The 116,645-nt window shown below is 31.1% G+C and overlaps 6 protein-coding genes, 1 non-coding gene and 1 pseudogene across 10 annotated transcripts; 3 read left to right on the forward strand and 5 right to left on the reverse strand.

Annotated features, from left to right (window-relative positions):
• Positions 1-1,852: 1,852 nt before the first annotated feature.
• On the reverse strand, positions 1,853-4,015 carry LOC110661344 (putative proline-rich receptor-like protein kinase PERK6). The gene is made up of 3 exons (XM_058134313.1): positions 3,605-4,015; positions 3,425-3,479; positions 1,853-2,013 (listed from the first exon to the last, which is right to left on the reverse strand). The coding sequence occupies exons 1-3, from the start codon at positions 3,755-3,757 to the stop codon at positions 1,853-1,855; spliced, it is 369 nt and encodes a 122-aa protein (XP_057990296.1). The 5' UTR covers positions 3,758-4,015.
• Positions 4,016-4,518: 503 nt separating this feature from the next.
• On the reverse strand, positions 4,519-19,836 carry LOC110672499 (proline-rich receptor-like protein kinase PERK1). The gene is made up of 6 exons (XM_058133983.1): positions 19,751-19,836; positions 10,435-10,506; positions 6,612-6,689; positions 5,371-5,718; positions 5,180-5,269; positions 4,519-5,063 (listed from the first exon to the last, which is right to left on the reverse strand). Exons 2-6 carry the CDS (start codon positions 10,502-10,504, stop codon positions 4,984-4,986), a joined length of 666 nt encoding a protein of 221 aa, XP_057989966.1. The 5' UTR covers positions 10,505-10,506; positions 19,751-19,836; the 3' UTR covers positions 4,519-4,983.
• Positions 19,837-20,277: 441 nt separating this feature from the next.
• LOC131172793 (probable disease resistance protein At4g27220) lies at positions 20,278-27,210 on the reverse strand. Its single transcript, XM_058134314.1, has 3 exons — positions 24,823-27,210; positions 23,874-23,951; positions 20,278-20,378 (listed from the first exon to the last, which is right to left on the reverse strand). The coding sequence occupies exons 1-3, from the start codon at positions 26,723-26,725 to the stop codon at positions 20,278-20,280; spliced, it is 2,082 nt and encodes a 693-aa protein (XP_057990297.1). The 5' UTR covers positions 26,726-27,210.
• An 8,632-nt stretch (positions 27,211-35,842) lies between these two features.
• LOC131173609 (small nucleolar RNA R71) lies at positions 35,843-35,949 on the forward strand. Its single transcript, XR_009143922.1, has one exon. It is a non-coding gene; the product is annotated as a small nucleolar RNA R71 (small nucleolar RNA).
• A 2,379-nt stretch (positions 35,950-38,328) lies between these two features.
• On the reverse strand, positions 38,329-61,879 carry LOC110642228 (proline-rich receptor-like protein kinase PERK1). Its single transcript, XM_058134315.1, has 10 exons — positions 61,722-61,879; positions 61,288-61,608; positions 61,082-61,171; positions 60,898-60,968; positions 45,108-45,187; positions 44,421-44,556; positions 39,979-40,143; positions 39,796-39,850; positions 38,832-38,909; positions 38,329-38,600 (listed from the first exon to the last, which is right to left on the reverse strand). The coding sequence occupies exons 1-10, from the start codon at positions 61,750-61,752 to the stop codon at positions 38,329-38,331; spliced, it is 1,299 nt and encodes a 432-aa protein (XP_057990298.1). The 5' UTR covers positions 61,753-61,879.
• Positions 61,880-78,032: 16,153 nt separating this feature from the next.
• On the forward strand, positions 78,033-91,896 carry LOC110661345 (probable disease resistance protein At5g43740). Of its 4 annotated transcripts, none has more exons than XM_058133979.1 (4): positions 78,033-78,186; positions 78,319-78,425; positions 86,865-89,082; positions 90,995-91,896. In XM_058133979.1, the coding sequence occupies exons 3-4, from the start codon at positions 86,867-86,869 to the stop codon at positions 91,659-91,661; spliced, it is 2,883 nt and encodes a 960-aa protein (XP_057989962.1). In that variant the 5' UTR covers positions 78,033-78,186; positions 78,319-78,425; positions 86,865-86,866; the 3' UTR covers positions 91,662-91,896. The 4 variants fall into 4 exon arrangements, with proteins under 4 accessions (XP_057989962.1, XP_057989963.1, XP_057989965.1 ...); XM_058133980.1 differs by having other exon boundaries at positions 78,040-78,199; XM_058133982.1 differs by lacking the exon at positions 78,319-78,425 and having other exon boundaries at positions 78,040-78,186; positions 86,860-89,082.
• A 7,315-nt stretch (positions 91,897-99,211) lies between these two features.
• LOC110655418 (sugar carrier protein C-like) lies at positions 99,212-105,683 on the forward strand (annotated as a pseudogene).
• Positions 105,684-108,565: 2,882 nt separating this feature from the next.
• On the reverse strand, positions 108,566-110,304 carry LOC110653953 (disease resistance protein RPS2-like). Its single transcript, XM_021809773.2, has one exon. The coding sequence runs from the start codon at positions 110,252-110,254 to the stop codon at positions 108,566-108,568; it is 1,689 nt and encodes a 562-aa protein (XP_021665465.2). The 5' UTR covers positions 110,255-110,304.
• Positions 110,305-116,645: the final 6,341 nt, after the last annotated feature.

Below are 116,645 nucleotides of genomic sequence, written 5' to 3' on the forward strand. Positions count from 1 at the left end.
CACAAGTCAACTACTTTTCGAGCTAGTGGTTGAAGGTTAGAAGAATAAACAATTTCACCAACATTCTCACAAAATTCCCCCAACAAATCCTCCAGATTTATCTTCGAGTCCGACTGACATTCTGTCACATGCTAGCTCTGAAATAGCAGCCTGTTTCAGAGCAGAGTGATGACTTTCTGCACATATCTCCTGAATCTGCGCAATCTCTGGTTTTGCTCCTTGTGATAGCGTCGCTTTGCTCCAATGCTGGTTACTTGCTTCAGTTATTTCCTTGAGTTCAGTAAATTATTTTCAGACATCAGATTTAAAACAAATGGAAATTAAAACTCTTGCGGAAATTCACTCACACAAACTAACACAAAATTTAAAGGACTTAAATGGAGTCATCTTTGCTTTTATATTTGCTTCATTTTGTTAATAATTTCATTTTTTTTTTCAGAAATGGGTGTTTTTGTTGTTTGGTGGATTTGCTGTCATTCTATTTTGAATCAAACCCTTTCACATACCTTAATTGAATAAGTGATAATAAAAGAGAAGCCGAAGAGATGGGTTGGTGGATTTATGAAGAGATAAGATACAGAAGGAGGGGGGAAAAATTGATGTGTTGAAAAAGTTGAGGTACTAAATTCAAAGGCATAATTATAAATAAATTAAAAAATCAAATTATAGAGAGAGTGCAAGACATGAAGATTATACTAATTCTGATCAACTGCAACTTAAATCTTCAATAATTATGCCTTGTCATTTATTTAATAAATTAACTTACCATATTCGTTTATGAATAATTATGCATAAAAAGTAACTACTTTTTGAATTATGAATAAAAGAAATTAATTTGAATGAATAATTTTTGAGCAATTGGGAAGTTATTAAATTTTTTTAGTATTTATTTGTCCATAATGATAAAAAAGATTTTTAACACTGATTAGAATATTTACCTTAAATTAATTGCTTCCGTCAAAAATTAAAAAAAAAAATCCTTGCTTTTGCAAATTAAAACATAGTTTATTAATCTATATATCCTATTAAATTCTGTATTACACTTCATTTTAATTTATGAAAAAATAATAAATACTAACAAACAATATTTACATGATTAATGATAAAAAATATATATCACGCAACATATAAACACGTGTATATGTCAACTGGCTCAATGCACGGAATAATTGCTAGTATTAAAATATAAATGAGCGCATTATTTATTATTTTATTTTAATAATATAATTTAATATATATTTTGTATTTTTATAATTATATTATAAAATTTTTATTAATTATAATTTTATTTTACATTTAAAAATAAATAAGTTGAGATATTTTTATTATTTTTAAATTAATTAATATATAAAAATAAAAGAGAATATATATATATATATATATATATATTATGTTTCCCTTTTTCTTCATAAATTCCCTCTTCTCATGGTTTGGTTGTGGGATCCTTCATTTCCCATTGCTAGACCGTGAAATCCACTTCCTTGGAATTCCTATTTCAAACCAAAATTTTCTTTTTCTCAAATGGCTCTTTTACTCCATCCTTGCAATCAAACAATAAAAATCAATTAAATCAAAGAAAATAAATTTTAAACTAATTACACTTAGAAGTATTAATAAAAATTAACTCAAACACCAAAAAATTGATAAAATAACCCTAAATGAAAGCTATACACCAAGACTATGTATCAATAGTTATATTATTTTTAATTTAATTATCATATTAATCACAACTATATATAATTTCCATAATAATTTTTATTTATCTTATTAAATATTATATACACGACATATATAATTTTTTTTTAATGAATCATTGTAAAATTTTTATAGTTGATATTAGGGATGTGCAGTTTCAGTTGTAATTGTAGGACAATCCATCAGTCATGTGGAGCTCATCATGCCTCGACGTCTGTAAAACAGGACACGAGAATATGTCCAGCGGCACAGGTGGTTTATAGGTTGCGAAGAAAGCAATGCTACCTTTCTTCTGACCTGCCATACTGCCTGTCTTCTCTGCAATGTTTGTTTTCACTCTTAAGAATACAAGTCATTAAACACTCCAGGCTATTTATATATATTTAAACCTTGGAGATGGGGACCAATGACGGAGCAGGAATTTAGTATGTGCATGGGTTTGGTCTATATATTGTTGTTTCTATCAATGAATTTCAACCAATAGATAAAAAAAATTAAAAAAAAAAAAAGATTGAGCTTATTATATTTACTCACATAATTTTAATGTGTTTTTCAAAATTTATATTACACAGTTTTTTTTACCCGATTTATACTATATAGTTCACATTATATAATTAATTTGTTAGTAGACTAATATCTAATTGGCTAGAATTATATGTGGTTATTTTCTGGGTTCAACTTCATGGCATACATATCCTTGGTTCACTGCAAAAACAATTATATTAATAAGGAAATGATCAGTTCTTTAACATACAGACTTTTCCTTTTCTAAATGGCTACCAGGGAATCAATATAAAACTATTAACGCATACAACCAACTGAAATTATCAAAATCATAACGAGAATAAAAGGAATTATATATATATATAAACATCATTTTATTTAAGCAAACTCATTAAATATATCGAAATATTAAATTAATTTTTTTAAAAAAAAGGGGGAAATTCTATATTTAAATATGCATTGATATTCAATGTGCTTAGCAAAACAATCTGCTCCAATATAATATCTTTTTTTTATTTTTTGGTTATTATTGGAGTTTAAATTTAAAATTTTAAAATTTTAAAAATAATTTCAATATAATTACCGCAAATATAATATCATGATTCATTCAATTTAAAATCTAAAATAATTTTTAGGTGAAAATTTAAAAATAATTTTAATATGTCTACCAAACTTCTCATGCAAAGCCTATATTTGAGCTTAGAGTTTCAAGAGTCGACAATTATTTAATTTGGACCTTCCTTATTTTAATATGTCTAACAAAAAGAAAACCAGAGTTCCGCCAATGAGTTTTAACTCTTTAATACTTACTTATTTACAAAATTATAAAATCTCAAATTCGTGTTTCAATAAAAGCCTAAAAGCCTGGTTATATATTGAAAGCAATTAGATGAAAGAAAGCCTATTTTGCCCTATTATTTTGATGTAATACTAATTAGTCCTAATTTTTTTTTTTTTTACAAAAAGGAAAAACTCTTAAGCTTCATTCATATGTAATTAAATGGTACTTACATTCAAAATTAATAACAAAAAATCAATCAAATGATCACAATATATTTGAATTTTTTAAATACTCTCCATTGATAAAAAAAAAAATGCCTCCATAGAAAACCTTTCTCCAAAAATTTGAAAAAAATAAGCAAAAAATGTTTTCATTGGAAAAAAAAATGGAAACAAATTTGTAACAATTTAACTTCGTAATATTACTTTTGTGGGGAAATGTTACCTTCCGCAACCCATAATTCATTAGAAGGCAATTTTCCTTCAAGAGCTTCAACTATCTGCATTGCATAGCAGTGGTAGTTAAAAAGGTTATACATTTACTATGTAATTTCTCAAATTCTCAAATTTTAAATGCTTTGAAAGACAATTTGCAGCAAATAAAATTTGATATGTAAATTTTTACCTGTTTCATTCTTGGTCGAAGTTTAGAAGGTCTATATACGCTAACAGCAGCACAATAAATCATTAGCTCCATTTCACTTTTTATATAATCTCCCTTCAATGCGGAATCAACAAGACAACTGTAATTGATTTCAACTGAATCTCCTTTGAACATAAAAGGCTTTGCCTGAATGATACAAGTATTATACAAGTTTCATATTCTTAAAAAGTCAATACTAAAATAGATTTGTTCAAGTAAAATAATTTACACCATTATAGAGAAAGAATTTTTCATACCTAGACCTGATTCATCATACAACTAAAACACAAATATGTGGAATCAATGTATTTAATAGGTGAATTCCACTATACATTTTGTGTTTTAGATCCATAGTGGACCGGGTCTAGGCAATAATTTTCATATAGAGAAGTATCTTACCCAATTGACAATATCAACTCGATGTTCATCGAAAATTTTTCTTCCAGTAATAAGTTCTAGAAGCACAACACCGAATGAATAAACATCTGACTTTTCAGAAATTTTTTGAAGAATATTTTCATCCTTTTGAGGATAATAATCTTCTGGATCCGCATAACTGCACTTTGTACATAAAATAATAGTTAAAAAAATTCAAAATCACTGCTATCCAAAAATTAGATTTTTTTTTTTCAATTTCACTTCTTTTTTTTTTTAAACTATTCTAGAGGTAGACTAAATAATAGCAATATTGTGATTATCCTTAGCAAGGAAAAAGTTAATTAACTTTAACTCGGGTTAAAACTATTTCTAAAGCAAAATTTGAACTAAAGCTCAATCAACTAAAACAAAAATCATCAAATCTCTTACACATTGGTTCCCTTCCAACCAGAGCTGATGTGAGTGACACTATTAGTTTCTGGAAAAAACTTGGCAAGTCCAAAACCTGCAATCTGAACAAAATAGTAGTGTGAGCTAATTTATTTTGGATTTATATAGGATTCTATATACTTAACCTTTGTATTATCTCAGACAAAATTAATTGACATTATGTAAATTAATAGATTCAGTGTATATGGTGCAAGACAACCAAACATGCATAGAATATTAAAAAAAAAAAATCAGTATTTAGCTCAGGTTTCAATATGGCACTTTATTGTCCTATTACAAGGACTTGTTTGAAATTTGCCTTGAAATAACACATATGAGAGGAACACTGGACCACCTCTGTTTCTTGTCAATAAGAAAAGGATGGAGGCATACTATCAGTCTATGACAGTCTTCATAAATATAAAACTTGGGAAACATGGTTGGTGTATATATTTATTTATTTATTTATGGAAAATGAAGGGAAATCTGTTTGGTGTATGTATCAGATAAGGTTATCAATATTCATATGGACGAAAAGCTTTTTTGGAATCAAATTACTCTACCTTTGGTTCACAATTATCATCAAGAAGTATATTTTTTGCCTTGATATCTCGGTGGATGATTTTAGGATTACCTAAAAATAAGGCAGAGAATGAATATATTTAATAAGAAAAAAGATTTAAAACACAAAAATGAAAAAAAAAGTGAAAAATAATTAAGCATCAATAACTAAAAAAGCCTAGTACTCACATTCTTCATGTAGATAAGCCAAACCTTTTGCAGAACCTATAGCAATTTTCATTCTTTCTGACCACTTCAAATTTGATCTTCGCTCTTCATCTAAGTTGCCATTTAGCATTTGTAAGATCGCTATATCATATTTAAATATATAAGGAAGCGGTTTTTATATGTGTATTTTGAGAGCATATGAAAGGAATCACCATTTAGATGAAATCTCAAGGAATTGTTGGGAACAAACTCTAAAACAAGGCATGTATCAAAATCTTCACGGCAGTAGCCGATCAGCTTAACAAGATTTTCGTGACGGACATTGCCAACGGCATTAATCTCCTTCTCAATTTCTTCTTGCTGCTGTCCATCAAGCTGAAAATAGAGTCTCTCAATGGCTACCTCTTTACCTTGCGGAAGGGATCCCCGATACACAGCACAAAAACCACCACCGCCAAGAAATCTGGCGTTGGTGAAATGACCAGTTGCAATTGCTAGTTCTGGAAATGTAAATTTCCTCAGTTCATATGCTTCGTAATCCTTAGGTAATGATCGCATTTCTGTGAACATGGAATAATTATAAATAATAATAATGCATGTAAATAATTATAAAACAATTAAATACACAATCGCTGTGAAAATTGCTGTGAAAATTGTCTCCATCAATGAAGGATGAATTTAATATAAATTCAATTTTATGCATTAATAAATTTAATAATTATTAAATAAAATATTTTAATTAAAATTTATATGAAATCGATTAAAAAGTATAATGAAAATACAAATTTAAATATAAATATTTTATTTAATAATTATTAATCTTATTTTTATATAAGATTAAACTTATAATAGTCACACACATAATTTTAATATGTTTTTTAAAATTCATACTATATAGTTCACATTTATATATCTATATAAAATAGAAAAGTATTTTCATGGTGTTGTCACATACTATCTTCTTACATTGTATTACTACGTGGCATTATTTATGATATTACCTCATAACATTTTTCATTTAATTATTTTTTATTCTTTTTTTAACTATATAATAAATTTTGATATTTAAAATGATAAAAATAAATAATTATGTGATTGCACTAACTTCAAATTATTATACATCCTTAAGAAATGTTTCTATTATATTAATATATTTTTATTATGAAATCTTCATTAAAAAAATTGAAAGATAAAAAATTAATAAAAAATGAAATAATTTTTAATTATTAAAAATAAAAAAATATAAAAAATTATATCTTTAAGTAATGTTTCTATTATATTATTATATTTTTATTATTTTTATTATAAAATCTTTATTAAAAAATTTAAGAGATAAAATTATTAATAATCACGTGCATTATGATGAGCAATTCTATAATTATATAATATAACAGAAAAAAAATAAAAAATAAAGAAGTCGATGCTTAATAACGAGCACAAGTAGTGCGATTACCTCTAAACTGAGCAGGGATCATTGTTTCTAACGGATCTCCCTCTATTAATGACTTGGATTCCGAGGTTTCTGTATCAACTACATTATTTAACAAAAATTTTGTAAGAACATAAAACTTAGTAGATTAATAATAATATAATAAACGAAATTTTATCTAATTAATAATTTAATAATTAAGTATATGCTTTTATAGTGTGGAAAATTAAATTTAAAAATATTAAAAATTCTTATTTTCTTTAAATACTTTTAAAATATCGAAAAAAATATACGTAGATGAAAATCAATACTTCAATATATTTAAATTAATACTTTAATTTTGATTTTAATATTAATTTATTTATAATATTAATAATAATTGGTAATGATTGCAGTAATTAATAATTAAGTGATAATGGTAGTTAAATGGTGATGGTGATGACAACAACGATCATTTAGTGGTGGTGGTGGTAGCGATGACAAGATGAGGTAATAAAAGTGGTAGTGGTCAAGTGGTATAAAGGTGGCAATGGCAAAGTTGTGACAATAGTGGTCAAGTGGGAGAGATGATAGTAGTAACGGTGATCGAATAATAGTGGCAGTGATAGTGTTAATAATAAATGGAAAAAAAATAAAAATAAATAATCATAATTATATTCATTTTTATATATAATGATCATTACGTTACTTTAAACATAATTGAATATATTATATGCTTACCATTCCATTAAATCAAATTTTTTTATATTACCAAACAATATAATTAAGTATGTAATGTAATTACGGTTACTTTACACTTTTGATTATGTCATATCAAACATAGCTTTATTTTAATGACATTGAAAACTTTTTAGTGGAACTAAAATGCATGCAAATGCATAGACAGCAAGAAAAATAATTTTGAGATAATTAAAAAATTAAAGACAATAAAACTCTAAAATATTCCCCCCATATCAAGAATCCCTAGCAATGAATTTCTTTTCCCCCTGGGGATAAATTACACTTACGATATCCCTAAACTTAAGGCGTAAATAAAAATATTTCAACTATAATTTGTAATAGAAACTTCAATTGAAAAAACATAAAAGCATCTATGATCTCTAACAATTGGTTCACTTGTTAAAGGATGTGAAATAATTTTTCTGTTAAATTAAAGTTGGGATACTTTTTTATTACAAATTAAAATTGAGGTACCTTTATGTTATACATCTTAAGTTCAATTACCATGAGTCTAATTTACCCCCTACAATTGTAACTAGTAGATTCCCTCCATCTTGTTCAACCGAAACAACAACCCTCTTCTTCTTTTCTCCTCCTTAGACCTTGCCACATCAACCATCTTGTTCAATTGTAACTAGTAGGGATCATTGTTTCTGACGGATCTTCCTCTGTTAATGACTTGGATTCCGAGGTTGTTTCTGTATTCATCATATTGTTTAATAAAAATTTTGTAAGAATATAAAACATACTAAATTGATAATAATATAAAAAATGAAAATTTTATTGAATTAATAATTTAATAATTAAGTATATGTTTTATAGTGTAGAAAGTTAAAATTTTAAAATTTAAAAATTCCTATCTTCTTTAAATATTAAAATATCAAAAAAATATAAATAGATGAAAATTAAATTAATCCTTCAATAGATTTGAATTAGTCCTTTTCTATTTGTATGTTAAGGTCTCAATTTAATTAATTTGTCGGTAGACTAATATCTAATTGGCTAGAATTATATGTAGTTATTAATAAGGAAATTGACACAACGTGTAGCGCGTAGAGATTGTTACGAAAACAAATGTCCAAAGAGCAACAAAGGTTTAATCCAAAACCTTAAGAAGAAAAAGATAAAAATAAACAAAGAAATTTTATTGAAAATTGAAGAAATATGCAAAGTTACAAAATCTGAATATAATTATAGGGTTTAATAGTTCTAAACTAATTAGAATAAGATAACTATTATTTAAAAGTTTTAGATAAATATAAATACAGTAAAAAATCTAGATAAAATAGAAAAATAACTAATCCTAATTGAAATTAAATAAATAATAAATATTCTTATTAAAATAAAATAAATTTAAATAACTATAATGCCCCATATCAGAAATGATCAATTGCTTAACATACAAACTTTTCCAGTGAATCAATATAAACTAATAAAATTATTAACACATACAACCAGCTTAAATTATCAAAATCATAACTAGAATAAAAGGAATTATATATATATATATATATATATATATATATATATATATATATATATATATATATATATATATATATATATATATATATAAAAGCAAATTCACTAAATATATAATTGAAACATTAAATTAACTTTTTTTTTTTAAAGAAAGGCAAATTCTTTAGTTAAATATGCATTGATATTCAATGTGCTCAGCAAAACAATCCGCTCAAATATAATATTTTTTATAATTTATTTGGTTATTATTGAAGTTTGAATTTAAAATTTTACAATTTTAAAAACAATTTCAATGTTATTACCAGAAACATAATATCACGAATCATTCAAGTTAAAATCTAAAATCAATTTTAGATGAAAATTCAAAAATAATTTTAATATTTCAAACAAACTTCTCATGCAAAGCCTATATTTGGGCTTAAAGTTTCAAGAGTCGACATCATTAAGACCTTCCTTTTAAAAAAAAAAAAATTTAATTAATTAATTAATAAAGGAGAATTTTAAGATTCGAATGTTGTATAATGTTATTAATAAAAATTAGAAAATATTTATTTTAATCCCCTTTATTTCACGCATTTTTGCTATTGAGTCCTCAAGATTTATAATCTCTAACAATTGGTTCACAAGTTAAGTTGGGATACTTTTCTGTTACAAATGAAAATTAAGGTACTTTTATGTTACACATCTTAAGCTCAAGTATCATGAGTATAATTTACCCCCTACGACTGCAACTAATAGATTCCCTGTATCTCCTTCAACCAAAACAACAACCCTCTCCTTCTATTCTTCTCCTCCTTAGACCTTGCCACATCAATATCTATTTTGCACTAATTACCCAAAACCCCAAATCACAATTCCCTTAGACCAAGTCTCTCCTTCCACTACCACCATCGCCAACAACATTACCACCAAGAAATGCCCCTACACCTCCCTTCGCTATGATCTTCCTAGGGCTACAATCAAAAACATTAATGTCAAGCATATGGATCTTGATGTAAATACTACGCATATCAACAATTTAGGAGCTATCATTCATAATAGCATTGAACTTTTTAATGCCTCACGATGAGCTAGGGTTAAGGTTGTTGTTATGGGAAGCAGAGATAACGGTATTAATATTGTCAAGGATGGTCGAGTAAGCTTCGATAAAGATGGTGGCGAAAAAAGTGGAGAGAAGCAATAAGAGAGAGCATAAAGCTCGAGGTTTCCACTATGGTTAATTAAATGGGTAAGTTCTTCTTGTGCATCGAAGTGTGTAAGCTATAAAAAAAAAAAAATAAAATAAAGCAAACACACAAAACAACAATATTTACATAGTTCATCATCTTCACATAGGGCTATGTCTACGGATATGTCATCTTCCACTATCAATAATAAATTATCAATTATAAGTTCAAAGATAACTATTCATTAACCTAATTATACCCAAGAGAACTCTCACTATATAACTGCTCATAGTAAAAACATTAATTAGCCTTCTCAGTCTCCTCTAGACATAAAATTTATATGAGTTTATAATAGTCACACACATAATTTTAATATATTTTTCAAAGTTTATACTATATAGTTGACATTATATATTATAACCAAAAAATAACAAATAAAGAACTCGATGTTTAATAATGAGGACAAGTAGTGCAATTACCTCCAAACTGAGCCGGGATCATTGTCTCTGATGAATCTCCCCTTATTAATGACTTGGATTCCGAGGTCATTTCTGTATCAACCACATTATTTAATAAACATTTTATTTAATAAAAATTTTGCAAGAACATAAAACAAATTAAATTGATAATAATAAAATAAATGAAATTTTATTAAATTAATAATTTAATAATTAAGTATATGTTTTATAGTGTGGAAAATTAAATTTTAAAAATTCTTATTTTCTTTAAATACTTTTAAAATATCGAAAAAATATACAAAGAGAAAATTAACACTTCAATATATTTAAATTGATCCCTTTTTTTTATTTTTATATTAAGGTCTTAATTTAATTAATTTGTTAGTAGACTAATATCTAATTGGCTAGAATTATATATGGTTATTTTCTGGGTTGAACTTCATGATCATGCATATCCATAGTTCACTGCAAAAATAATTTTCCTTTTATAAATAGCTATCAGTGAATCAATATAAACTAATAAAACTATTGACATATACAACCAACTTAAATTATCAAAATTGTGATAACAAGCACGTAAATTTAAGGCATATACACAAATCGCACAATCACACAGTATAGAAAAGAGAAGAAGAATAACATAGGATTTAACGTGGTTCAACCGTAAGGTTAACGTCCATGGGCAAAACAAGAGAAAAAAGTTTCACTATGATGAAAAGAGTAAAATACAATCACTCAGAACTCTCAAACTCTAACCTCAGTGTATTTCCCGAATATCTTACAACTATACCACAAAAGGACAGAATATTATAATATTTATACTAATCCATACCATGGAGGTGTTGCCCCCGTATCGCTAAAGAGATCAGTGGTGGGCTTCGGGTCCAGGCCTATGGGCCTGTACCCTCCGCTACCATCACAGATCTCACTTTTTATCCCAATCGGGTCGCAGCGTGAAGCTTTCAGGTCCGGTCACAATTTGGGTCTATGAAAGACATATCCAAAATTCAAGTCACATAAAAATAACAATTCTTCCCATTGGCTTGAATTCTCTCCATCATCAACAAAATAACCACAAACTCTTTGTCTTACCATATGCCCTCACAAGGGCACTACTGAGCACTACAAATACCAACCAAGTCTAGGCAATGCCTAAACTTGCCAACTAGGACTCCCTTTGTCATCATATCTGCTAGATTATCATATGTAGAGACTTTCTGCACAATTATAGTCCCCTGAGATATAATATCCCGAATGAAGTAATATTTGACATTAATGTGCTTAGTTCGTTCATGGTACATTTGATTCTTTGTGAGATGTATTGCACTCTGGCTGCCACAAAACACTGTTGGCTTGTTCTGTATCAACCCAAGATCGCCCACCAAACCTTGTAACCATAAAGCTTCCTTTACTGCCTCTGCTAAAGCCATATATTCAGCCTCTGTGGTAGACAAAGCAACTATAGCTTGTAATGTTGCCTTCCAATTGATAGCACTTCTAGAGAGAGTAAACAAATAACTTGTCAAAGATCTCCTCTTGTCTAAGTCTCCTGCAAAATCTAAATCCACATAACCAACAACTGAATCACTCATCTTGGCCCTGTCAAATGTTAGACCAACATCTGTAGTACCCTTCAAATACCTTAGAATCCATTTGACTACCTGCCAATGCTCTTTTCCAGAACACGTCATGTATCTACTCACAATACTAACTGCATGCGAAATGTCAGGTTGGGTGCAAACCATAGCATATATGATGCTACCAACAGCACTGGAATAAGGAATATTAGACATATGCTCCATCTTCTTATCTGTTTTTGGTTTTTTGGTGACATGTCTACAGATAATTTGAAATGGGCAACAAATGGAGCATTCACAGGCTTAGTATTATTCAAGTTGAAAAGCTTAAGCTTTCTCAATATATGCTTGTTGAGATAAGAAAAGCTTCCTAACACTTCTATCCCTGGTAATTTCCATTCTCAATATCTTCTTTGCAGCACCAAAATCCTTCATATCAAACTCATCACTCAACTACTTTTTCAGAATGTTAATTTGTGATATGTTTTAGTAATAATATGCATGTCATCCACATACAACAGCAAATAGACAAAGAAATCATCTGAAAGCTTTCTATGATGCACACAACTGTTATTTGAACTATGAATAAAGCTATTATGAATCATGAATGTATCAAATCTTTTGTACCATTGCCTAAGGGACATTTTCAGACCATACAATGACTTCTTAAGCAAGCAAACATGGTTTTTTATACCTGAAATGACAAATCTCTCAGGTCGACTCATATAAATTTTCTCTTCTAGCTCACCATGAAAAAATGTTACCTTCACATCTAGTTGCTCAAAGCTCTAGATCATGAAAAGCAACCGTAGCAAGTAAGACCCTGATAGAATTGTGCTTCACAACTGGAGAAAACACTTCATTAAAGTCAATTTCCTCCCTCTGAGTAAAGCCTTTTGCTACTAATCATGCCTTATATTGAGGTGTTTCAACCCCTGGAGTGCCTTCCTTTTTCTTGAATACCCATTTGTAGCCTACCACTTTCTATCCCTTAGGTAATGTTACAAGCTCCCAAGTCTGATTCTTGTGAAGAGATTCAATTTTTTCACCTATAGCACCGACCCACTGATTTACATCTAAACAAGAAATAGCTTCTCTATAATTACTGGGTTCATGCACATCAACTGTCTCAATAATTGACAAGATAAACACAACTAGATCTGCATATGCATATTTCTACGGGGGTCAAATCTATCTTCTCTCTCTACCAGTTACAATGCTATATGGTTCCTAATGCTGTTGCTTAGGTGCATGCTCTTGTTGATCAAGATCTTGCACCTCATCCTCTGAATCACTGGACTAAACTGCTGAAGTATCAATGTCAAACTCCACTTGTTCTCTGACACCATAATCTGATTCTGCTATAGACTTCTCCCTCTGATTATCCAATGAAGCAGATTCATTAAATGTCATATCCCTGCTGATAATTAATCCTGGAGGCTTTAGATCATTGCACCACAACCTGTAACCTTTCACTCCAGATGCATACCCTAGAAATATGTATTTTCTTGCACTCAGTTTAAGCTTAACAATCCTCATATGAGCATAAGTAGGGCAACCAAACACTCTCAGCTGAGAGTAATTAATAGGTGAATCAGACCAAATCTCAAAAGGAGTTTTGCACTTAATAGCTATAGATAAAGAACTATTAACCAAGAAACATGATGTATTAATTACTTCAGCTTAGAAATCCTTTTCCAATCTTGAATGTGAGAGCATGCTTCATGCTTTATCACAAAGGGTTCTATTCATATGTTCTACAATACCATTTTGTTGTGGTGTCCTTGCACAAGTGCAGTGTCTCACTATTTCTTCATTGCTGTAGAATGCATTGAACTCACAATTGTAAAATTCCACCCATTATCAGTTCGAAGATGCTTGATTTTCTTTTTTGTCTGCTTCTCAATCATCATTTTCCACTTTACAAAGGTTGAAAATGCCTCATCTTTTGTTGTCAGAAAATACACCCCTACCATCCAAGAGTAATCATCAATCAAAGTCATGAAGTACCTGACACTGCTCTTAGAAGGGATTCTATTAAGACCCCATAAATCTGAGTGGATATAATCCATCGTTCCTCTAGTTTTGCGCACTGCCTTTTTGTCGAACTTCATCCTAGTCTATTTGCCAAACACACAGTATTCACAAAAGTTCATAGATTTTATTATTTTCCCATCCAACAAATTCCACTTGCTCAACATAGATAATCCTTTTTTACTCATATGACCAAGACGCAGATGCCACAATTGAGTCTGATTCTGATTATTACTTTCGGATGCTACTGCAACTTCTCCTGAAACTGTACTGTCCTGAAGAAATATAATTCTGAAACCAAATTGCTCTTCATGAGTACCATATAACCCTTGCACACTTTGAAAACTCCATTCTCTACATGGTATCTAAATCCATGAGAGTCAAGTGTCCTAAGAGAAATTAGGTTTCTTTTTAGTTTTGGAACATGCCAACACTTTATAGTTTTGACAATGTCATCAAATATCGTCAATATGATGTTATTGATTTCTTCCACAGGTAATGCACGATCATTACCCAGAAACACCTTACCACTTATCTGTTTGTAAGTGACAAACCAGTTTTTGTGTGGACACATGTTATAAGTAGCATTAGTATCAAGAACTTAGAAATTTTGTCCATGAACTGAACTCACGGATAAAATTTTCCCAGCACTGTCATCACTATCAGAATCGATAAAGCTATCAACCACATTCGCAGAACTTTTTGGTTGCTTTCCATTTTTATTTTTCAACTTGGGACAATCTCTCCTATAGTGTCCTTGCTCCCTACACTCAAAACAGTTAGCCTTTTTCATTCTTGACTTAGATCTAGCCTTAGATTTCTTCCAGCTGGAAGAACCCTCCCTTGCATGTGTTCTTCCTCTGCTCACCAAACCTTCCCTCTCAAATCTTTCTCTATTATCTGGAAAATTCTTTTTCAACTCCTTTGATTTTAGAGAATTACTAACATCATCTAGTGAAATACTGTCTTTCTCATACAATAGAGTATCAACATCATTTAGTGAAATACTGTATTTCTCATACAACAGAGTATCAATAAAAGTCTCATAGGAGGGTGGCAAAGAACATAACATAATAAGGGCCTGATCCTCACTATTAATCTCAATATCAATATTCTTCAGGTCATAATGATTGAATTAAATTCATCCATGTGTTCTTTAATAGGCGTACCTTCACTCATTCTTAGATTGTAAAGCCTTTTCTTTAGATACAGGCCGTTGGTCAGCCACTTGGCAGAGTACAACTCCTCTAATTTCTTTCATGCCACAGACACTGATCTTTCACCAGTAATCTCGCATAGGACATTATCAGTTATGCTCATGAAAATCACACTCAAGGCTCTCTCTTTCAATTCAGCTTTCTCCACCTCTTTCATACCTTCTGAAAAGTTATTCTTGATTGTCATAGGATTAAAAAAGATTTGATTTTAATCCTCCACAGGCTGAAACTCGATCCACCATCAAACTTCTTGATCTCATACTTCATTCAAGACGACGCCATATATAAACCCTAGGTTTTATGCACAAAGCTCTGATACCGGTTTGTGATAACAAGTACACAAATCTAAGGCATACACACAAATCGCATAATCACACAGTATAGAAAAAAGAAGAAGAATAATATAGGATTTAACGTGGTTTAACCATAAGGTTTACGTCCACAGGCAAAATAAGAGAAAAATGTTTCACTATGATGAAAAGAGTAAGATACAATCACTCAGAACTCTCAATCCCTAACCTCAGTGTGTTTCTTTAATATCTCATAGCTTTACCTCAAAAGGGCAGAATATTACAATATTTATACTAGTCCATACTGTGGAGACATTGCATTCGCATCCCCAAGGAGATCAGTGGTGGGTTTCGGGCCTGGGCCTATCGGCCCGTGCCCCACGCTATCACCACAAATCTCACTTTTTATCCCAATTGGGTCATAACGCGAAGCTTTCTAATCGGGTCACAATTCGGGTCCATAAAAGACATATACATAATTCAAGCCACATAAAAATAACAAAAATCATGACCAGAATAAAAAGAATAATATATATGCAAATTCACTTAATTTATTGAAACATTAAATTAGCCTTTTTTTTTTTTCAAAAAGGCAAATTCTATAGTTAAATATGCATTGATATTCAGTGCGCCCAACAAAACAATCCTCTTAAATATAATATATTTTTTTATCTATATGGTAATTATTAGACTTTAAATTTAAAATTTTATAATTTTAAAAATAATTTCAGTATTATTACCACAAATATAATATTAAAAGTCATTCAATTTAAAATCTAAAATCATTTTTAGGTGAAAATTTTAGAATACTTTTAATGTGTCTAAAAAACTTCTCATGCAAAGCCTATATTTGAGCTTAGAGTTTCAAGAGTCGACAATTATTTAGACCTTCCTTTAAAAAAAAAGGTAATTAATAAAGGAGAATTTTTAAGATTCGAATGTTATATATTGTTATTAATAAAAATTAGAAAATATTCATTTTAATCCCCTTTATTTCATGCACTTTTGCTATTGATTCCTCAAATTTATTATTTCTAATTAAGTCCTTATACTTTTAGGTTATGTTTGGTAGAGTGTAATGTAATGTAATATAATCAATTATGTAACACAATTAAAATTATAATATAATATAATGTAATTCTCATCATATTCCTATATTTGGTTACAAAATAAAAATATAAGTAATATAATGATAATTTTGATTTTAATATTAATTTATTTATAGTATTAATAATAAGTGGTAATAGTTGTAGTGATTGTTAATTAAATGGTAGTGGTGGCTAAATGGTGGTGGTGGTAACAACAGCGATTGTAAGGTGGTCATGGTGGCAGCGGTGGCAAGGTGAGGTAATGGTGGTTTGTAGTGGTCAAGTGTTGATAGAGGTGACAATGGCATAGTGGTGATGGTGGTGCTCAAATAGGGGGGGGGGGTGGGGGGGGGCGATGATCGGATAGTAGTAGCGGTGGTAGTGTTAATAATAAATCAAAAAAAATAAAAAAAAGTAATCATAAATACATTCATTTTTTGCATGCAATGATCATTATATTACTTTAAACATAATTGAATATATTATGTAATTTTCAGTCCATTACATCAAATTTTTTATGTTACCAAATAATATAATCAAGTATGCAATATAATTACGATTACATTACACTTTTGATTACATCATATCAAATATAACCTTATTTTAATGACGTTGAAAACTTTTTACTGGAACTAAAATGCATGCAAAAGCATAGATAGTAAGAAAATTAATTTTTAGATAATTAAAAATTAAACACAATAAAACTCTAAAATATTCCCCCCATATCGAGAATCCCTAGCAATGAATTTCTTTTCCTCCTGGGGTTAAATACACTTATGGTATCCCTGAACTTAAGGCGTAAATAAAAATACTTCGACTAATAAAAACTTCAATTGAAATAACATAAAATCTCTAACAATTGGTTCACATGTTAAACGATGTGAAATACTTTTTCTGTTAAATTAAAGTTGGGATATTTTTCTATTATAAATTAAAATTGGGGTACTTTTATGTTATACATCTTAAGTTCAATTACCAAGCGTCTAATTTACCCCCTACAATTGTAACTAGTTGATTCTCTCCATCTCGGTCAACCAAAACAACAACCCCCTTCTTTCTCTTCTTCTCCTCCTTAGACCTTGCCACATCAATATATGTTTTGCACTGATACCCCAAAACCCCAAATCCCAATTCCCCTAGACTAAGTCTCTCCTTCTATACCACCATAGCCAACAGCATCACCACCAACAAATGCCCCTACACCTCCCTTTGCTATGATCTTCCTAGGGCTACAATCAAAGACATTAATGACAAGCATGTGGATCTTGATGCTAATAACATGTTCCTTTGCATATCAACAATTAAGGAGCTATCATTCATAAAAGCATTGACCTTGTTAATGCCTTACGACGAACTAGGGTTAAGCTTGTTATTATGGGAAGCAGAGATAATGGTATTATTATTGTCGAGGATGGTTAGAGATGGTGGCAAAGAAAGGGAGAGCATAAAGGTCGTGGTTTCCATTATGGTTAATTAAATGGGCAAGTTCTTGTTGTGTACTACAGAAGTGTATAACCTATAACGAAATAAAGAGAACACACAAAAGAACAATATTTACATTGTTTACCCTTTTCATACAGGGTTATGTCTATGGGCATGCTATATTCCACTATCAATAATAAATCATTAATTACAAGCTCAAAGCTAACTGCTCATCAACCCAATTATATCCAAAAGAACCCTCACTACATAATTGCTCATTAGTAAATATATTAGTTATTCTTTTCAATTTCCTCTAGATATAATCTAACATATTTATACTCCAACTATTGCACTATAAAGGGTGTCTTCAACTATATGGGTAAGAACCCTCTCACCAATGGATAAGAATTTTTTTTTCTTGAATTCTATATCCTTTCTATATTTTAGGCCAAAGCCTCTTCTCTTTCAAGGGACTAGAATGAGCGAGAGCCTCTCATCGATGAGCAAAACTAAATCCTCAGTAATTGGTAAAGCCATTCACTTCATGGGCTGAAAACTACTCTCTTCAATGGGTGAAGTCACTCTCCATGGGCAAAGCCCCTCTCTATGAGCAAAGTTAAATAACTTTCATAATATTTCTATTTATAGTATTAATCACCTCAATTTTAATTTAATTAAGAATTCAACTCAATTTAAGAATAATATTAAATAGGAGTTTTTCTCTATATAGGAAATATACATTCATCCTACTGAAAAATATTTCTCTTACTCAAATTAGAAAAATGTCTCTTCAAATTCCATTAAAATTTTGAGTCACAAATCTAAAAGTTATTTTCTCACTCAATTTATTGAATATGGATGAAGATTTGAGTTGTTTGTGTTATTTGAATTAGATAATTTATTTATTTTATTTGGATTAGAGAAATTTTGAGTTGTTTAGGTAAGAAAAACTGGAGAAATTGTAAGTTGTTTGTCATTCTCAAAGATTGAGAGAGGAAGTGTTTGGGTAGTTTGCAGACACACACACACGAGAGAGTTTGGATAATTTGGAAAAATAAGGAGGACAGAGAATAGTAGTTTACAAAGAGAAACATTAGTCACTTCTAAAAAAAATTAGAAAAAAAATGAGTCACTTCTACTTTTTTTTTCTTTCCTTTTTTAACAAGATTTTTTTTTTAATTTTCTTTCTTAATTAACACCCTTTGTCACTTAGTTTTTATTAAGGTCGAAAAAGTTTTAATTTTATCAAAAATAAAATTTTAGTGCTTAGTTATATATGATAATATTCAAATTACTCAAATCACAAAAACTAAAGAGTTTAAAAGTAGATTTTTTTTTTCTAAAAGTTCCCTTTTTCTTTGAAAAAATTTTAGGGTAAAAATAGATATGATTATGTGACCGGATTAAATTATAAAATAATTTTATAAATCCAATCCATTGTCTATAACTCTAATTTGGGATAATTCAATTATTGTAGAGAAATTAAATCGAATCTAACTTTACTTTTAAAATTAGTTTAAGGTGAGAAGATTTGTCCATGAATATATTATTCTAAATCAATGTAGGACAATGTACTCTTTTACGCCTAGACATGAAATGAAGCTATTCCAATAGTTAGCTTTTGAGTGTTGATAGGTTCAGTCAATTTCTATTTTCTCTATAATTATGACCCATAAAAAACATTCGGGGTAACGTACGGCCATGATTACCTTCAAAGAGAGATGAGGCTGTTGCTTCTAGTGCATCTGACTCGTTTAATGATTGGCTAATTTCTGCACCCTTTCCTGTGTGAATGACACTGCTTAAGAACTCGTTTTAAACAAAATAAACAATTAAATATGTTATTCAATATTAAGAGTGCAATATTACTAGACCCTATTAAAAATGCCTTTCGTTTTCATTTTACATTTACATATTTAACAATTTATAATACGATTTGCTTTTAAAATATCACAAAATTTATAAATGACCAAAGAAAAAAAAAATAGAAAAACGAAGTACATTGAAGATATGAGGAGATATATCTCATTTACTAGACCGTAGTTTCTGTGAAAATTCTCCATCAGTGAAGGATGAATTTAATATAAATTCAATTTTATATAATAATAAATTTAATGATCATTAAATAAAATATTTATATTAAAATTTATATATAGTTAACTAAAATAAGTATAATGATAATACGGATTTAAATATGAATATTTCATTTAATAAAATTAGATAAAGAACTCCATGCTTAATGACGAGCGCAAGTAGTGCGATTACCTCTGAACTGAGATAGGATCATTGTTTCTGACTGATTTCCCTCTGTTAATGACTTGGATTTCGATGTCGTTTCTGTATTAACCACATTATTTAATAAAATTTTTGTAATAACATAAAACATGCTAAATTCATAATAATAATAATATGCACTACATAGATGACACCTTCAGACATGAAGCCGAATTATATTTCAGCAAAGTATATTTATACTATATTTGGGACAATGCTTTATATATATATATATATATATATATATTTGAGGCAAGTGATAATTTTTTGGAGGTAGCTCTGCATATATGTATGATAAGTATTTTTATTGCTTTTGAGCCGTTAGTATCATCATAGAGCTCAAGATGTCAACTTTATTTTTAGACTGCTAGAGTTTATTTTATACGTTTGAGATGCTAGCATTATTTATAGAAAATATATTATGAGTGTATGCAGATGTTATAAATTTTCTGATATTTCAGTTGAAATTATTTCAACAACATTGTTACAGCATAAATTTTTATTTTAGCTTAATAAAGTGATCTTGAAAAAAATGATATTTATTCAGCTAATGTATTTTAATTTACCATGTGATATTATTAAGTGTCAAAACTTTATATACTACCTTATGTTATTTATTTATATGCTCACTGAGTATATACTCACCCCTTTATTTTAATTTTTCATAGCTTTTGGTGTCTTCCTTTCTATTAGCCTTTTGTCTTTGTGGAGTCTTTTTTTTTTTTTATTGGATTTCTGGTATAAGTATAAATATAGAGGTTATGACTACTAGAAATTTATTAATATATTCTTGATCCTCACATAGAGGAAAATCTATAATTATATTTTTGGATGTTCTTGATTGGATTAGCATCATTTCAATTAACTGTGATAAGAATGTTAGATAAATTTATGTATGTCCTTATTTTAGTGGGTGTTCATATTTCTGTTAGCAATATTTCAGGGAAAACTCCATCAATTGCCTGAGTCGCAATCCTTTTTATAAGTTAGGGACAAATGTGACATTTATAATCATTTTAGGCATTGTGATTAGGGACCTAAAAGTTATTTGGGCTAGATAGGCTGAGTGTTACAATGGTTATTCAAGCCGGCAGAGTTAGAAAATTTTAGGCTGTAAGGAAAGGGTTACTCTTGGTGGTTACTTAATGGTTAAGGGCTAGCATGGCAATGTAACACCCTAGGCAAATCCCAAATCGGCAAAACACGAGAGAGATGCTAGGTTCATAAGTTGATAGTTCGTAACCCCTATTGATGCGTTTTAAAACCGTGAGGGCTTCAGCCCAGAGCGGACAATATCACTAGTGGGCCGGGCCATTACATTTGTGGTATCAGAGCCGCTCCGCGTGCAACCTTGAACGATGGTGGGGCAAACCTCAGCGAGGACGCTGAGTCCCATAAGGGGGGTGTATTGTAACACCCTAGGCAAATCCCACATCGGCAAAACACGGGAGAGATGCTGGGTTTATAAGTTGATGGTTCGTAACCCCTAGTGACGCGTTTTAAAACCGTGAGGGCTTCAGCCCAGAGCGGACAATATCACTAGTGGGCCGGGCCATTACATTTATGGTATCAGAGCCGCTCCACGTGCAACCTTGGACGATGGTGGGGCAAACCTCAGCGAGGACGCTGAGTCCCATAAGGGGGGTGGATTGTAACACCCTAGGCAAATCCCACATCGACAAATATGGGACTCAGCGTCCTCGCTGAGGTTTGCCCCACCATCGCTCAAGGTTGCACGCGGAGCGGCTCTGATACCACAAATGTAATGGCCCGGCCCACTAGTGATATTGTCCGCTCTGGACTGAAGCCCTCACGGTTTTAAAACGCGTCAATAGGAGTTACGAACCACCAACTTATGAACCCAGCATCTCTCCCGTGTTTTGTCGATGTGGGATTTGCCTAGGGTGTTACAGGCAAACTTTTGAGCTCTCTTAAATTTTCTCCCTCCTTCAGGTTAGTAAACTCTATCTCTCTCTACAAACTCTCCCTATTATCTACACATCCTCTATCTCCATTTTTTACTCTGTCCTCTGAGAAAATTAGCACTCTATTCTCCATACATCTTGGGGTCTCGTTTGCTCTCCCTCTGTACAACTTCTGCCAGCCAACACAACCTAGATAATAAAACAATGCCTTTGGCCGAGAAAATTCTTCTTTTACAAAGAATACTACTTAATACACATTAAGAGCATCACATCACAGCTTTAAGAATCCATTTCACTATTCCAATCTCTTCAAATATTAATAAGTTCTTCACCAACAAGATCTTAACACCATTTTCATCTTTGCCATCAAAACAACCACGATTAAATATATATATATATATATATATATATATATATATATATATATATATATATATATATATATATATATATATATATATATATATAATCTCTTGAGCTAAAATTACAATTTTACTTTTAAGAATATTTGTTTATAAAATTTCTCTTAACTTTATTTTATTTCAATTAATTATTTTGATTTTCATCAAATACTACTAAAATCAATATATATTAGTATATAAATAAATATATCTAATTTTTTTGTCAAAATAAATAATTTAATCCATTGAAATTTACTTAATTTAAATTAAATAAAAATTAAAATTGCGCGCATTGAAATCATGAAATTAAAATAGATAACTAGTTCTATTCTCTTGAGAAATTAAAATAGAACTCATGAAATCATGATAAATTTTACTTTTTTTTTTCTTAAATTTCCGAAGAAAAATTTTATACTTTTGGGTAGTGGCTTCCCATCAAAACCCATTTTCTCATCAAACCTCGTTTTTCCGACATGAAAATTAAATCCAAAGCCACTGCCATCTTTTGTTGCACATTTGGTCGGGTGAGCTTAGTTGGATTGGGTAAATGGGTTATCTTTGATTTTAAAGAATATGATGCAGATTTGCCTGCATTTGTCATCCTTGTGGAAGCCGAAGAAGAAGCATGTGGGTACCTTTCTGTTAAATTGAATTCGAGATACTTTTATGTTATTCATCTTAAGTTCAGTGAGTATAATTTACCTCCTTAATGCATGTGTATCATCTCTCACAATCATGTAGGATAGCACACTATTTTTATGTGCATCTAAATATTTCATAATCTTCCCTATCCTTCTCCTCCTTAGACCTTGCCACATCAATATATGCTTTGCACTAATACCCAAAACCCCAAATCCCAATTCCCCTAGACCAAATCTCTCCTTTCATTACCACATTGCCAACAACATCACCACCAAGGAATGCCTCTACACCTCCCTTCGCTATGATCTTCTTAAAAGCATGTGGATCTTGATCTAAATAACCTGGTTTCTTTGCATATCAACAATTTAGGACCTATCAATCATAAAAGCATTGATCTTATTCATGCCTCACGACGAACTAGGTTAGGTTGCTATATGGGAAGCAGAGATAATGGTATCATTATAATTGAGAATATAAATAGATTAAAATATAATAACTTCTTTATTTAAATCCGATCCATTATTGACCCAATTCATCAGATAATTCAATTACCAACTGACAAAAGAATTCAGGGTAACTGGTATGATTACCTTCCAAGAGAGGTGAGGCCGTTGCTTCTAATAATGCATCTGATCTCTTGAATGCTGGGCTAAATTCTTCACTCTCCCCTGTATGCATCACAATCCTTAAGATCTCGCTTTTAACAAAATAAGCAATTAAATAAGAACTGTCATTCAATTTTGGCGTTGCAATAATACTATGATTACACCTCATAATTTAAAAAAAAAAAGCATTTGTTATAAATTCGATTTTATATGAATATTTCATCTAATAATTATAAAATTTATTTTTATATAAAATTAAGTTTATATTAAATGCATTCTAACATATTATTAATTTAGTTAACACAAATCAAATTTCTTTATATTTAAAAATGTTACTTTCACATCCTAAAAAAATGTTGTTTTCACATAAGAAAGAAAAAAGACAAAAGAAAAATAACCTTTAAATAAACATAAAAAATATATACAATAAAAACAATATACAGGTGCAGTGTTTTTTTTAATATATATATATATATATATATAATAATAATAATAATTTTATAATATTCTGAGGTAAAATAAAATATTTTTAAATAAGAAATAAAAAAGAAAATTCACCATAAGAAAAAAATGCATAAAAGGAGAAAAAACCAAATATATTGGATAAAAAAATGAATAATTTTATTCATTTAACTCTTAAAGAGTGTTTGGTACGAGATTAATGTTGTTTGAATATTTAAAAATACTAAGTTAATTTTTCACCTTATTAATATTTATATATGGGCTAAATATTAACTTAAAACCTAAGTTAATAATTACACTCTTTAAAAATTAAAACTTATCAGAGTAACCTTTATCCTTTAATTTTTTTTAACCTTCTACTAAATATATTCTAATTAAAATTTGAGTTAAAAATTTCACATATAATTTCAATATTAGTAATTATATTTTAAATTTAAAATCTAACTGTTTAAGGTATAATTTAAAATCTCACCGCATGGAGTAAAAATGGCTTCCCAAGAATCTCGCTCGGTGTTTTCCCATTCCAATATATCTTTCCACCAGCTCTCCTCACCCTTGATCTTCCTCAATTTTGTGTGGGAAGCTTTGCTAATTGGAAGACTCTTGAGATTTGGGCAATAGTAAAAGCTCATCCATTCCATTTCTTGCGCAATGGATAACACATCTGAGATTCTATCCAAATGAGGTAAGAAATGAAGAGAAATCTTCTTCAAGGGTAGGTTAATATGTTTGATCTCATTCTCAGAATCAATTCCGCTCACTAATCTGGTGACTTGGGAGCAATCTTTAACTGTGAGCTCTTCAAGGCGGGAAAGATTTGCTAGCAATCCTGGTGTGAAAATGGTGGTCAGCTGGGGACACATGTACAGTGTCAAGTATTTTAGTGCTTTCAAGCTACTGTTATCCAATCGCCCCTCCCATATACTCCTTAAACTCCTCGCATAATATATATACAGATATTCAAGTGACTGAAGACCAACTTCTCTTTCTCCAGAAGCATTGCTTACCATTTGATCTCCATTTATGATTGCTTGAAGCTTGTCACATTCCCCTGCTACACAACACATCAATTGGGTCATATTTGTGATCTCAAATTCTGAGAACTTCTCAACAGTCGTATTGCGGTCCAAGAAAAAAGCAGATGCGTGTCTGAGCACTTTCTTGATTTCTTCAGGTGCACCTTTACCATTTACATACTTCAAGCATTTATCATATCGTCCTAACTCAATCTCAGCATCATGAGGGAGTCTACGAATGATGCGATTAGTATGATCACCAACAGTAAATTTGAAATGTGATAATGGTGGAGATGTTGGTATGGTATTCCAATTAAAATGGCTCAGTAGTTCCACAGTAGGGAAGTAGAACTGAAGTGTATCTAATGTCGCCAGTGTGCTAACATCCAAAACAACACGTCTCACGGATGCCTTCCACCGATTATCTTCTGGACTCACATCAATACATAAATTTTTTAACTCGGTTAGATTTAGTATAAACCCATCAGGAATCATATTTGTTTGCTGATTGAAACTCAGGGGTTCACGAAATGACACTTTTAAGGATGTGAGATTCTTTAATCGTTCAACTTCTTTTGGTAGTGCTATGATCTGTGTCCCTTCAAGATGAAATACCTCAAGGCAACTGAGATTTCCAATTCCGGATGGTAATAATTTTAACAGAACACAGTGATTCAAAGAGAACCTTTTAAGTTTGACTAAATCGAAAAGAGGATCCGGCAAATACTTAATGGGAGTTCCAGATAAGTTTAGGATTTGTAGAGCAAGCATACCATGGAAAAATGAGTCGGATATTGTCCTTAATTTGAGGTTTCTTTGCAGGAACAATGCTTGGGCTTTGGGGCAGCTCAGATTCTCTGATAACTCAGTTAGCTTATTATCCATCAGGTAAATCTCATGAAACTCTTTCCAATCCACATCCTTTGGTAGCTCAGTCAATTTACTATCGTTTCTCATAAGAAACAATCCTTCTATGGATGGAAAAACATGTTCTAGTAATATACAGCGATCTATCTCATGTAGCGTGAAGAACTGACCATCCTTGGACCTCTCCAACAGGCCAGCAGTGACAAGAGTTTCAAGAACATTTCGGCCTTTCTGATACGTATCTGTCAGGTCATCAGATATCCAGTTGTCCATCAATGACTTTCTTGCAATCTTCTCGTTCTCAAAAAACAGTGCACCATTTTTCAAGCATCTTCTAGTTGTATCATCAGGAAGACGAAGATAGCTGAATTTTAACACATTAACCATGATGTGTTCTAATTCTTGTTCAGGAGATGCAGCCTGCATGTTCAATGTTTCAATCGCGTTGTTCCAAACATCAACATCAGATTCATCTTTCAATGCCTTTGACATTAGGAAGATGGCATGCGAATGGTAGCAGCACAAGTCAACTACTTTTCGAGCCAGAGGTTGAAGGTTAGAAGAATAAATACTTTCACCAACATTCTCCCTAAACAATTTACACAATAAATTCTCTAGATTTATCTTCGAGTCCACTGATATTCTGTCGCATACTTGCTCTGATCTAGTCGTCAAAACTATCTTGCACCCATTTTCTGGAGTTGGGTCAGGGATTCCCACTGTGTTCAAGCTAATAAACTGCTGAACACCATCCAGAATCAGAAAAAACTTGACGCCCTCTAAAAAACTCAATAGCGTCCATGCGTTTATTGGCTTTTGATCAGTCAAAGGCAATTGTCTAGCAATTTGTAGCCGCACCTCTTTCGGCTCTGGAACCTCGGGAACTGTTACCCAAATGACAAATTGAAACACATCCCTTATAACAGGCTGAATCTTCAAGGCTTCCAATAGAGTGGTTTTCCCTACTCCTTCTCCTCCACAAATGATACGGTGTGTCCGCAAGTGCACGGGTCACAGTAGTATAGTTTTAAAAATTGATATCGATCCCACAGGGAATTGTGCTTAAATTGGAAGTAAAAGTATAAGCTAATTAGAATGACAAAAATTAAAAGATATTAAAAATAAAATCTAAAAATTAAAATTAAGACAAAAATTAAAGATGTAAAATGAAATTTGGAATTAAAATTGGTATTTGAGGAATTAAAACTAGATCAATCAATTAACTAAAATTAATTAAACTAGATTACCAAAAATTAATTTGAAATTTCTATTTATGAAATTAAGAAGAATTAAATCTAAAAAAAATAAAGTAATTCTAGATATTGGATTTAAATTGGAATTAAACTTAAATTGGATTTAAATTGGAATTAAATTTAAATTGCTATTTATGAGGTTTGGAGGATTTATATCTAATTTCAATGAAAAATAAATTGATTCTAGAGATTGGATTTTCAATATTGTTTGCATGTGATTTTTCCCTAATTTAGCCAAACACATGAGAATTGCAATTTTGAGGGAAATCAATTCTTAAATTTTTGAAACCTTTTTCAAGCATCTCAAAATTGGTTTTCATTAAATCAAACCCTGTTTTCACGGTATTTCAAACCTAACAAAAACCCATTTAAAGCTCTAATTGATTTTTGGAAAGTTCCCCTTAATCTTCTTAGCTTATTTCTAACACCAAGAAAATAAAGTTTATTGCAAGATTATCTATCCCCAATATTCACTTTTCAGTCCATCTATTAAGGATTAAAACTTAACTTAATGAGGGCCCATTCATCAAGCAAGGAAATAAGCACACAAGCAATAAATCAAAATATAACAATCTTCATTTAAATGGCTAAATCAGTTCAAAACCACAAAACAAATCAATATTTACAAACCCATCTCTAGAATCTCAATCAACTACTCACAAATCATTGTTTAAAGACAAACCCAAATGAAGAAATGAAGAAATAATGGAAATGTAAGCTTAAAGGGGTAGAAAAACCCAGCAGATTTGCAGCAGGATCTCTGCAGAAAAGTGCAGAAACGTGATCCTTGCTGCTGCTGGAAGAAGATGCAGAAGATGCTCCTCCCTTTCCCTCTTTCTATCTTTACCGAAAATGACTCCCTTGCTCTCTATATCAAGATAATGATAAAATGAGGCTTTATATAGGCTAAGGGACTGTTCTAGAATGGGTAAAAGGGGGAAGGATCCAGAAAAAGTGAGGTAAAAAGCTGGAGTAACGGAAATGCCACGTCAATTATTTTCCAGTAAAAACGACATAAGCCGAGTCAGTTGTGTCGCGGGTTGTGTCGCTCTCGGCGTGAATATCTGACGATCGACACAACCTGCGACATAAGCTAATTCGGTTGTGCTGCAGGTTGTGTCGCTTTCGGCCATTTTTTTACTCAACTTCAAAATTTTTGCAATTCGATTTTAATCTCCTCCAAATGGCTACTCTGATCAAAATACATCAAATTTCTCCAGATTTAACCTACAAAACAAATAAATTCCAAAAATTAAACTAAGAAATGTGAAAATTGTAAAATTGACTAAATATATACTAATATCTAAAATAATAGCAATGAATAAGGGTAAATTATGTGCAAAAATTACACCTAAATGATGATCTAAAATGCATGCATCAAATTCCCCCATACTCAAACTCTTGCTTGTCCTCAAGCAAAATTTCATTAAAACTCATTTGGAAGGGAATAGAATCAGTCTTTGAAAACACAAAATTCACTAATCCAAACTACCAACTTACCTCTAGCCACCAACATTCCAAATTCCCACCAGCAAAAGCACAAAGAATGAAGCAAGCACTCTCAACTATTACAGAATAGCTAAGAATTAACCAATCAACCCAAGCAACAAATACCAACCAGCTACAAGAGTCAATTGTGCCAAAACAAACCTAAATGAAATAGATAGCCAATGTGTCTCAAATAGATGGTGAGTAATGTATGAAAGATTATATTGCCAAACCCATATGCAAGCATAAAAGATCTAACTCTACTAATGTAACAAGCATTTTTCAAAGAATCATTAGGTCTTTTTAAGGGTTGTAATGGGGTCAAATAGGGTAAGATTGTGGTTAACAAAGAAAGGGAATAAGGTAAACAAAATATGAGAATAATATTAATCATGAAACTCAAAGTGCATCCAATTTTTTTTTTCTCTTTTTTTTTTTTTTTTATCAAGAGGAAAGAAATTCGCAATGAATCTTAAGTGCTAACACAATAAAGGGACTACTTTTATAATATATTTTTTATTTTGTATGTGTCCCTATTTCACGTCACACCCAAAATTACCTTTGGGATATTTTTGTGACTATATTTTTTTTATCAACTTTTCACAATTACTCTAGCACTTTTCAAGATGTTTCAATCCTCCAAGTTTTTTTTTTATTTTTTTTATTTTTTATGCACTTAATTGCTAAAATATTATTCTCATAAATAGGTGGTAGTGTTTAGGTTTAACGGCTAGGTAAATGATTTGGGTTCCAAAGAAATTAGGGAATTAAGGTTCAAGGGGGTTTGCAAGGGTTAAAATGAGATTAAGGTAGGTTAAGGCTAAATGTGAGGTTTAAAATATGAAGGAATGCCTAAATCATATTCTTATCAAATGCAAGTTAAAAATTTCGCTTTGAAAGATCTAAGATGCTTGTTCTAGGAATGGTGAGACGACAAGGACCATTTTCTTCCTTAAAGGCTTATCCAGACACTCAAAACTCAAAATAACTAATCAGAATCTGCATACCTAGATGAATGTATTAATTTTCAGCTATTAAGTAAGAGAAAGAATAATGCTTAAGACTTTGTACCACTGAACTTTCATTCCACTAACCATCTAAAGGCAAGTTGGATTGCTTGAATAAGTGGCTTATGGAATTCAAAGACTGGTTTAAAAATCCAAAAATTTTAAATGAAATGCATGAGTGTAAATGTCAAGTCAACCTATATGCAACTAAATATGCATAACTAAGTGTATGAAGCTATATGCAAGTGTATGTATGTGAATATGTACAAGTATGAGTGTGTTGCTAAATGAAAAAGGAAAAAGTAATTTTTGCAAAAAATTTACCCTCTCCCCCATACTCAGAATGAACATTGTCCTCAATGTTAAAAATGTGCAGAAAATGGGTAGCTGATATGTGCATAAAGAATTAGTACCATGTTGCATAAGCGAGAGCACAACTTGTGTTGACAGTGACACAAGCTGAGATGAGAATTATTACCTCATTGAAGTGCAGCCAATTTAATTAAGTAAAATTTGGACAGCTGCTGCACTCATTGCAAAAGAAACAGTGCAATGGAAGCCATTAAATCAATTAAACTCAAAAAGTTGAAATAGAGAGTTAAGCTCAAAAATGTAATCATCGAGTGTAAATCCGAAGTAGCACATAAAAGCAAGTGAGCAATGTACTAGAGATATAAAAGAAAAATGTATTTTATGAGGAACTAAAAAAAACAACACAAGCAAAATATTAACTAAACAAGTTAAAAACACTAATGAATTAAGCAACTAAATTTTTTTTTTTTTATGCTAATTTGCTTGCAATGAATTGCATCCCATCTGCACAAGGAAATTAGAACAATGTTAAACTCTGAATAAGGAGTATAGAAAAACTTAAAAACAAATATATATATATATATATATATATATATATATATATATATATATATATATATATATATATATATATATATATATATATATATATATGAAAGAAATAAAGAATCAATGAAAAATTGGGAGTTATGCACAAAAATGCTAAGTTTAGGTCTTTAGCTTGACCATACTCACTCAAGATGTTATGGAGAATGAGAAAGATAGCAAGTTGCTATCTTCTCAATTGGCTCACCAACTGAATAGTGCCTCAACCTTTGTCCATTTACTTTGAAATTACCAGATTTTTCACCAAAAATTTCCACAGCACCATGAGGTAAAACTTTCACAATTTTGAATGGACCTGACCACCTTGATTTTAATTTTCCTGGAAAAAATTTCAACCTTGAATTGAATAAGAGAACCAAATCTCCTTCTTTAAAGTCCTTTTTCTTGATATGCTTATCATGCCATTTTTTTGTTCTTTCTTTATAGATCCTAGCATTTTCATAAGCATCAAGTCTCAATTCTTCTAACTCATCAAGTTGCAAAAGTCTTTTGTGTCCAAAGACTTGTAAATCAAAATTGATTGCTCTTATGGCCCAATAAGCTTTATGTTCTAACTCTACGCAAATGGCATGATTTCCCAAAACTAACCTATAAGGTGTAGTTCCTATGGGGTTTTAAATGCTGTTCTATATGCCCAAAGAGTGTCATCTAATTTAAGGGACCAATCTTTTCCGGACTTATTGATTTTCTCCAAGATTTGCTTGATTTCTCTATTTGTGATTTCTACTTGGCCATTTGTTTGAGGGTGATATGGTGTGGCAATCCTATGCTTTACCCCATATTTTCTCATCAATTTTTCAAATTGGTGGTTGCAAAAATGGCTACCACCATCACTGATTATGGCACGTGGGGCACCAAACTGTCAAAACAAATTTTTGAAATTTCACCACAACTTTTGCATCATTGGTAGGTGTAGCAATAGCTTCTACCCATTTAGATACATAGTCCACCCCTACCAAGATATATTTATTCCCATAAGAAGATGGAAATGGCCCCATGAAATCAATTCCCCACACATCAAATAATTCAACTTCTAATATGGACTGTTGGGGCATCTCATCTCTTTTGGAAATGTTGCCTACCCTTTGGCACCTATCACACTTGCTTACAAAGTCTCTCACATGTTTAAACATTTTAGGCCAATAGAAACCGGATGTCAAGACTTTTTCAACAGTTTTTGAGACACTAGAATGACCACCATATTCAGAGGAATGACAATGGTAAATAACATCATGCATTTCTTCCTCTGGTATACATCTCCTAATTATTCCATCATTACATCTTCTAAACAAAAGAGGTTCTTCCCAAGAATAAAATTTAACATCATGCAAGAATCTTTTCTTTTGCTGCCAAGACAAATCAGGTGGCAAGACACCACAAGACAAGAAATTCACAATATCAGCAAACCATGGAAGTGCATAATTCAACATATACAACTGCTCATTTATGAAAAATTCATCAATTGGCACAATTTCATCATCTTTATTTTCAGTTTTTATCCTAGAAAGGTGATCAGCCACCACATTCTCAACACCCTTTTTATCTCTTATTTCCAAATCAAATTCTTGAAGTAACAATATCCATCTAATCAACCTAGATTTAGCTTCTTTCTTGCTCATTAAATACTTTATTGCTGCATGATCAGTGAAAACAATTACCTTTGAGTTGACCAAATAAGAACGGAATTTATTAAGTGCAAATACTACCGCAAGGAACTCCTTTTCAGTTGTAGCGTAATTGACTTGGGCTTCATCAAGGGTTCGGCTTGCATAGTAAATGGCATAAGGTTTTCTATCTTTCACGCTGCCAAGGCTACCCAACAAAGAAACTCGCTTGCATCACACATGATTTCGAATGGCAAAGTCCAATCCGGGGGTTGCATGATAGGAGCTATTGTTAATGCCGTCTTTAACCTGCAAAAAGCAACCATACAATCTTGATTAAAATCAAATTTAACATCATGATTCAAAAGATTTGTTAAGGGTTTAGCAAGTTTAGAAAAATCCTGAATAAATCGCCGGTAAAACCCGGCGTGTCCAAGGAAACTTCGCACTCCTTTGACAGTGGTTGGAGGGGGCATTTTTTCAATAATTTCTATTTTGGCTCTATCCACTTCAATTCCCCTATTTGAGATTAAATGCCCTAAAACGATCCCTTCTTGGACCATAAAGTGGCATTTCTCCCAATTCAATACTAGGTCATTATCAGCACATCTCTGCAAAATTTTAGACAAATTAGTCAAGCATGAATCAAAATTAGTGCCATAAACTGAAAAGTCATCCATGAAGACCTCCATAATTTCTTCAATAAAATCAGAAAAAATGGCCATCATGCACCTTTGAAATGTGCCAGGTGCATTACACAATCCGAATGGCATCCTTCGATAGGCAAAGGTGCCATAGGGACAGGTAAAGGTAGTTTTTTCTTGGTCATCAGGATGTATTGGAATTTGAAAGAAACCAGAATATCCATCTAAGTAACAAAAGAATGAATGCTTGGCTAATCTCTCTAACATTTGATCCATAAAAGGAAGGGGAAAATGGTCTTTTCTTGTAGCATTGTTCAACTTCCTATAGTCTATGCACATTCTCCAACCTGTAACAGTTCTAGTGGGTATCAATTCATTATTCTCATTTTTAACAACTGTCACCCCACCTTTCTTTGGTACAACATGCACAGGACTAACCCACTCACTGTCAGAAATAGGGTAAATAATTCCAGCAGCTAGTAATTTTAGGATTTCCTTTTTCACAACATCCTTCATTGTAGGATTTAATCTTCTTTGATGTTCAATGGAAGGTTTACTATTTGGCTCAAGGAAAATCCTATGCATACAAACTGTTGGACTAATTCCCTTTATATCATCAATTGCATAACCCAAAACTCTCCTATATTTTCTCAAAACTCTCAACAATTTGTCAATCTCAATATTAGTCAAACATGCATTAATTATAACAGGATATGTTTCATTGGGTCCAAGAAAAGCATACCTGAGGTTGGAAGGAAGAGGTTTAAGATCTACCTTTGGGGCATCCTCTACCTTTAATGATGGTGGTTTGATCTCCAAATTTTGCACTCCTTCAAGTTGAAAAATTGTGGCTTCAGGATGTGGTGGAGAGCTCTCCAAGTGTTGTGCAAAAATAGCTATGTTGTGATTAACATCATCAATGCTCCCACCATGGACTAAGCAATTTTCAAGTGGGTCTTGTGGATAGCTTTGTCTGAAATGCTCTTGAACAATCTCATCAATAATGTCTACCCGCAAACAAGACTCAACTTCTTCATGTTTCTTTTTCATGGCTGGATTGATGTTGAATATCATTTGATCATCTCCCACTCTAAGTGTCAATTGCTCACCCTTCACATCAATTAATGCACCAGCTGTGGCCAAGAAGGGTCTTCCCAATAAGATAGGAATTTTTGTGTCTTCTTCCATATCTAAAATGACAAAGTCCACCGGAATGTAGAATTTCCCAACCTTGATAGGCACATTTTCAAGAATGCCTTCCGGATACTTAATTGAACGGTCAGCCAATGAGAGATACATGTTTGTGGGCTTCAACTCTCCCATATTCAACTTCTCATATATTGAAAGTGGCATTAGGCTGACGCTAGCTCCAAGGTCACATAAGGCATTTGCCACACAATTATCACCAATATGACAAGGGATGGAAAACACACCCGGATCTTTGAGTTTGGGAGGTAACTTCTTCTGAATTATAGCACTGCATTGCTCTCCCAAGTTGATGGTGTCATAATCTTCTAGCCTTCTCTTGTTGGAAAGAATCTCCTTCAAAAATTTGGCATAACTTGGCATTTGGGATAGTGCCTCAGTGAATGGCACATTGATATACAATTTCTTTAGCACTTCAAGGAACTTGCCAAATTGTTTGTCTAGCTTGTGCTTGATGAATCTTTGAGGGTAGGGAAGGGTGGGCTTGTAAGGTTCAGGTGGGATGTATGGTTTCTCTCCTTCATCTTGCTCACTTTTGCTTTCTTCTTCATTTTCATTTTTCTTGCTCTCAACTGAATTTTCTTCTTTTGTGCTCTCTTTTTCTTCTCTCTTGTTTTCACTCTCTTGACCAACTTTTTTACCACTTCTCAAGGTTACAGCCTTACATTGTTCATGAGGGTTTTGTGGTTGGCTAGGTAGTTTCCCATAGGAATTGCTTCCTGATGAGCTTGCTTGTTGCGCCAATTGAGTCTCCAACATGCGGTTGTGGACTTGTAATTGATCCATGGTTTGTCTCATGTGTTGCATTTCTTCCTCCAATTTGCTATTCATCTTGCTTTGTTCAGCAAAAAATTTCTCCATCATGTTCTCCAAGGATGGCTTCGGTTCATGGGATGGAAGGGATTGTTGTGCTCTTGCTTGATATCCAGGTGGTGGTTGCCTTGTGGGCTGAAATTGAGGCCTATTTTGCTGCATAAACTGCTGGTTATGAGCATAATTTGAGCTTTGGCCTTGTTGAGCAAAAGTTGCTTGTGGTCTCCATGTTGAGTTGTTCACATTAGAGTAAGAATTTCCCATAGGTTTTTGTTGATAACCTCCTGCATAAGCAGCTTGCTCTTGCAAATAATCATCACCATAAGAAGAATAATCAACTCCACAACTTTGAGTTCCATTTGTGAAGGCAACTTGTTGCATAGTTGTAGGAGTTGAGGTTGTTGCCTTTGTGCAAAAATCACTAAGAAGCTGAGTCAACTGATCAAATTTTGCATTCATGTAGTTAAATGAGTCAAGTTCATAGATCCCAGCTTTCTTTGGCTCAAGTGCTCTAGGATTTCCCCATAAATGGGTATTATGAGCAATCTTCTCTAATAGATCATAGCATTCTTCACTTGTCATTCTCATGAAATCTCCTCCTGCTTGTGAATCAATTGTGTTTCTTATGGCTGGAGTAACTCTGGTGTAGAAATTCTGAACAATCATCCATTTGGGTATTTCATGATGAGGACATTGCCTTTCAAGCTCCTTAAATCTCATCCAAGATTCATACAAAGTTTCATCATCTCTTGGTTTAAAAGCTACCATCAGATTCCTCAAATGAGTGGTTTTCCCAGGTGGGAAAAATTGAGATAGAAAAGCTTGAGATAGCTGCTCCCAAGTAGCTATAATAGCTTATGGAAGTGAGTCATACCACTCCAATGCTGAATCCCGAAGAGAGAATGGAAATAAAGCGAGTCGAATCACTTCATCAGAAACTCCAGGCTGCCTTTGTGTGCCACATATCATCAAAAATTTCTTCAAATGAGAATGAGGATTTTCAAGTGGAGTACCTCCAAATTGTGAATTCTGAACCATTTGAATAAGACCAGTTTTTAATTCAAATTGATTAGCTCCAATAATAGGTCTGTTATCTCTCACATCAGTACATCTAGGAAAGGCATAGTCTAACATGGATCTTCTTTGAGGATCATTTTGATTTACAACAGCATTTTGCCCGTTTTGCTCGTTTCCTCCATTATCTCCACCAATAGCTCTATTTTGATTCTCCATATTTTCTATTGTCTCCTCTTGCTCAAATATTTGTTGTTCTTCTTTTTCTGCTTCTTTTCTTTTCTTGTATTCCTTTTTGTTGGCTCGACAGAATTTTTCAATTTCAGGATTGAACAACAATTCGGTGTCGCTTGTGCTTTTCGATCGTCTCATAAACAAGAAAAGTACCTGAAAAACACAAGGAACAATAGTGAAAATAAAAGAAAATAAAAATTCTAATTAGCTTAAAACAATTAAAATCCAACTTAAAACAAACAATTCCCCGGCAACGGCGCCAAAAACTTGATACGGTGTGTCCGCAAGTGCACGGGTCACAGTAGTATAGTTTTAAAAATTGATATCGATCCCACAGGGAATTGTGCTTAAATTGGAAGTAAAAGTATAAGCTAATTAGAATGACAAAAATTAAAAGATATTAAAAATAAAATCTAAAAATTAAAATTAAGACAAAAATTAAAGATGTAAAATGAAATTTGGAATTAAAATTGGTATTTGAGGAATTAAAACTAGATCAATCAATTAACTAAAATTAATTAAACTAGATTACCAAAAATTAATTTGAAATTTCTATTTATGAAATTAAGAAGAATTAAATCTAAAAAAAATAAAGTAATTCTAGATATTGGATTTAAATTGGAATTAAACTTAAATTGGATTTAAATTGGAATTAAATTTAAATTGCTATTTATGAGGTTTGGAGGATTTATATCTAATTTCAATGAAAAATAAATTGATTCTAGAGATTGGATTTTCAATATTGTTTGCATGTGATTTTTCCCTAATTTAGCCAAACACATGAGAATTGCAATTTTGAGGGAAATCAATTCTTAAATTTTTGAAACCTTTTTCAAGCATCTCAAAATTGGTTTTCATTAAATCAAACCCTGTTTTCACGGTATTTCAAACCTAACAAAAACCCATTTAAAGCTCTAATTGATTTTTGGAAAGTTCCCCTTAATCTTCTTAGCTTATTTCTAACACCAAGAAAATAAAGTTTATTGCAAGATTATCTATCCCCAATATTCACTTTTCAGTCCATCTATTAAGGATTAAAACTTAACTTAATGAGGGCCCATTCATCAAGCAAGGAAATAAGCACACAAGCAATAAATCAAAATATAACAATCTTCATTTAAATGGCTAAATCAGTTCAAAACCACAAAACAAATCAATATTTACAAACCCATCTCTAGAATCTCAATCAACTACTCACAAATCATTGTTTAAAGACAAACCCAAATGAAGAAATGAAGAAATAATGGAAATGTAAGCTTAAAGGGGTAGAAAAACCCAGCAGATTTGCAGCAGGATCTCTGCAGAAAAGTGCAGAAACGTGATCCTTGCTGCTGCTGGAAGAAGATGCAGAAGATGCTCCTCCCTTTCCCTCTTTCTATCTTTCTAAAAATGCCTCCCTTGCTCTCTATATCAAGATAATGATAAAATGAGGCTTTATATAGGCTAAGGGACTGTTCTAGAATGGGTAAAAGGGGGAAGGATCCAGAAAAAGTGAGGTAAAAAGCTGGAGTAACGGAAATGCCACGTCAATTATTTTCCAGTAAAAACGACATAAGCCGAGTCAGTTGTGTCGCGGGTTGTGTCGCTCTCGGCGTGAATATCTGACGATCGACACAACCTGCGACATAAGCTAATTCGGTTGTGCTGCAGGTTGTGTCGCTTTCGGCCATTTTTTTACTCAACTTCAAAATTTTTGCAATTCGATTTTAATCTCCTCCAAATGGCTACTCTGATCAAAATACATCAAATTTCTCCAGATTTAACCTACAAAACAAATAAATTCCAAAAATTAAACTAAGAAATGTGAAAATTGTAAAATTGACTAAATATATACTAATATCTAAAATAATAGCAATGAATAAGGGTAAATTATGTGCAAAAATTACACCTAAATGATGATCTAAAATGCATGCATCAACAAACCCCGATTGTACTCATATTTGGATTTCCAATTCTCGTCATGATTTCGTTCAGAATATGATAAACCTTCATAAGCCTTGAAGAAGGCATTACATTGTGAGCTGTAGCCTCAAGTGACGTCTCAGATAGCGTAGCAGCCTGTTCCAGAGCAGAGTAATGACTTTTTGCATGCATCTCCTGAATCTGCATAATCTCTGGTTCTATTCCTTGTGATGACGTTGCTTTGCTCCAATGCAGGTTACTAGCTTCAGTTATTTCCTTGAGTTCTGTAAATTATTTTAAGACATCAGATTTTTGTCCGGTACTGTGGTTTGCATTTGGTATTTAATTAAAAACATATGGAATTTAAAACTTTCACAAAGAAATAATAACGGCCAACTCTTAATCTCCTCTCTAAATGCTGTTGTTATCAGTTTTGTGTATATATATATATATATATATATAAAAGATGTCAAAAAAGAAGTATAAGAAATTCAAATTGCAAAATATTAATATACCTTGAAAAGGAGAAGAAGTTGTTTCTGACATATCTCCCGCTTTTGATGATCTGGATTCTGACGCCTTTCCCGTATTAACTATTTATAGAATTGCTTATAATTAAGCCCTCCATGTAACAAACTATCATATTCGGACAGATCTAAATTTCAAATATATATATATATGTGAAAGTAGGAAGGCGTTCCATGGCACTTCCTCGAAAAATTTACCACATATTATCTTTCATGCAAATACAGCTTAAAAAAAAAAAAAACACTATGCAAGTGCAAAATTAAGCGAGCTGTCTAAATGAAAACTTTGTCAAATAGGTATAATAAAACCTCTGTGATTGCCACATTCCGATTTCAATCCTATGTTTTCTACATCGTCCAAGATTGAGATGTGAAATTTATAATCGATGTAGAATATATCTAGAAAAATTAAAGCACAGCCAAAACTCTATATTCAAAATTTAAATATTTTAATTTATGTTAGTCCAATTGATAGGATAAGAGCCTCTCTCCCCTATGAATTAAGATTTAACTTTGTTGAGAAGCACATTAGAATTATTTATATTGAATATATGAGGCCGATATAGGAAGTGTACCCCTAAAACACCCAAAGATGAGACTTAGCCTTGTTGGCAAGGATGGATCCCTTCTTTATAAAGATTCAGCTCCACTAGAGATCACTCTAGTCTCCAAGATTATTTATTATGAATGCATTAGGCCAGGATTACACCCTTAAAGATCATTCGGAGATGAGATTTAGTTTTAGTACATGAAAACTGGCCCGAAAATACTTTGATCATTAATGCCAAAGAAGACTTTAAATTATAAATAATGTGAAATAATACAATCGTGAATAAATATGAAAATTTCTCATTTTTTATTAAATGAATCAACATCCCAAAGAAGGCAAGTCATATATGATTTTCATGAGAATCAATATCGTAATAAATGGTACTTTGTGGGGAAGTGTTACCTTCCAGAACCCATAATTCCTCACAAGAAATTTTTCCTTCAAGAGTTCCAACTATCTGCATTGCATAACAGTGATAAAATACATAAAAAAAAAAAATTATTATATAATTTCTCGAATTTTAATTGCTTTAAAAGACGATTAACATCTAATCGAATAAAGTCTGATATGTGAATTAATTTATACCTGTTCCATTGTTGGCCGAGACTTTGAAGATTTACCATATAGACTAGCAGCAGCACAATAAATCATTCGTTTCATTTCACTTTTATCATATTCCTTCAATGCAGAATCAACAAAACTATCGTAATCCACTTTTATTGAATTTCCTTTAATTATTCGAGTCTTCACCTGAATAGTATAGCGTTTGTTAATGTTACGACAGACTTATAATTTTTGTTTTTTTTTTTTTTGTTGCAAAAGATAAGACTACAATCAACACAAACAACACTGGTCACATACATATAAATTTAAGACACACAAATGTAATATATATAAAAAAATAAACATAATATCAATTTTATTTCTTTACAAAAAAATCACATAATATTAATTTAATTTCTTTATTATCATCACAAATCTCATAAGACAATTAAATTATGTAACTGTCCTTTTTTGGGAAGACCCAGTGAATTATGTAGGCCAATGGATTTCGAAAGATAAAAGTCCAAATTCCAATGTGGCAGGAGCAAACCAATTAGCAAAATTGGAACTTCGAGAGGTAATTTCCTGGGGAACTCTGTTTTGCTATTATCCTTCTCATTTGTGCCTATGATTCGTGTTTTGAAGGCAGATGATTTTCTATTTTAATCTTAATTTTTGTGAATCTTTAGTCTGGGATAATGAATGTAGGAATAATGGAGAGAAATAAAATGGATAGAGCAATGGGAGGGAAAAGAAGGAAAAATGAATAAATTTGATAAATTTAGTATCATTATAAGGATAATAATACTATTTTATATAAATTTAATAATTAAATATAAAAAAAAATCAGATGACGAGACTATTTTATTTATAAAATCAAATAATAATGACCAACTAACATATTTTAAAAATATATAAATTAATTATTAAATAGTAATTTTCCTTATGCTAACATATATATGCTCATTCTTTCTCTTCTTTTCTCCTTTCCTCTCTTTCCCTTGACTCCATTAGATCTCTTCCTTGGCAGGCCGTGGGTGAGTTTCTTACAGGTGGTTACCTCAAAATTGTTTTTTATTTTTAAAATTTTTTTTTTGTTATCTTTTTAATAAACTCTCATATCTGTATCAGTTAGAAATAGATATGAAATTCTCTAGCTAATATTAGGGCCCTATGCTCGTCATTATTGGAGTTTTGTTTTCTCCACCTTACACTATGTTTGGATGGGAGGAAGGAAAATAATGGAAAAAAAATAAAAGAAGACAATGATTAAGAAGGGAAATAACTTATATATATATATATATATATATATATATATATATATATATATATATTTGGATATGAAAAGGAAAATATTATAAGGAAAGTTATTTTTGCATAATAAAATTATAATTCTATCCCTAAATATTCAAAAAGAACCTAAAAGATATAGGGATATTTTATAATTTTAAACATTTTCCTCCCATTTTCTCCTTAATTTAGATAGAAAATGGGAATAGAATCTAACATTTATTTCTCTTCCAAAATTTTTCCCCTTTATTTTATCCTTAACCAAACATAAATTGAGTGGAAAATAAGGTTATTTCCCTCTCAACTTTCGTTATTTTCTTCAATCAAAACTCAGTGTTAGTGGGATTTTGTTTTAATTTCCTATCTCATTTAATGAGCTCTTTCACAGTTCCAAATACAATCTTGTTGACTCTTTTAGTTAGAGACTTTTCATCTTCAATTATAGGTGATAATCTTCCATCAATGGAATTTGGTAATACGGCTTATTCCTGTATTTTCGTTTGGCGGTTTGAACTCTTTTGAGAGCCACATAAGTAGCCAGTTTTGAAAGGGTAGTGTTGTAGAAAAAAATTTTTTTTTTTTAAATAAAAGAAAAAAGAAGATTATTATCTTAGCTTAGATCATCTCTGAACATAGATTTTTAATTATCTATCTTCACAATTTTTTTATGCGAAATTTGCTATATATATATATATATATAGACAGATATATATATATATAGAGAGAGAGAGAGAGATATGTTCCCTTATACTAATGTAGAATAATTCTACTAAATTTATGAATAACATATATATATATATATATATATATAGATATAGGTTGCCTTATACTAATGTAGAATAATTCTACTAAATTTATGAATAACATAACATATTAAATATGTCTTTTTTTTTTTTAAAAATTTAAACGCACATTTTTAAATCTACATTTTTTTTTTTAGCTTCAACAGATTCAGTAATATCACTTGCTAGAAATTCATTGGTTAGAACTTTGCTTCATAACATCAATCAAACTTAGAATTTTCTCATAAGAGAGATAATTTATTACACTCAATTTATTTGCCATTCCCTTAACCCCTCGCAAGAATTATTATTATTCTTATTAATTTTCACATGCAATTATTAGACTGGCAATTCATGTTGGCAGGCTATAAATGTATGGTGTCAACCTACATGAATAACATAAAAATGGCCAACCCAAAAATGTTCAACCCTTATACAAATATGTTTATAACAAAGGTTATACAACACAACCGATACAACCTATTTAATAAATAGGTCATTAACATGTCATACGACACAACACAACACGTTTAACCCATTTAAATAAATGAGTCATTATAAATCTTATATGACACGACAAATTTAACCTATTTAACTTTCTAATACATATATTAAGCAACATCATCAAAATATATAAACATCACTTAAATATTAAAAAATCATCTAAATATTCAATTATCTAAAGTCAACCAAATATCCAAACATCATCTAAATATATATCCGACTATCATCCAAATAACAAAGTTAATAATAAATATTTAAATTGTAAATATGTGCTTCACAACATAATTGTGTTCGATAAGATTATTGATGAAGTTGTAGCATTGAATATGTGTTGGTTTAGGTGTAGGTTTAGCTCTTTATATTTGTACTCTATAAATGAAACTATGTAATTTTAATATCTAAATAACATAATAGGTTTAAATGGGTTAAAATAAACCTGTTAATCTATCAATCCGATTAAATAAACGAGTAATTTGGTGTCTTATCAGGTTAAGTGGGTCAAACCTAATTAAACCCTTATTTTTTGTGTCATAAATGGGTTTTTGACTCAAACTTATTTATGCTAAACTCAAAACCGTTTAACTATGTGTCGAGTCATGTCATCTAATGGGGTCATGTCAAAAATTGTCAACTCTGTCCACTCATGTGGGCCTTGAACTCACATAACTTATATATTATATAAAAAAAAATTAATGTGAAAAATAATCGTAAAATATAAATTTTAATTCTAATTATTTTTTAAAATTTTCAAAACCCAGATATTACAAGTCTAGACCAAAATAAAGCTATTAGATATCCAAGGAGCCCAAAAAGCCTAGGGAAAAATCCTTTCTTGATAGGCTTTGGAAAAAAACATACTCATTGGCTTAACACCACATCTAACCCAAAGCCTTAAGGTACTTTTATGTTTCTCACTCATCCTTTCTTTTTCCAATGTAAGAATTCTACATTGAAGTGTGAATCTCCCTCTCAAGTGTGAATCTCTTCTACATTGGACTTGCTGGGTTTGTTCCCCCTCCTACTCAAATACCACTTTTTAGATATCTGAAAAGCCTAGTTTCTTGATGGGTCTTGTAAAAGAAAACACTTATAGACTTGACACTACATCCAATCCAAGACATTAAGGTAATAAGTTTATAGATTTTTCCTACTTATATGTCTCTCACTCAACCTATCTTTTTTCAATATGAGAATGGCACCCTTCAGATTCCCAACAATCTCTTCATTGCACGGAGTGGACTTTGGGTCAAGACTTTTTCAACGAGTAATAAAATTACTAAAAAAAAATAATAATGATAACAAATGAAATATTTTGTTTGTTACAGTTTTGCATTATCCTTTTAATTATAATTTTTATGAGTGTCTCAATTAAATTTTTATTCAACAGTTAAAATTAAAGCAAAAGTTGCCTACATGATAACTAATTGTAATGAAAATATCATTTTAAAAAATAAATTAAAAAGTTTATATGACTATAATTAAAATATTATTAACTTTAATTATGAATTCATATCGAGACCTATAGCAAGTTTTATGTAAGCATTTCTAGCTTTAATTTTGACTATTAAACAAAATTATTAATAATATTTGAAAGTGAAATAAGCGTGCTAAAATTAAAATAATGGAATGAAATTGTAAAAATGGAAAAATGTTTGTAATTTTTTTACTTTAAGCCTTTAATAGAACATATAAAATACATGTAATTTTTTTTTTATTTTTTATTTTTTTATTGAGGAAGACCAAACCTCACCTTAAAGCATTGTAAATATCAAATCTCACTTTAACCTGGAAGACAACACACTCGATAATAGATTCTCAACTAAAATAAGGTACAAGATCATATAACTTTCATGATTTTTTTTTTTTGCTGGAAAGAGAAAAAGAAAATGTATAGACTTCGCGGCTTACCCAATTCACGATATCAACTTGGCCTTTCGATAATAATCTTCTTCCAGTAATAAGCTCCAGAAGTATAACACCAAAGGAATAAACATCCGACTTCTCAAAAATGTTTTGAAAATAATAATTTTCTGGATCTATATAGCTGCATGGTGAAAAATATATAGAACAATCGCATTAAGAAATTTTCTAAAAAAGATAAAATCTTTGCTAGCCATAAATCTGCAAATCCTTTGCTGGAATGTGACTTGTCATACATGCCAAAGAAAAGAAATTTAAGGATCATTTAAATAACAAGTCATAATGACTTAAACTATTTTAATGAAAGCGTGTTATGTCCAAACCCAAGTACAGATTTTGTGCTCTAACCTGTACGAAGTTTATATAATAAACGTTTGATCACAGAGTATAAACAAGTGTATATAAGTAGATTCTATAGAATAGTAATTACTTGGTGGTTAAAAAAATTACTAACAGTTTTTTATACTTATTTATTTTTAATTTGATTACTATTTCATTTATTAATCCTACAAAAATAGTAAGAGTGGCATATAATTTCTTCGATCAGGGCTGAGAATTCCAACATCCTTAGTTTTCTTTTTAATTTTTTTTTGTCTATTTTTTAGAAGCAAATCAAAAAATAATAACCATGTAATTAGAGTGAACAAGGAAAAAAAAGTATATAAAACATCTTACACGCTATCTTCTTCTTGATCAAAGGGGATGTGACTGACACCAATTTCTGAAAAAATTTTAGCAAGCCCAAAATCTGCAACCTAAGTAAAAATAATCCATATGTTAAGTAAATTGGTAGATTAATTTACTGGACTCATAACACAGTTAAGTATTACAAACGTAGGGCCTTAGGGCAGAACATACAAACCAAGTACCCAGGAGTTAAATGAACAAAACCAGCGGATCTCATGATTTTGTTTTTGGTTGTCTTGGTCTATTTGAGCATCATTTGTACCATGCTTTCTCTAGGTTTTCTTTCTTAGCATGTGTCGATCTAGAATGAATGTATCGGGGAGGTCTACTAATCGAGTCTAGTTGGGTGGCGTATATATGCTTATTTTTCCTGAATATATTTTTAATAAAATTGGCTAGCTTTTTTTTCTTTTAAATAGAGTTAAGTACTACTATGTATATAATTTTTTTGCTCTAAAATATGAAGTTAATGAGCTCGTTTAGTTTTTCAAATGTGGCTACTATAATTTCGAGCTCATATTAAAATGAGTTTAATAATTGTCAGATTAAATATTTGCATTTAGATTTGTGCACTCATTATATATATCTTAATTAATTTTGTACACATTTTGATATAAATATTTAATCCAACAATTATTAAACTCATTCTTATATGAGTCGAGCTCATATTAGATGTGTTAGCATAATGATACTATTTGTATTTCTCATCTTTATCTCTTCTGTTGCAAGTTCTTATCTTTGGACAGCCTTGTATATATATACAGCTCATGTATGATATCATATATATGCACTTCTCTTTTTCGGCAATCACGAGTACTTCTTCCGCTACCTTTCTTTGGATCCCTATTTCTTTTTCTCCTTCATCTCCTCCACCGAAAACTATTGCCAATCCTACCAACAATACGGAACAAATCTTCAACCCCGCATATGAATCTTGGTTGAAGAAAGACCAAACGCCTTTAACATGGTTTCTCTCCTTTCTCACTGAAGAAATTTTCCCTTATATCATTCGTTTGTCCTCCTCTCTTGATGTGTGGGAAGCACTTCAAATGCCTTTGGTGCTGCTTCCCAAAATCGCCAACTTCAATGTTAACTGCATTTTGAGTTACAGGAACTCAAGAAAAATGACTTATCAGTATTCGAATATCTCCAAAAAGCCAAGGCCTTAGCTGATGAACTCATTCTCGCTGAGAGACCTTTGTCTCTGACAGATTTTAACGCCATCATTTACTAATATTGGTGTGGAATTTCATTCAATTATCACTACACTTAATCTTCGGCCTGAACGTGTATCTTTTTAGGAATTGCATGGACAGCTTATTGTTCATGAGATATTGGTTAAAAGTACTCAAGAACCACCCATGGCTAATATGGTTTTTAAAAGTAATTCTTCAACTCCACTATTGCCCACACCTCTGCATCCATCTTATCCACGACGTAGCAATTTTGGAGGTGGCAATCGGCCACGAGGCCCATGTCAGATTTGTGGATGGTGTAATCAGATGCTGATAGGTGCCGATGGCATTATGCTCCGTCTCGACAGCCCATTCCACTAGCCAATTATGCTTCTTGTGGTCATATCACACCACCGCCGATGAATAATCCCTCTTATGGGGCATGGCTACTACCTGGTACCCAGAGACAATGGCAAATTTCCATACTAAACCTGATCTTTCTAGTTTGCAACACCTGATCTTTCTACTTTGCAAACTACAAATGAATACAAAGGCTTAGATCAACTTCATGTTGGTAATTGACACAGCGGGTCACGTGTAGAGATTGTCACTAGAACAAATCTCCAAAAAACAACAAAGTTTTTATCCAAAACCTTAAGAAGAAAGAGATAAAAGTAAAGCAAAGAAGCTTTATTAAAAATTGAAGAAATAAATAAAGTTACAAAATCTTAATATAATAGGGTAGGTATAGGGTTTGATAGTCTTAAATTAATTAGAATAAAATAACTATTATTTAGGAGTTTTAGGTAAACATAAATACAATAGAAAATCTAGATAAAATAGGAAAATAACAAATCCTAATTGAATTTGGATAACTAATAACTATTCCTACTAAAATAGAAAAATAAAATAAAGTAAATGTTCCACATCATTCACCCCCACTTGAAAAAAGACTCATCCTCGAGCAAGTTTTTGGATACTTAAGTGCATAATCAGGTAGATACGAGTACAAATCAGCCATATTGAAGGTCTTGGAAATGTTCCCTATCCAATATGGAAGATCAATAGCATATTCATTGTTATTAATCTTCTTAGTGGTCTTAAATTGACCATATTTCCTTTGTTTAAGCTCATGGTGGCCCCCAACAATCCTTGCTTTGCTCATAAATACCATGACCTCATCTCTCTCCTCAAATACTTTGAATTTTCTATTTCTATCCGTAGCTTCTTTGTACTTTGCATTAGCTTTCTTAAGCCTTTTCTTCACATTCTTTTTAACCATTTGCACTTGTTCAGTAAGATTTCCAGCAAATACACTCAAACCTGGAACCTTTAGAAGCTTTACCAAGTCTAAGGCATGATTAGGAATATTAGTGTACATGATAGAGAATGGAGTCCTTCCCGTAGTACTATGGATAGCATTGTTGTAAGCAAATTTAGCTTGTGCTATGGCAAAGTCCCATTGCTTTGGTCCATCCTTACAAATGCTTCTTATCAAATTACCCAATGTTTTATTCACCACTTTCATTTAACCATTAGTTTGGGGATGCGCCATGCTACTAAACTTTAATAAAGAATCAAATAATGTCCACAAAGTGATCCAAAAGTGACTTAAGAACTTGGTGTCGCAATCAGATGTGATGGTCTTGGGCACTCCATGTAAGCATACAACCTCCCTAAAGAATAGTTTGGCTATAGAAGTTGCATCTGTTGTCTTCTTGCAAGGTAGAAAATATGCCATTTTAAAGAACTTATCAACAACAACAAAACTAAATTCATGCCTCATTGAGTTCATGGTAAACTTGACATGAAGTCCATCGATAGATCCTCCCATATTGCATTTGGCATGGGTAAAGGCATGTGAAGGCCTATATTTTGTGTTTATCCTTTGGATGTTTGACACATATAATATCTAGAAATAATGTAAGTCATATCCCTCCTCAATTTAGGCTAATAGTATCTACTTTTCATAGCTTCTATGGTCTTATCCTTTCCAAGATGTCCTGCTAAGCCATCTAAATACAAATCCCTATTGGCTCTCTCATGAATAAATGTACGAGAAAGAAAAAGTTGTCCACCTTTCATGAGATAGCCATCATGCACAAAATAATCATCATGGGATTGGTTTAGCATACATTTTCCCCATACTTATTTTAAAATCCTTATCATCCACATATATCTTTTAAATGCTCAAATCCCTCTGTAACGCCCTCACCGTAGGTAGTCCGTACATTTTACTGTTCCGATGACTAATGTCTGTTCGGATAGTCAGGATGTTTGGAACTACACTTAGACTATAGTGAGGTGGCATAAATTGAAGAAATAAATGTTAAGAAAATATAGGAAAAATGTAGAGAAAAAAAAAATAAAATTTAGAGAATTTATTAATTGGTATAAAAAATAAAAATAATCCGATGAGCACCATGAAAGGTATTTTGGTCATTTCACCCCTAGAGGTGAATTTTGACTTAAATGTCAAATTAAAATTTGGAAATAGAATAATTAACATAAATTAATTTTATGAATTTGAATTTGAAAAATGAGAAGAGAAAGAAGAAGAAAAGAAAAGAAAAGGAAAGAAAAGAAAAGAAAGGAAATAGATTTATGAAATTTAAAAAAAAATAAAGTACACATAAATGTATATAAATAGACACAAGAAGACAAAACCCCACCTACCATTCTTCTTCCTCTTCTCTCTTTCTCCTTGCCGTTCCCTTGGTCTCTCCCTCCCCACCATTGTTATCAAGCTTAAAACTTGATTTCCTCTTCATTTACCCATCAAAACCCATAGCTCTCTTCACAAATAATTCTCCCCACTCCATAAGGAAGCTTTAGATACCCATTTGAAGAAGAGAAATTGAAGTTTGGCAAGACACCCAAAAAGGTTAGTGCTTTTCTCCCTTCCTTCTTCTTTTAATACTTGAAAGTGACTTGAGATAAGTGGAAATTTCAAGAAATTAACAAGAAATTCATGAACCCATGATGTCCCCAAATTTTGGGAGCCATGAAATGTATTGGGCTTTATTTCAAATAATGTAAATGAGTTTAGAGATGATGATTGATATGATTATATGTATGAGAAGTGAAAAGGGATTGAATTGATTGAGTTTGAAACTTGGAAATTAGGGTTTGTGTACATGACTTGGAGATTTTGTATAAATGCTTGAAATTTGACCTAATTGGGATGAGATTGTTGCTTATAGAAGTGTATTGCATACAAATTGAAGTAAGAAAGTTGGAGGAGATTGAGTTTTGGAAGTGTCAATTTTCTGCAGGTTGTGTTTGTTGAGGGCAGTGTACATTTTAGGCCATAAATAAAATTGTGTAACCCCAATTGGTATGAGGCCAATTGGAGGTGAAACTAGACCCAAAATAGCCCATTTTCCATGAAGAAACCATACCCAAATTCTGTCCAAATCTTGAGCTAAATACTGTCCAAATTCGGATTTCCCTGCACCCAACCCAGAAAATGACCAAATGAACAGTACATGTTCATTTGGTCATAACTCTCTCTATACTTGTCCAAATGACCTAAAATTTCACCCATGGAAAGTTTAGACAGAGGGCTACACTTTTCATGAAGACCACTTAACCTAGTTTTGCCTTTAACCAATTCAAATTGGTAGCACAATTTGGGTTACTGAAACTGCCAACCCAGAAAATTACCAAATGAACAATACGTGTTCATTTGGTCATAACTCTCTCTATACTTGTCCAAATGACCTAAAATTTCACCCATGGAAATTTTAGACATAGGGCTACACTTTTCATGAAGACCACTTAACCCAGTTTTGCCTTTAACCAATTCAAATTGGTAGCACAATTTGGGTCACTGAAACTGCCAACCCAGAAAATTACCAAATGAACAGTACGTGTTCATTTGGTCATAACTCTCTCTATACTGGTCCAAATGACCTAAAATTTCACCCATGGAAAGTTTAGACATAGGGCTACACTTTTCATGAGGACTACTTAACCCATTTTTGCCTTTAACCAATTCAAATTGTTAGCACAATTTGAGTCACTAAAACTGTTAACCCAGAAATTGTCCAAAATATTGTTCCTTTGGTATGCTTGACCAGTTTTGGCAAAAATGCCATAACTTGGTGTCCAAAGCTGCAAATTGAGTGAAACTAGTGCCAAAAGTTTTATAAGACATAGCACAACAATTTTTATGTTTTGACCAAGCTCTAGAAACCATTGCATCCTAGGGAAAATATTAGCCAAAGTTAGGAATTGAAATCTAGAAAATGTTAAGTTGAACCCAGAATGCCATTTGATACCTGTGTGTTCATTTGGCCATAACTCCCACTAGGAAATTCCATTTGAGATGTGCTAATATGATCTAGAAACATGATACTTAGGGCTATAACATTGATTCAGACACCTTTGCCAAATTCTAAGTGTAAAGACCCTAAAAAGAGGGTCAAACAAACTGCCCTGAAGTTGTTTATTGCTCTTATAGGACTTAGAGTCCAGGTTAATTCACTGACTATAACTCACTATACCAAGCTTGAAAAATTATAAAATTGTACCTGGGAGTCCCTAAGACATAGAGGAACATATCTTGTGAAGGAACCTAAGTCTAAAAATGACAATAAAATGATCAAATGACTGGTCAAAGTTTATTGACCAGAAATTGTAAATTCTGGACAGCTTAGAGGCAAACGGACCAGTTATGGTATTTTGACCATAAGTTGAGTTCTATAACCCCAAATTCAGTGATTCAAAGACTGAAATTCAAGTTTAAACATAGAGGAGCAATTGTTATGAAGGAAGTGTGACTAAATAGACATCCTAACCTAGTCAAATTCCTAGATAAAGATAACACATCAACATGAACCTAAAGAAAGGTTCATGGGAAAAATGCTATATATGATAATTAAAATACTCATAAGGAAAATTAAATATTAAAAATGATATGAATATGTAAATTGGGAATAATGTCCTATTAATATGAAATTAATGGTACTAATGAACCGTACTAGAAAATAGTAACAGTGAATAGTGCTAAATTAATTAAAAATGTTTAATTGCCCATAGTATACCTAGACTTATTTATTTAGTTTGGATAAATTGGTATACCAATTAGGGACTATAGATAGCAGTACTGCCTACCGAGAAAATCATGAACTGACAATATATGTCTGGTATGATTGTTCTACAAGCTATATGCCTACTTACTGGCCATTGTGCCTACTTTATTTCTGGCTTTACAAGCCTGACAGCGGGTCTATTGTAACACCCTAGGCAAATCCCACATCGACAAAACACGGGAGAGATACTGGGTTCATAAGTTGATAGTTCCTAACCCCTAGTGATGCGTTGTAAAACCGTGAGGGCTTCGGCCCAGAGCGGACAATATTACTAGTGGGCTGGGCCGTTACATTTTTGGTATCAGAGCTGGACTCCCTCTAGTACGGTGTGTGGTGCGAGGACGCACCAAGCGGAAGTTGGCGGGCTTGTCACGACCCAGGGATGGGGTTGGGACGTGCTTGTTCAACCAGCTACGCAATGGGGTGGAAACTTCGTGTCCCACATCGGAAACGGGAAGAAAAGATTTGGGCCATATATGTAAGAGCCTTCCTCACCTGGTCAACGCGCTTTTGGGAATGAAACCTCCCAAGGGACAAATCCGTGAGGCCCATGGGCCAAAGCGGACAATACTAACTGGAGAAGGATCGGGCTGTTACACCCTTAATCTCCACATTAATTAATCAAGGCTACCCTTTGACTTAAAGCATTAGCTACTACATTTTGTTGCTCTAGTTTGTGAATCAACTTATATGGGAATTTATCAACAAAAGCTGACCGCATAGCATGCATATCATTCCTAATTTACTTTTGCCTTCCTAGGAACTTCAATGGTTAGTGATCGGTATAAAGTGTAAATTCTTTTTCAATTAAGTAGTGCTCTTATGTTTTTAAATCCCTTACAACCACATAAAATTCTTTATCATAAGTAGACCATTTTATCTTAGTCTCATTAAAGAAGGCAATTGGTCTTTTTCCTTAGAAAAGCACAGCGCCAATTTCCACACCACTAGTTTCACATTTAACTTCAAATAATTTCTCAAAGTTAGGAAAAACTAGCATAGGTGCTATACATAGCTTCTCTTTAATCAAGGCAAGACTCTTTTCTTGCTCTTCACCCCATTCAAAATTCCATTTCTTCAAATATTTAGTAATAGGTGCAACAATGCTACCAAAATGCTTAATAAACCTCCTATAAAAGGTTGTTTGACCATGGATCGCTCACCGTTTTAGGGGTAGGCCACTCTCTAATAGCCCTTGCCTTCTCTTCATCCACATTAATCCCATCCTTACTCACCTCAAATCCTAAAAATAACAAGCTACTAGTCATGAAAATACACTTCTTCAAATTTGCATATAGCTTGTTTTCCTTTAACACCTTAAGTACCTATTGAATATGCCTCATATGCTCATTAAGAGACTTACTAAAGATAATAATATCATCAAAATACACTACTACAAATTTACCAATGAAAGGTCTAAGTACCTGGTTCATTAGCCTCATAAATGTGCTTGGTGCATTGTTTAGCCCAAAGGCCATGACTATCCATTCATACAATCTGTCCCTTATCTTAAATGCTGTCTTCCACTTATCTCCAGGACGAATTCTGATTTGATGATAACCACTCCTTAGATCAATCTTGGTGAAGATGACCAATCCCTCCTTAGCCATTCCTTAGGGATTGGGAATTTTTAACCAATAGTAATTTTTTAATAGCTTGGTTGTCAATGCACATCCTTCAACTCCTATCCTTCTTTGATTTTAGTAATGCGAACACAGCACAAGGACTCATGCTAGCTTGGATGTGCCCTTTTTATAATAGCTCCTCTAACTTCTCCCTTAGAATCTCACTTTCTTTAGGACTCAATCTGTAATGAGGTAGATTTGGTAAGCTTGCATAAGGCACCAAATCAATATGGTGTTGTACATCCCTCATGGGTGGCAACTCATTGGGTAATTCGTCAGGAACCACATCATGCAATTCCTCTAATAGGCTTTTCACCTACATTGGCAATTGCCTTAGCTCCTCCTCTTTCTTTCCTTCCTTGCCCTTTATCACTAAAAGATGCACCTGTTTAGTCTCCTTGCACTTCGCTACAAATTTAGAAGGCTTATTAGTAATTGAGAAAAAATCCCTTTTCTCCACTTTAGAAGCTTTGTTAGGTACGTATTTTTTTTACTGGAGTGCTTTGCATCAATATCAAACCACCAAGGTCTTCCTAATAAAATATGGCAAGCATCCATGTCAACAATATCACAATAAGTTTCATTAACATACTTACCAATAGAGAAAGGAAATTTACAATGCCCGTTCACTTGAATTCCTCCAACTTTCTTGATCCATCCTATAGTGTAAGGATGTGGATATGCCTCAGGTGTCAATTAGAGTTTTTAGACAGCTCTTTGACTGATGATGTTCTCTTGGTTCCCACCATTAATGATTAAATTAAAAATTTTCCCATTCACCATGCATCGAGTGTGAAAGAGTTTGTGTCTTTGTGTATTATCTTCTACTTTAGGTGAAAGCATCAATTTTCTCACCACATAAACTCCTACTTCTTGCTCATATTCTTCCTCAACATCATCCCCATCAGGTCCACAAAATTCTTCTTCCTCATTTTCAGGCTCCCTTTCCACTATATTAACTAATTTCCTCTTAGGACATTCATTAGAATGATGCCCAATCTCATTGTACCTGTGGCCCTTAATACAACAAGTTTTGCATAAGGATTAGAAACCTTAGGTTAGAATTGGTGCCTTTACTACCTCTAACTGTTGGTGCTTTGTTGTTGCTCTTCTCTGCATTGGTGTCACATAAACTAGGCTCTTTGTGTCGTTTTCCCTTTATCCTTTTTAGTTGTAAATTTATTTCTTCATACCTTCTAAAAGGCTCTTGCTTTATCACCATTTTTCAGCTTTCAAGGCTAAGTTTCTAACCTCTTGAACACTCATCACCATCTGGATGCCAATTTTATTATGTACTGAAGGCTTTAAACCCCTCAAATACCTTGTGGCTTGTTAACTATCAGTCTCAGCTGAGTGATTCCTTGCTGCCAACTTTAAAAATTTTATAGTTTACTCATTGACACTATAGGTTCCTTGTGAGCAATTTTGGTAACATTCAAAGAGGTATTGCTCATAATCAGATGGTAGGAACCTTCCTTTCAACAATTGTTGCATTCTCCTCTATAAAGTGATTGGATTACGCCCTTCTTGCCTTCTAGTTTCCTTTAATCTATCCCACCATACGGAAGCTCTACCCTTCAATCGATAGGCCATTACTTTGACCTTTGATTCCTCTAGAATTTTAACATATTTGAAGAAATGATCTACTTCAGTTAACCAATCAAGGAAACCTTCAATATCAAGATCTCCATTAAAGATAGGGATATCCACCTTCAATTTGAACTCATCATCCCTCTTATAGTTTGTTGGAAATTTTGGCTAGCTCTCCTTTGTCTTGGGCATGCACCATACCCCAAGTCCATCTCCTCGTCATCACTTGTATCATCATCCATCATGGCTCTTCCCTTTGGATTGATAAGATCATGATCAAGTTTAGCTCTACCAGGGTTAACTCCACCAGCTTGAATTAGTTCTTGATTCCTATTTTCACCAACATTCATTCACCCTAATGAGCAATTGCTCTTGGATCTCTTGCAATTGTCGCATAATTTCTGCTATAGAGTTTTGCTACTCTTTGATTGCTCTCCAAACAGCTGATAACCCCTGATCATCATCACGAGGTTGACTACCACCACCACTAATTTTAGCCATCGTAATGAAGTTAAAATCCTTGCTCTGATACCACTTGATGCAGCGTATAGCATGTAGAGATTGTCATAAGAACAAAATCTCTAAAGAACAACAAAGGTTTAATCCAAAACCTTAAGAAGAAAGAGATAAAAATTAAAGCAAAGAAGCTTTATTGAAAATTAAAGAAATAAACAAAGTTACAAAATCTTAATATAATGAGGGGTATTTATAGGGTTTGATAGTCCTAAACTAATTAGAATAAAATAACTATTATCTAGGAGTTTTGGGTAAAGATAAATACAATAGGAAATCTATATAAAGTAGGTTAATAATTAGCGTAATTGAATTTGGATAACTAATAATTATTCCTATTAAAATACAAAAATAAAATAAAGTTAATGTTTCGCATCAGTAATGGTCTAGACTACATATTTCTCATATTGGTAATTCTTCTCTCCCCTCAATAAATGGTAACTTGCTCTTAAAAAATGTTTTCTGTGTTCCCAACATATTCAAGAATCTAATTTTTACTAAAAAATGCACTAAGGACAACATTTGCTTCTTTAAATTTTGGCCTGACCAATTTATTATTAAGGATCAGAGCACTAAGAAAGTGCTACTATAGGGACCAAGTGAGAATGGATTTTATTCTTTTAGTTCACCACCCAAACAGGCTCTAGCAGTTGAATGTGTAACAATGGATGACTAGTATGCTCGTTCAGGTTACCCTTTTTTTCAAACTCTCTCTGCAATAATAAAAGACTTCAATTTACCATGTTCAACATCAATTTGCACACCTTATTCCTCCTATGCATTAGGAAAATTAAGTAAGATTTCTTTAGCTTCTGTTGACAATAAGAGCATGGCCTTATTTCAAATCATTCATTCCAATGTTTAGAGACCAACTCCTATTGTGTCTTCTTTAGATCATCCTTACATGTTGATCTTTATCGATGATTTCACTTAGTTCACATGGATTTATTTGCTAAGCAATAAAAATAATGTTTATCCTACCTTTTTAAATTTTGAAGCAATGATTGGGGTGGTGAGTACCAAAAGCTCCATGAATATTTTCTTAAAATTGGTATTCATCATCGTATAGCATGCTCGTACACTGATGAGTAGAATGGAAAATCTGAACAAAAAATAAGGCATTTGGTTTATACAGGGTTAACTTTAATGGTACTTTATTGGCTCATTCTTAAGTACCATTAAAGTACTGGAATTTTGCTTTTGAAATGGCATGTTTATTAATCAATAATTTACCATCACTAATTCTTCTTAATCAATCACCATTTTTTCAGTTGTTTCAAAAGCAAGCTAACTACTTAGATCTCAAGCCTTTTGGGTACTATTTTTCCTCTTCTTCAACCACATAATAGGCACAAATTTTCATTCTACACATAGCCCTGCATCTACTTAAACCAAAGTCTAAATCATGCTCCATATAGGTGTTTAGATCCTTTTGCAAGTCATATTTATTTAGCAAGACATGTTAAGTTTCATGACCACTCTTGTACATTTACATCAATGCATGCTACTAATGTTGTTATGCATGATACGTAAGAGCCTTGGTTTGTACTACAAGAACAAACTCCTCCTCAATTGCAAACTGTGGTCCCTCCACTTAATTCTGATCCTCAACAATCTTCCTCATCTTTATTTCAATAACCTGTATCACCTCTATCTTCCTTATCTCCCTTTGTAGCTGATTCTCTCACACATCAATTGCCCCTAGCCAATACAACAACCTCATCTTCTGATACATCCACTCCACATCAAATAACTACACAATCCTCACCCATTGTTTCTGATACGCTTATTTTATGTGAATATTTCATGGTAGTTTTGAATCCATTTTGCCTTTTAAATTTAGTGTTTTATAATATTTTAGTCTTTATTTTAGTCTTTATTTTAGTTAAATTATTAATTTTAGTATTTTATTCTTGATTTTTGGAATTTTAATGTTTTCAATAGGTTTTAAGGTGATTTGAAGATGAAAAGATGCAAGTGGAGATTATTCAACATAATTTGAAAGCTTAAAATGGTGAAAATGTCAAAGAAATTCTGCTTGAAGAATTAGAGAAGCAGAAATTTTCATGAGTTCTTACATGGGGCATGTTGATTGGCGTAAAAAGCATGCTGACTTGGAAAAATTTTTTACACCTCATCATTTTTGTAGCTTTCATCTTTATCTCCTTTTAGCCTATTCTAGGGTAAACTTTTAGAGACATAAATATATCATTTTCTCCTTGTAGCCACAAGAAGTAACAACAACAACAACAACAACAACAATAATAATAATAATAAGGAGAAAAGGAAAGAAAAAGACAACAAGAAAGAGAAGAAGAGGAGGATGCTATTGTTGGATTTTCTCTTGTAAAAATGATATTGCAGTTGTAGATTATCTGAGTTTTAGGACTTTCTTCACATGGCTTTTTCTACTCTTAGCTCCATTTCATGTTTCTTTTGCTTATTTTTGATAGTTTCCATTGTAAATATCACTGTGAGTGAATAGTTTTTCTAAGATTTCAAAGTTGGGTTGTAATATTTTGAATTAATTTATGGATTTGGATGCATTTTATTCATATTTATGATATTTTATGGGTTTTGATTCATTCTTTGTGTTCTTTATTAACTTGCCTAGTGTTGGATCCCATTGGGTATAGTTTTTAATCTTTGATTGAAGGACCAAGAGGTGAAAACCATTGATAGATAATCAAGGTTTTGAACTTAATTATCTAGATTTAGAGATAAACTAGAGATTAAGAGGATTTATTGGTTTGGTTTTTTAAAACACTCTTTGGTTTGCTTAAGAAAGAAATAAAAAGATATTAGAATTAGCCACCTTTAAACTATGGATTTTCTTAAAAATAGGATGAATTTAGCCAAATCCCATTTGGTCTTAAGCATAAACCCTAACTCTGGAATCTCTTTTATAATCAATTAATCTTTGTTCTTGCATACCTATTGTTAATTTAGTTAAATTTTACTTAGCTTAAGAATTTATATACTTTGCTCATTGCATATTTTCTTTAATTTCATTTAAAATTGCTGCATTTTATTTACTTTAGTTCTCATATAAATCTTCATTAATCTAAATAATCTAAGCAACCATAGTTTAGTACGTAAACACAATTTCTTATGAGAATGATACTCACTCATCACAATATTAGTTGACACAATCCCTGCACTTGCAGAAAGTCCTCATCAATTTCTCGCTCCCCAATCCAACAAAATCGATCTCCACTAGTATTAAGCTTCTTGTTGATTTTACTGATTACATACAACCCAATACAACTGAACCCCCACCTAACTCCACCTGCACACATCAAATGGTCCTTCATCCCAAAACTCTTCAAAAGAGACAAGCCCACATTGCCACCCATAATTTAGACTATCTCCAAACTGAACCAAATACATTAATTAAGCAAAACCATTTGTTTAGTGAAGAGATGCGATGTCAACTGAGATTTTTGCTCTCCTTTAGAATAACACATGGACGTTGGTACCTAGGCTTGTAAATAAAAATGTTATTGCTAACAAGTGGATTTTAGGATTGAAAAAGGAGAAGATGGTTCTATAGAGCACTATAAAGTTTGACTGGTGGCTAAGGGATATTCTCAACAGAGCGGTGTTGATTACATTGAGACTTTTATTCCGATCATGAAAATCATAATAGTCAGAAGAGTTTTAACTCTTGCCACAGTGTACAGCTAGCACCTATGGCAGCTTTACATCTCAAATGCCTTTTCACATGGTTTCTGACCACGAAATTTATATGGAATAGCCTTTAGGCTATATTGATTATTCTAATCTAGATTTTGTATGCCAATTTAAAAAAGTCTCTATATGGCCTTAAACAAGCTCTGAGGGCCTAGTTTCATAGCCTCACTTCATTCCTTACCTCACTTAGCTTCACTGCATCAAAAGTAGACACCTATTTGTTCATTTATTAGCAAGCTAACATTACATTATTGGTGTTAATTTATGTTGATGATATTTTAGTTATATGTTCAAATGGCAACAAACTTGAATGGTTCCTATGCAAGCTAAAAGGTACATTCCCAAATTGCGATCTAGAGCCATTAAAATATTTTCTGGGAATTGAAGCAAAACAATTGCCATCCGAGTTATTGCTATCACAACATAAATATATTACAGACCTTTTGGAGCATACTCAAATGGCATCCTGCAAGTCCTGTTTAACACCAACGGCTACAGCTCCTTCTTTAACGAAGATAGGTGGCAAACCTTTTGAAAATGGTGAATTGTATCGACAAATGGTTGGTGCCTTATAGTATCTAATACTTGACTAAATAATGCATTCTCCATTAACAAACTATGTCAATTTTTGCATCAACCTACCACCGAGCGTTGGCAAGCTATTAAGCGCCTCTTGCGCTATTTTTGACATATAAGTAGCCAGGTAATTTTTTTTGCAAATATTCACCAAGTGACTTAATATGCTACTCAGAGAGTGATTAGGGAAGATGTCCAAATGACCGGTGATCAACGAGTGGGTATGTGGCGTACCCTGGTAAAAATCTTATTTCATGGGCTACCAAGAAACAACCAACAATAGCAAGGTCATCAATTGAAAGCGAGTATAAGGAAATAGCTAATGCTATAGCAGAATTGATTTGGATTAAATCTTTACTGTTGGAACTTGGTTTTCCCGCACTGAAACCTGCAATCATTTGGTGTGATAAAATAGGATCCATTTACTTAAGTGCAAACCCGATCTTTCATGCTCGCACTAAGCACATTGAACTTGACTATCATTTTATCCATGAGCAAGTCCAAAATTGGCAATGTGCAAGTTCAATTCATCAATTCAGAAGATGAAATTGATGATATTATGACCAAACCTTTGGGTTGAGTGGTTTGAAAAGCACTACAACAAGCTGAATTCTCAATCCCTTTCGTCATCAGCTTGAGGGGGTGTTAGGATAATGATACTATTTGTTTTTATTATCTTCATACACTTGTATGATATCATATACATCTAAATACAATTTCCTTATTATTCAAAACTCCACAAGATGCACCCTAGTTTCTCCATTATATTTTAAAGGATATGCCGTTAAAGGTGCCCTAAGCAATTATTGTGCTTGTTTTAGCATTAAACAATGAGCTTTCCCATAAAAACATTAAATATTTTCCTATCTTTGTATGTTTTAAAGTAAATTCATTAGGTACGTCTATCTACCGTTAGATTGAATTTTTGCACATAGATTTGTGCACTCTATATATACACTTTAAATAATTCTACACATATCTCTATACAAATATTTAATCTAATGGTAATTAAACCCATTCTCATATGAGCTCGAGCTTATATTAGATGCACCAAATTCATTAATTCTTGGTCTTTGCCATTATTATCTTTCTAAATAATATTTTAACCATATTTAGCAATTAAACATCAATAAATTAAAAATTTTTCATTTACTAATAATATCTTAATCACAAAATCCAAAATTACAATTTTAAAATCTAAAATTAAAAATCCTAAATTTTAAACTCTAATATTTTGAAGTTTATACTGAAAATAAAAAGTTGTTCAAAAAAAATTAGAAAAAGTAAGTCGCTAAAGAATGCATAGGGATATACGTAATATCATAGAATGAATGGCTAAACATATGTTTGATGGATATAAATATAATAAATGCCTAAAAAAATATAGTAAGATTATCAATACTTACATGAATGAAAAGTTATATTTGTTATTAAATTACCTTACCTTTCTTCTTATGTAATAAACAAAAAATACTGTAACTTTTTTTTTTTCACTCAAAAAATACTGTACCTTTGGTGTGAAATCATTGTCTAAGAGAATATTGTCTGATTTGATGTTTCCATGAATGATTTTAGGATAACCTGAACATTTATACGGAGAGAGTAAAAAATTTAAATATAAAATAATTTAATTATGTTAAAAAAGAAGAAAAATGAAAATATATCTCTCATTTTATAAAATAAAGAATACTCACATTCGTCATGAAGATGTGCTAAACCTCTCGCAGAGCCTACGGCGATTTTCATTCTTTTTGACCAGCTCAAATTTGATCTTCTATTTTCATCTATGATGCCATTTGTCATTTGCAAGATCGATCAAAATCATAGATCAAAATCATATACTTACGGCTGCCCAGACACTAATATATACTGACAATCCAAATTATGTGTATATACTCACCACTTAGATGAAATCTCAAGGATTTGTTGGGAACAAACTCTAAAACAAGCAATCTATTGGCTTCTTTACAGCAGTAACCAAGCAGCTTAACAAGATTTGGGTGAGACACAATGCCAAAGTCCTTAATCTGATTCTTGAATTCTTCTTCCTGCTTTTCATCCTGCTTATATTTAAGTTTCTTAACAGCAATATTGACCTTAACTCCTGGAAGGGATCCCTCATAGACATCACCAAAATCACCAATGCCAACGAGTTGTTCGTTGGAGAAATATCTAGTTGCTTTTGCTAGTTCTTCAAATTCGAATTTCCTGGGTTCACATGCTTGAGAAAGAGCAAGTTTTTATCATACAATTTTTTATGGAGGCATTATTAAATAGAAATGTAATTGAAAGAGCAGGTTTTATCATTATAAAATGTTTATGCCAAAACATTACCTGGGCTAAATGACTGAGTACTGCTCATCATGTCCTCGCAGCGATATTCATCAGAAGTTGTAGGGTTTCGCTAGCAATATTGCAACCGGAGAGAAGTATGCTAGATGTTAGAGTTATTAGAGAGAGGGGGAAGGGGGGGTTAGGTTTGACATTGTTCTCAACCTGAAAAGAATTTAATATATATCCTGAGAGGAAAGGGGCGTAGAATTGAGAGAAGAGGAAAGAGGCTGGAAATTACGTGGTATAAGTTTAGACAACTATTTTACCTCTTTGCTTTATTTTCTTGGAGAGATTATTATGTACACTCGGTGTACATGTATCATCTTTTACAATTATGTGAGACACACTATTTATATTATAAGGATAGCTCACTTTTTTTAGAAAAAGAGAGTATTATTTTTGTATGCATCAGAAATATTCTATGATATTCTGTTTTCTCAGACTTTCCTTAAATAGATTAAAAGAAAATTAAATTCTAAATATTTTTAATGTAGTTCATACTTCATACAATGAAAATATAAATTCAGTCTTAAAAAAAATCACAGGAGACTAGAAAGTGAAAATATAAAGCTTTAGTTCTTTTATTATTAATAATAATAATATAGCTTATAAAAAAAATAAGAATCTCAATTAGCTTGTAAAAGAAATATAAGAATCTCAATTAGCTTATAAAAAAAATTTAAGAATCTCAATTAAATATGAATAACGCTAAAATATGAAGTATATTCTAAATAGAAAATAACTCTTCATTCAATTAAGAAATATTTTTTACATTCAAATTAGAAAAAATTTTATTCCAAATTAAATCACATTAAAATCTTGAGTCATAGCCTAACAAGATATTTTTTTGATATTGAGAACATTAGACAGAAATGCATGATTAGATTCCACTAGAATTATGCAAAGGTTGTGCTTGCTTGGGAAGAGAATGTGACACCAAAAACTAATAAGACTTTGAACAAAATCATTAGTCAACAGTATTTTATGAAGCTAATGCCTGGAAAGAACAAAATTATTATTGAAAGTATTAGACAGAAAATAACTTATTCTTATGAGTTTCTTATTAGTTCTGGGAAATTTCAAGATTACCATATAAACATGTAACCAGGGCCATTGGATACAATAACTAACAACTGTATGGAATTTTGAATTTGAAGTTCGATATTATGCATGTGATATATATGCCTTCAACTTTTTTGTTGATATTTTTCATCTTATCGATCTAATAAACTCATTGTGTCGCAGGGGATTTATTTTTATTATTTTCAACATGATAAAAAAAATTATTTCATTAAAATTTAAGGGACTTAAACCAGGTAGGTTCCCGAATCATCCCCTTATCAAGGGTTGGTTCCAAGCAATATTAGATAAATATGTAACACAGTTACTTTATCCTCATAATCCACTTCAAAAGCTGCTAGTTTATGCGCCTTTTATTTATTTTTAATTTTTTACTTTTACTCGCGCAATTAGTTTCCATGCCAAAAACCCATATCATCTATTCCTTATAATATTATATTTATTTTCTCAGAATTTTTTCTACACCCTACAGAGTACTGGCCACTTCCTAATTGGAGAGACGCACACATACTATTTCTACTGAATCAATTTCGTGCATAATTGCTTAAGAGCTCAACCGCGTTTACTTCCAATCAAAGGCTTGTACTTGTTCCTAATATAACACCGATTCTGCCTTAACTTGGGATGGGATTTGTAACAGTAAGATACATAAATTTTAATTTATAATATATGAAACAGTAAGATACATAAATTATAATTAATATGACTATTAGCATTATGAATCAATATAATTTATCATAATTAATATAACTCTTAAAAATTAATGATAAAAATCATTATTTTATAATTATTTTTTTATATATGAATAAATTGAATAAAATTTTATGGATTTATATTACAATCTACTTTTACAGCTTGCATAAGTATTTACAATTTTAATGGATGAAGAGTTTATTATTGATGTTAGATGGACCTTAATTATCTTTATTATAAAAATTAAATATTTAATTAAGTATTATAATAATTAAGCATTTATGTAATCATAGAAACCTTAACAGGCGAGTGTGGGGCTCTTATGCAGAGCATGTGGGACGTCGGGTTCAATCATAGAAACTTTAACAAAAGCATGTAGGGATCTTTCGCTTAGCACGTGGGATGTCGGGTTCAATCATAGAAACTTTAACAAAAGCTTTGACCTTTACTTTCCACTCTTACGTCTAGATAAACTGAATGCAATTTCTTCGACTTTTCCCTTAACTTTAACAAAAGCTTCCTTCTTCTTCGCTTTCTTTTTATTTTTTATTTTTTTTTTATTTTTATTTTATTTTAAATTTGATGCAAATTGTACCAATCCTACCCCACTGTATGAAGTTTTCGGTAACTCTGAGGTTTTTTCTTTTTTATTTTTATTTTATTTTAAATTTGATGCAAATTATGCCAATCCTACCCTACTATTTGAAGTCTTCACCAACTCCGAGATTATTTCTTTTTATTTTTATTTTATTTTAAATTTGATGCAAATTGTACCAATTCTATCCTATTATATGAAGTCTTCACCAACTTCGAAGTCATTTCTTTTTATTTTTTTTGTTTTTATTTTATTTTAAATTTGATGCAAATTATACAAATTCTACCCATTATAAAAAATCTTCACCAACTCCGAGGTCATTTCTTTTTATTTTTTTTGTTTTTATTTTATTTTAAATTTGATGCAAATTATACCAATCCTACCCCACTGTATGAAGTCTTCAGCAACTCCGAGGTTAGGAGTGGCCACGGTTCAGGAATCATCGGTTACGATTTTTGAACCGTTGGTTTAGGTTTAATGAAACTATGAACTTGAACCAAATCGTCAGGGGACGGTTTTAAAGACGGCTCCTGAACCGTCGGTTCCGGTTTGAACCCCGATTTAAAACGGTTTGAAGGGCGGTTCGAAAAAGAACGGTTCAAGACAGTTTGGAGGATGGTTTGGAAGCGGTTTAGGGATGGTTTAAGGGTAGCTTAGACAAAAAAAATTAGAGAAAAATTTTATTGATTCAAAATTTAAGTTATATTTGTAAAAATATTTTAATTTTTCTTAGAAATCTTTCAATCAAAATAAAATAAGAAAAAAAAGAAAGAAAAATAATTTATCTTTAAGAAAAATTTAATAAATAAAGACTGAAACCTTATTAAAAAACTAGAGATGAAATTAATTTTTTTTTAAAGAAATTAGCAAAAAGTGTATGAACTTAATTTTGCTTAAATATCCCTTTAGGATTTAGATGAATAAAAATTTCTAGTTCTATTACTTGTCTTTTTTTAAAAATTATATAATAATTGATAATTAAAAAGTATAAAAGAGAAAAAAAAATTAAAATAAATGGTATTGAAATTTTTATTGAGGATTTAAAGTAATAACAAAGTAATTGAGATAATATTGAAAATTTCAGTAAGTATATAAAATAATAAAGTAGAAAAATTGAGAGAGTATTGGAAATTAAAATGAGTGTAGAAAATAATTATTTAGAGAATTTGAGAAAAATTGAAAAAATATTAAGAATTGAAGAAAATGTAGAGAATAATTGTGTAGAGAATTAATGATATATATAAATGAATTAGGAGTGAAGTAACATATTTATTGAATTTTTTATATTTAAATCACCGATTTAATCTGGTTTGAAATCATCGGTTCAATCCGGTTCGAAACCGCCGATTCACGGTTCTTAAAAAATATGAATCTGAACCAAATCTCACAAAGACAGTTTCAGTTCGATTCGAAACTGATTTTGATTTTGACCGATTTTAATCCGATTTTGACCGAACTGATTCCGATTCAGTTTCGATTCAAAATCGAACCGCAGGCACCCCTATCTGAGGTTATTTCTTTTTATTATTTTTATTTATTTTAAATTTAATGCAAATTGTACCAATCTTACCCCATTAGTTGAAGTCTTGACCAACTCTGAGATCATTTCTTTTTCTTTTTATTTTATTTTAAATTTGATGCAAATTGTATCAATCCTATCCCATTATATGAAGTCTTTATCAACTCCGAGGTCATTTCTTTTTATTTTATTTTATTTTATTTTAAATTTGATGCAAATTGTACCAATCCTACCCATTATAAGAAGTCTTCACCAACTCTGAGGTCATTTCTTTTTATTTTTTTATTTTTATTTTATTTTAAATTTGATGCAAATTGTATCAATCCTACCCCACTATATGAAGTTTTCGGCAACTCCGAGGTTTTTTTTTATTTATTTTTATTTTTATTTTATTTTAAATTTGATGCAATATGAAGTCTTCACCAACTCCGAGGTCATTTCTTTTTATTTTTTTTGTTTTTATTTTATTTTAAATTTGATGCAAATTGTACCAATCCTACCCCACTATTTGAAGTCTTCCCTAATTCTGAGATTATTTATTTTTATTTTTATTTTATTTTAAATTTGATGTAAATTGTATCAATCCTACCCTATCATATGAAGTCTTCACCAACTCCGAGGTCATTTCTTTTTATTTTTTTTGTTTTTATTTTATTTTAAATTTGATGCAAATTGTACCAATCCTACCCCACTATTTGAAGTCTTCCCTAATTCTGAGATTATTTCTTTTTATTTTTATTTTATTTTAAATTTGATGTAAATTGTACCAATCCTACCCTATCATATGAAGTCTTCACCAACTCCGAGGTCATTTCTTTTTATTTTTTTTGTTTTTATTTTATTTTAAATTTGATGCAAATTGTACCAATCCTACCCCACTATTTGAAGTCTTCCCTAATTCTGAGATTATTTCTTTTTATTTTTATTTTATTTTAAATTTGATGTAAATTGTACCAATCCTACCCTATCATATGAAGTCTTCACCAACTCCGAGGTCATTTCTTTTTATTATTTTTATATTTATTTTATTTTAAATTTGATGCAAATTGTGCCAATCTACCCACTATTAGAGCTGAATACTATTCAATTTAAATTAGAAAATCAAATTAAAATCACCTTAATTTGATAATTTAATTTGATTTTTGATATAATTTGATTCGATTCGGTTTTGTATTTTAAAATTTTCAATTATTTCGATTCGATTAAATGTTGGAGAAAAAAATACGTTTGAATTGAACCGAATTGAATAATATTTTTTTATTTTAAAGTTAATTTATTTTTATGGGTAATTTATGAATTATATGTAATTTTATATATATATATAAATTACTTAATTTCATTAATTAATTGTTATTAGGTTCAAACTAAGATTAAAATCAAACCAAACAACTTGAAAATCAAGTCTAAATTAAAAAATCAAGTAAAATTCGGAATCGATTGATTTGAACAGAAATATAGCGATTTGATTTAATTCGATTTTTCATTTATTTCGATTTGATTCTAAAATATAATAATTCGATTTTGATAATTTAATTTAATTCTGTTCGATTCAGTTCAATTTAAATCGAATGCTCACCCCTACCCACTATAAGAAGTCTTCACCAACTCTGAGGTCATTTCTTTTTATTTTATTTTATTTTAAATTTCACCCATTTTTTTAGGCTTTAGAATTCAAATGTTAGGTAGTAAAAAAATTTTAGATTTCTTAAGTTTAATATAATTAAAGAATTTAATTATAAATTATCATAAGATATTTATAGACTTAATAAAATTATAATTATGAGCAAAACACGGTTACATATGCCTTTCATGAAAGAACATGATTGAGACTATTAATTTTGACTTGACACATTACAAAGAAAAAAACAGTGATACTTATTATTAAATTTATAATTTTAAAAAATAATTATAATGTTATTAAATTAAAATTTATTAATAAATAAGTTATCATCTACCATAAAAAGTACTCATATAAAAATTACCGGAAAATGAAGCATTTTTAGCTTAAAGAAAAATAGTTGTAATTTAAAATTCAAAATTTTCAATTATAAAAAAATTCTATTTTTAGCCAAGAGAAAACTATGTTATTGAGCGGTTACAAATAGCTTTTAAAATGTAAGCTTTCGATCGCCGAATTTAGATGTTTAGTAAACACAGTTTTTATTGGAGTTGTGCATCGATCTTGATTTTCTTAAATCAAATTTGAAAATCATAGTGAATCAAATCAAAATTAAAAATAGACAAGTAAACAAAGAAAAAAAATATATAGTGAAGACATCAGATTTGCCATCAAGAAAAAATTGCTTGGCTTTATTTAGTGTTTGTTTGATATTGAATTTGAGAGGTTAAAATTATTTTTTTTAATAAAAATAATATTTAAAATTTTGATAAAAAAATAATTAAAAAATAATTTTATTATTTTAATATTTTTATTATTAAAATTTATTAAATTTAATTTTAAAAATATTTTTTAATACTCTATAATAATAAAACTGAATGCAATTTTTTCCACTGGAGTCTTTTTTTTTTTTTTTCTCACTTCATTTTATTATGACTCAATACAGCTAAAAATTTTCAACTTAATCATAACTTTTCATAAATTTGTATTTTAAATTTTAATATGTTATTTAATTAATTTAAAAGTCATAATATAATGAGAAGGAAAATACATATATTCACATTCACTTTATAATATAATAATAACAAACATATATAAAAAATAACTTTGTTAGATTAAAAATTTTTTTTTATTGGTTTAAATTGATTAATATAAATTATATTAAATTGAAAATCTAGTTGCCATTTAATTTTAAATTGAATAAAAAAAATTAAAAATTAATTAATTAATTGTTAAACTTAACAAAATTCTTAATCAATCAGTCGGTTGCCAGCCTGTGCCGGCCCTTTCGTCGAAAGGAATTAGAGTATTTATGATAAAGCCAAACAAAATGCAAACAAAAAATTGAGAAAGTGATGTTTTTTAAAATCTGTTTAAAAATTCTTGATTCTTAATCTTAATTGCAAACTCTGACATAGATTTTAAAGTGAATATCACTTTAAAATTAGTGAGATAACATTGAGTAAAAATAAATTTACTGTATATTTTGAGGCGTGGGAATATTTTTTTTTAAGGAATGTTTGTCTCATTGTATATTGCTGTAGAATTTTGGCAAATCACTTTCAAAATATAATAAAACAAATTAAAAACCTGGAGTTAGTATTTTTTGAAGGTTTTTTCATTGATATATCTTAAAAATAAGACAACACTATAATTTCTTTTTACTCGTGAAATTATATTTACCCTCACATATAATTAACTACGTGATACTTCTACCCTCACATATACCTGCGGAATTAATCCATGTTCAGGCTGCAAAATTTTGCGGGTAAAATCTTTTCAACAAGAATGTTTTAGAGTTTAAACTAAAGTTGATGTGCTAAACTTAATCTGATGATAAGTTGATGTACTAAGGTTTCAAGTTCAAATGTTGTATTCCTTCTTTATAAATAAAAGGCTTTGCAATTAAGAAAGGTCAATTCCTTTTGCGTTTTTAAAATTTTATGTGTTCTATTCTTTTAATTTTAGATTTTTTTTCTTCAATGTTAAAAATTAATTGTAAATTTACACAATGATTAAAATTGTATTACCACACTCTATTTATACACATAAATATTCACAACGATGATTCATATTGTACGTTAAATATAAAATTATATTACCATTTTATAAATTTTATTACCTTTTTTAATTAACCTTTGTTACACTACAACAAATTTAAATTTTAACAACACTTTTTAAATATTATTTTGTACATAATATTAAAATAATAAATAATGTCAATGCAACAATTAAACAGCAAGCTAATATGTAAAATAGTAAATAATATACACGTCAAGCATAATTGCAGCATTGTAAATTAGTGTGAAAATACCATTAAAAATTTTAAATTACAGAATCTATGTACATCATTAAATGTTCATTGATAAATTTTATTAATATCATATTTTAAATTTTTAACAACATATAAGATATACTTTTAAAGTTTAGATTTATTTATCGTGACACTACTAGTAAATATGTATTAAATCATTTAATGAGATAAAACACGTAATATATCATTCTCATAAAAGAGAAAATACACAATATATATATCATTCTCATATATGCAAGCTCTTTTTTTTGTCCTGTTATTTACTTTTTGGTTTCTAGTTTTTTACATTTTCATATCAGCCAGTAGTCCTATATTTCGCGTCCCAGTACATCGATATGTTTTGCTTTATTATAATTATGATTTTTAGGAGAAATTTTAGATTAAAATAGGCCCAAACTCATCCTCCAGCTACAACTCGTAAACAATTAGCACAATCAAAGAGTTCTTCAATCCAATAATGGTTTTTTAGTGGAACATGGGATGTTATCTTTTTCAAAAGGATCACAAAATTAATCAAACCAACTAGAATGCGAAGGCACATGCTTGTTCACAGAAGATGTAGGGAAGAAAAGTTATACAGCAGTGGTAATAAAATAATAATTGAGCAAAATCCCTTGACTTTCATGAATTTATTTGATTTAATACCTATCATGTTCCTAACATGGCACCCAAAGTTTATAATTTAATTAAAGATATCATTTCATTATATGTGACAATTGAAACTGATGAATATTATACTACTATATAAAACACAATTTGAATTATTTAATTAACATATCGCATAATAATAATAATAATAATAATAATAATAATAATAATAATAATAATAATAATAATAATAATAATAATAATAATAATAATAAGACCAAATTAGACTATGCGAAACGAAAGCAAACTAAGCATACATCTTTTGAATTTATTCTAATAATCGTGCTCACTTTTAATACCCTTATATAAAAGTCAAAAATTATTAAAATTTATATTATTTTTAAAATTATTATTAAAGACAGTACCTTTAGTGACAGATTTATGATTCTATCGTTAATAATATGGCCTATAAATGATTAGTGATGAATCTTTGTCACTGATTTATCATTAATTCGTTGCTAATATCTTTTAGCAATAGAGTTTATGCGATGAATTGCACTTATCACTAAATAAATTCAACTCCTAATTAACATATTAAAAAAAAAATTATTTACTCGTAATTTTACCCATACCAAAAATCACATTTTGAAATTTTGTAAATTTATGATCCTAACTATATAAATATTCTTATTCATTAAAAATTATTTAATTTATTATAATAAAATTAATAAAAAAAAACTTTTATTATTCTCAATAAATTTAAATATTTTAATTTTTTATGATACTAGAAATTTTAACATTATTAGAAAATAAAAATTAAGAACCGAGTTAGATTTTCTAATACTACTTAGCTATTATGTAGAAATAACAAAAACGGTGATATGACATTACTATTAACGGAAGTTTTATAAAGAAAAAGAAAATATTTTATTATATAAAAAAAATATAAACAGGTATAAAACTATATTATAAATTATTAATTTATTATTATTATAAAATAAGTGTACAAAAATTATTTTAGCAACCCATAATCAATAGCTAAATCCATTGTTAAATCTCAGTAACACCAAGGTAAATTTCCATCACTAAGCCAGAATCAGTCGCTAAGTTGGTCTCAAATATGATCACATCCATTAAAAATTACTATAACTCCACACATAATAATATCTATATATAAATGCAAACAAAAATAACATAATCAAACATCTGGATCATCATATGAAAGTGTAAAGTCTGAAATCGTTGGTTGTAAAGGTGTTGCTTTTTGACTTCCAAATGTGGACATAAACTCCTTTCACACCTCTCGAATCTGTTGCAAATGTTTTTTTTTTTTTTTTTTTAATGTTTTTAAGTTAAAATAGATTGAATTCTTTCATTTCAAACATGGTGATTGACAAAAAAAAAAATAATTGAATTGAATTCTTATAAATTTTAGTTTCCAAATGAAGGGATAGAGAAAAATAATTAATAATAATATAAGAAAAAAAATTAATTTAATTTTAATAGATATATAATTATTCGCAATATTATTACAAATTTAAATTGCATTTAATAAAATTTTGTAACATGATTTTGAAATATATAAAATATTATATCATTTTATTTCAATAATATAATAAAAAATCTGCATGATACGTTGACAAAACGACTAATTTAAATATAACATTAAAGTTTCAATTTTGCAATTTTCCAGTTCAACTACAGACCATAAACCATCAAAATTTTGTCACTAACACATTATTGGAGATGGCAAACTTGACTTGATATGATAATTTGATCCAAATTTACATGACTCAAAACAACATGCAACACTTTTAACCCTTAAAACTAGTGAATAATTATCCTATTTTAAAATACTCACATAATCGATATATGAAAGCTGAAACTAAAAAGACGACTTATTAAATTAAGCAATTTAGCATAATAATGAAGTCTATAAATTCACTACATAGCATATATAATTTAAAAGCTGAAATTTTGGTAATAGCTTACAAAATTAAGTTACGTAACTTAATAAGTATTTAAAAAATCACAATGTACCATATAATTTTAAAATATAATAAAATTAATATATTATTCAAATTATTTTGAGAATTAAAATTAAATAGTATTTATGTTTTTTTAACGTACACATTTAACTCTCAATTCTAAAAATTTCCTAACATAATTTGTTATAAGCCAATAATTAAAAATAACGATTACCTAAATCGTTGTACTAAAAATACAAAGTCATTCCTCATCTATTTTCAGTAGAATCGCCAATTGTGGCGTTTGATGGCTGCTTTTCATATTAATTATGATTTTTCAACATATTAATTGCAAATTTTATTATCAATAAAATTTTATAATATTATTTTTAAAATATAAAAATATTAAATTATTTTATTAAAATTAAATAAAATATAATCCATACAATATAGCCGACCCTAATAAATTTTTGAGATAAAAGATTAGATGAGTTGAGTATAGTTCATGCAATGCGCAAGCAAACTAAATAATTAATGATTTAATTTAAAAGCAATTCAACTACTGATATAATATGATTCAAAAATGATTTGTATAGATTTACTCAATTAATACGAATTTTAACTAAAAATAAATGAATTAAATTAATTTCTGAAAAAAAAAAATGTTTTGATTCGCAATAAAATTAACTGAAATTCTTTCTATATATTATAGGTAATCCTAATCAACTCACAATTCAAATTTACTCGAAAAAGATTGAACCCAAGACGATTCTAATCAACCATCTGATTTGTATGTAACTTCTAACTGCTATAGCTTAACCAAATATGTTAGGCTACATTTGTTTCATAAAAAATAATTTATAAATTGAAAATTATTTTTTTATAAAAATTATTTATTAAAAAATATTTTTTATAAAAATATATTTCATTACTTGATTACAATGTTAAACTGATAGTATTTGTTTATTTTTTATTTGTATAAATATTTTATATTTTAATAAAATTATTAAAATTTAGAAAATTACTTCTTCTTTTAAAAGAGAAAGTTATTTTTTTTTTTATAAAAATGGCTTAATTTTCTTCTGTTAATCTATTTTCTATAATATCTCAACTCAACTCAACTCAACTAAGCCTTTATCCCAAAAATTTGGGGTTGGCTATATGGATTCGCTTTCTCCACTCTGAACGATTTTGAGTTAAATCCTCAGAAATGTGTAATGCTTCTAGGTCATGTTGTACTACTCTCCTCAAAGTCAATTTAGGTCTACCCTTTTTTTTCTTTCAATCCTCTAACCTAATGTGCTCTACTTGTCTAACTGGAGCTTCCGTATGTCTATGCTTCACATGACCAAATCACCTCAATCTCCCTTCTCTTAACTTATCTTCAATTGGCACCACTCTTACTTTTTCTCTAATACTCTCATTACGGACTTTATCTAGTCTAGTAACATTCTCATCTTTGCAACTCTTATCTTAGATGCATACGACTCTTTCAGTGCCCAACACTCACTACCATATAACATAGCCGGTCGTATGGCTGTACGATAAAATTTTCCTTTCAATTTATTGGGAATCTTACCATATATATATTTTTGTATTTTTTAGTATTTGAGATATTATTTTCTATAATATTTCAAATACTAAAAAATACAAAAATATATATATATATTTATCAAAAAAATATTTTCTGGACAACAAACAGAAATTTCGCTTTTATGATCATATGAGAAAGGTAAATATTACACGCAGTCACTTAATTTTATAAATATTTTTATAAAAATTTACTGAACTTTAATTTATTTTATAAAACTCACAGAATTTCTATTTAATTTCATAAAAGCCACTGTAATAAAAAATTAAAAATTTTCAAATTAACCTATTGACTTGTTAACTATTTTATAAATAAATTTATTTTATTTTATTAGTTTATTTAAAAAGAAAAAGAAAATAAAATGCATAAAATGCATCCAGTTACTCTCTCGTTATCAAACCCTCTCTTTTTTCCATTTCTTCTCTGTAACGCCCTCACCATAAGTAGTCCGTACATTTTACTGTTTCGAAAACTAATGTCTATTCGGACAGTTAAAATGTCTGGAACTACACCTAGACTATAGTGAGGAGGCATAAATTGAAGAAAAAAAAATGTTAAGAAAATATAGGAAAAATATAGAGAAAAAAAAATTAAAGTTTAGAGAATTTATAAATTGGTACAAAACTAATAAAAATAACCCAATATGCACTACTAAGGGCATTTTAGTCATTTCACCCCCAAAGGTGAATTTTGACCTAAATGTCAAAATAAAAAAAAAATTTGAGAATAAAATAATTAACATTAATTAAAATTTATGAAATAGATTAGGAAAATGAGAAGAGAAAAGAAAAGAAAAGAAAAGAAAAGAAAAGAAAAGAAAAGGCTTAGGAAAATAAAAAAAAAAATGTATATAAATAGGCACTAGAGGACAAACTCCCACCCACTTCCATCTTCTTCCTCCATTTCTTCTCTCTCTCTTTCCCTCATTTCCTCCATTGTTGTCAAGCTTCCAAGCTTGATTTCCCAAGCTTCTACCCATCAAAACCTTTAGCACCCTTCACAAAAAAAATACTCCCCACTCCATAAGGAAGCCATAGATATCCATAAGAAGCAAGAAAGTTGAGGTTTGGGAAGCTCAAGTAAGGTTAGTGCACTAATCCCTCTTCTTCTCTTTATTAAACATGAAAAGCATGTTTTGCTAAGCATAAATACCATTAAAACAAAAAGAAAATCTAGAGGAAAGAACCCTTGAATTTTTGGCAGCCATGGAACTTGAAGTTTATTGCTTTTAAGTGATGAAAAATGGTTCCATGAGAATGTGTAATTAGTTGAAATGTTTGGGTGTTTGATTGCGTAGTGTTTGTGTAAATTTGAAACTTTGAAAACTAGGATTTGTGTAAATGTTGAGGACTTTGTGTAAAATGTTGAAATTGACTTATTGGGATGAGATTGTTGCTTATAGAAGTGTATTGCATGCAAATTAAAGTAAGGAAGTTGGAGGAGATTGAGTTTTGGAAGTGTCAATTTTCTGCAGGTTGTGTTTGTTGAGGGCAGTGTACATTTTAGGCCATAAATAAAATTGTGTGACCCCAATTGGTATGAGGCCAATTGGAGGTAAAACTAGACTCAAAATAGCCCATTTTCCATGAAGAAACTATGCCCAAATTCTGTCCAAAACTTGACCTAAATACTGCCCAAATTCGGATTTCCCTGCAACCCAACCCAGAAAATGATCAAATGAACAGTACGTGTTCATTTGGTCATAACTCTCTCTATACTGTTCCAAATGACCTACAATTTTACCCATGGAAAGTTTAGACATAGAGCTACACTTTTCATGAAGACCACTTAACCCAGTTTTGCCTTTAACCAATTCAAATTGTTAGCACAAGTTGGGTCACTGAAACTGCCAACCCAGAAAATGACCAAATGAACAGTACATATTCATTTGGTCATAACTCTCTCTATACTAGTCCAAATGACCTAAAATTTCACCCATGGAAAGTTTAGACATAGAGATACACTTTTCATGAAGACCACTTAATCCAGTTTTGCCTTTAACCAATTCAAATTATTAGCACAAGTTGGGTCACTGAAACTGCCAACTCAGAAAATGACCAAATGAACAGTACATATTCATTTGGTCATAACTCTCTCTATACTAGTCCAAATGACCTAAAATTTCACCCATGGAAATTTTAGACATAGGGCTACACTTTTCATGAAGACCACTCAACCCAGTTTTGCCTTTAACGAATTCAAATTGTTAGCACAAGTTGGGCCACTAAAACTGCCAACCCAGAAAATGTCTCAAAATACTATTCCTTTGGTATTTTGACCATAACTTGAGTTCTATAACCCCAAACTCAGTGATTCAAAAACTGAAATTCAAGTTTAAACATAGAGGAGCAATTGTTATGAAGGAATTGTGACTAAATAGACATCCCAACCTAGTCAAATTCCTAGATAAAGATAACACATCAATATGAACCTAAAGAAAGATTAATGGGAAAAATGCTATATATGATAATTAAAATACTCATAAGGAGAATTAAATATTAAAAATGATATGAATATGTAACTTGGGACTAATGTCCTATTAATATGAAATTAATGGTACCAATGAACAGTACTAGAAAATAGTAATAGTGAACAGTGCTAAATTAATTAAAAATATTTAATTGCCCATAGTATACCTAGACTTATTTATTCAGTTGGATAAATTGGTATACCAATTAGGGATTTCAGATAGCAGTACTACCTACCGAGAAAATCATGAACTGACAATATATGTCTGGTATGATTGTTCTACAGGCTATATGCCTACTTACTGGCCATTATGCCTACTTTATTTCTGGCTTTACAAGCCTGACAATGAGTTTCGTGCGACGGTGGCCTCGTGCACGACGTGATACGGATAGACATATGGCTGTCTAACCAGTATACACCCGTGCATCCAGCTTTCATAATTTGTTATAGGTTTCTTGGGCACTGATAAAAAAAAAAATTAATTAAGATTTAATATACAATAAGTAATCATAAAAGATCCCGATAATGTTAATTGTTTTTAAAGAGCAATAAAAATGTAAAAGACCAAGAAATTATGAGTTGCATATATTATTTTAAAATATTAAATTATTGTTATTATAAATTATGCACCACTAAGCGTTATGCTTAGCGCGTTGGTTTTCCATCGCGTAGGCACTGGAGATCAGCCGCATCGATCCACGTGACGCGCAGAAGCATCGATGAGTGCACTGACAGAGCTCTGATCAGATCTGCCATTGTCCAGAGTCATCTCACCGGTCTTTTGTATTTTGGTAGGGCCCATGTATAGACTAGTATTTTGGTTCATTATGTTTAGGCATGATGTAATTACTAGTTTATGATGTATTTCATTTTGGATTTGAAATGAAAACTTATAATTTATTATCTATGAATTTCCATATGAATGCAATAGATGACAGTTCATTTTGAAATCTCATAAATAGTTGTGAATGATATGATAAAAGAGAATATGATATGGAAATATGTGAGATGACTATGAATATGTTAATAGGTGATAGTGGAAACCGTCAGATGCTAATAAAACAGAGGAGGATCTGTCCGGGTCTCCACAGAAATAAGATATAAAAAAAAAAAAAATTCTACACATAAATTACCTGATTTGAATGACATTAAAATTTACAATAGACATGACAAGACAAGATAGGGTACTCCAGCACCGAATGTGGTACTTCTTGCTCGGCTATACAATAGACGGGTAAGGGGCGTCACATTCTCCATCAACATTCACTGTTTGGATAATTTTATTTGTAAAATAATTGAGAGGTAAGTAGATTAATTTAAAAATCTTTAATTTTCGATCACAATGACTTTTACGAAATTAAATGAAAATTTTATTAATTTTATAAAATAAATTAAAATTTAATAATTTTTATACAAATATTTATAAAATTGATCAGTAACTGCATGTAATAATTATCTAGACGAAATACAGCAAAGGAGTTCAAATGTGAAACTGGATTTCCCCGAATCTTGATTTCTGATGCAAGTGTAAATAAAAAATTTCATAGTGGGGCGCATGCCATGTAATTTATACGGTCAAAAGAAAGAAAACCAGCCCACTATGCTCATTTTCTCGTTTACCGCAGGACAAAGTTCTTCTCACTTAAAAAAAAATCTTCCTTCTTTCCTTCGCTTGTTTATGTAAAGGCAAGAATTTGACCAAAGTGTTAAAGGCGTTGCAGGTTCTGGTTCTGTTGAATTTGAATTTCTGATCAGTATCTCAGGATTTGTCTTATAATTGACTAAATTAGAAGCAACTGAGTAAGGTATTTGATCTATTGTTTGCAGTTCATTTTCATTACTGATTAATCTATCACGGTCTTTCCTTTTTCTTTGGTTCCCTAACTCTCTTTCCTTCGATAACTTTCTTCTGGCTCGTTCTTAGCTCAATCCAATGGGGCAAAAAGCACTTTTAACGCAGAATCTGGTGTACGATCGGCAGACGTCGCCACCATCTAATTAACCTATTTTCGGTCGCAAAACACCAAAAAGGTAACTGAGTAAGGTATTCGATCTATTGTTTGCAGTTCATTTTCATTACTGATTAATCTATCACGGTCTTTCCTTTTTCTTTGGTTCCCTAACTCTCTTTCCTTCGATAACTATCTTCTGGCTCGTTCTTAGCTCAATCCAGTGGGGCAAAAAGCACCTTTAACGCAGAATCTGGTGTACGATCGATAGACGTTGCCACCATCTAATCAATCTATTTTCGGTCGCAAAACACGAAAAAGGTAAAAGGAAAAAAACGCAACTCTGAAAATTTATATCCTTTGATTTTCTTCTCCATTCTACTCTAGACAATGTGACATGTGGTTCATTAATCTATTTTTTATAGTGCTGCCTGTTTCAACTATGGATTTGATTTGCATTTATACGATTTCGCATCTCACTTTGTAGCATGTTTGGGTTAGAACTCGGAAGGGAAAGTTAGCGGCTTAATCTTCCTAACTTCTGTTCCACTAGTTTTTACTACACGTGTGTTACATGCGATTTTGGCCTTATTTGGTTCAAACTCTCTGCATCTGAAAGTGAACTTCCCCAAAGTAACTTAAGAAGTGATGAAGTGTTTCCTTCACTTCTTCCAGGAAGAGATTTGAGATAAAATGCCAACCAAATAAGCTAGTTTTATTCACTTCCTATGAACTTGAAGTTCCTGAGTGAACTTATCACAACCAAACAATGTCATTGTTTTGATAATTTAAAATATTTAATGTTCAATTGAATATTTAAGATTTTGTGTTAACTTCTGTTCCACTAGTTTTCACTTGAATTTAAGATTTTTATGTTTGATTTTTTTTCCCTTCTTCTTAATCTGTATGTTTTTATTTAATATGTTTGGTTTTTGGCTGCTGGAAAACTAAAGGAAAAATGAAGCATAAAAAGCAGGAATTTGAAAAGGGTTTGAGTATAGTTGAACCGGTTGAGTTCAATTTGTTCAGTGAAAAACAATCAGTGATTTTGATTAACATGTTCGATTTTTGTGTCCTCGATTCGAATTTATAGTTGAATTGGCTGAGTTTGAGTATGGATTCTTATAATTCTAGTTTCAATTTTATTGAGATAGGTTTTGATTGAATTTGCTATTTTTGTTTTCAACTTTATGATTTAATTTCTGTTTTGAGCTGCTTGTTGAGGTTTCTAGATTTTTTTTTTTTTTTTTTTTGTAAGGGGGGATTGGGGTAGTGGAGGCTCAAATCTACCTCTGCTTGGTGATTAATATGCCTATAGTCACTAGTCTAAACCAAGCTAGGCAGATTTTTTGATTTTTAAATTTGGCTGAATTGCAGCATATCTATTTTTCTTTATGGAATCAACAAATCAAATAGAACCGAATCGAAATTTTTATTTAATTCGATTATTCTTTTCTATTCTATTTGGTTTGATTCTTCTTATTTATAAATTCAATTATTTGTTGATTCGATTTGATTTGAAATCGAACTGTACATGTGCATTTTTAAGGGTTTGATTCTTCTTAATAAAATTAATCTAGTGTGGTTCTTGATGAAGAATCAGAATTGAACTCAAACAATAAATACATGTAAACTCAGTTCCATATGATTTGGTTCTTATAGTATTGATTCTTTTTCAATTCATATACAGTTTTTTAGTTTGGTTAGGAACCCCAGGAATTGTGTATAGTTCTAGACCTTAAACATATCTAAAAATCAATGGTGAAAAGTCTACTAAATTCACCTAAACAAATGGAAGGGCTACTGAGGCCAACCGTTGTGCTGATTGGCTTGCAGCTTCAGCATACTCTTACCTCGTGGGAGTGAAGGTCCTGGATGCTCCTTTGGAGGGTGTGCTTCCTTGACTTCTCCATGATTATTTGGGCATTGCCTACTCTCGTTTTAGCTAGTCTTGCTTGTTCGTGTTTTGCTCTCTAAAAAATAAAAATAAAATAAAATAAAATAACAAATGACTAAAAAAAGTTAACATTCTTGTAATTTGCCAACATAATCTTTAACTATATTTTTTGACATATCTTGCGAATCTAAACTTCACATACAAATCTAACAATGCTACTATCATTAATACCTCTAAGTTTTCATTTGACACCCATAATACATTAAACAATGACAAATTTTAATAGTAATAAGGAGAGAGTGTGGAAGAACAAAATCGCTTGATCTAGTCAAATGGCTAAAAATTTTGATGCAACACGAGCATCAAAAAGAAATTTGAAAGGTATTGATATTAGTAGTGAGGTTGTATCATCGTGAATGATCATGGATCAGTCAGAAATAGGGTTGAAAAATCAACTCAACTCAACTCAACTCAACTAAGCCTTTATCCCAAAAATTTAGGGTCGGCTATATGGATTCGCTTTTTCCACTCTGAACGATTTTGGGTTAAATCCTCAGAAATGTGTAATGCTTCTAGATCATATTGTACTACTCTCCTCCAAGTCAATTTAGGTCTATCCCTTTTTTTCTTTCTATCCTCTAACCTAATGTGCTCTACTTGTCTAACTGAAGACTTTTATCAAAACTGAAAATGATAAACAAAATTTGAAAAGAAAAAACCAAAAATTTAAGTTTTTTATTGTTAAATCGTGTTATCGTGTTTTAATAATTGTTTTCGGAGTGAAATTTCTCTCTCTTCTTTATCCCCCTTTGTCTTGTCAGCTTATCTGCCCTCTACCCCACTTGCTTTCCGTTTTCTCTTAGCCTTCTAGTTTGTAAGTATTGAATTTGATTTGTATGCAACCATAACAATAAAACCCACAATAATTTTAGCTAGTGAGATGATCTCTCTTACTGTTTACACTCAAAATTTCCTCTTAAGAATCAACGAAAAAAGAATAACTAGTGGCAAGGATTGTTGACAAAAAGGAGACCCCGGACAGAAGAAATAAGGAAGTCACAGGTTGATAGATGGGGGACTACATGAATGATTATAAAAGGCCAACTCGGCCAAGCTGTTAGCTTTAGAATATTCTGTAACCATAAGAATGTGTGTCCAGGAGGATTTCATGCCAAGGCCACCTTGATTTCTTACTATTAGAACTGAATGGTTTGAAGAAGCAACATAATTTTTTTTTATAAGCAAAAAAATTTTGTTAGTAAAAGATTTTAGTTGGAAAAACTTAGCATAGTCGTCTCCAGACTGAACCCAGCCAACAGGCTTCCTCTTTACATCCAACCTAGGCAATTATATGCTAAGTGAAAAAAAAAAAAACAAAAACCCAGGGAAAAGATAACTATAAGAATTTATAGATTTAGCAGCGAATATTTTTACTGCCAAAAGTATAAAATTTGCTGCCATAAAAAATATATACTTTCTCTCTCCTAATTTAACATTTGTCAAAAAAAATTTTAATTAATAAAAATTCAATATTTTATTATTTACTTCTCTCTTTCTCTCTTCCCCATTTCTCTTTCTACCCGCAGACCTGACCATTCCCTTCAACACTCATATTCAATCACCATGGAAGATAAACATCTCTAGATAACTATTCCTTGAAACAAACTACAACTCAGACATGCAATCTTTTAAAAATGTTCACAGCTGTGGACTATGGTGAATTTCCATTAGAGCCTCCAATAGGTAGTGAAACTGTAGGTTCTGGCAGAAAACCTCCGATGGATAAAGGAAAATTTCCAAATAAGTCCTTGTACTTTCAGTTAATGACCAAATAAGCTCAAAAACAAGTTTTCGTCTAAATAAGGACAAAAGTATATATTTTTGGCCAAATCCCTCCAGAATCTATTAGACATTAGGCGATTGTCTTTCACGCCTTCCCCAAGAGAGTAAATGTATTAATATATTAATTTTATAATAGTAAATGAGAGAGAAAAAAATTATATATTCCATCGGTGGGAGTTAGTTTACAAGTGGCAGTGGCAAACAAATAAGAAGAAACAAGAAACAAAAAAGGAAAAGATTCCTAATCCCTAAGTTCTCAAGCGGTGCTAGGACGTTACAATCTCTCCCACTGAATTTTGTAACATCCTTGTTGCAACCTGTGCTAAGTTTGCTATGCTGTATTAGTACAATTGTTAAGCCAGGACTAGATTGGTATTTTGATTCACAAGTGTCTCGAGCAGCTCTACCTCGTCTTTAGCCACAGGTAGCCCTTTGCCCGCAGTCCACTAGCTCTGCAAAATTTTCTAACCTAGGGTGGCTGGGATACCAGTTATAACCCCCCAAGCTGAACTGACTCAAATAACTTTCAAGCCCTAAACCACTGGCCCAAAACGGTTAATCCAGGCTATTATGGTAGTTTAGTTAAGGTTATTATATACTATACATATGCCTTTTTGTCCCACCGATGTAGGATTTTTTTTATCGCATTTGCACTGTCTCAAGCACCCAAGCGGTGCTGGGACATTACATACAAGGTTGAAATGTAAGCATAGTTTATAGTATAAGAGATATTACTAGCCAATTCTATGATACATTGAAGGAAGTAAACAAGGGGAAAAAAAGGGGGAAAAGAAAGGCTTTACCGTGTCAAAGGATTAATTTCTGAATGTGATAAAGGAAGTGTCCATCCAAATTATTGTAAACCTTTTCCTAAATATAGTTACCCTAATATTATTTTTGAGATCAGAGACTTTCTTTAAACTTAACCTTGAAAGAGAAAATGAACTCGAGATGTAGTTAGGATACCTTGTGATAAAATGCCCGTCCAGTTTGTCAGCCAAGACCCATGCCATAAGGGCATTCTATTTTTGGCATTAGAGAACTGCATCAGGATTTCAAATCTAGAACTAAAATCATTGAAATGCCCTTAAAACTAAATCAAATCAGCAATGTTGGAATATTAGATCCTTCTTAGAGATTAACAAGCAAAGGTATGCCTTCTCACCTTCTTGAACCGTTCATTCTCACCTTCTGCAGAAGCCTTAAATGTGTGAACACACTACAACAAAAGTGGCCTATTGGGGCATGTTTTTAATGACACTAATAAAAAATGTTAGAATATTAGAGATATTCCCGACACTAATTAAAAAGCGTCAACTTATGAAAATTGTTTGCGACGTTAATAAAAAGTGTCATAATATTAAAAATTTTTTCGACATTAATAACAAAGTATCAACATATTATAAATATTATCAACATTAATATAAAACTGTTGGCATATTAGAGACTTTTCCTAACATTAATAAATAAGCAACGGTTTTTTGAAAATATTCTCGACTTTAATTTATAAAGCGTTGTTATATTGGAGATATTACCGACGTTAATAAAAACACGTCGGATTATTAAAAATAATACTGACATTAATATAAAAACATTGGTGTATTAAAAATATTACCGATATTAATAAACAAAGTGTCAGCAAATTAGGGTCCCTTGTAATTATAAGTGTTACCTTATTTAAAAATCTCTAATTTTAAGTTGGACAATCTATCTCACCCTAGTGCCAATTTTTTTTACTCCCTCTCTTTCACATTGTTTCACCATCTCAGAATTTCTCCCTTTCCATGTTCTCTACAATTGATCAGCGTAGTTCGAGAGTTTTCTTGCTCTTCTTCATCAACAGCTACAAAGTATATAATGTTAGAAATATTTTGCATGCAATTTAACTTGGCAATTCAATATGTTGTTTTGATTGCAGTTTCCACTTAAAGAAGCTTATATAATATTAACATGTTTTTTATAATAACAAATTTCAACTTCTCCATTTTTTTTATTCTACTATCTACGTGTTTCTCCCATTTTCTTTTTTCTAACAGCAGCTAGAGGGATTTGGTCATAAATGGATACTTCTGTCTTTTTTTGGGCCAAAACTTTATTTTGAAATTATTTGGTCATCAATTGAAAGTATAGGGGCTAATTTGAAATTTTTTCCAATGTATAAATGTTATGTTAGCATATAATCTAAAAATTAGCTACTAAATATTGCATAGGACTGTGTTATTTAAATTAAATATCAGTGTGTTTTGTGTTACCAATTAAATATTAGATACCTTACTGTTAGATATTATTTACTAAGGTATTGTCTATATAATTTAATCTAGACTGGTATAATTTAATCTAGACTGGATGTATCCAAGAATTTTTCATTATTTTATGTTTGTAATTCTATTTCTGTATCAAAATCAAACTTTGGGTCTTTATAAAGAAACACATTTAATGTTAACCCAGCTTGCTACTTGGATTGGGATCTCGCATGGAATTTTGTTAGGCAATTTGTACATATCGTCCCTGATCTTTAGGGAATGTTTCATGTTAGTCACTCAATTTCAATTTGTTACTAAGAAATTCTTAAAACTTTAGTTTCAGTAGATCACAAAAGTCCCTCTTTACCTATTGTAGCAGGTTTACGGTTTATTGAGAGTTAGTATTTCCTAAATGCCCTTCTCTTAACACCCCTCATTCTTTTTTTTTTTAATGTTTATAATTAAATATAATTATTTATTTATAGAAATATTTTTATTTTAGTTTATTTATTAATTAAAAAATTTAATAATAATATTTTAAAATTTGATTTTTTAAATAAAATATAAAAATACTATTATAATTTAAGATATATATATAAAATAATGAAAGTTTAAGTTTAAAATTTAATTAATTAAATATATTTCTATTACTAATTATTTAATTAAATTTATATTATTATGTAATTTAATTATAATGCACCGATCGATTGGGTTTATAGGTCGTGACTTGACCTGCTAGATTCTCTCCCCTTAGAGCTTCGATTTTTTGCGTTTTCAACAGCTCTGGGTTCGTATGGGAATAAGTTGGTGAACAGAAGCGAGATCACCATTTGTAGCGATCAGATCGAGGTAGGGATGCTTGCGACTCCTTATTTCTCTTTCCTAGCAAAAAACCGATGGCCCTATCATTGCCTTCTGTCATTGATGGGGTCTCTAAGGTCACTAACGTGAACTGAGGTTGACGAAGGGTCATGTTGAAGCCCAAGTAATCGATGCTGAGAAGTTGTCTGCATCATTTTTTTTTCCTAATAATAATAATAATAATAATAATAATAATAATAATAATAATAATAATAATATAAATTAAAAATTCAAGTAATTATAATTAATTATATGCATTAAAAAAATAATGAGAATGAGAGGTGTTAGAAGGAGAATATTTAGGTACTTTTAACTTTTAATAAACCATTTACCGATTATAACAAGTAAAGATGGATTTTTATGACATTAAAATTAAAATAAAAGGATTTTTTGTTAATAAATTAAAGTTGAGGGATTGACATGAAACATTCCTTAAAATTCAGGGATGATAAATACAAAGTATTCATAATTTGTCAGCATGAATTTATGATGTTGTTCTTCTCTCTGCTTTGTTATGGATGTTGGGTATAAGAATTGGATCTGCAAGGAAGAAGAGCACCAAGTGAGTTAGATGACCATTGCTCCGATGCCTAAATCAGTAATGGGAACTGAACAATAAGATGAATAGAAAAACTAGGTATTGTGCATACCTAATGACCCTTATATAGACCTCTGAGATAGTCTCCTATTGGGATTAGGAGTTCTAGGGTTGAGTGGAGTTACGAGTCTGCTTTGTTGTATGAGTTCTTAAACGAATGTGATTCTAATCATGGTGGATATCTTGGGATCCTTATCCTTGAAAGTGATCCGAGTATTGCTGGTATAGTAGGGCAAGTAACTTTCTCCTCCGAATGTCTAGGTATTAAGATTAGTTATTACCCGTTACTCAATTAGACGTTACTCGGCCATATTATTATTTTGGTTATTATAATATTTATTTAGCTTCATGTTCTGGTTTATTAGAAATTTTATTATTATTATTAGGCATAGATAACAGCTCATTAAGGGAAATTTTTAATATCCAGAGACTTGTTGCCTATTATGCCTTTTCTGTTTTATGACTCTCGGTTGCATACTTTTTCTATTGTTTCCCTAACTCAAACATTAAAAATATTAAATGAGGATTATAAATATTTTAATATATGTGAGTTTTCTCTAGGGACTCTTAACAAAGTATGAATTTTAATACATTATTAAAATATTAATATTAATTATTTTCATTTAGCTTGGCATGTGATTGGTGATCTGTTGACACAAAAACCTTAAAACTGCAAACTTAATATGAACTTAATATGATTTTTCTTTTTTATGACTCGATAATATGATTGTAGATAATGATGTAGCCATTAAAATGTAGTAATCATATTAATCCAGTAAAAAATATAATAATGAACTAATTGTGTTATTGGACTAATCAATAATTCTAGTGTTCAAAAGTTTATTTTATGGTTAGCATAGATAACTCAAATTTTTATAGTTTCTTTTCCTTTTAAAAATTTTAAGTGAATAATAATAATAATAATAATAATAATAATAATAATAATAATAATAATAATAATAATAATAATAATAATAATAATAATAATAATAATAATAATAATAATGGAGTAAAACTGATTCTCTCCAACTCTAATAGCTTAATTAATTTTGAAATAGAAATGTTATTTTAATTATGAGTTTATGAATATAATTTAATCAGCATATAAATTAAAATTCATAGAAATCCATTTTTAAGGAATCGAATATGATCATAAGTCATGAGAACTCGGGAATATCATGAACTTTTGGCATTATGAATCCTTTATTATCGCCAATTTGGACCATTATTGAGATTATTTTGAGTAAATCATAGAAGATTGTAATTAAAAGGAAAATTTTCCAGCATATTTTACCTTTTATTTCTTGCTTCTAGCGCAGGCATGGCTGAGATGACTAGGTTAATAATGAAGGGAGCTGTGGCGCTAGGATCAGCTGCAGTTGCAGGCAAGTTGTACGAAGACGGGAGAAGCTTGATTGGTCCTTCACTTGGCGAAATGAAGGAGCTTGCACAAGATATAGAAGCAAATTATCAAATGATGAAAGGCACTGCTGAATTACTGAAAGGTAAGACAGAGGATATATTGGGCAAAATAAAGAGTGAGAAGGAACATGAGTCTACAGATGAATGTAATGCGTGGATTAATAGGGCCAAAGAACTTGAAGCTGGGGTGGAGATTCTGGATTCCAAGTATTCCACTGAAAAAGATAAAGGGCTTTGGAGTTTCAATTTAAGCAAAGCCCTGAAAAAGAAACTTGAGGAACTGCGACAATGGTTGGAAGAGGGGAGGAAAATAGTAGTATCGGTGGAGAGAAAACCACCACGCATTATTAGAGTTCCGGCACCAAAAATAGAAGATAAGTCATCACTCAATGCAATTTTTGAAAAGATGACAGCCTGTTTTCGAGATGATCAAGTGAAAATAATTGGACTTTGGGGGAAGGTAGGAGTTGGGAAAACAGCAATCATGGAAAATTTGAACAATAGTAAACAAGCTGAAGAGTTTGATATAGTCATTTTTGCTACTCTAACTTACGAAATGAATGAAGAAAAATTGAACTTTGAAAATGAAGAGTTAAAGCGCAAAGCTCTGGAATTGGCAGAAGAAAAGTTGAGATGGGAAATTGCAAGACGGCTCAAGTTGAAAATAGAACCTGGTACGCCCAAAAGCGAGATAAATTTTATAATATCAGAACAGTTAGAGAAGAAGAAGTGTTTGTTTCTTCTGGATGATGTTCAGCATGTATTTAAGCTAGATGATATTGGCATCAACAACATCAACAGGAACAACAAGGTGATATTGGCATCAAGAAATCAGAATATTTGTTGGGCTATGGATAGTGATGAGATTGTAGAGGTGGAAGAACTGCCAATAGAAGAGGCAGTTGTACTATTCAAAGAAAAACTGGGTCCTCAAGGCAAGCATCCACAATTTGAGCAAGTAGCTATGCTGGTTGTTGAGCATTGTTCTTGTTTGCCACTCTTAATCGGAAAAGTAGCAGGGTTTTTCAAATGTAGAGCCCGTCACAATTGGACATACTTGCTCAAAAATTTTCAAAATTGGCTTTATAATGACTTCGACGGCATGGTTGAGGTTCTCAAAAAAATTAGATTTTGTTTTGAAAGATTAGATCATAAGGATAAAAAGCATTGCTTTCTCTATTGTGCATTACACACAGAAGGTTGCGAAATTTCTACTAATCATTTGGTAGAATGCTGCAAAGCTGAAGATTTCTTTCCTGATGTGGGCACAGGGCATGGTATAGTGGATGATCTAATCAATGCATCTTTGCTCGAGAAAGCTAAAAAGAAGAAATGTGTAAAGATGAACAAAGTGCTTCGAAATATGGCATTGAAGATCTTATCAGAATGGGATGATTTGAAATTTTTGGTAAAAGCTGGTGTATTGGTAGAGCCGCTAAGTGATATGGAATGGGAGGATGCAAAACGAATCTCTTTGATGGATAACGGTCATAGATTGAGATCTTTACCAGAAGAACCCAATTGCGCCAACCTCAGAACATTGTTTCTCCAAAGAAGTTTTGCTTTAACAGCTATTCCTGATGATTTCTTTCGATTTATGCAGGATCTTCGAGTTTTAGACCTCCGTGGCACTGAAGTCAAAAAATTACCATCTCCATTTCACTTGAAATGTCTGCAAGTGCTATACTTAAGTTGTGACCAATTAATGGAACTCCCCTCCAGAATGAAACTTGAGAATCTTGAGGTTCTTGACATTCGGGGCACCCGTATTTATTGTCTGCCAGTCCAAATTAGCAATATGAAAAAGCTGCGATGCTTACGCATCTCATTTTCAAATGTTGATGGAGAATCAGACAGGGCAGAGGAACATCTGGGTGTCATCTCCAATCTCTCTTTGCTAGAAGAATTGGTCCTTGAAGTGAAAGCACAAAATCAGTGGTGTAACCATGCTATGAAAAATATAACAAGAGAGGTGGCTACATTGACAAAATTAACTTCTCTTTTATTTTGCTTTTATGATGAGGAATCTTTTAAGACATTTCTTGATAATAGCAAGTGGTGGCAAAATCCCAATTTCACACTTCAAATTTGTGTCGGTCAACATGACTCAATCAGGTACAAGATTTTTGATTATTTGGAATCTAATTTATTGTGTCATTTATTTAATAAGTTAATAAAGATTGCCATTATGCATCAAAAATAATGAAAGTATATATATATATACACTGAATTTTGAAAAAGGGTAATTAATTAATTTGAACGCATAATTGTTGTTTGAGATTTATTGAAGTTTTTAGTATCCATCTATAATGAAAGAAAATGATTTTTTTTAATTAAAAAAAGGATTTTTAACACAGAATTAGAATTTTATTTAGCTTAATTAAATTTCTTCTGTAAAAAAAAAAAAAGCTATTTAATCTTTATATTTTAGCAAAATTGACTATTTACCTCCTCTATTTTAAAAAATACAAAATTTACTCTCCTATTTTTAGTCCATTGAGCTGTATAGTCCCCCGTCAATTTTCCTTTAGGCAATGAATTTTTAGCTAAACTATTATTTAATATCTCTATTTTAAAAAAATTAAATAGTTGATTTTTATATTTTGAAAAACACTGCTATTTAGTCTATTTATTTTAGTCAAACTAATTAGTTGATTCCTATATTTTAAAAAACATATTCCTTTATGAAAAATAGAAATTTTATTGTGTAGAGACTAAATCTAAATTTACATTTTTGTTAAGTTGTTCAAATATTTTCAATTAATTGCGTAGGCATCATTTTTATATTTTCTCTGCTGAGAAACAATACTTGATCAAGTCTCTAAGTAATCAAAGCGATAATTCAAGAAAATTGATCTCAATAAAGAAAATACAAAAATAATTCCCAGGAAATTGAATGAAATTATACTTGAGCAATCTAAAGAAAATATAAATTCAGACTTAGTCTACACATAATAATATTTTTGTTTTTCATCTAGGAACATGTTTTCCAAATTATAGAAAACAATTAATTAGTTTTACTAAAATGGAAGAACTAAATAATAATGCTATTCAAAATACAAAAACCAACTAATTGGTATCTCTAAGGTAGAATTACTAAATAGTGGTTTGACTGATATTGACTAATAAAAAATTTGATAGAGAGACTAAATAATTTAACATAAGCAAAATACAAGTATTAAATAATGTATTTTTTAAAATATAAAGATCAAATAATTAGTTTCCATAAAATACAATAACTAAACAATAATTTTCTCTTAAAAATCTGTGCTCTGCAAATTAAAACAATGCCTCATAATATATAAATAAATAAATATCTTATTATTAAATTCTCTTTACATATCATTTTAATTTATGCAAAAAAATAGTAAATACTAACTAATAATATTTATATAAATGATGATAAAATATGATTCTAATAATTTCAAATTAAAGAAGCAAATCTTAAAAAAAAAAAATTTCATATAATACATACATTTTTAAGCAATGATAGCTATAATGGTTGATTATAATTACAATGTTGTTGTAAGTAGTATTAAAATCAAATGGATATTTTTTCAATTATTCACTTTGGTATATATCATTTTAAATGTCCTTTTAAAACTCTTTTAAACATATATGACAAAATATTAATTAAGTTTAATCATTTTTTATATTCTATTGATTTATTTTTTTAGTTTGATTTAAAAAAAAATTATTATATTTTTTTTATTTATTTATTTTTATAATGATACCTTCAATAAATCTTTGTTTTTTTTTTTCTGTATTTCTATATTAGGCTTATTTGCATTCTATAATTACAATCAATATGTTTTTATTTTATATATTTTATTTATTCATTTTCTATAATTATCTTGTAGTTTTAACTCAATTGTCTTTATCACTTTATCAAAATGTGAGTGCATTTTTATATGACTCCACCTTACAATGAGTAATTACACCAAGCATATCTTTTTTTTTTTTTTTTTAAGATCTTCCAAGCCCACCCATTGTTAACATGGCTTTGCCTATGATCCCTGCACTGTAGGCGCTTGAAATCTGAAAATGCAGAATGCAAAGATAACGCAATAATATCAAGCTTGGTGGTTGTAATTACCAATGATACATATGAACTCATCGGCCACAAGGAAGCTTGGAGCATATCAAACTTTGGCATTGAGAATATTAATGAGTTGAAGTGCTGCATAATTGAAGGGTGCAAAGAGATTCGAACAGTTATCGATGCTACTGAAACTATGGAAGGTGTGCTAGAACAATTGGAGAAGATTTACATCAGCAATGTCCCGATGTTGGAAAGTATTTGGGAGGGCAACGTACCAGATGGAAGCCTGGCACAGCTTACTGTTTTTTGTTTATATGACTGCTCAAATCTCAAGACGGTATTCTCCTCTGCCATGATTAAACAGCTTTCTAAACTTCAACACTTGCAAATTGAGGATTGTCCTAAAATTGAGCAGTTAATTGTGGAGTCTGAGAATGATGGTTTGGAACAATTAGAGCTTCCTTGTTTGACAACATTGGTGCTTCGGAACCTGCCAGCAATAGAAAGCATTTGGAAGAATAACTTGATTTGCCCTCATTTGGGGCCACCCGTGAAAGAGAATTGTGAACAGTTGGACGTTCAATTCTCTGAACCAATCGACGAATTCGGTGTAGTTATAACTGTCATTTCAAACATTCGCCCAATAAGCTGATACGGCATGCTGAACACTGGTTAGCAAACAGGGTCTATTTTCTTCCTACGGGATGCATATATTTGATAGCTTTGATGGTTTTTTTCCACACTATTTATTGTGTTTTGCTATGTAATGTCAATCTTGAACTGCTTGTTAGTAATGTATGTGTGATTGTATGTAGTGTGAGTGTTAATCCACCGTGAGACTGAATCATTGTGATTACTGCTTATCAAAGAACTAGTTCTTTAAGTAATTGATGTTTGCGTTTTTCATATATCTCAATAACATTATGAGTTTTGCTACCAATTGGTGAAACAAAGGCTCTCTGCCCCTGTATTTGCTTAAGTCTCAGCTACATGTTTAAATTTTTGCACCATATAATCACTGCTCTCAGCTGGGAGAGGAACGTTAGTCAGCTCGATTACCTCTTGACTTTGTTCTTTTATTATTTATTTATTTATTTGGAATTGGAAATATATTCAAAACGAATAGGATAAAGAAAAATCATTGAATGGATTTTTTTACACCAAAAATAATTTTTTTTTGTTTATTAATTATTTTTGCTCTAAGAATTAATTAAATTAATTTTTTATGAAATTAATTTAATTTTATTAATTTAATTAATTTGTAGCATGAGATAACTAATAAGAGAATTAATAGCAGTTACTGGATAATTATTTGAGATAAGGAAGTTAACAGCAATTTCAAACGGTTTCAAGTAGTTCCAAGGAGCGGGCAAGTGACTGCAAGTAATCGTAGAACATGACAGAGTGTGTTCCAGAGTCTTCCATAAGTCTTTTAAATACCTACAGGTAGAATTATAAAAGTCAGATACACTGCAACATGAAAAATCTAACCATTCAATCAATAAATAATAATAGACTGCAGCAGTCTATTTATCTTTATTTTTATCTATCTTCTTATTTTCTAAGCTCTGCGTTTATTTTTCAAGCCTTATACTTAAATTCCTAACAATTAATACAATTTCTTGTTACTCTAATTATTCATTTGAAGTGAGATTTTGACGAAGCTATGTTCAGTTTAATCAGGTTCCCACAATAATTTGAGAGAAGTCAGAAGAACGCATAGCTGATACACTCACTATCTAGCATGCTCGCAATTCTTAAGCTGTTAGCCAGCTAAATTGTTTCCTAATGAAATAATTTTTGGCATGCCTAGTAGGACACAAGTCTCACCTCAACACACAACACCACTGTTCTTTGCCAAAAATTATGAAATAATTTTTGGCACACTTGGTGGGACATTTCTCATGCTTCACTATCATTCACGTTCTTGATGAGACGTTAAAAAATGCCTTCTAGAGATGAAGAAAAACTTGCATTAACCATCACTAATGCCTTGAAAAAAGGCATATAAAGGCGTATGGATATAGCTCTAGATAAAATTAATACAAATACGGAGAAGTTTGTTTTGCTAATTTAGTCACTAGCTGAAAAATTTAATTTGCATATTCGATTACTTTCTGATGGACAGGTCTCTAGGCCAAAAGAGTCTGACACAGTACCTAGAGGTGCTAAGGAGCCCAGGAGGCAGGTCCAGTCCCAAACTCCATAAGGCAGTGCTGAGGGAAGCCGTGCCAGCAACGAGAAAAGATACCAGCCACCACATGGGAGAGAAGAACAAGTGGCTGGCCAAACAATAATACCAGTTCAACTTAGCTGCTCTAGTGGCAAAATTATTGTTTCCACCCAAGTTTTTGATAACACTAACCTGGACACTTACTCTAGTGTTTATGATGCAAAGGTAGTTATAGGTCCTCAAGTGGTATCAGCCTCTTAACAAGCGCAGGCTTCCTAGGTGCCCTTTGGCTTGGGCGACAATAACTTCAAGGGGACAACATTGTCTGCTATGCAAGCTAAAATAATTAACTTTGAGCCATTTTATCCATATTATTATAAACAAGCTAAAATAATTTTAGTTTCCATTTAAAGCCACAACAAAAATAAATGAATTACATAATATTACTCCATATAAATCTAAAGCCTTTATTTTTTTTGTGCAACATTGATCTTGTCAGGAACTGTGTTAATTTATGTTTTTGGTATTAATAAATGAAAAATTTTATGATATTTAAATAGTTTGTAAATGATGGTAACAAGGTTGAGCTGGGCTCTCCTAGCTTTAGTTTCTAATGATTATCAAGTTGGGTTGGCCCAAATAAAAATATAATATTTTATTTTATTTTATTTTATTTGCATATTGGGCTGTAGACACCATATTTTGGCTAGCCAATAAATTCTTCATTTGGCCAAAACAACAATTTATGCTTAATTAGCATGTAATCGGTTTTTTTACATGATCATTTAAATAGTGGGAATTTTTAATTTTTCGTGTTAATTTTGTAAATCACGATCAATTTCAAGTTTCAATTTTATTCCAGTCTTATGATTACTCAATCTCAATAAAGCTCAATTTTATGTAAGTTTCAGTTTTGCTCATGTTTTAATTGAAGTTTGATTTTCCGGTCAAGTTTAATTTCCAAATGCTGATTATCCAATGTCAATAAAGCTCAATTTTGTATAAGTTTCAGTTTTGTTCATGTTTTAATCGAAGTTTGATTTTCTGGTCAAATTTAATTTTCGTATGCTAATTATCCAATCTCAATAAAGCTCAATTTTATATGTTTCAGTTTTGTTTATGTTTTAATCAAAGTTTGATTTCCCGGTCAAGTTTAATTTCCATATGCTGCTTATCCGATCTCAATAAAGCTCAATTTTATGTAAGTTTCAGTTTTGTTCATGTTTTAATCGAAGTTGGATTTCCTGATCAAGTTTAATTTTCATATGCTGATTATCCGATCTCCACAAAGCTCAATTTTACGTACTCATTCAAGTTCAATATCTGTATGCTGACTATCTGATCTCAATAAATCCTAAGAGTTGAAAAACAAAAATGTTAAAAAGTTCGATCTCATAGGATATTTTATTATTCAACAAAGTTCAAAAATTACAAGTCATTCTGCGGGCGGGTCTCCATCAACTTGAACATTAGTTACATCACCCCCCTCCCTCTTACTCTCACTCTTTGCCTCTACACCTAGGGTGAGCCTCTCAAGCCAGGTGAAGTTTTCCTAGGGATAGCACTTGAGTAGTTCGGCAAGGAGATCACCATGAGCTTGCACGTAAGCGCTTGCTTCTCTCTCCAGAGCTTCGTTCTCCTTTGCCTTCAGCTCGTCCTCCTTAGCCTTCAGATCTTCATTATGTTTGACCAAGTTGGCTACTCAGCCTACTTGTGCATCCTCAAGTTCTTTTTGCTTTTGAGCTATGACATCCTCAGAAGACTTCAGCTGTTGGTCGAGCTCTTAAACCCGGGTGTTGGTAGCGGTCAACTGGCTTTTGTAACCGACGAGCTTGTGGACTGCTTTAGACATCTCCTGTCTCAAGAACAACACCTTTTTACCTCACCATGTGTTGGGTAGCCATGGCTTCCAAACTTAGGCTTATCGATTGATTTAGGAGATCATCGATGCTCTATGGGCCCACCTGAGCTCTGTCTTCAGCAAAGCAAATTATAGTGCCAGTAACTGGAGCAAGGTCTATGTTCCCCTTGACGGTCTAGTTTTTCTCAAGAGACCTCATTAACACTTGGGCACCCCTAGAGATTGGATGTTTAGATGAGCTAGCTTGCCCAAACGAGCCACCCTCAGAGGCAGTAGAGGTCAGTGGTTGGAGCAGAGGTTGGTCAGGAGGGGGAATCAATCTCTCGGTTATGACTTCTTCTTTAGCTTGGGCTTGAGAGATTACCTCTTCAACCTAAGCTCTCTTTTGGGCCTCGAGCTCCTCGACCCTTGTAGCCCTAGTAGCAGCAGTAGTAGCGGCAGTGGCCACTTCCTTCTTTTCAAGAATTCGCTGGGGGAGCTCTCTCTTTCATTTCTTTGCAACCTTGTCAGCATCGGAACCCGCCATATCTTTATACAAAAAGAAGTTAATGAGTTCGTATTGATCATAAGACATGAGACAAGGGGTTTTACCCTTTTTGAGCTCGAGGTCAGAGAGCTAGAGTGAAATGTTCTCTTGGGTGATCACATTCATTAGCCACCATTTTAGCTTGGCCCCACTAACAACAGAGCACAGGTATCGATGAGAACTCGGCTAGCTCTTGAGCTCCTTGACCATTGCCTTCTCGACCTCATTAAGATTGATCTTCTTTTCTAGAATCTCGGCCAAGTAATTCCAGCTTCGTGGAATACCCTCGAAGCCATGGGTATCTCGGCTGTATAGAATAAAGAACCGATCTTTTCCAATTGTTAAGTGTGGAAGGGAGATTGGCAAAGAGCCCACAGTTCATCTTTGCCTAGAAGAACCAATACTCGTCATTCTTTCATCGAGTGAGCCGATATTGAATGTTGTTTATGCTCTTTCATTATTATATATAAATCATTAGACTTCATATTGTAATTAAAATGAATAAATCCTTAGTGGCCGAAATAAGTGATGGCTATAATTTTATTTTCTTTTATTCCATTGCTCTCTTATTTATGGATTTTGCACTTTATAATAGGACACCAATCCTACTAATAAAAGGACTTTAGAAGTTTAAAACTAATTATTGTAAATTTTATATTTACTAAAAAGCAAATATAAAAAATTTAATAATTTAATTCCATTTTAACTCTAGTTATATTTAAATATGAAATGTTAAAAATATCATTCTCCCTATCTAAAAATTTACTACAGTATTCAAATATTAACATGAGAATAATAATAATAATAACAACAATAATAATAGCTATTTATTATAGTATTAAAGTATAATAATTAAATAATTTGTAACTTATATATGCATAATTAAAAAATTAATAACTTAATCATAATTTAAAATAATTGTACAATTAATTAATAAAAAATAAAATTTCAAGTGAAGGCAGGTGTGCATATATATATATATATAATTTTTCTAAATAATAATAAAACAATATAATATGATTAATACTAATATTAGTTATTTATTAATTATACTATAAAGAAATTGAATGTTAACATAAATTTCTTATTTTTCATTACTATGAAAATAAAATTTTATTTCATTTTTTTATAATTCATTATATATATATATATATAATATAACATTCAATATATAATTAAAAAAATATTTTTATTAAATATGTGTTAAAATAAAATAAAATCAATGTAAATTAAAATTTATTAAATATATAAAAAAGAAAGAGAGGACAAATTATTTAACTCCATGTGATAAAAGGACAAATTATTTAACTTCATGTGATAATTTTTATATTATGATTTTAAATTATTTTATTAATTTTAAGATGTATAATTCTTAAATTTTTATAATTAAATGAAATAATAAAAAATTTAAGAATCCTTAAATGAGAAATTTATAAATTTTTGAAATATATCTGCTATTTTTAATTAGTTAGCCATAAAAATTATGGTAATAGTAAGATATTTAAAAGAAAATTAGAATTAAATAAAAATAGAATTAAATACTTAATATAAAAAAATAATTACTTACATTAACTATTATAATTATTAAATATAATAATTTAGAGTGCCACATAGTAACAGTAAGGGAAAATCTCTCTGCTTTATATATATGTGTGTGTGTGTGTGTGTGTGTGTGTGTGTGTGTGTGTGTGTGGCAAGGCAATAAATTCAATTTAATATTGTCATTTGGCATATTACAATTTTTAGAAAATATAGAAAAATAGTCATCAATAAATGTAATTAAAAATTACCAATTGGTATGAATATGATAGATTTAAAATCTTACCTCATGTTGAATTTGTTTTATAAAAAAATGAACCACTTTTTTATCAGAAAGTAAAAATGTAACATATATAAAATTAATATATGTTTTTATATGGTAAAATTAATAAATTAATTCAATTAATTCTTAATTTTTCTTTTCTCTAATTAAATTGAACTTTTCATGTATTTATAATAATAATAATAATAATAATAATAATAATAATAATAATAACAACAATAATAATAATAATAGCTATTTATTATAGTATTAAAGTGTAATAATTAAATAATAACTTAATCATAATTTAAATAAATTGTATAATTAATTAATACAAAATAAAATTTCAAGCAGGGCAGGTGTACATGTATGTGTATATATATATCATAATTTAAATAAATTGTATAATTAATTAATACAAAATAAAATTTCAAGCAGAGCAGGTGTACATATATATATATATATATATATATATATATATATATATATATATATATATATATATATATATATATATATAATTTTTCTAAATAATAATAAAACAATATAATATGATTAATACTAATATTAGTTATTATTAATTATACTATAAAGAATATCAAAAAAATAATGAAAATTGAATATTAACATAAATTTCTTATTTTTCATTACTATGAAAATACAATTTTATTTCATTTTTTCATAATTTATTATATATATATTAATTAAAAATATATTTTTATTAAATATGTGTTAAAATAAAATAAAATCAAGGTAAATTAAAATTTATTAAATATATAAAAAAGAGAGAAATGACAAATTATTTACTTCATGTGATAAGAGGAAAAAATATTTAACTCCGTGTGATAATTTTTATAGTATAATTCTAAATTATTTTATTAATTTTAAGATGTATAATTCTTAAATTTGTATAATTAAATGAAATAATAAAAAAATTAAGAATCCTTAAATGAAAAATTTATAAATTTTTGAAATATATCTGCTACTTTTAATTAGTTAGCCATAAAAATTATGGTAATAATAGTAATGATAAAGATATTTAAAATGAAATTAGAATTAAATAAAAAATGAAATTAAATACTTAATATAAAAAATAATAATTACTTACATTAATTATTATAATTGTAAAATATAATAATTTTTATATAGTAAATGCCACGTGACAGCACTAAAATTTAGAGTGCCACGTAGCAATAATAAGAGAAAACCTTCTTGTTTTATATATATAGAGAGATATAAATATATAATAATATAATTGGTATATGTGGTAATGCAATAAATTTAATTTAATATTGCCATTTGGTAAAAATGTATTGGTTTTAGAATTTTATGTGGCAGCCCAGGAGAAAACTTAACTGTTTTAAATGTTGCCACGTGGCATAAATATGAAGGTTTTGAAATCGTACGTGTCAGCACCAGGGAAAAACCTGATTGCTTTATATATATATATATATATATATATATATATATATATATATATATATATATATATATATATATATATATATATATATATATTAATCTTACATGCTCCGTGTCCTAATACTTCGTGTCCTAATACTAATATGTTTCTCTGGTCGTATATATTCAGGATAAAATTCTAACACAAAGAATTCAAAATCCAAATCCCATTCCGCCAAGTTATCTGAGTCCTCAAATCCAAATGCCACTAGGTCAATAGGATAAACTTATACCAATCCTAGTAGAGATATGGTAGCATGCAGCTCTCCCTGTAGCCTATATAAACAGTTCGCTGGTTCACTATTCAATCCATCTATTTTTGCCTTCTTAACAGTCATATTCCTCTAGTCGCTCGAATGATCTCAAGCAGAAAAACAACAATGGCTGGTGGAGTTATTGTTTCAGCAACCGCAGGGAAGGATTACCCTGGCAACCTTACTCTCCATGTTTTCATTACATGTGTTATTTCAGCAACAGGAGGTCTAATCTTTGGCTATGATCTGGGCATTTCAGGTGTGTTCTAGCTAAGCTAATTGTGTTGACAATTTATTTTACTAATGTGTTTAAGCCCTGATTAATATAGGAATAAATTAACTACGTGCAGGTGGTGTTATATCCATAGATGATTTCTTGAAGAAGTTCTTTCCAGCTGTTCACCGGAAGCAATCACTGGTTCATCTATCGGTTAACCAATACTGTGCTTTTGATAGCCAGATATTGACGTTGTTCACCTCTTCTTTATATCTTGCTGCACTTGTTTCATCCATATTTGCCTCCTATATCACCAGAAAATTGGGACGCCGGGTTTCTATGGTTGCCGGTGGACTCCTTTTTGCTGTTGGTGCAATCCTTAATGGGTTTGCTCAGAATCTTGCCATGCTCATTATTGGTCGTCTGTTGCTTGGTTTTGGTATTGGAAGTGCCAATCAGGTATAGTTTCATGTTCTTTTTTCAGTCTCTTTCAAAAATTTGTATACTTAGTTTGGAATCTGATACCTATAATTTTGTTTACAGTCTGTTCCGATATATCTCTTAGAAGTTGCTCCACACAGATGCAGGGGTGGTCTAAACATGATGTTCCAATTGTCAATAACAATTGGTATTCTAGTTGCTAACCTTCTGAACTATTTCTTTGCCAAGATTGATGGTTGGGGATGGCGTTTGAGTTTGGGGATTGCTTTAGTTCCAGCACTGATCATTATCATAGGCTCCTTTTTCCTTCCCGAGACATATTGGAAAGGCAGCTGTTAGCTGTCACTTATTTTGCATTTATTTAGGGCATTTGTTTAGGAATTTTTGTGTGCATATCTGTTCTTACCTTTTGTTATATGATTATGATACAATTTTGGTAGTTTAGCTTGATTAGGAACCTATTTGTTAGCTGTAATTTTTTATATATATCTTTGATTTCTGGGGCAATAAACATTAGAATTCTTATTCCAAAATTTCTTAGTTCTTTTATATGGTATCAGAGCCATGGCTGATGAAAAGAAAAATGAGAGTTCTGGATCAGGAAAGAAAACTTCTAGTTCTTACACACTGAATTCGAATGACAACCCAGGTAACTTGATTACCCAAGTTCAGTTGAAGGGCGAGAATTATGAAGAATGGGCGTGAGCTATGCGGACTGCATTGCGGGCCAAAAAGAAATATGGTTTTATTGATGGATCTGTTAAGCAACCAGCAGATGACTCACTGGAACTTGAAGATTGGTGGACGGTTAACTCAATGCTGGTTTCTTGGGTGTTTAACACCATTGAACTGATGTTTCGCTCGACCATCTCTCACATGGAGAATGTAAAGGATCTGTGGGAGGATATTAAATAGAGGTTCTCGATTGGGAATGGTCCACGAATGCAGTAACTGAGATCGGATCTGGCGAATTGTAGGCAGGAAGGTCAACCGATCGTGTCCTATTTCGGAAGACTCAAAACGTTATGGGATGAAATAAACAACTATGATCAGATACTAGTGTGTATCTGTGCAGGCTGCAGATGCAATCTTACCATTGAATTGGAAAGAAAGCGTGAAGAAGAGAGAGTTCATCAGTTTTTGATGGGCTTGGATGAAGAAGGATACGGAACAGTGTGCTCTAATATTTTGAGCACTGAACCCTTGCCCAATTTGAATCGTGCCTATGCTATGGTTGTTCAGCAAGAGTGGGTGCGAACTATGACATGAACCAAGGAAGAAAGAGGCAATCCTATGAGTTTTGCAATTCGAGCAGGAAGTCGAAATTCAGGGGGGGGGGGATAAAGACAAATCCTCAATTTGTTCTAATTACAACCGAGAGGGACATGATGCTAAAAGTTATTTCCAGCTGATATGTTATCCAGAATGGTGGGGTAATAGACCACGTGAAACTTCTGCTGGACGAGGAGGTGGTCAAAAGTGTGGCAATGGAGCAGGACGTAGCAAGGGAGGAGTTGCTCGTGCCAATGCCACACAAGCAACTGGAGTTAATGGTGGGCGTGGATTTGTGACAGATTCAGATCGAAAGGGTTTTAGTGGATTAAATGAAGAGCAGTGGGCTGCTTTGCTGGGCATGTTGAATTCTTGTCAGAATGGTGGCAATGAGAGGTTGACAGGTACACAGATGATATTTCCTTGGATTATTGACAAAGGAGCTTCCCATCATATGACAGGAACGTTGGCATTTTTGAGTGAATTGCGTGACATTGTGCCATGCTCAGTAGGGTTACTTAATGGAGAAAAGACCTTGGCGGTGAAAAAAGGAACTGTGTTGCTTGGAGGAGACTTGAAATTGCAATGAGTCCTTTATGTGCCAAATTTGAATTGCAATCTGATCTCTGTATCACAACTACTTAATGATTCAAATTTGGTTATTCAACTCACTAACAAAATTTGTGCTATACATGACCTAAATTCTAGGAACCTGATTGGAGCGGGTGAGCAACGCGAGGGGCTGTACTTTCTCAAGGGAGTGACATCGGTACATGCTTACAAGGTAACTGATGTAGGGTCTTTTGAGCTTTGGCATAAGAGAATGGGTCATCCTTCTTATAAGGTGGTAGAGTTAATTCCAGAAGCTGGTAGCATAGTTAGGAAAACTAATAAAACTTGTGAAGTTTGTTTTAGAGCAAAGCAAACAAGAGAGATTTTCTTTTCTAGTGACAATAGAGCTGATAGTTATTTTGAATTGATACATTGCGATTTGTGGGGACCTTATAGAGTCCCAACTTCTTGTGGAGCAATTTACTTCTTAACAATTGTTGATGATTACTCTCGTGCTATTTGGATATATTTGCTGAATGGAAAACAAGAAGCAGCTTGTGTTCTTAAAAAATTTGTTGTGATGGTTAAATGCCAATTTGAAAAAAATGTGAAAATTGTCAGAAGTGATAACGAAAGTGAATTTATGTGCTTGAAAGAATATTTTGATGAACAAGGGATGTTGCATCAAACTTTCTGTGTAGGAACACCTCAACAAAATGACCGAGTGGAAAGAAAACATCGTCATATTCTTAATGTGGCAAGAGCCTTGCGTTTCCAAGCAAATTTACCCATAGAATTTTGGGGAGAATGTGTACTTGCAGCCGGGTATTTGATTAATAGGACTCCATCTATGTTATTAAATGGTAAAACCCCATATGAGATGCTCTTTAGGAAAGTACCTTCTCACAAACACGTTCGGGTTTTTGGTTGTTTGTGCTATGCGCATAATCTGAATCGGGATAAAGATAAATTTGGTAGTAGAAGTCATAGGTGTGTTTTTGTTGGGTATTCATTTGAAAAGAAGGGATGGAGATTGTATGATTTGGAAACTAAAGAATACTTTGTATCAAGAGACGTGGTATTCGCTGAAACAGAATTTCCATATGCAAATGAGAAAACAATGGGTGATGAACTCATTAAAAATGGAGTTAAGGAGTTGGGTGATGAAGTTGATGGTTTAGAGAACAACTTGGGAAAGGAGAACGATGAAAGTGTGGGTAGAGAAAGTGAGGTGAATCCTGAAACGGAAGAATTGATCCATGAAAACAGTGAGGGAGTGGATAGAGGTGAAGTTGTTGAAGAGCAACTAGGTAGGGGACAAAGAGCTAAGCAACCTAGTGTTCGTTTGAAGGATTATGTGACAAACGCCATCCAAACAAGCCCCTCGGTATGCTCACCTTCCCAATCTGATTCCTCAGGTACGCCTTGCTCTATAGCACATTATGTGGGTTATGATAAATTCTCTACAGGCTTTGGAGGATAATGTTACATGGACAGTTGAAAATCTGCCATTTGGGAAGACAGCAATAGGAAGTAAGTGGGTATACAAAATTAAATACAATTCTGATGGAAGTGTTGAACGACACAAGGCGCGGTTAGTAATATTGGGAAATAATCAAGTTGAAGGCATAGATTATCAGGAGACTTTTGCTCCTACAGCAAAAATGGTTACTGTGCGCACCTTTCTTGCCTTTGCGGCTACAAAGAATTGGGAACTCCATTAGATGGATGTCCAAAATGCTTTCTTACACGATGATTTGGAGGAAGAGGTTTACATGAAGATGCCGCCTGGATTTGCTTCTCAATCACCAGGGAAGGTTTGTAAACTCCGGAAATCTCTATACAGTTTGCAGTAAGCACCTAGATATTGGTTTGCGAAATTGGCTGCATCTCTGAAAGCTTATGGATTTCAGTAATCATATTCAGATTACTCTTTGTTCACTTTTCGAGCTGGGACTATTCAATTGAATGTGCTTATTTATGTGGATGACTTTATTATCTCCAGCAATGATGTTTTCGCTGTACAAAAATTCAAGAACTATTTGAGTTGTTGCTTTCATATGAAAGACTTGGGGAAGCTGAAATTTTTCTTAAGGATTGAAGTAGCCAGAAACTCGAATGGTATTTTATTGTGTCAACGTAAGTATGCGTTGGATGTAATTTCAGAAGTTGGATTACTGGGTTGCAAGCCAGCTAAAACTCCTCTTGAACAAAATCACAAGCTGGCCCTTACCGAGAGTGATGATGTGGATGACCACTCGATATAGGCGTGCGGTGGGACGGCTTATTTATCTAACAATAACTCGGCCCGAGTTGTCTTATTGTGTGCATATTCTTGCTCGATTCATGAAACAACGAAGAAAGCTCATTGGGAGGCATTTGTTAGAGTTGTGCATTATTTGAAAGAAATCCAGTTAGGGTATACTCGCATGCCAATCGTGATCTCAAATTGTGCGCTTCGTGATTACGATTGGGCTATTTGTCCTTTGTGAGACGGTCTTTGACCGGTTATTTTGTTCTTTTGGGTGAATCCCCTATCTCGTGGAAGACTAAAAAGCAACAGACAGTGTCTCGCTCATCCGCTGAAGCTGAATATCGGTCTATGAGTACTACAACTTGTGAACTTAAATGGTTGAAAGGATTATTGAATTCTCTTGGTGTGGCACATACTAAACCTATGAATTTCTATTGTGATAGTCATGTAGCTCTGCATATAGCTGCTAATCCTGTCTATCATGAACGTACCAAGCATATTGAAGTGGACTGTCATTTTATCCGTGATGAGATATTGAATGGTAACATTCGAACAGATTATGTACGTAGTTCAATGCAACCTACGGATATCTTCACAATGGCGTTGGGAAAGGATCAGTTTGACTTTCTTCTTCGCAAGTTAGGCATTCGAGATCTCCATGCTCCAACTTGAAGGGGGGTTTTGGAAAGACAGCTGTTAGCTGCAACTTATTTTGTTTAGGAATTTTTGTGTACATATCTGTTCTTACCTTTTGTTGTATGATTCTGATACAATTTTGGTAGTTTAGCTTGATTAGGAACTTATTTGTTAGCTGTAATTTTTTATATATATCTTTGACTTCTGGGGCAATAAACAACAGAATTCTTATTCCAAAATTTCTTAGTTCTTTTACAAGACACCAAATTCTCTGATTGAGCGAGACCATCCTGGGAAAGCCAAAGAAAAACTTATTGAACTCCGCGGCGTCCCCAACGCTGATGAGGAGTTCAATGATCTAATTGCAGCCAGTGAAGCAGCTAAGTTGGTAAAAAATTCCTGGAGAAATATCATTGAGAGACAGTACAGACCACATCTTGTTATGGCTATCTGCATTCCAATGTTTCAAACAGCTCACTGGCATGAACGTGATTGTGTTTTATGCTCCTGTTTTGTTCAGAACCATTGGCTTCAAAAACCAAGCTTCCCTCATGTCTGCTCTAATTACAGGTATTATTAATGCTCTAGCAACTGTATTTTCAATTTTTACTGTTGACAAGGTTGGAAGAAGAGCTCTCTACCTGGAAGGAAGCTCGCAATTGTTTATTTGTCAGGTACTTTGCTGTTCTTTTCTCTTTCAATCTGTAGTCTTATAGAATTATTTACTCAACCGCTGGATGACTAACTCGATTTACAAATGTAAACGAGCAGCTTGTTGTAGCACTTGCAATTGGACTTAAGTTTGGAGTGAATGGGAACCCAGGAGATTTACCTACATGGTATGCAGTGATTGTGGTGATTCTAATATGCGTATTTGTTGCTGGGTATGCATGGTCATGGGGCCCTCTAGGCTGGTTGGTGCCAAGTGAAATCTTCCCATTGGAAATCAGATCAGCTGCTCAGAGTATCAATGTCTCTGTGAACATGATCTTCACTTTCATTATTGCTCAGGTCTTCACAGCAATGCTTTGCCATATGAAGTTTGGTTGTTCGTTTTCTTTGCTTTCTTCATTATGATCATGGGCCTCTTCATTTGCTACCTCCTGCCTGAGACTAAAGGTGTCCCAATTGAAGAGATGATCACTGTGTGGAAGAATCATCCTTACTGGAGAACATACTTTGATCATGATGATTTGCCTAGCGGCAAGAAAGTTGAATTAGTTTAGTTTTCTTCAGGTCATACAGGCAATAGTTTATCCTATTTGTAGTGTATTTTGTTTTATTTTTAGAGTACTGTAGTTTCTTTATTTAATAACAGTAGTAGATTTGCAGCTCACAGATTGCTGCTCGCATTATTATTATTATTTTTTTTAACAGTAAAGCACAACTTTCATTCATGAAAAAAATGCTTACAACCTATCCTGCTGAATCGACTCAGATAAAGAACTCGGGGGTTTGATATCCACTCCGGTAACACTGATCCCATTCTAGCATTTTTTGCAACCCAGTCAGCACATTTATTTGCTGCTCTAGGAATATATCTAATTACACAGGAAGGATAGATTGACAAAAAACTCTTAATGTCATAAATGAAATGCTCAACATCCCAAGGCCAGATTGAAGCATGAGAAGAGAGTAGCAGAACCAGTTGCTGCCAACATTATAATTATTTGATTTTTTACATGACAAATAAAATAATAAATATAATGGCTTTATTCCAATTGGATCGAAGTATCTTGTTTGGGTTTTTGGTGGTGGATTTGTCCACAGACCAACCTTTCCTTGCCCTTTTTTCTTGAGTGGTGGGCTTGCTTTGGGCTCTTCGTGAATGTAGCTTTTTGCATTGGGTTGATGAAATGTTCAAGTTATTTCTCAATATTTTCGTCTAGGATTGAATTTCAATTTTGCCCTTAAATCATTTATATAAACCCATTTTTATGTTTTCAATCAAATACATAACAGCCCCAATCAGTCCAAATAAACTCATTTTTAAGAAGGATGAAATTGTGAAGGAAAAGTTTACTCTGAATTAAACATAAAATCCATTAAGCATAAACTGATTATTTTTTTAAACTACTCTGAATAGCAGAAGTAACTTTGCGGCTCACAGATTGCTGCGAGCATTATAATTATTTGATTTTTACTTGAGAAATAAAATGATAAATATAATGGCTTTATTCCAATTGGATCGAAGTATGGTGTTTGGGCCTTTTGGAAGTGGACTGGACTTGGTTTAATTTGTCCGCAGACCAACTTTCCTTGGCCTTCTATGTTGAGTGGTGAGCTTGCTTTGGGGTATTTGTGAATGTGTTTTTTGTATTGGGTTGATGAAATGTTCAAGTTATGTCTCAGTTTTTACATAGGAGAAAAGTTGAATTTTGCCCTTAAACTGTTTGAAATAAACCCATTTTTAAGTTTTTAGCCAATTACATATCAGCCCCAATCAGTCCAATAAACTCATTTTTAAGAAGGATGAAATTGGGAAGGAAAAGTTTAATCTGAATTAAACGTAACATCCATTAAACACATTCATTATTTTTTTTTAATTAATCAGAAATTTATTAATTTACAAAAAATAAGGAAAAACTTTAGGCATAATCAGTCAAACTAAAACCATGATCATTGGACCAACTCTAAGGATACCAACTTATGGCTGATTATTTTAAGTGACAAAATCTGGATCATACACAGACCAACCGAATTTTCATCTGTCAAGACAAGAACACACAGAGGAGTGTTTACGCAGGAAACATATATGGCATAAAAGAGAACCCAGTCCCATCATAAAGAAGCATGAAAGAGAACTCGGCCCCATCAGCTCCTCAAGTCACAACATAATTTGATTACATTAATCAATTGGAAAAAAAATGTCAGCCCAAGAATCATGATGAGTACCTTCCCACTTCAATTCTTGCCACCAACTATGCTCGCCCTTGATCTTTCTCACATTCTCATTGAAAGCTTTGCTTATTGGGAGACTCTTGAGGTTCAGGCAATATTGAAAGCTCATCAATTCCAACCTTGGTGAAATTAGCAAAGCATTGGAGATGCTAATCAATTTTGGTAAGAAATGAAGTGATATCCTCTCAAGGCTGGGAGAATGAAAGTGATTTTATCATCACAACTATAGCAACTCACTAAGCTTGTGATTTGGGGACAATCATGAATTGTGAGCTCTTCAAGGTTGGAGAAATTTGCTAGCAACCCTGGTGTGAAGATGTTGGTAAGCTCTGGACATTTTCGCAAGATCAAGTACTTCAATAAATTGAAGCTGGAGTTATTCACAGGACCTTCCCATATGCTCCTTAGATTCTTCATGTAATATATGTGCATGTATTCTAGTGAAATAAGGCCAACCGTTGCATCACTAGATGATGACTCAATTTGATTTCCATCAATAATTGCTTGAAGATTGTTGCATTGCCCTGCTACAAGACATTTTAATTGCATCATATTTCTGCAGCCAAAATCAGATAACTTGCTAATAGTCGAGTTGCGGTCCAAGAAAAGTGCAGTAGAATGCCTAAGCACCTTCACCATTTACATACCTCAAGTACCTATCATGTCGTTCTAGCTCCAATTCGGTATCACTTGAGAGTCAAGATATGATATGCTCAACAAGATGGCCAATCGTGAACTTAAAATACGACAATGATGGTGCTAAATTCGGAGAAAGTGTCGGTTAAATTATAATCAATTCATTTTAATTCGGACTTATATAAGTGATTAGATTGCTTTATACATCAAAATGACTAGTCAAGTCAATGTTGCAACCTAATCACTTATATATTGCCCTTTTACTTCATATTATTTCGACGTGGGATTCCAACACTCCCCCCTCAAGTGCAACCACACAGTTGTTACTTGACAATTAGTTTGTATTTTTTATTTTTTAAAACAACACGGGCCCAATTATACAGCCTTATGGGCGACTAAAACCCACAACCCAGTCCGGGCTCTGATACCATGTTAAAATTCGAAGAGAGTGTCGGTCAAATTATAATCAATTCATTTTTAATTCGGACTTATATAAGTGATTAGATTGCTTTACACATTAAAATGACTAGCCCAGTCAATGTTGCAACTCAACCACTTATATATTGCCTTTTTATTTTATATTCTTTCGATGTGAGATTCCAACAGATGGAAACACCATTTTTTCTTCATTCCAGTTGAAATAGCTCAAAAATTCCACCTTGGGAAGGTAGACTTTAAGCGTATGCAACCACTGCAATCTACAAAGCTCAGAAATAACCTCTTCTGCAGATGCATTCCACCGCTTGTCATCATAACTCATATCAATATTTAATTCTTCTAATAGATATAAAGCTGATATAGCCCCACAAGGAATTATTTCACTTGATTGCTTTAAACTCCTTCGACTTGTAGGTTCAAAAAATGAAACTTCCAAGCATGTGAGATTAGTCAATTGTCCAACCTCCTTGGGCAAAAACATGATCTCTGTCCCTTCAAGATCAAGTACTTCAAGCTGCTTGAGTTCTCCAACTTCGGGTGACAAGGTTGTGATAAGAACACAACGATTTAGAAAGAGCCTTCTAAGGTTGAGCAACTTGAAAAGAGACTCAGGCAAAGATTTGATAGAAGTTCTAGATAAGTTTAGAACCTGAAGAGCTGGCATATTATCAAAAAATGGAGGTATGATTCTTAACTTGTAGTTTCTTTCGAGGAACAATTTTCGGAGTTTGGGGCAACTTGGACTAATGGGCAATTCAGATATGTGATTATCCATCAAACCAATCTCAATTAACCCCTCCCATTGCTCAACCTTTGGTGGCTTAGTCAACCCCATACCACCATTAATAAGAAATAATACTTGAGCTTCCTCCGTTGGAACAATATACTCTAGCAATATATAACGAATTTTTTTCTTCATCTTGACAAATTCTATCTCCTGTTCGTAATCCAGCAGACTAAAATTGATGAGAGTTTCAAGCATTTTTTTGCCTTGGTCATGCGCATCTATTAGGCCATCGAATATCCATCTTTGCATCAACAACTCTGAAGCAATCCACCCATTCTCACAAAAAAGCGCATAATTTCTCAAACATTTTCTTGTTTTGTCATCCTGCAGATGCTCATAGCTAAACATCAACACATTAGCCATTAGGATTTCTAATTTTTCTTGGTCAGAGTCAGGTTTCCTTCTCAACGTTTCAAGCGCTCTTCTCCACACCTCAACATCAGAAACATCTTTCAATGCCCCTGCCATTAGGACGATGGCAAGTGAATAGTCAGCACACATGTTAAGCACTTGAGTTGCTAGCGGTTTGAGGCTTGAAGAATCAGCAACTTCACCAACATTCCCATGGAACAATTCCCAAGACGATAAATCTTTTAGTCCTATCTTCGAATCCACTCCCATTGCATCGCATACTTCCTCTGATCTAGCTATTAGACCTATCTTGCAACCATTTTCAGCAGTTGGCCTGGGGATTCCAACCTTTTCCAAACTAATAAACTGACGAACATCATGTAGAATTAACAAAAACTTCATGCGCTCTAACACCATTAACAGTTCCCATGAGTTAATATTCGTGCTATCAATCACATTTGAGGGCAGTTGTCCTGAAATTTCCAGCTGCAAATTTCTCAGATTCCAAACTTTGGGAACAGTAACCCAAATAATGTTTTCGAACATATCCGCGACCATGGTCGCAAACAAATACTTCAAGCCTTCTACAAAAGGTTTTTGAATCTTTGCTCCTCCATAAATCCCAATCCTGCCCACATCTGAATCTTCAATGCTTTCCATGATTCTTCTAAGACTACATTCCATTTCTTGATCTGTAGACACATCAAATGGTTTATTTATTTTGGGTGAACAACTGCTCTGTAAGTAATAAGAGCTGGAAAAATATATTTAACTACTGGAAACTCATACTTTATTAAGTACCAAAACCACAAATTTATACAAAATAATGTTGAAACTAAAATGCAGAAAAATCTGCTACATATCAGCCTAATCTCAACTAATATTTGACTGGTTTATTTTCCTAAAGAATAGCAAAACATAAGCTGAATTTGTTGACAGATTCAAAGACATTATACTTAACACTCCTCCTTGGCTTTGGAGCTGCATACACCAAGCTTTTGTCTTAAGAATTCATATCTAGCTTTAAGCAGAGCTTTAGTTAAAACATCAGCACATTGATTTTCTGTCCTGCAATGGACCAGCTGCACTTCTCCTTCTTTCTGTACATCTCTTAGAAAATAAAATTTTATTTTGAAATGTTTTGTTTTGCCATGGAACACCGGATTATTAGCTATCGAAATTGCAGCTTGGTTATCCAAAAATATCTGTGTGCTTTCTTCTTGCTTCATATGCAAATCTGTAAGAAGTAAACCCATGGCAACATTGATTTTTTCCCAATGGTTGCATAGGAGGACCATGGCCAATTTGCCACCTCCCAATGGTACTTTTCCTTTATCCTCCAAGTAAACCCAAGCCAACATCCCCATCATCTTTTACATTATGTTTAATAGGAAGTTTTTGAAAATAAGATATAAATTTTTAAAGATATTTCTGTTATTTTACCTTATTTTGTTTTAAAAAAACCTTCGTACACTCCAACTAAACATACTGTTAAAGGACAATTCTTTAGTGCATTGCATGCCAAAGGTGTTCAAAGGGGTTTAAGCCTCGAAGCTGAAAGAGCTACCTCCTAGCTAAAGCTTGTCTTTTTTGTGCTCATGCTTTGTTTTTTTTTTTTTTTTTTCATAAATAAGAGTCTCCTAGTGAAAGGACAATAATGTTCTTTAATTTCCATTTGTTCCTTTCTTAATGATTAATTTGATACCACAATAATTATGTCGTCAATTACCATTAATAAGTACTAAAAAATAAATGGCACCCCATGTACCTTTGTTGATGGCTTGCTTTTGTCCTTCTCATATTTAAACTAGGACCTTTTTATGTTTATTTTCCCCACCCTGGCCTTTGCCCTTTTCTTTATCCTTTACACAATACAAAAGATATTGTGGCTGTTCATATGTACATATTTGAACTGGCTGGCACAAATTTTTGAGCAATTGAAGCTTCAATCCTAGGTTAAAGTTGACTAGTGTTTAGTTAAATCATCACTTGAAGGTCTTTTTTTTTCATTTAGTTTTAATTAGAATTGAAACTCGAAATTTTATAATTTTCAAAATAACTAAACATTAGTTAAGAAGATTTTCTACATGGACCAATAATTTAACAATATTAGTATAGTAAATTAATTAACGACAGGAAGAAAAAGTTATCATACTTTTTGGATATGTTAATTAATAAAGATTTTACATAAGACTAATCAATACATTATAAGAAATTTAAAAATAATTACGAAAATTACTAATTACAGAATTTATTGGTAATTTATCTATGATTTATCGATACTTTACCGACAAAAAAGAGAAACTAAGAGAAATAAAATTTAAACCAATTTGTACCAATAAAAATACCGACCGATTACCAATGGACTCTTTATCGATAATATAATTTCATAGGTAAAAATGACATCTAATATTGGTTATAAAATTAGCGACAAAAAAAATACTGATGAAATGATTCATTGGTAATTACTGACTAACTAAAATTTAGTCAGTAATATTAAAAAAATTAAAAAAATTTAAAAGCTTAAAAAATTTTACCTACAAAATTTTTTTTATCAATAATTATCAACGAACTCATTTTCTTAGGTAATATTAAGAAGAAAATTAAAAATAAAATTTTAAAATAATTTACTTATGAAAATTTTATGTCGGTAATTACCAACGAACTCATTTTTTATCGATAATTTTAAGAAGAAGAAAGAAAAAAAAAATTTTAAGCTTAAAAACTTTTTACCTACGACAACTTGTCATCAATAATTACCAACGAACTTGTTTTTTGTTGATAATACTAAAAAGAAAATAGAAAAAAAAATTAAAATAAATTACCTACAAAATAATTAACTCGTATTTGGTCAGTAATATTAAAAAGAAAATAGAAAAAATTAAAATAAATTACCTATAAAAAATTTTTATCGGTAATTATCAACGAAATTATTTTTGGTCAGTATAGAAAATAAAAAAAAATTTTATCTATGAAATTTTTTTGTCGGTAACTATCAATAAACCGTATCTACTTGGTAATAATATGAAGAAAATAGGAAAAAAAAATATAAAAGCTTAAAAATTTTAACCTACAAAAATTTTTTATTAGTAATTACTAATGAACCGTAATTAGTTGATAATATTATTAAGAAAATTAAAGAAGAAAAGACTAAAAGTTTAAAAAATTTTATCCATTACCATTTTTCATCGATAATTATCAACAGACCGTATTTAGTTGGTAAATACTAAGAATAAAATAGAAAAAATTCTAAAAAGTTAAAAAAAAAAATTTACCTATGAATATTTTTCGTCAGTAATTACTAATAAATCGTATTTAGTCGATAATATTAAGAAGAAAATTAAAAAAAAAAATCAAAAGCTTACAAAACTTTATCTACAAAAATTTTTCATCAATAATTACCAACAAATATCAATTTTGTCTATAATCCATTAGTAAATCACAGAAATGTGAAATTCTCACATCATTTATGAATAGATTGAAGAGGAGTTAATTTCTCGATAAAAGGAAAGCCACTCCCCAACACATGACAATTATAGCATAGCTACTATGTGGGGCTACTTTGAGCTCCACTAGTTTTTTTTTTAATTCATTTAAATCTTAAAAATTAAAAAATAATTGTATATTTAAATTAAAATAATTAATATTTAATTTTAAAAAAATAAAAATTTTAAAAAGTACAAAATATATTAAATTAAATTGAAAATTTTAAATTAAATTAAATTTAAAGGTTAAATTAAATTAAAGTAAATTAAAAAAATAAAAAAAATTAAATTAAAAATATAAAATAAAAATTACGTACGAAAAATTATCATTGATAATTATCTACGATAATTTGTTATCATCGATAATTACCTATGATAATTTATTATCGTCGATAATTATCAATAAAAAGTATTATTGATAATATATAATAGTATGATTCTCTACGAAATTACCTATAAAAAAAAATTGTAATTTATCTATAAAATAGTTCATTAGTAAATTTAGTGGCAATATTTTTTCATCACGCTAAAATTTGTGAACAAAAAAAATTTCATCGGTAATCTTAATTACCAACGAAAAATCGACATATTTGATTGATAATTTTTATAACTATTTTTTTAATTTCTTATAGTATTAGTTGCAATGGCGAGTCTAGAAAAAACTTTTTAGAATCAATATATAAATAAAAAATTATATAATATATTCAATGCATTAAACAATAGTTTACTAAATACTCATATAGAAGCAGTTAACTCTTTAATTTAAGAAAATGAGACCTATACCTTTACGGGTGAAGGTGCATACATACCACAAGCACATAATAATTTGCTTAATACATAGGAATCAATTGATTTCCTATTAATAAAAATACATTATTCATTAAAATGAGAATTCAATATCTAAATTAAAAAAATTAAATTTAAACAAATATATAAATATATAAAACTAATTTAAAAAAAAAAAGAGTTAATTCACCTCTCTTTCATCCTCTGATCCATTAGCTAATGATGAAAACAATAAACATTGAGAATATTGAGTACATGCTCTCGATTATTATTTTATTATATTAGAAATTTTTATTTAAATTTTATTTATAATAAATTTAAGACATAATATATAAAATAAGTAAAATTTACATATGTAATTTTATACGCAAATTTTCAATCCATCATGACCAGGCGCACCCACATTGCTTAATTTTAATTTTTTTTCTTTTCTAATATAGAATGTTTGCTGCCACTATCGCAAACCACTTATATACACCTATAATTCCATTATAGGCATGTGTGTGTGTAATTATTGGGTAATGGTGGCAATGGATAAGGGTAGCTCTGAAAAAAAAAAGGAAAAAAAAATTGGTGTCATCAAATATAGAATCTTTTTTTTTTTTGAATTTTTGTTCAAAGATTGAACAAATTTCTTGAAATTCTATTGAGGCATCTGTTAAGGAATATAATTTAGGGACAGAGTAAAATGTTGAAAATTTCTTTTGTATTTCTTGAGCTGAAAATGATATATTGTCCACGCTCCACTTGCGCGGGACGTGTCGGGCCCAACTCTTAGCACAGAGTTTGCATTTTGTGCAAAGGGTGAAATCGAACTCGAGACCGCACGGATTTTACGGGGCTCTGGGCTCTGATACCACTTAAACTGAAAAAGATATCATGTCCAGTCAGAGCATCAAATTCTCTTTATTTTAAGAGTATAGTTTTTCAATCTGGTGCATTGAAGAGTATTGTTGTTATCGTGCTCATTGATAAAGTTAAATCCTAATTGATAATTAAGAAAAATGAGCTCACATTTTTATTAATTGAATCTGAACTTTTTTTTTTTATTAAAACTCCATTCGTTTTATTAAAAAAAAAATTTTTAGAAAATATTTTTATATTTTTTTAATATTTGAAACATTAAAAAAAGTCAATAAAAAATATTTTATTGGCAAAAAATTAAGTTAGTTTTTATTTTTTAAATTTTAATAATCTTATTAGTGTGTAAAAATATTTATATATATATATATATATATATATATATTATTAGTTTAATATTGTAATTAAATAATAAAATTATTTTTATATAAAATATTTTTTAATATTTTTTTAAAATATTCTATGTATAAATTATTTCCTGTAAGATAAATAGAATGTAAAAGTAATTATTTCATTTGGGGGTAAACCCAGCTATTCCATTATGAATTAGAAATTAAAAAATAAAAAATAAAACTTCGAATGAAGAAGTCAACAGTGATGAATGTCTTATTCCTAAAAAAAAAAAGCAAATAATTTAAACTTATTTCATTTATTTGGTTTAAGAAAAATATTTTCCTGATTTTTTAGTATTTAGGATGTTTAAAAAAATTATATTAAAGGAAAATAACTTATTAATCAAAGAAAAATAAAGATAAAACAAGAAAAAAAATGATTTTTCATTTTCAAACAAGATTATAACAAGCTTCAAACAAGAAATGACTGTATCATGAGGTAGAAATCATGGGCAAAATCAAAGTGTATAAAAAATTTGAAAAAATGTGTGTACCTTTAGAGGATTTATTGCTTCTTGACTGAGTCCATGAGGATAGTGGAGAAGCTTTGTCCACAGTAGACAGGCTGATGTGGACGCACTTTCCTCCTAGATAATTGGAGCGTGTCACTCACGCGAAATGTATATTTATCATGTGGTGTTCTTTTTAGTATTAACCCTAAATTATATCGAAATAAATTTAATAATTATTAAATATTTTTATTAAAATATATATATAATTAATTAATGTGTTTATATAAAGTACATAAATTTATAGGTAATTATTTAATCTAATTATTGATGAACTTATTCTTGTATGATTTCAAATTCTCTCTATTTATATAGTCATAAAATAAATGATTGTACTTAAAAATATAAATAAAAAGCAAGAAAAAAAAAAAAAAAAGAGGGCAGAGTATCGTATCGCCTACTCTTCTCTGTTTGGTGGAAGGGAAAATCTTTGCTCTGCAGACAGAACTTTTGGTTCATGTCATTAAGAGGACAATAGCAGTAGCAGTTCTTTATGTGTAGTCTCATTCTCCATCATACCAATGATTGTTTTCCTTATAGTTTGTTTCTGAGGTGGATATAGTGGCCAACAGTATCATATATCATCAAATTTAGAGGAACCAATTTTCTTTTTTTTTTTTTAAATATCATTTTGATTTAAGGCAAGCAATGAGTCCTGTTATATATAATACTATATTTCATTTTTTCTTATTGAGATTTATCATGGTTTGATTTAAATTTTAATATGTTTTTCATGGGTCTAAATACTTCTGTTATTATAAAAGATCTCACAAAATATTTTATTAGAATTTAAAATATTTTATTTATTTTGATAAATTGTTAGATTTTCAGTAAACCAATTGAGATTAAAGTTCAAAGAATTGTGAGCGATTATAATTTATGTTTTGCTCTGGACGTAAACTTTATATTTTAACTGTGTTTTTTTTTTTTTTTTAATAATCTGTTTATATGATTTTGTGTGCGACTTAAATTCTTTTGTCTGTTGTAACACGATTGCATTTAAAGGGTGACTATAATGTTAAAATCAACCTTGTTTCAGTAT

This window comes from Hevea brasiliensis, chromosome 14, assembly GCF_030052815.1.
Source record: "Hevea brasiliensis isolate MT/VB/25A 57/8 chromosome 14, ASM3005281v1, whole genome shotgun sequence".
Lineage (NCBI taxonomy): Eukaryota > Viridiplantae > Streptophyta > Magnoliopsida > Malpighiales > Euphorbiaceae > Hevea > Hevea brasiliensis.

Coding starts and splice junctions, on each gene's coding strand:
- LOC131172793 (XM_058134314.1), bottom strand. CDS start 26,725: ATGTCAAAGGCATTGAAAGATGAATCTGATGTTGATGTTTGGAACAAC. Junction 23,952..24,822: donor AGCCATTTTTACTCCATGCG/GTGAGATTTTAA, acceptor TGATGCATACAG/GGGAGAGTGAAGAATTTAGC. Junction 20,379..23,873: donor GGCCTCACCTCTCTTGGAAG/GTAATCATACCA, acceptor TGGTTAATACAG/AAACGACATCGAAATCCAAG.
- LOC110661344 (XM_058134313.1), bottom strand. CDS start 3,757: ATGTTCAAAGGAGATTCAGTTGAAATCAATTACAGTTGTCTTGTTGAT. Junction 3,480..3,604: donor TTCGACCAAGAATGAAACAG/GTAAAAATTTAC, acceptor TATGCAATGCAG/ATAGTTGAAGCTCTTGAAGG. Junction 2,014..3,424: donor TGAATTATGGGTTGCGGAAG/GTAACATTTCCC, acceptor CAAACATTGCAG/AGAAGACAGGCAGTATGGCA.
- LOC110672499 (XM_058133983.1), bottom strand. CDS start 10,504: ATGACCTCGGAATCCAAGTCATTAATAAGGGGAGATTCATCAGAGACA. Junction 6,690..10,434: donor GATCCCGGCTCAGTTTGGAG/GTAATTGCACTA, acceptor TAAATAATGTAG/TTGATACAGAAACCTCGGAA. Junction 5,270..5,370: donor CTTGAGATTTCATCTAAATG/GTGATTCCTTTC, acceptor ATGGCAACTTAG/ATGAAGAGCGAAGATCAAAT.
- LOC110653953 (XM_021809773.2), bottom strand. CDS start 110,254: ATGGAATGTAGTCTTAGAAGAATCATGGAAAGCATTGAAGATTCAGAT.
- LOC110661345 (XM_058133979.1), top strand. CDS start 86,867: ATGGCTGAGATGACTAGGTTAATAATGAAGGGAGCTGTGGCGCTAGGA. Junction 89,083..90,994: donor GGTCAACATGACTCAATCAG/GTACAAGATTTT, acceptor CCTGCACTGTAG/GCGCTTGAAATCTGAAAATG.
- LOC110642228 (XM_058134315.1), bottom strand. CDS start 61,752: ATGATGAGCAGTACTCAGTCATTTAGCCCAG. Junction 61,172..61,287: donor CTTGAGATTTCATCTAAGTG/GTGAGTATATAC, acceptor ATGGCATCATAG/ATGAAAATAGAAGATCAAAT. Junction 38,601..38,831: donor AACTTCTTCTCCTTTTCAAG/GTATATTAATAT, acceptor AATAATTTACAG/AACTCAAGGAAATAACTGAA.